This window comes from Lygodium microphyllum, chromosome 23 (assembly GCF_053477565.2).
Source record: "Lygodium microphyllum isolate KBCC chromosome 23, Lygodium_microphyllum_v1.1.10, whole genome shotgun sequence".
In the NCBI taxonomy this organism is placed as follows: domain Eukaryota; kingdom Viridiplantae; phylum Streptophyta; class Polypodiopsida; order Schizaeales; family Lygodiaceae; genus Lygodium; species Lygodium microphyllum.
The window spans coordinates 40780796-40924974 of record NC_141157.1 but is presented as its reverse complement, the minus strand read 5'-3'; the positions used below and the strand labels follow the sequence as shown (position 1 = coordinate 40924974).

Below are 144179 nucleotides of genomic sequence, written 5' to 3'. Positions count from 1 at the left end.
GCTCATAATTAACAATAAGGTGGCTAATTTTTTTACTCTTGAATATAAGGCTTAAGGTAAGGAAAGTGTGGCTATAGGATGATAGGTGGTGATTTTTTTGATGAGAAGATCAAGGGGAATATGGGATTATAGGTAAAATACTAGATTAGTTGATAGTGGATATGGATCAAAGATATAGGGTTTTATCATGAAATTGACATTAGTGAGAGTAGTGAAAAATGACTAGCTTTAATATTAATAAGATGATGATAATAATGACTATGGGGGATGGTTACAAGGAGAGTTTGGATGCTATTGAGAATTCTAGTAGGGTATTACCTTGAGAAGTAAATATATCATGGGCTTGATTAAGACCTTAACTCTTCTCATCCAATGTATTGGTAGCTTGATATTCTTTGTGTGTATGCATGAATAGGTGGACTTGATACATATATCCTAGATATCACTAGCAAGCTAGTAGCTTCCTCCTTAATCTAATGGGAACCTTTACTTAAAAATGTAAATGATCTTTAAACTAAATATAATAAATGTGTCAATTCATGACACATGACATTAATTATAGCAATTACAGTGTTTGATATTGGCACTCAGCACGTGCACACACACGCACACCTCTCTCTCTCTCTCTCTCTCTCTCTCTCTCTCTCTCTCTCTCTCTCTCTCTCTCTCTCTCTCTCTCTCTCTCTCTCTCTCTCTCTCTCTCTCTCTCTCTCTCTCTCTCTCTCTCTCTCTCTCTCTCTCTCTCTCTCTCTCTCTCTCTCTCTCTCTCTCTCTCTCTCTCTCTCTCTCTCTCTCTCTCTCTCTCTCTCTCTCTCTCTCTCTCTCTCTCTCTCTCTCTCTCTCTCTCTCTCTTTGTCTGATTAATTTTCCATTCTATTTTGCCTCCCATGACCCATAGGATGGAGATCTCAATTGCAAATGAGAGTAATGCTATTACTATATGCCTTTGTAGTGGCTTGATTGATTATAGATCATGGAAAAAAGTTCTAGTTAAAGAGTATGAAGCAAAGAGGAAGCGAGAATATCATGCAAAAGTCAAGGCCATGAATGCTATAATTACATAGGTTAGGCAAAGTAAGACTACACAATGAACAATCAGTTCTAAGATTTTGAATTTTTTTATGTGTTGCCCAAAGGATCTTGGCAAGTTTGAGAAGGTGGATATCGTCAAAGGTTTTTGGATCATCAAGAATTAAGAGACCTACAAATTTGAGAAGGTGGATATCCTCAAAGGTTTTTGGATCATCAAGAATTAAGAGACCTACAAATTCAATATAACCAACCTAAGGTTTCTAGTGCTTAGCAAAGTCTTTTGGTAAGTGGATTGCACAACACTCTCAAGACAATGAAGTAAGCAAAAAGCTTAAAATTGTTGTTTTGGAAATGGGTGCATCATGATGCTAACAAATTATGCAAGCCATATGAGTATTAGATATGCTCAATGCCCTACCCTCGTTGAGAATGAAACATAGCAAAGTGTGAAGAAATTTAGAACACATGGTGGTGTGAGCTCAACTCAAAGGAGTTTGGAAACTTTTGTAAGAGCAAAGGAATTAAGTGTAAATTGATGATGCCTTATACACATAACCAAGATAGCATTGTTTAACACAGAAATTGCACTATTCTAGAAATGGCAAGGTTCATGCTTAAAGGCAAGGGATTGTACTTCATGTTAGAGCTACGCATTTGATCCAACAAGAGAGGGAATAGCTTTAACATGACCACGATGTCTGATTTTAGAGGAGAAGGCTGAATGTACAACATAAAGTAAATGCCTTCTTACATGTTTATCATGAGGAAATTCATGCATGATCTATTTTTCAAATTGGTATTAGCATGATTCACATACTTTTTGCATATTAGCCACATTGAACTTAGGCAAGGCTACCATAATTTCATGTGATTGCATATTAGCCACATTGAGCTTAGACAAGGCTACCATAATTTTACATGATTCACATACTTTTTGCATATTATCCACATTGAACTTAGGCAAGGATACCATAATTTCATGTGATTGCATATTCTTCAATTGCTGTACATATACATGCCCAATGCATTTATGCCAAATGTTAATGTCAACCATAACTCCTACATCTTGTGAAAATCTAGCAACCTTTAGCTCGGGCATATTTACATCCAAGGTAAACATCCTTCCCATATCCTTGCTTTTTACAATAATTTTATATCCATTCCTAAAATCTTCTACAAAGCAACTATTCTGATTAAACTTTACTTGTAATCCTTGCTCCAACAAAAACCAAGTTCTTTGTGATGTTAGGCACATGTAGCACATCAATTAATCACTAAAAATGTTCCATCCTATATAGACAATGGGGCACTTCCAACATGAGTAATAGGATGAGTTGTGTTGTCATTTGTGTCCACAAAACCAAGAATTTTAGGATTTTTCATTTCTTTAAACCATGCTCCATGAGATACCATAGTTAGAGGCAATTGAATCCACATACCATATATGTATCTGCATTCTTTACATTCATCATGTGCTATATAATAAAAAAACCTCTTGTTTAATTAACTTGATTTACTAGTAGATGCATAATTATTATGTTACCTTCTCCCATTTTTTTGTTTTTATATTTTCTCTTTTCTAGAAAGTCATATGCAATATAATCTTTTTGACAACAGTTATAGCATTCTCTATTATCATAACATGTCTTATGTTTGCCACATCATTTATGGCTCCCCTTACCTTGAGATTGGTCTCTACCACTTGTATGAAATTGTTCTTGTGATTCATGAGATTACCCCTGATTTTGCCCATAACAGCCACTAGCGCGGCCTCTACCACCATGACTTTAGACCCTACTTGTGTTAGAGTAGAGCATATTTTTTGAGAGTAGAGCATATTTTTTGAACTTTTCTTAGTTTGTGATGACAAAGATGCAACAGAACTCAAATTTTTCTCTTCTAATATCAACATAAATGCTATCTCCAAAATTAGGAATGGTATCTCTTGTGTTGATGGAGGTTTGAAGCTGCTTATACTCCTCATCTAAACAGTTCAAACATCTAAACGGTTTGGAGTTGCTTATACTCCTCATCTAAACGGTTCAAACATGTAGTCACTATATCATCATCATCATCATCAAACTATACTTTAATAGATCCAAGAGCTTCAACAATACTCTTAATCTTTGATGCATAGTCATTGATTGAAAGATTGCCACATTTGACATTGTTTAACTCAGACTTCAAAAATTGCAACCTTCTAGATTTGATATTTGTACCAAATAGCTTGACTAGATTATTCCATGCTTCTGCAAGAATGTTTGTATCTTATATATGCCCAATCATGTTATCTAAAGCATTGATGGAAAACTAATACATAACTTTTTGAGCAACTTGGTTCCATTCCTTAAATACCTTGGCATTCTCAAGTATAGCATTCTTCTTCAATAACTTTTGAGCCTTAGCATTATCTCCTTTAATGTAGTCCCAATAACCTTTACTCATCATAAGGAAATTTATCAATCTAAAATCCCAAGCATGGAAGTTATGCTTGTCAAGCTTGTCATCACTGACAAACTAATGAAATCCTTGAAACATTGTGCAAAAAATTCCAAAAATTAACTATTAACAATAACCTGCTAATCCAAGTAAATTGTCACACGTAATGATCCTAGTGCATAAGTGTATGTTGAGCATAGGCTATTGGAAATACTCTTTGCTACACCCAACAATTGCAACCTATTTGTGAAACAACAAGATTTGGAGAGATCTCAAACCTTAATGGATTTGCACAAAAACAACTTAAAATTCTTAAAGAAAGGCCCAAATGTGCTTGAAACCTAAATCTAATTGCAGAAGAGGAGACCCAAGATATGAAACACTCTATTAAGCACTCCAAATTTGCAAAGATGGCTTCTCAATCGAAGATCATATGAGAGAGATCTCCACATGTGTACTCCACAGCAAGGCTTCCTTGTAGAATCTTGTGCCTGTGGCTATCACAACTTCTCAATTGAGTACCATTCTTATACCATGAAAAGATGGAGGGAAGGGGGGAGAAAGAGAGGCTTGAGCTCGTACAAGACACATATACATAGAGAATACACACAAGATAGAAAGCTGAAGAGTGTAGTCTTTTTTCTCCTTCCTTCCTTCTTCCTTCCTTCCTTCCTTCCTTCCTTCTTCTTATTCTTCTTCTTCTTCTTCTTCTTCCTCCTCCTCTTCTTCTTCTTCTTCTTCACTATACCAGTCTACCAAGAATAAAGAGAGAGTACAACATTCATAATATACAAGTGGTCCATAATGTGAACACGCTAACTAGAAAGATGACTAAATAGATATCTTGTAACTTGAGTAGCTAGACTAACTTATGTCCATCTATAAAGTATTATTGAAATGATATGTAGATGAAGGTGCCACCCACGTCAGTGACATGAATGCAGAAATGGTCATCCAAGTATCTGTGCGTGTGTCAGTGCATTTGCATATGCCAGTGTGCAAGGTTGAGGTAGTGCACAATGGGATGCACTATACAGTACACACGTGGCAAAAAGAGCAAAAATCCAACTCACATTGAATTACAAGGTGAAAGGAACCAATACTTTGACTTCATTTGATGCAACATATGCGGCCTATTATATTAAGGATCACTTCTCCCTCTCTTTCTATGTTTAATGCATCATCATCTTCTCCCTTCCTCCCTTTTCTAACTTCAAGGCTATCAAACAATCCCTATTCAATGTTTCAAGGAGAGAAATGCATAATCCTTACCTTGCAAGGACTTGTGAGATGGTTTCCCTTCCTTTCTTCCACTGGTACCTCCTCTTTACTAGTGGCAATCCTTGCCTCTTGTGTGGTAGCTCTCCTCTTTGGTGATAGATTCTCTCTCCCTTGTGACAGCTTTCTCCCTCCTGTGTAAAAAAGCTAGATTCTCATGACCAAGAAATACAAGAAATACTCAAGAAAATATGAAATAGCCATGATCACAAAACCATCGCCATTGCTCAGATTTCATATGAATAAATTACAATAGAGTTGTGGGATGGATGATCGGTAAAGAAACTTACCTCTTGCCATGGTGGGATAATATACTCACCTCTTATCTAGGTGGGAGATCCAACAAGTTGAAAGTCCTCAAGATGAACTTAATTAATGTAGAAATTACATGGTGCAGTGGAGAGAATCTGACAAGTAAGGAGTAGAGAGTACACAACAAATATGAGAAGAACATAAACTACTTTAATTTCAAACGATTTGATACAAAGATGGCTCTATCCACCTGTGCGGTTCCACTGTGAAGCTTAGATGGCAATCCAAATAGATGATAGATGAAGAGCTTAAGGCTAGCTAGAAAAACTCTGACTAGGTGAAAGATAGATTGATGATTGCTTTGGAGGGGTCTTCCTTTTATAGCCTGAGAAAGTATCTAGTCAATTTGTCCAACCATATTATGAACCTTTCCTAGTAGGCTAGGGAATACTTTCTTTACCATTGGGCCGGCTGTGCTATGCTTGGACCCCCATTAGGGGGGATGTTGGCCCCTGGACCTCAAAATAGGGGTCCTTCATAACTCCCACACCCCACAACTCAATGCATTGTACCTCAAGTTGTTATTAGTATAACTACTCTATGTAACCCAAAGGTTAGATCCACAAACATCACCTTTTTGCTATCCGATCTTATAGACCTCATCTGACATATAAGTTAAGACCCAACCAATGTCAATGCTCACACATGGCTTCTCCTCATAATGGGGGCTTTACAACTTCGAACACCATGGATCATAGGTGGCACCTTATGAGGTTGAGGTATTGAGAATATTTAACCATTAATTTCAAAAAGATAATGAGCATTTTTATATCTCAACTTTATACATTATTCCCTAAACATATGCTTCATTTTACAAGCCTACTTGGCTTAAAGGAGCTTTTCCTCAAAGCTTGGAAATGATATGAGATATATAACCGAATATAAAAAAGAGCTTTAGAGGATGTATGTCCATGTTGAGAATGAAGCCCATATCCTAAAGAAAGTCTCCCTTAAAGCAAGAATTACAAGGAGGTGAAAGAACTACAAACTATTGTAACTGTCCAATCAGGGTAGTCGAAAGGAAAATGGCCATAACTTGAGATATCCATGTCCAAATCAACAAATGAGGTGTCATTAGAAAATAAACACCATGTAGAAGCTTGTCCATCTAGGAAGATGACCTTTTGACCAAGTTGAGGCAATTTAATTTGGGATAGAAATTCAATACAGCAAGCTACTCTAGTCAGAAATTCACCGTTCTTCATGTAAAAGCTAAGGAAAGAAATCAAGATATGAGGGCAGCTACCAACTAGATTCTTCAAGAGGTAAACCCCACCATTTATTAAGATATTCCAAAAATGTGTATTTTTTAAAAGATTTCTCTCACATCCCAATGACTTTTTCAAGCTTGTAGATGATAATACCATCTTCATTCATGGGAGGTAATTCTTCCAAGACTTGAATGGGTGGACCCACATACTCCTTTACTTGAGAAACATGGAAGATATCATGAATGCACATTGAAGAAGGTAACTCAAGCTTATTAAGCAAGCTCTCCAACTCTCTTGAGGATTTGGTAAGGACCATAAAACCAATGAGCTAGCTTGTTATGGCCACCTTTTAAGGATGCATACCTAGACTTGGATGGACACCTTTAGAAAAATCCAATCACCTTCTTCAAATTCCAATAGCCTTCTTTTCTCATAAATATAAGATTTCATGATATCTTGAGCTTTGGGGCAGCCGACAGATATTTTCCTTGCATTGACTCATCAAAGTTTCCATCTTCTTAAGTTTAGCTTAGCTTGTGGATTCATGTCATCATTGAAAAGAGTAGAAGGTATTTTCACCTTATATCCATAGAGCACTTCGAATGGCAACATGTCGATACTCATATGATGAGTGCTATTATAGCAAAATTCAACCAAACATAACCATTGGTCCCAAGAATCTTGAGTATCATGGTAGTGACGAAGATAGGCTTCTAACCACTTATTGACATGCTCCATTTGACTATCCATTTGGGAATGATAGGCCATGCTAGGAATCAATTTAGTATCCATAGAAGAGAATAGACTTCACTCAAAATTTCCCATGAATTTAGAATTGCGGTCAAATACTATCTTTAATGGCATCCCATGAAGATTGAACACACTCTCCATAAAAAACTAATCACTCGTTTGGTAGAAAATTGGGTGGGATGAAGTGGGCTAATTTGGTTAACCAATCAATGAATGCATTTGTGCTATTCCAGCTATGCTTTGTGGTAGGTAACCTCATGATAAAATCTATGCTTATATCAACCTACTTCCCTTCAAGAATAGGTAATAGCTACAACAATCCATCGGGTAGAAGTACATAGTCTTTATTTTGTTGACACGGTAAAGATTGCATGACATAGTCTTTAATATCCAACCAAATGCCCTTCCAAAAAGAGCTCCTATGGATAGTGTCACATGTCTTGAATAGCCCATAGTGGCCTACCATAGGTGAGAAATGAATTTCTTGCAAGATGCAATGCTTGAAGGATGTTTGGGACATCACCTCCTTTGTTCCATAATAGTCCATTATGCAATGAAAAATTGGGATGCTCTTCACCTCTTCCTTATTGAAATTCTCTCATCATAGTGGTTGCATTCCATCAAGCAAATACTATTCTTTATGTCATGGATCTAACATTTATATAGGGTAGAGATCAAAGAAATCATCTACCACAACATTATCTTTATTAACCATATAAGAGATGTCAAAATCATAGGCTTGAAGTATAGAAAACCACCTTCATTACTTAGGAGATAAGGTAGGCTAAGAAAGGAAATATTTTAGCACACAACAATTGCTCTTAACCTTGAAATGGCTGCTATAGATGTAGATGCCACTTTTTGATTGCATGAGTAATGGCTAGCATTTCCTGCTCATAGACATGGAGTTAATATTCCTTATCATCCAATTTTCTACTTTCGTAGGTAATAACTCCATGGTTGGCATTCAGTTTGTTCTAGTGGGAGCTACTTGACACTTGGATATTTGCATTGAGCTTTGGATTTATACAATTGAGCTTGAGTATCTTTCATTAGGACAATGGGACTGATTGAGTTATATATATGCTCTCTTGATGCTTCTTGGATACAGTTACATTTTGATGGGCTGATTTGATTCATGCTTTTTGGACCCAGCATCTATTTTAGTCTAAGTGATGTCAATGATGTATACGCACTGCTTAACTACGTATTGAGCTTCATTACCCTTGCTTAGTTGATCATGCATTTGGTAGTTCTCTTTTGATCCTCACGAGACCTACTACATGCATGATGTCTATGCCTATTAGATGTATGGTTGTTCTCTTTTGATCCTCACGAGACCTACTACATGCATGATGTCTATGCCTATTGGATGTATGGTTTAATGACATGTTGAGGTTGTGATATATCTTGGTGCCGATTGTATGCACCTTCACTCTGCTAATTGCTCTTACATATCATGTTTGTTACTAGATATACCTAGCAGTGTGAGCTTGGATTTTCCTAACCGATTACCTACAATTAATCTTGGACTCACTATTGCACTTATTACAGCATTGCTGTAATTATAAGTTTATGCATTCTTTATGAGAGCATGTGATTTGATTTGACAATTCTTTACTAGCAATTAGTCGACAACCCTATACTTTGGTGTTTTCTTCTATTTAGACTTTGTCTGGCTATGATTTGGGGTTGATTTATAGTCATTTACAGCAACGTATTTCCTTGTACTGTGCTTTCATCTATTGTCAATATGGCCAGTGGATCAAATGATAGTGCTATCTTCAACACTAACAAATTGGATAGCACTAAGTATAGCTATTGTAGGGCACAAATATGGCAAATTTTGGTGTAAAAATTGAAGATTAAGCCATTGACACATGAGAGTGTAAAGCCCGAATGCTTTGTAGAGGATTGGGTTGATTGAATTTGTTATGTAAATCTATAACATGTTATCACTCTGTAAGCATGTATTCTATACTGTTGTCTCTAAAGGGCAAATTGCGTGGCAGCTATAGAGAAGATCCATGATGTCTATTATAAGTAGAGTCCTACCTCTCAAATGTATTGATTGAAGCAACTCATGGACCTTCATATGAAGGAGGGGACTTCTATATCCACCCAATTAAATGAGTTTCATTCTATTTTCAATCACTTGTATTCATAGGGGATGTTGAGAATTATGCAATCACACTACTATGATAGCCTCTTTGTATGGAGCAATAAGGCAAGGGATATGCAATAGCCTAGGAGATTTTCCTTGTATCCCATAGGCATAGTGAGGAAAAGTGGTACCATCTTGGAACTATAAAGCAATGTACTTGATAATCATTTGAATGTAATGCTATTGTACTTTACACTTTCAGTCTTGTCCATGTCTACTCAAGATTGTGTCTATGAGTCCAAGTTAATTAATCTTGAAACCTAATTCACTTGAGTAATACTCTAAGGCATCATCCTTCTTGTCCATGAATTCCAACTGCCATAAACCTTGCTCAAATATCTATGTTTCTCAATATGGTATCGATTGCATAATTCCCAACATCCCTCCTCAATAAAAACCATAAAAACACTGAGTATATAGAGATTATCATGAGTAGAACCTTGCTAATTGTAGACATGGAAAAAAAATAACCATTTAAAGATAGAGGCTATCACAAGGCCTCACTAAGTGTGTAGAGACTATATATAGTGCACAAGTTACGTGAGGGTTACAAGGCTTATGATTAGAGCATTAATGCAAGTACATACAAGGCTTTAAAAAGTCTATTGAATAGTGGGAATAGAAGGACTAATGAGGCTTGTCCTTCTACTCTTGAGTGTCTTCTTCTTCTTCTTCATCTTTTTCTTCTTCATGGTCTTCTTCTTTGACAGCTGCAAGGTAGGCCTTTTGTGATATTTTCTTGGCATGACAAAAATTTTCAATGTGCCCAGTTCTTTTGTAGAAGTCACAATTAATATCTTTCTTCCATTTGTACTTGTTGTTGATATACAATAACTATTTTTCCTTTGAAGTACTTGCTTCTTCTTTACCTTTGAGCCTTTTCTCTTCTTCAAGGAGTGATGCTTTGATGTCTACCAGCTTTGGATCTTGCATATTAAATAGTGTGGTGGAGACATTACCAAATTCTAGAGGAAGACTCTTCAGCAAGACTCCAATGCATAAATCTTCCTCCATTTTTAAATTAATCCCTATAAGTTGAGTTAGTAGACTTTCCATATAATTAAGATGGGTTACAAGGGATGTATTAGCCTTCATATCCAACCTAAAAAGGTCAATCAACCATCGATATTTTGAAGATTTAGATTGGGCAGCAAACAGTGTGTCCAACCGTTGCAAGGTAGCATGAGATGTATCACATGTGTCTACATGGTGGATATAATTGTCATCATCAAGCTCAAGCTTGATGATTGCTTGGGCTTTGTCATCACTCTTTTACCATACTGATGCAAGAGTAGCATCTTTAGGTTTCTTCTTCTATCCACTAGTTATTGACTATAGACCTTTCTTCGTGACGATTAACTTTATCCTTGTTTGCCATGTGTGGAAGCCCGTCTCTTTAAAGTGGTATGATAGTGAATCTCTGCCCATACTAGATGGCAAGAGCAGTAGAAAATCATCACCAAATATATCAGATCAGAATAACAAATGAGTTGACAAGGATTGTCTCAAGGGACACAAGTTATTAGTGTTAAACAACACTAAATGAGTATAAAAAGGATATTATGCTTGAAGCTTGATATTGTTGTTGCTTGATGTTGTTGTTGATTTCTCCCCTCCTTGCCAATTTGAAGTGTAAATCTTACTAAAGACTAAGTGATGCAATGAATCGAAGTGGCAATGACTTGTTTGAGCCAAGCAAAGTAAGAAAATGAAGAGATTTATAAGCTTTGGTGAGAATGGCTATGGCTGCCAAGGTAGGGATTTCTACATTGACTGTCTTTTTTTGCTTATTGTAGCTTGTAGGAATGATTATCTGACGAACCCTGTGGTAATCAAGTAGCTTATATAGTATTTCCCTATGGCCACAGAGTGAATCGCAGACTCTATTGATGACAGCAGTAGAACAACCCCAGTAGAGTGTAGATCTAGACAACGACAGTCAAAATATGCAATGTTAGAGTGAGAGGTCACTAACATTAGGGATTGAGGTACCAGCTTGAAGTAGTATGAGTCAAGAAACAACTCCCTAGAAGAAAGCTAGTTAAGATATGGCCTGGTTGAAGAGATCCAAGGGCTCTACTAGAGCAGGGTGCTAGTTGGCCATGGTAGTCAAGAGAGGTAGAGTGAAAATGGAGTGAGAGATAAAGTCATCTTGCGTATCACTTGAGTAATACTCTAAGTCATCATGCTTCTTGTCTATTAATTCCAAACCATAGCTAAACCTTGCTCAAGGATCCATGTTTCTCAAAACAAGATTGACTTCTTGATAGTTACATTACCTAAATCATGACACACATTCTGTACTACTATGTATGCAAACATGTCTATTAATGGATTAACATACACGATGTAGAGGGTGCATTATTGAATGAAGAAGTTAACATAAAGAATTTTGATGCTTCCATAGCTCTCATGCTTTAACAGTTAGAGGCAGTAATGCTAAGAGCGGTAATGACTACCATGGGAGAGACTCTTAGAAGTCTTTTTCTCAGTCATGTGGACAGTCTCACAATAAGTCCAGTGGCAGTAAGTTCATATTGACTTATCATTATTGTGGGCAGCCATGTCATATTTGGCCACAATGCCATAAAATGTGTGATGTGACAAATGTAAGGAAAAGGAAAATAGAAAAGTGCAAGAAAAGAATGATGATCACAACATTGTCCCTAGTAAGTTTAGCGTCAAGTTTCAAGAGATTGATGTACCTAATTCATATGATGATTACATAATTACACCTTCCGCTCTTGATATTTCACAGTTGACTAATGCCTTATCTTCTTATGCTCAGTGTTAGAAGCTAATTGATTCATGGGTTTCATTTCATATTACCCCTCATTAAGAGTAGTTTCACTCCTATCGCAACATGATAGGATCTATCACATTGGGTAATGACTTGGCATTGGATATTGTTGGTACTAGAGATGTCCAAATGTAGTGAGCTTCAGGTAGTAGCATCTTTACTTTGCATGATATACACCATGTTTTGGCTTTGACCAAAAGCCTACTCTCTACTAGACAATTGGATGATGCAGATTACTTTGTATCTTTTGGTGATTCCTCATCAAAGATTACCCATGGGAATCTTGTCCTTACACAAGGTACCAAGTCTGGCACTCTTTACCCCTTACTTGTATTTGGATCTATTAGCCATGTTTTGGCCATGGCTATCGTACTACATGTATCGTTATGGCATCATCACCTTAGGCACCTGTCATTAAATGCTTACTCATTTGCAATATCTTTTTCCTCTTAACTATAAATATTTTGACTCGTGTGATCATTGTCTTTATGGTAGGTAAATATGCCATTCACATAAGAAGTCTACTATTAAGCTCATGGATGAGCCTCTAGCTCTTTTTCATTCTGATGTTTATGGACCCATGCCCTATTAGTCGTTAGGTGGCATTAAGTATTTCTTTGCTTTCATTTATGATTACTCACATTAGTTTTCGACATATTCCATAATAAAAAATCGAAAGTATTGGCTACATTTCAGCATTGGCTTGCTCTTGTTGAGAACCAATCTGGGTATAGGCTAAAATGCCTATGATCTAACAATGGGGATGAGTATGTATCTAAAGTCTTTGAGCAATTTTGTGATGAAGAGGGAATTAAAGTGTCAGTTGACTACCCCATACACCCCATCCCAAAATGCTATGGCTGAGCATATGAATACAACGATTTAAGAGAGACTCCATAGTATGTTACCACTACCATACATTTGATTACTAGATTCCCATACACTGCTATTGACTATCAAGTTGCAAAGGAGGTATAGTCTAGAAAAACTTCATTATATATTCATTTGTGTATATTTGGTTATTAGGCTTTCTACCATGTTTCCAAGGACAAGGGAAATAAGCTGGATCATAAGTCAATGAAATGCATCTTTCTTGGTTATGGGGATGTAGGTGAGATGGGTTATCGCCTACAGTATACGCAAGCTCAGAAGGTCATCCACAACCATGATGTTGTTTTCCATGGAGAGAAAATGCATAAGCAACCTAAGCATGTAGTTTAGGTACATAGGGTGATATTTTAGGAGGAGCCTCCTACTCCCATATAGCTAGCTAGACCACATATAGTTGATGCTTCAATGGCCCATGACCATGATGTTAGATAGGATGTACATGCTCCACAACCTACTTTAAGATGTTTAATTAGAGATAGACGTCCTTCTCAATGGTTGAGCACTCCATGGACTATGTTATGGTGACAAATGCTGGTAAGTCTCTTACATATGATAAGGCCATGCATTGAGGTGATAGTCACTCTTGGGAGAGGGATATGCAGTCACAGTATAACTCATTACAGAAAAATCATACATGGGATTTGGCTTCTTTGCCTATTGAAAAGTGTACTCTAATATGCAAGTGGGTGTACAAGTTGAAGAGTATCCATAGATGCCCCAAGCTAGCATATAAGGTCAGATTGGTTGCTAAGGGTTTTAAGAAAGAGAATAGTATTGACTTCAATTTAAGCATTGCAACTTGGGGGGAGGTTTGTCATAGCTCCCTCCTCTCCTCACATAGGTGACTACTACCCCCTCCTTGTAGACATACCATCAATTCCACTGGCCCATCCTCCTAAGGCTATGAATTTTCCTGTCACCAAATTCTAGTAGTGGTGTGTAAACACACTTAGGACCATCATGGAACTTTTTTCCTCTTTAGGAGATTTTTTTCCCCTGACGTTATATATATGCCTATTCACTTTAGAGAATGCTTAGTCTAATAAATCTTCTTCTTCCATACCTCTCAACACAGTTTAAGTTGTGCTCTCTCAAGCTTTCTCTTCTCCTAGTAGCTATGTACTTGCATTTCTAAACCTTAAATCTAACACTTGGTATCAAAGTGGGCTTTGACCTCTGGGTCAAAGTCATCAACACCCTCCATTTGTTTTCCTCATATTGTGATGAGATTTGATGTGCATTATTACATTGACATGTATTGTAATAAAGCCCTTCAAGTCTTGGCATTGTCGGATTTTTTATTCGAGTTCTTTTTTGCCTCCATTTACACTATTGCTAGTACTATGCATGCTATTTTATCCTTTTGTAAAAAAAAAATCAATATCATATAATTCTACAAGTAAGAGCCCTTATAGTCTACTTCCCATTGTATCACATAGCATAGGTTTGTTTTGTGTATATTTTTCCCTACACATGTAACTTTTACATCAAGTATAGTCAATGGCCATTGTTGGCAACAATGATATATTCCATATGTTGGATGTTGAGGACAAGTTGGATGGAACCAACTATCCACCATGGGCTTATATGATGTGCCATGTATTAGTTTCAAAGGGGCTTTGGAACATTGTGCTTGGTATTGAAAGACATACTGCTACTATTTCAAAAGCTGCAAGCATAAAACAAACAATTTTGAGGATGTTACACATTTTGCTCCAATTAATGCTAGAGCACCACCACCACCTACTCCTAAGCAAATCCATTGGGATGGCAGAGATGTAGAGGCTCATGCTTTGATTACAGTGTCTACTAAATGTACCATGATCCCATACATTCACACATGTAAGACAGCTAAGGATTCTTAGGATACACTTGCACATTTGTATCAAGGAAGATACAAGGCTCCTATTACTTGCCTGTGTAAGTAGTTAGAGAGTGAAAATATAGATGAAGGTGACTTAATGGATAGTTTTTTGACAAAGATCAAAGATCTTAAGGAGCAATTGATTGCTATAGATTAGATTTTGTTGCATAGGTTTACTTGTGCAAAATGTTCTCAATGGTCTTCTTGATTCTTATCAAAGTTTTGTATCTACTCTCTATTTGATGATGAAAGATAGTCCAAATACTTTGTAATTTGATGAATTGGTTTCTATTTTTCTGCAAGAAGAAAAATCTAGGCAAAATAGGTATGTTATGTGTGTTGTAGATTAAGCTTTTATGGCTAGTTAGAAAGGTAAAGAAAAGCCTTCCTTTTTTGCTACTAGTAAGTAGAAACCTACAAATGTTATTCAAACAAAGAAAGCTAATAAGGATGAGAAGAGAAAAGAGAGTGAGATGTTTTGCAAGTACTATAACTATCATGAAGTGAACTAGGAGAGAGAAGACAGTTGAATGAGAGAGAAAGATTTCAAAAAGAGAGAGAAAGAAGAAAGAGGTGTCAAGAAATCCTAGAAGAAGAGAGAGACACACAGAAAAGGAAAGAAGATGTAAGCCCATGAAAGCTGTAGGAGAGAGATGAAGCAAGAAAAGACTTGTACTTATATCAAAAGTGGGTACAAAATGATTAGTACCTTCACCTTTTTACATGCCCCTATGTACCTTATTTTCCATCTCTTATATTCCATCCCTACTCAAAAGAAGTTTTTGTCCTCAAAAACATAGGTGAACTATTTACAATGGTTGAATGTAAAGGAAGTCAAAGTATTACTTTGTTACAAATGGCTACAAAAATAGAAAAATCACTAGTATGTACTAAGTAATAGATGGAATCAAGAGTGGAAAAACAAATAGACCATATGCACATCCATGCGAAATGATAAAACTAAGAACTAGACTACCATAACTCTGAGAAAAGATGCCTACAAACAATAGGCAACTTGTTGTCTACAATAGACCCTACTATAGTAAAACTGAGATATCTTTTGATGGGCATATCCAAATCAAGCATGCTATGAGTCAAAAGGAAGCTCACTGGACATACTTTCAGATCATATAGGTATTGCTTATCTATAATCAAATCAAGATTGAAATTAAGCCAAAACAATAAGCTATCCTTAAACTCTCTATTGTAGAATAAGAGATAAAATGACTAGTTTTCAGCCAAATAAACCTCTAAAATATAAAGATTTGGACCCAATATAGATATTGGCCTAATGAAGGTGCAAAATCTATCCCACAACCTCTTGGATCAAAAGGTGTACCATTATAATAATGATCAAGAGGAGGAAATTTTTCATCAAAGTCATAAAATTGACCACCCGAGTAGAATGGGTAGGAAGAAAGATCCCCACAATCATAGCCATAATGATATCCATTATCCATCGAATTGCCATCATGAATCTCATGCACATTCTCATTATTAGCATACCAATCATCAAAATCATTATCCAAGTCTTCATAACCATAATCATATTCATACTACTCATCTTCTGGTTGATTAGACCCTGCTTGAGTGTGAGCTCACACAAATCCTCAACTAATCCTTCATAAGCATGATCATAAGCTTTAGAGTCTTCATTTTTAGCATGCTCATATCCTTCCACAAACGGTCCATAAAGCTACTCACTTAGTAAGTAATCTTCATATACATTGCCTTCTTCTAATAAATGATCCTCTTGGTGATCATATTGGTCTTCTTCATATGGATGGTCTTCATTGTCTTTATCTTGATCATTAGCCTCTTCTTATTCTTCCTCTTGCCCATCATAAAACCCATTATCCACTTCAACATCATCATCACCTTGAAGAAACAAAGAATTCAGCATTGCATTTGGTTTATTCACATTGACTTGTTGTCCAAGATCAACGTAATAATCCTCTTCATCATGGCTTTGTACAAAGCATACTTATTTTCCATAGTTTAATTCTATATATTTAGACTTATGACTAGCATCAAAATGCTCCGAAGAAGTGACCACATCTTATAGAGTAGACTGAACATTACCCTCATAACTACACCAAGTAGCAATCAATGCAAGCATTTTCTTTTTCCATTCAGTATGCTTTAGTAAAAGATTTATAACCATCTCCATACAATTGCAAATATCCTCACGGTAGATACAAAGAGGAATAAAAAAGAAGGTAATACATTTCTCTATCTTGGTAGAACATTTCCCTAGAAGTTTGACCAATGAAAGCATGCTAACACCCCAAATTTTCCGTGCTAGTTGTCCTTCTAATGAAGCCCATGATTACCTCTAACGAATAGAGATGTATAAACTATCATAGCCCATTGATTAGTATCAATCTCAGCAAAGAGAGTGGAAAGAAATACCGGTACATATTCTAACTATTGCTGATATGATTGATTAAGCAATGATATAAACCAATGTAATATATCCCTACCTTGAAGAGATTGTAGAAGGGTAGTACCACTCTTGCAAAAATACTTCATTGATGCCCACAAATCAACTTGAACTTCCAATGTGTCCATGGTTAGTAATCTCAATAACATTCTTTTAGCTTCCACATTACATATACATCCTTGTAAGACACTGTTATCATAGAGATTGAGAAGAGCTTGTATTACATCTTGCTGAACCAATTGAGAAGTATGTGGTTTTAATTGATGGATAAGTACTTGCTCAATCAAACTCATATCTATCATTTCCAATGCTATTTTAGAGTAATCATGAGTCATGAAAGCATGTTCCAAAGTACCCATAATGTCTACCAAAGGAATATCCATCCCATTAGAACCAATATCTCTTATAAGACTCATAATACTCTGTTTCCCTGCATGTGGAGAGTACAATCCTGCAGTACCAATACTTACTAAATCAGCCACCCATAACTTTTGATTGAAAGCTCTGATTAACAAACTTCTTGATTCAAATCAAAGCCAACACTTTCCTCTTCAAAGAAAGCACTTAATAGTAAATTTTAGATTAGGCCAGAAAAATATATGATAGTCTAAAGTTGGCTCATTGCAACTATCATCAAATTGCCCTGTTTGAATGAGCCTATAAGAGGTCTATAAATCCAACTTTAACCTTGTTGAACCGTATAGATTCATTGATGGAGCTAAGGGCACTCTGTAGGATACCAAGTTATCAATTTATGATCAACGAAAAGCAATCAAACTACCACACCACCCATTTTGATGATTTCAATGAAGGAGTAATGTCCTATGATCACTCTATTAATTGAATCACTACCAAGGTGAGTCAACCAATGCCAATGTGAACATTTGTAATGACAACATGAGCATCACCTTGCCTCCAATACCAACAAAAGGGCAAGGCATTGCTATAGACATATCAACATAAGCATTTAAGTGTCTGACTGAGGAATCCCATGACATCATAAACATTCCATCAATATAACCAATGTATCAAGCAATATGTCCAAACCTAAAACAGGCCTAACACTAGCTCTAGGGCTCTATTTGGGCCTCCTATGCTTACCAAACCACTCTATTGGCCTCATGGCTAGGAGCATCTTGAGGCTATACTCTAATCTAGATAAATCATGTGTTTGTATTGATTTGTAGTCCAACGTTTTTGCTCCTTTCCAACTCCAACAGAGGGAGTATCCAAACATACAAGTGACTAGCACTTCATGTAACATATACAAAGATCTCCTCCTTAGTAGAGTGCTATGGCTCCTACAACTCTTCTATACCCTAGGGATTGGCCCCAGGATGCACCATCTAAACATAGAATACAATCATAACATTGTCCACTCTTTTGATAAAGTGTTCAAGGAAATAATTGTGTTTCCTCACATAAGAGTCCCTAAAGACAATCATTCTATCCTACACTTGAGAATTCCCACACACTCCCATCGTTGATCGACCATTTTAGTAATCAAGTGACATGCATCTTAGAGATTTTCTCTAATACCATATTTTAACGTAGATGCAATGTGCAATACCATATAGTACTCAAACAAATTAGCCACAAATCAGCCAAGTGTCGTATTGAAAATATTCTTTCAATGATTTTCTTTTTTTATTTATAGATCCATGAAGCTTATATAGATTGTGATTTAATATTACATTCAATATCACTCCATAAGAACACCATTTGGACCATAAAAATCCATTATTTTTCTATTAGATCTCATATTGCGGGTTTTATGAAATTGATTTTTATCATGTGAATTGCTGAAAATTGTTGATTATTCTATGATTTCAAACATATTCAACCATTTTTTATCACAAAATTGAAAGATTCATTATAAAAATTAAATAAAAGATGCTTACGCTATAATCTGCATACGCACGTATCGGATTTCAAAAATGGAAAGCCATTGATACTCATTTACAACCGCTATCGCCTCTTTTGCACTTCCTTCATCCATCCCTTGCATTTCGTCACCAATCGGCACCCATTCCCCCTCATCCTCTCAACCCATATGAACCTCATTTATGGCGAGAAAGAAAGAGGAGAGAAAAAGACTGAATTCTGAACTTTTCATTTCTTGCATAAATCGCACGTAGTCTGGAGCAAGTTGAAGTGAAGAATTGCAACAACTCAACCCTAGAATGAGGATGCTTGATTCGAATGGCTACAAATCTCCATTTTTTGAGGGATTGAGGGGTCACTGAAAAAATGCCCCTCCCCATTCGTTGAGTTTCAAGAGTCATAAGCTTCTTTTAAGCTTAATTAACAAGTAACATGCAAAAAACTAGTTCAACCCTCTTGCATTGACACTGTATGGAAGTGGTTTTGGCCCAAAAGGAGGGGCAAACAACCTTGGATTCACGATCTGATTGGATGAACGGCTTCCTAGCATCAAAATCTATTATCTTGCCTCTGTCACTGCTTTCTAGCTTTCTGAATCTAGTAGCTACTTTATAATGCCAACCATGCAGCCATTGAATGGGGGGTTAAATGGACTCCGATTGATGAACAGATACTTGCATTGGATTCTTAACGTCGGAATGCATCTAGAAAAACTCTAGCTCCTTGATTCGTAATCATTCCATTTATCATTAAAAATGTCTCTTTTATGGCTCTCGAGCCATTTTTACACTTTAAAATTAGCTCTCATTGGCCATCACGGGATAGGGTGACTCAGCCCATCAAATCCGCGAACTAATCTGCACAAACATAAACCATAAATACTATCAAGATACTTCAAATAAAATGACACAACACAGAGCACAAACACAGCTCTCACCTTGCCCCTTAACAAAAATCAAGGCATGAAGGCCACAAGAGATAGGCCAAGCATAGTCTATAAAAGATTCGAAGCTAGTCACTAACCAACTGCTCCAACATAGACCAGCTAAAAAGAACTATCAAAGGAGTCATCCTAAGTGGTGATTTGCCTTACTTACTTGGCCTAGGACAACTCGACCAAGAACTCTTATAGCTTGGTCTTATAAAAAGTCACATATCTTTCAATTGTACCACATTCTTTTTTCTTCAATACTTTATACTTGGGCATATTAAAAGGGGGGAGTTGAGTGCATTGTCACCCAAGGAGAATAAGGCATCACTAATCTCGATACCCAAGGACCTATCAAGCTCTCACAAGGTGGCACTAAATCTTTTTCCCTTTCACTCACTTTTATTTTCACACCAACCGTCCCTTTTTTTTGCTAAATTCCAAGGTCTTCTCCATCACTACAGTCATGCACATTGCATTTGTCTATGTGCAATCTAACTAAAAGGGAAGTGGAACCCAGAAGTAAGAAGCTTGGTGGTGAGAGCTATGGCGGATGAAGAGCGTCAAGAGCCAAGAGAGAGAGAGACTCAAAAGTGGGAACTCCAACAACCACAATGTGTGGCCAGGCCTTCTTTTATTCAAATTGTCACTAAAAGAATAAACAATAAGCGACTGACGGGTGCCGCCACCTGCAATGTGCAGTGGCGGGTACTGTCAATGTAGTAATACACGGGCGGCTAGGCGGAGGTACCTTTACCCCCAACAACCTCCCACTTAAAGGTGAATCTGCCCGAATGAGAGAGAGACAAAAGAAAAGACAGTATAACGTGTACACATGTACAACAAGATAAGGAAAAATAGGTCATCTTATCCAATGCCCATCAATCTCCTAAGGAATGCAAAGCGCTTAGTATAGTGAGACTCTTTGTGAGCAAGTCTGTAAGATTCTGCTTAGTCAGAATCTTGACAAGGTCAACAGACCTGTCCTCAATGACCTCGCGAATGAAGTGATACCTCACCTCAATAGGTTTGGTCTTTGCATGAAAGACCAGATTCTTGGCCAACTGAATGGCACTCATAGAATCCGAATGCAGTGTAGGCATAGCATCAATCATACCAATGTCTGCAATCAAATGGCCCAACCAGATAGTCTCCTTACAAGCCTCTGTGGCTGCAATATACCCAGCCTCTGTAGTAGAAAGGGCCGTACACTTTTACGCCTTGGACATCCAAGAGATAGCCCCTCCATCATAAGTGAACACATATCCAGAAGTGGACTTCCTACTATCTGCATGTCCTGCATAATCAGAGTCAGTGTACCTCGTGACTCCTATATCCTGGCTGCCATAACAAAGACACATATCTGTTGTGCCCTTCAGGTACCTCATGATAGCCTTCATGGCATCCCAATGTTTCTTGCCAAGTGTAGCCATATAACGTGCCACAACCCCAACTGCAAAAGCAATATCTGGACGAGTGGCTATCATAGCATACATAAGATTGCCCACGGCTGATGTATAGGAAATCTTGTCCATATCGGCCCTCTATTCATTTGTCTTCGAACAATTGACCTGTGAAACCTTCACATGAAAAGGTAATGGACAGCCAATAGACTTAACATCCTGTATGCAGAAGCGCTCAAGGACTTTATGAATGTACTCCCTCTGTGACAGATAGAGTAGTCCTTGAGATCAATCGCATGTAATGCGCATACCAAGTATATGAGAGGCATGTCCCAGATCTTTCATCTCAAACTCTTCTTGAGATGAGCCTTAAGAGCATCTAGCTCCTCATGAGCTATCCCTGCTAAAAGCATGTCATCCACATAGAGTACCAAAATCAGTAAAGAACCGTCATGGGCTTTCTTCGTGTACAATCACGGATCCATAGCACTACGGCTGTAGCCATGTGACTGCATGAATGCATCAAACTTATGGTACCATTCCCTAGGTGTCTACTTCAAGCCATATAGACTCTTCTTTAGCTTGCACACTAGGTGTTCCCTGCCAGGGTCTGCAAAGCCCTTAGGCTGCTCCATGTAAATTTCATCATGCAAGTCTCCATGTAGAAATCCGTCTTGACATCCATCTGGTACAAGTCCAGGTCAAGCTGTGCAACCAAGGCCAAGACTAAGCATAGGGTGGTCATCTTGACTACAGGAGAAAAGACTTCATCAAAGTCAACACCATGCTCCTGCTTAAAACGCTTAGCAACCAATCGAGCCTTGTATGCCAGCTTGGGGTGTCTAGGGGTACTTTTCAGCTTGTACACCCACTTGCATGGCAAAGCCTTCTTACCCTGAGACAAGGAAACCAAATCCCAAGTCTGATTCTTATGCAATGAGTCAAGCTTAGACTGCATAGCCCTCTCCCAAGAGTGAAAATCACCCTTGTGCATAGCCTCATCATAAGTAAGAGGCTCTCCTACATTTGTAACCAGTATATAATCCATAGAGGGCGCAAAACGGTCAAGAGGTCATCTATCTCTAGTAGAACGCCTCAATCCAGGCTCTGTTTCTTGGCCAATATCCTGTCTAACATCAGCATATCTAGCATCTGGTCCATGAGCATCAGGTGATGCTGCACGTTGTCTAGTTGGCTCTGGAGTGGGCTGAACAGGAGCAGGTGACTCCTCCTGAAAGATAACTCTGCGTACCTTAACTACTTTCTCAGGTGACATATGCATTTTGTCCTCATGAAAGATGACATCATGGCTACGGATCACTTTCCACGCCTGCAGATCCCATAGTCGGTAACCCATCTCTCCTGCATCTCCATAGCCAATGAAAATGCATTTGATACTTTTAGGATCTAGCTTATTGCATTTGTCGTTGGGCACATGGCAGAATGCCTCACATCCAAAGACACAAAAATGATCATAAGAGGGGGACTGTCCTGCCCATACCTTCTCTGCAACCTGAAAGTCAATGCCACTGCTAGGCGACTTGTTAATGAGATGCACTGCAGTAGTCCTGATATTAAACATCCCCAATATCTTTCCCATTGGTTAGATTCAATAAGCATGGCTGTTTAATTGAAGAGTTTGGCAATGGATGCGAGTTGATAGCTCGCGATCATAGGAATGGCAGAATGTTTACTCTTGATGCTACATTGCCAGAGCTGAATTCAGCTATGTTTGCCCATGGTTCTGGCACTATCAGAGATTTGGAAATTTGGCACAAGAGAGTGGGGCATGTGAATTTGCAAAGGCTACAAATTATGCAGAAAAAGCAACTTGTTACAAGTTTACCCAAGTTTCAATATTCAGACATTGGTCGTGTATGCAATGCTTGCCAGTTTGGTAAGTAGTCAAGGTTACCATTTGTCAGCATGTAAGGTAGAGTACACGACCATTACAGTTAGTGCACTCTGATGTTTGGGGGCCAGCCCATAATACATCCATGGGAGGCTCGAAGTATTATGTGACATTCATTAATGATTACAGTCGCTATACTTGGGTGTATATCCTAAAAAAAAAGGATGAGGTGTTTGTTATTTTTCAGCAGGTTGAAAAGGAATTTGATTGCTATATCTCTTGCTTGAGATCAGATAGTGGTGGGGAGTATGTGTCAAATGAGTTTGACAACTTTTTGGCTGAAAATGGCATACGCAGGCAGCTTACATGTAGCTACACTCCTCAACAGAATGGGGTAGCTGAAAGAAAGAACAGGGTCTTAATGGAAGCTACTCATGCCATGATGAATGAGAAGAAGATGCCACTCTATTATTGGGCTGAGGCTGTTATGACAGCCATGTATATCTTGAATCGGACTCCCACTGCAGGTATTCATGAGATGACACCGTTTGAGAAGCTGTATGGCTATAAGCCGGATGTAAGTCACATGAAAGTCTTTGGCTGTCTTACTTATGTTCCAGATGAAAAAAGGAAGAACCTGGATCCAAAAGCGCATAAGTGTGTTTTCATTGGATATTCGCAGGAGAAGAAGGCATACAAATGCTATGATCCCTCTACCAGGGAGACCTTGGTGAGCATGGATGTTATTTTTTATGAGATGGGTTTTTGATATGTATCACCGGCTACAGTGCCATCAGATATGCCTTCCACTCATGTATCTACAGTTGATTTGCAGCAGAGCACTGCTATGACAGGACCTAGTAGTCAGACAGTATCCCCATGGATAGGGAGATTGAGGAGCTCATCGTCCATTGACACCAATATGTCAGTGGGAGATATGATGTCTTGGACAGCAATATTGGCAAGAATATATTTGACCTAATGGAGGAGATGTTTGGGAACAGGATAGGATTGTCAACCCTATAGCATCAATTTTTAACACAAGAAATGGTGCATGAAACCAATCATAATTTACTTTGTATTTTCTTCTACCTCACAACTTAAAGTTTTTTTTTTTTTTGCAAGTCTTCCGACACAACTGGCTTCCTCTTCATCCGTGCAACAAGCCAAAGGGGCATCAAAGGCAAGGGCCAAAAATTCAAGCATTTGAATTCATGCTTGCAAACCTTATTGACATAAACAAGTATCCTTATACCTATCATGTTAGCCACATGTTATATGACATGCACACATGCTATCATGATCTATCAAGTCTTAATTTAAATATCACATTACAACCTATGAATTAATTGGGTGACTATATGTGAAGTAGACACCCAAATTTTATGAACACAATGATCATCAAAGTGCTATCTTTATTTCAAGCAAAGCATCAAAATCCTATAACAACATTATAGTCTAAAAGTACTATTAAAACTATATTTTCATTGTGTACTTTGACTGTTGCTAAAAGGTTTCCTTGCATGGAAGAAATATAACATATTACTACCCATGATGGATAAATTCAAGTATTCTAATGTGGTACATAATGCCATAGGAAAAGTAATGCATTGGCATGATTTGTAATAGAGAACATGCAAAAAACTCAAGTATTCTAATTCAATCAAGAGGAAGGGGAGAAAGGGTACCCACACCTATAATGTGGGGTTGATTGGGGCCAGTAAGGATATCACATGAGCCATGGATCTTGCAAAGACATCCAAGAGGAAGCATCATGATACCATCACGGATGCGCAAGAGTGGCAACACAAGGAGATGGTGGACCCGGAGCTAAAGAAGCAAGAGATTTCCACAAAATTTGTTGAGGTTGTACAAGTCATGGCTGCAACCTTACAAATTATGGCTAAGAAGATATAGTTTTTGAGGATAAAACCTTCTCAGATTTCTTATGAAGAGTAAAATTTTATAAATCCATAATTCTATGCCATGAAAGCAGTTTTAGAACTACATTCCTTTATCCAGTGTGGCGAGGCTAGCATGATTGTCTATCAAAATATATTTAAAACATTCATGTAGTCTGAGTGTTGCAAAACATGGTTTGAGCAAGAAGATGGGACGAGCTATGAGGGAAGAAGAAGAACAAGTAGACAATCATGACTCCATAAAAGAGACTTGATTGATTGATAGTTGTGCCAAGTAAATTCTTTTCTAGCTTTTTAGCTGGGACACACTTTCCTATCTTTGCTTATGGGATTCACCACTTTGTCATACATTGCATGTGCCTCTAGCACCATACATCTTAACACCCTCCCTTGGTGCTAGCTTACCCTCTAGATAAATGCACCTAAGGATGTATCCTCTTCCCCTTAATGCCTACAAGCCTTTTTAGCTCATGCAGTGTCAAAAGAGTGTAGGTAATACAACTTTTTAGAAAATATATTCATTACATTGTTTAGAAGATGATACTTCTTGTACATAGTTGGCTTTTTTATTCCAATAGTCATTTTTTGTGATTCTTACACTTGGGTTTCCCTTTGTCCAATAGTCTTCCTCTGTGTGTCCACAACTTTCCTCCATTTCTTGCAAACAATCTTTCAAGATCCTTTGCTATAGAGTGTAGATACCATCGGGCTCAATGAATTTTCTTGGGTCTTTTGTTCGATTTTGTATAGCATATTCCTCAAGGTTGCTACCACTACTCATATCCTTTGTTAGGTTTGTCCACACTATTAAGTAATACACCAATCGATCCATCTTCTTGGATGTTTTCATTAATAGAAGACAATTGCACCTTCAAGTTTTTAAATGTATATATCAGTGAGGTTGAGAATAATAATTGTTTAATTCTAGCCTAAAATTTTCCAATAGCATATTTATTTTTGAGTTCTTTTCTTCAAAGCACAACTTTTTGTCTAGCTCATCCCAACAGTAAGCTTCCTTTGCTTTTGTGATCCTTGATATGTGATGAAGGACATCATCTGATAGGTTCCATGCTATTATCCTAAGCACGTTATTATTTTTTCTTTTGCATGTTGCATCACTAGGAGCCTCAAGTTTCCCAGATATTTCCCAAATATATTTCCTTATTAGATGGTACATGGTTTTCATTTTTCAAGTGTGAAAACTATTGCCATTGAATTTTTCCACTACTTCAGTTTCAAACATGTTTGAAGAGGTCTTATTGGTGACTCACATGACAATATATTATCTCTATAAACTAGAAATTTTGAGAATTACAAGGATTTTATCAAACTCTTAAGGGGACAAAGCCTACATGCAACAATTATTTATCCAATGTGGTCTCAGTTTTTTTGTTTGTCAATAGGCATGAATTGCTTTTTGCAAATTGGTCTTTTACAAACAATAGTTGAAGCTAACTTAATATGGACCTGTTTGAGAAGAAGAGCAATGTGAACACCAATTACAATTGAACCAATCTAGTGTAAACAAGGCTTATGAGTGAGGAGAGGTGTGAAAGGAATTTAAAAGGGATGTTTGTAAACCCTATTTTAAAGATTTTTCAAGAAACGATTCACATTTTGTAGAAGGCCACAGCTTTGAAAACAACTTAGATTAGTCGAGGCCTTCAATATCGATTTGCTATTGCCAAATCAATTAAGCAAGTCTTTTATTGGCAGGTGGCCAGCTTGAGAGCATTGAGCTTTCCAATAATTAACATCCATTCCTCTTTTTTCTCTTCACTTCTCTCTCCCTCTTTACAGAAGCAAACCCCTTCTTCTCTTAAAGCTTACCCCTAGCTTACCTTAAACAAGAAACCCCTATGCTTGGTGCAAGTAACCCCCTTAAGCATGGGGTTAATGCTTTCCCCTTTCTTGGCAATGATACGTAATAAGAACTAAAAATTTGACCTTGAAACAACCTTTTAATGGTTGTAATCTTCAATGAGAACCACTCAAAAGCATGATAATGACTAAATAAGGATGAAGTTTCTTATATCTTGCTTGGACAAAACATCTTTCACAATTCAATGCACTTGATACACTTCAGAATCTTCAACCTCAATCCTTGATCTTCTTTGGACAGCAACTCCTTCCTTGTCTTGAACTTCTCCATTTCATGTGTAGCTATGGATGCCTCTCTACCTAACAAGTCTCAAGGATGAGGCTCTAATACCATGTTACAAAACATGGTTTGAGCAAGAAGATAGGGTGACCTATGGGGGGAAAGAAGACGATCAAGTAAAGAATCATGATGCCATGAAAGACATTTGATTGATTGATAGTTGTGCCACGCATATTCTTTATAGATTTTCAATTGGGGCACACTTTCCTCTCTTTGGGTTCTCTTTACTTATGGGATTCAACACTTTGTCATACATTACATGTGTTGTAGCACCATATATCTTAACATTTACATCACAACATAAATCAAAATTATAATGTGCCCAATAAAATACTTTGTTTGATAATGAAAATATTTGGAGTTCAAAAAATATATCCAAATAAACAACACTTGAAATAAAAGTGATACAGTTCAAAACATTGTTTCTCAAAGTCATTGAGACTCAATGAGAAAAACATGAGAGGATTTGTGTCCATGTAACAAAGCATCGTGAAACAATGAAGTCATTGCTTATAGACATCACATATGTATGTACTCTACAATATAATCTTAGATGATTGTTCAAATGAAAGCAACCAAGGAATCATCTATCGTGATATCTGCAAATGGATTGTCAACAAGAGGGTCATTTAGGTCAATAGGGTTATCATCTAGTAGTACTTGATCATCTAATTCATCAAACAAACGATTGTGTACTATACAACATGTAGTGATCAAAGATCATGAAGAGAATCTGCATTAGGAAAAGTGAGCATGCCTCCAAAAATTTTCCATGTGCCCTTCAATCTTCCAAGACCTCTTTCAGAAATGATGCAAGTGGATGATTGCAAGAAATTATAACGAGCAATGCAGGGATATCCTAATATTCACTCGAGGAAATGGGATCATCAACCATGAAAGCATGGAAAAATCTCTATCACGCCCACTATGTATTCAAGAATCACAAGACCCAAGTAGTCAACTAACTCCCCAAATAGGCACTAGCACCTTTGACAAAGTTGAAAGAAACTTGAAATTTTGAGCACACACCTCTCATTTGTAGATCTTGGCCACCCAAAATTGGCATCCAAGAATTTCATGCATGAATCGCATATGCCCCATATGATCATATTGTAGTTAGAGTATTGTGATTAAACCAAGGAGTATCATTCTCATGAGAGGGAAGAGTCATGTTTATGTACATGCAATCGATAGCTTCATAGCAATTGGTAGCACACAAAATGATATGAAGCCATTTTTCAACTTAGCAAGCTCATTTTCAATAGAAGACCAATGAATGAAATGGGAACCATGTTGCATAATGGCTACCACCAACTATTGCAAGAACTCTATGAGACTATAGAGTGGCTGCATCCAAATGTGTTTGCCATGGGTGCATGAGTATCGTGTGATGCGCGTTGATAGCGTCCACCCTCTACACGTGAAATCTTGTCCCACAAGACTTCTGGCTTTCTCGTAATTATTCTCGTGCCTCTGTTGCATCTCATAATATACATACCGTGTTACCTTCATTCCATGTCGTGTTACCTTGCCCGTTACGTGTTACCTTCCGCTGCCCATGACGTGTTACGCTTCTGCATTCCGTGTCGTGTCGTGAAATGCTTCCGCAAAACTGTGGGACCGCTGAATAGAGAGTGATCCCTGAGGCGGGCTCCACGAAGCGGGTTTTGCTTGCCCCATAACGGGTCTCAGAAGGAGGGTCCATTACACTTGGTATCAGAGCAAGCTCCTCGATTGGTGCGCAATGACCCCCGAGTGAGTGAGCCTGGTCGAAGTAAGATGGGTAAAAAGAAGAAAGGTGCTAGAAAAGTGAAAAATGAGCACAAAGAAGTGGATAGAGCCCAAAATGAGGCCGAAAAACAACAAATTGAAGATCCTTATGCAGAGAAATATAAAATTTTGGCTCAATGGTTTGATTTTGAAGATGAAAGAAGAGTTCTTTGGGCCACAAAAGTGAAGTGGCTACAAGGTAGCTATCTCTTTTTAGAGAATGAAGAATTAGATCTAAACAGTCGGTTGAAGCTTATCAAGCAATAGCAGATACACCTCAAAACGATGCTTGAAGAAGTAAATGATAACATGGTCGATTGGTCTAAAGAGCACAAAAAGAATTTTGCATTTGACTTGTTGACTTTGAAGCGGAAATTGAAAATGGATATGACAAAAGAGTATGGTGAAGTCATTGCACAAGGGGGTATGCCAGATGAGAAGCGGCAAACAGACACAACCCCATTACATCAATCTACAGCAGGTGCTAAAGGGCACCCTTCCAATAGTGAAAATGACTCAGATAGTGACACTACTCATAGTGACGCAGAAACTAACAGTGGTGAAACTGATATAATAAATCGGACAGATGTTTGGGCAGATGCAGCAAAACAGTTAGCTATGGCTAAAAGTATGATGTCAAATGGTCAACTAACTCCAGAGCAACGCATTACGCTACCGCAGCTTGTCGCCAACATAAAGAAAAAATTGGCTATGCATAATGAGCAATTTGACAATATGGTCAACCAACCGGCTGCTACAACTGAATATGCAGATGAACGAACAGATGATGAGAGGTACTGGCAAGAAGACAATCAGGTTGAAGACATGAACACCATCCAACAATCTCAGAAGTCCTATTGTGGTGATTCAGATGATCAAAATACACATGAAGAATAGTATTGGAGACCTGAGAGCCATCCTACAGAGGTAAGCAGCTTGGAAAAATATCATATACCTCAGTCGAATGAATTAGATGCAGATGCAGAAATGCAAGGGGAGGGTCACTAGAATGCAGATGGTCAATATGCCAATCATTCAAAATGGGAAATAGAATTTGATAACTACAAAGATTGTTATGATTACAATCATCAAACGGATTATCAAGTTGATGGAGGCGCATACCAAGAAGAACTAGAAGGGGCCGATGGGCCATATGCAAAGAAACAGGATCAAGAACTCATGGAGGCATGGACAAGTATAAATGAAGCCATGGCCATGGAGACTCTAGTATGCATACAGGGGGCCAGTGCGCCCAGTTACATGGTGGATGGAGTACTCATTGAAGAATATGAAGATGAACAGGTGACCTCTGGGTCGGAATCAAAGACAGAAGAGTAGCTTGAAGAACTCATGACGGCACGGGCGAGTATAAAAGAAACCGTGGCCATACAAACTCCAGCGTGCTTACCAGTGGCCTCTGGGCCTAGTTATATTTTTTATGACGTCTTGATAGAAGACTGTCTGAAGAAAAGACGACCTTCGGGTCAGATCCATTACTAGACGGTGTGATCCTTGAAGAGTGCAATATGCTAGACGCGGCAGTTCAGGCCCATTCCCAAGCAGTTGGCCCCCCTATGGCATGGAGTCGAGTTTGAACTCGCATGACCACTTTCTTGATGAAGACTCCTGGAGCCGGGAGGATCAACGAACGGCCACATCATGTATTGAAGACTCCTGAAGCCGGGAGGATAAATGAATGGCCACCTACCATGTGGAAGACTCCTTGTGTTGGGAGGATAAACGAACGGCCATAATTCACCATGCAGATAATCCAAGTCGCAGAGAGCCGAGGTCGAGCTCAAGCAATGATTTTTCTAGTGAGTACAGTTATGACTCGGATGAGTCCGACACTGAAGATGACTCCACGGAGTCTTATGATACAGATGCAGATAAAGCTAAGGAAGATAAGATTTCGGTATGTTCCATCTTGATGGAGACCGCCATGGCAAAATTTATACAGATATGGGTTGAAGCTAGAGAGAAAAAGAACAAAAGGGCCACATGGAGCTAGGTTCGAGCTCATGGTTGGGTGATTTTCACAGTGGCACGCAGTCGGATGCGAACTTGCATGGCCAACCTATTAATAAGCTACTGGAGGCTAGGGGCGTGTCAGACGATGAGGAATCAAAAACCGAATATCTCACTGAGGCAAAACAAGACATGGGCATCTTTAATGAACAATCAGGCCAGTTTTACCAAGATGAGGATGCTGTTGATGAAGACTTCTGGAGCCGGGAGGACAAACGAACGGCCACATCTCCTGTTGAAGACTCCTTATGCCGGGAGGATAAACGAACGGACACGTCTTGTATTGAAGACTCCTTGTGCCGGGAGTGTGTTGAAGACTCTTGGAGCTAGGAGGATAAACGAACGACCAATTTCCATGCTGATATCCCAGAAACCTCCTGGAGTCGGGAGATTAAACTGACGGCCACATATCATATCGAAGACTCCTTGAGCCGGGAGGATAAACGAATGGCTACATCTCATATTGAAGACTCCTTGCGCTGGGAGGATAAACGAATGGCTATGCTTATTGATAATCTTTTCAAAGACTCCTTGAGCCAAGAGGATAAAAGAAAGGCTAAATTCCACGATGATGTTTTTGAAGACTCCTTGAGGGAGGAGGATAAACGAATGGCCAATTCCCATGATGACATCCTTGAAGAATCCTTTAGCCAAGAGCATAAACGAACGGCTAGTTTGCAAATTGATTCTTTTGAAGACTCCCTGTGCTTGGAGGATAAAGAAACGGCCAATGTTTTTACACCGTGTGTTGAAGACTCCTTGCCGCAGGAGAATAAAGAAATGGGCAATTTCCATGCTTATCCTGTAGATATGCCAAGCTCCTTGCGCCATGAGCCTAAAAGAAAGGCCATTTATCCTATTACCATATGGTACTTGAACAGAGTGAAGATCAAAGGATAAAGAACTCCCTTCGCCAGGAGTATAAATGAATGGCTTATGTGCAAGCTGCCAGAAGGGCAATCAAAAACTCACATTGCCATGAGTATAAAAGAACGGCTAGTTCCCTTTTACTTGGTGCTGTACGTGCCATTACAAGTATTGCAAACTCACATCGCCACGAGTATAAAGGAATGGCTATCCCCCTTTATTGGGCGCTTTATGCGCCACCAAAAGTGACACCTTCGCAAGACGATGGTATACTCAAAAATTTTGGGCTTACTTGGCCCAAATTTTTTCAAGGGGAGGTGTGTCTTCACAGTGCACCTCGTGCAACTATCTTGTTCCTGGATTGACAGATCATGCCAATTGGGGCCTTCTTTCTTACTTCATTCATGGATTGACAGATCAGGCCAATTGGGGCCTTCATTCTCACTTGGTTAATGGATTGACAGATCTGGCCAATTGGGGCCATCAAACTCAAGGCACCGTTTACTGGGCCCTTGCATTCATGACGTGGCACACTCTAAGCTGAGTTACGCGCCTTGCCTCTTCAATCCACTGACAGCTTCTGCACACTCATACTGTCAGGACCTTCCATTATTACAAGTGAACACAACTTGTTTTAACTTGGTTATTCTCCATTCTGTGCTTGTAAATTCGGTCAGCAGATGCTTGAATTGAAGTGTTTCCAATAGTACCTATCTTCCTAGTCAGCCAGTTTGGATCATTCCACAACTGTAAATTGAGTCAGTGGGGGGTGATCTTCTTTGCGTCATGAAGACCATGTTTCCACGTTTGTAATTGAGTCAGTGGGCATGGCACCTAGTGGGCAGACCCTAGTCGGCTTGATATTGAGTCGACAAAGACCCCCAAGTTTGTGGTCATAGGTTAGGTCTAGCGGGTAGACACTGGCCGTCTTGATAGTGAGACATGTTTAGACCCCCGAAGTTTTGAGTCTCATCACACCACTCCTAGTGCATGTGAGTCTAGTTTCGAACCTCGACGCGATCGTCGAGTTCTTTCAAGGAGAGGTGTGTATGAGGGTAGTATGCCTCCCTCACCCACGTGATGGCGTCGTGTGAAACATTATATTTCTTCTAATTTCATATGTGAAAGAAAGAATCTAACTAGCCTCATGCAAAGGTTGTTTGTTGTTGAAGTTGTTGCAAAAAGGTATATTGCTAAGATATTGTTTGGAGGTGGTTTCTAGTTATCTCATATGCAATAGGTCCTTTGTGACGCTGACAATAGTTAGAGGTAACATGTGCAGTCTAGAGATTGTATATGATTTTTCACACCCAATCTCATTCCTTACATATCGCGAATAAGTATAGCTTTGCGTCTGATGCACAAAGAGAGGAAGAACAACAATACTTTAGTTTTGCAAGTACATTCCAAAAAACTTTCAACAAATATATGAATAGTGTCATATGACATGTTTTTAAATATATACTTAAATAATAATTCAGACAAATTCTATTGATTGTCATGCCTGATTGATCAAAATGCTATGAGAAAAAAACATGTTGCATTCTCAAATGAAAATATTTATGTTGTGGTAAGGACCTCTTGCATTGTAAAATGTAAATATGTGTGTACCATTAGTTTGTGTTGGAAAGTGTTTAAGGTACAACAAGAGGTAGTGGACGTTTGAATGATATTGAATCGAAGGGAATAACGAAATTAATTGGCAGAGATGAGGGATGTATAACGAATTATATTTGGGACTGTTAAACTTTCTACTTCTTCTTTTGTTCGTGGTGGAAGAAAGAATTTAACCAACTTAATGCAAAGGTTTTGTTTGTTGTTGAAGTTGTTGCCAAAAAGTACATTGCCGAGATGCTCTTTGAAGGTGGTTTCTAGTTTCTTGGATGCAGCATGTCCTTTATAATGCTGAAAACAATTGAAGGTAATAGGTATAGCTCAAATGTTGTATATGATTGCACACCCAATCTCATTCCTTCCAAATTATGAACATGTACAGCTCTCAACCAGATGCACATAGAGAGAGAGAGAGAGAGAGAGAGAGAGAAAGAGGTTCTGCAGTTCTTTTTTATTCTACACTAATTAAGAATAGATACACATTTCAGTTTTTTATGCACAAAGAGAGAGAGAGAGAGAGAGAGAGAGAGGTTCACCAACCATGCCATCTCTAATTCTATGTAGAGTTACATAAGGTATTTCAGTCTTTGATGTGCATATATATACATGTTTTAGTGTGGGTAGGGTTCATTGGAAGTAGCCATTGCAGCTTGAAGCTTTTTCCAAGGCTTCAAACCATGGAAAAAGTAAAATAACCATAATTAAATGGGGGCTTTCACACGAATCAATTGCAGACAGACATAACCTATTAACGTGGATTTAAAAATATGGCCTGCCCCCACTACCCCAAGTGCGACACAAATATTTCTAGGGGCATGCCGCCATATCATAAGGAGTAAGCCTTAGAAGTTAGCCCTGCTGACCCTGGTACGACCCAATGCTAATGATTGAGAAGCATGTCCTTAAATAGGAAGCAGCACATAGGCACTATCTTTATTTGTTGAACGGTGGTAGATGGTGTGGGCAAGTTGGCAGCTTCCCTGGGCAATGGCTACTTTAGCTCGAGGGCCAAGGCGATGGCTGTGCTCACAACAATCATGTCATGCAGGGGCCAAAGGCGAGACGGGTAGCTTAAGCAGAGTGTGTGGGCACGGCTATAGAGTCGCGCTCACAACAATCATGTCATGCAGGGGCCAAAGGCGAGATGGGTAGCTTAAGCAGAGTGTGTGGGCATGGCTATGGAGTCGCGTCCCACATGTCGGCCGATACGGTGGTGACATGATAGCTGGCGGCGGCTCACATAATTGGTACTACCACCAGCACCCTTTTTCCCGTGTACTTTGGCTTCTCCGATGAACAAGCCCTGCCAGAATCATGGGATGCATTCACAATGTCTGTAAGGTCTCGACTCTCGATCTCGGGGAACAAGCCGAGCCGATGAGGTGGCAATGGCTGCCGTCACGCCCGACAAGCAAGCGAAGGTCTCTCTTTAGTTATCTTTGACTAAGGTCTCTCTTTCAAAGCTCTCTCTCGAGTCTCCTTCCATTCCAATAAGCCCTTCTCTATCTCCATGTCCTTTCCTTTGTTTCGAACCAAGAGAGTAAACGCCCCCCTTCTCTCTCTCTCTCTCTCTCTCTCTCTCTCTCTCTCTCTCTCTCTCTCTCTCTCTCTCTCTCTCTCTCTCTCTCTCTCTTTGTATGCTTCCTCTCCACTAAGACAAACTATGATGGGACCTCCTTTTTTCCAAACCTTTGTGCAATCTCAAAATATTAATGGATAACTATTCCCCCATCTCCAATGTAATGGAAGTTTTCCAAGATTTCATAGAAAGGTCCTTCTTTAAAATAAAATTTTAATGTTTTATGTTTTTCTTTATTTTCAAAGTGTTTTAATCTACGTCTCCTACAATGGGTTTCTAATCACAAAAAAGTACTTTTTCAAAGCATAATTCTAATCTTAAACACAGAAATTTTTCAAAGCATAATTCTAATCACAAAAAAGTAATTTTTCAAAGCATAATTCTAATCTCAAACATAGAAAAATTCTTTTCCTTCAAACCAAAAATCTAATTCTACCTAGTCGCAAGTGTTTCAAAGTTAGCTCTCTCTCACTCTCCCATAATGTAGCAAGAGTAGCAAGAAGATAGGAGTCTCAATTTTACACACACATGAATAGTTTGTTGTATTCTAAGTTTTCATCCCTTTTATACATGAATTTTAGGGTGCCCACAAATTGTGGGTCTAGTCATAAGTTGACAAGATGCACTTACGCCTTTGTTATTTTTGCACTACCCCCTTCATCCTCCAGGGGAGTGTGTAACGAGCAGAGCTCCAATTTCGGCATGAACGCATGCAAAAACAAGAGATGCCATTATATCATCCAGTTTCTAATGGCACTTAGTTACCAATTGATCTTCTTTTTGTGGCACATCTTGTACTATCTCTACAAGGGATCTTTTGATCAATTGAGCCTTCAAATTCACTGGAGCTTCTCATCAAGAAAAACATGTATTTATCATCAAGGACATGGACCACAACAAGTCTAGGATCTAAGCTATTTAACTGAACACATGCTTGTAAGTAGCCTCCCTCAAGGTCCACCACATTAAGAAGTGGACGAGGCCCTCAAGCCCACCACAACCCTCTCAAGGAACTCATGAGGGATGGCATCACTATGGCTAGTAGACTAATTCCTTGGTCACCACGGCCTTAGTTGTGCAACTAGAATCACTATGGGACATTCAAGGATGACAAAGAGTTAGACTCGTCCTTTTAACCTTTTTTTTCCTTGCACTTTTGAAAAGCCACTAGCTTCGAGAAGAAACACTTCACCTTCTCCTTCATATCATCCTTGTATGCACCTTTAAGGCTCATGTAAAGTGCCAATAATCTCCCTTGTGGCCTAGGTGCGGGCTCATGCTCCAATAACATAGACTTCATGTGAAGAAAGCTCACTAGATCCTTTGAGGTCTAAGCCCTCAAGGCATACAAATCAAGCTTCATAAGAGCACTTCAAGTAGAGTAGCCAAACCCTTTAAGCTTATCATTAGCAAAAACACAAAGGTACCATAAGAGTGAATGGAGATGGCAAGGGTTGGAGAGGGATACCTAGAGCACTCATGGTGAAAACAAACCAATCAAGAGGACATAGTTCAAATCAATAAAAGCACAAAATGTACCAACCCATAGGAGATCCCACAAACAAAATATGATTAAAAGCAGATACCAACAAAGTGACAACAATGGCAACCCAAGCAAACCAATCCCAACTCTTCACGATCACCTAGCATCCTAAAACACAAGTTGCAACAAGTACCAAATGAAGAAAGTAGTTTGCATGTAGTAAACAAGAGATCACACAACTAGAAAATAAGACGTTAGGTAGAAAGGAATGGGTAGGGGGGAGAAACAAAAGGGTAAAAGGCTTCAACGACAAAAACCAACAACATTGGCCATGTGAGCATGGGAGATTATTGAAAGCATGATACTAACCAAAAGGCATGAACGAGCATGGAATCCAAAAGATGAAGCATTTGAGACAAAAACTACTCAAACGTAATATGGTAATCAAGAAGTACAATAGGAAAATAAATCCATAGTCTAGTCATACTAAGTGAACTAATGCACTGTAACTACACACTAGTTGACTCATTAGCTCTTACAAGCTAACGAGTCGTCAATACATAAGATAGATGTATAGCTAATTGAGTTGTGATAAGAGAGCTAAAGTTCCTCCGAACTTCAAGCTACATAACTGCGATTTTGGTGACCGAGTTGTCTAAATCTGTCTACAAGAGCTAAATTTTCTCTTACTTCCTCTCCCAACCAAAATAAACCATGTACTACTCAACAAATACATCAGCTTCGTAGCTAATGCATAAACCTAGATCACTTCAAGAATCGTTATTGTAATTGCAATAGGCAGTGATTATTTATGCACCTTTCATCGAGACTATGGACAATGTCATTGTACTAACAATCGCCTCATTTTCTTACCTACATAACCCCCCTTCTCCCAGCCCAAGAAAATCCATGTATTGCTAAAGTAATCAACTTTGTAGCTCAGAAACAGACCTACATCAATTTGAGAATCACTACTACAATTATTTTACAAGGGCGACGATTCCTTCAATTTATGCAGCTGTCTACCATCTTGACTATGGGTAATGTCATTGTGTTGATTATCTATACAAGTTGCACCGAAAATCTGCAACCCAGCAACCAATTGATACAATAAGGTCACAATGGCTGCTGGGCACATTATTGATCTGGCCCCCGACTTCAACCCTTCATACATCACCAATAAGAAATCGCAAAGGTATCCCAAGCTAGGTGAGGTTCCTCACTTTGTCTTTTATAATACTCTTTAAGAGGGGTTTTATGTCGGCATAACAGGGGAAAGAGGGGGAATAAAAGGAGAGGGGCATGTAGAGCACTTACTCCCTAATGGAGAGAGATTGCAGTGCATCAACTTTGAATAAGAATAGACTATAGAAGTTCCTCACATTTTAGTGTAACACCAGATTTCCCTTGCCATATAGTGATGACAATGGCAAGCCAAGACCATAGTTGGTTAAGGAACCCAACTAATCATCTAATTGGCTCCATGCTGAACAGCCCTTTCTTTTCTATTTCTCTTTTTGTGTAAGTTGATCCCTGAAAGACCCTTTCAGCAACCCTTGATAGAAATATAATGTCATGAGTTTGAAAGAAACATGAAAATTACATTTACTGCAAACGTAAGATCCTTGGATTAGAAGTTGTAGATTCTATATTTTCGACATATGAAACATGAACTTCTTTCCCAGCATCACACGCTTCAAAAATGAAGCAGCAATTTGCAACACAAAAAATAACCAGGATATCGCACCAAGCATGTTGCTTTAGGCGAGCTCTGATCTTTGCTTCTAACAACACTGCCTTATTTAATTGCAACAGAGTTACAAATCCGTCAGGCTTGATATAGATGTAAAAGTCCTGCAACTTTTACCATGGCAAGTACTCTCCATCTGTATCTGAATATGCAACTAGAGGGTCTAACTCATCATGCATCTGGTAGCTTTTCCAGAAGCAATGAACAGATAATGAAGAGCAGCTTAGCCTGAATAGTGCTTGCATTGCTGACGCATTCCTTCAAGACATCAGCTTGCAAGTGCTAGTATGGTCAAACCCATAAACAAAGTTACCAGTCGCAGAAACCAAATGGATGACATACAACAGCTCAGAATATTGCATGACCTGAATTCAATGCGAGTTGATAAAAGTAGTGCTCTTAATCAAATTTACACTTCTCGTAAAAAAGAAGGTAAGCTTCACTGTTGAGAACAGCTTGCAGTGAAGATTTGTGAACACTTGAGTCGCTAATATAATACCAGCAATCCCTATCCAGATCAATATTTTCACCTTCAAGAGCTGGACCCCTTACATATGCAACGTAATGGCCACCTCTCATAGTGCCTCCATGTTCAACCACTCCAACCAATCGATAAACGCAGCTCTCCAAGTCAAGATACCTGAGGCCAGTTAAGGAGATTAAAACACAAGTTAAAGCAAAACAAGAAAGCTATATGTGAATCCATGCAAACATGGACGTATGCACATTTAATTGCATGCATGAGTTTAATTCAGAGAAACGACCACAATAAAACATTTTAAAAACACATCGAAATACTGAATAACAGAACTTCCAATAACCAAACCTTAGAAATATGACCTCAAGTACTCCAATCCTAGGAAGAAAACAGATTGTGAAAGATTAAAAAATCCTCATGCAAGATCCAGTGAGCTAGAGTGATTATATTGAAGTTTTTATTGTTTGCAAGTAAGTACAATCGAGCAGTCCCATACCTACTTTTAAATGATCTGAAAGCGAAAATGAACACTGTGATCTTCACATGATATAAATGAGATGGCATTTCCTCACAAACAATATGCCTAATATTTCTAATGTCCTATTACAGAATAGCACTAAGGAAAAGTTTGCAAATGATAAGAATGTGTGTAACAATCAGGGTAAAATGAGCTTCACAAACCAAACTTTAGACTACAGCATTAGGGTGCCCCTTAATTAGCAACCCTCTTTCAAGCATACGAAGAGGTGTTATCTGCTACCTAAGCATAGGTGTTATCCACAAGGGCTTTTAGCATACAGGCAATAAGGCCCCCAAGAGCTTCATTAGCCTGCAACTTGATCGTTCACTAAACCCTTCAAAAAAGAGTCAGAAGTTTCTATGAAACCCTCACTCCTAGTTGATGGCATGATTAAGACCCATACATACTCTCTTCAGCAAAACATAAGAACAATGTCCCATACCGTTTGATGAGAGAGAATGCACAAACTGAGTTAGAAAATAGGTGGAGACCCTTGTACCCCCCCCTTCCCGAGAGGTCACCCATCCCAATATTGTTCACGCCAATGTGCACTTAACCGGAAGTTTCCCATAATTGGACTAGCCATCTAACCCCAAAAACCTTAAGGTGATGTACGACCTCCCATCTATCCAATTATGGAAATCTTCCTTCATTTGGCCTAGGATTCAAACCTAGTCTCAACTCATCACCACTGCACCAATAGTGAGCTGGTTTTCTCTAGCAAGTGTGGATTGCATTTCCAACATGCACAAACTGTAAATAAAGGCCGATGACCGATGGCAAGTAGGTTGGTCAAAGCTGAAGTCAAAACTCAAAAGAGGCTACCCATGGATTAGCACTTTGGCACCCATGAACCTACGAAATGACCACTTCCAAGTAATACCACCTTACCCTCCTCTTAAGGTGAGTTCATGTAAATAATGGCGCCATACTTTAAGTGTATGGATGACCGCCAATAATTCCTTCTCTTGGGTAGTACAACGTATTTGAGCATCAACAAGCTTATGGCTCTCAAACACAATAGGTCAACACAATAGGTCAACCATCCTAATAAAGAACAGCTCCTACAGCACAATCACTCGCATCTGTATGAATCTCAAAAGATTTATTCAAATCAATAATCTATAACATCAGTGTGGTGATAACAAGCCATTTCAATATTTGAAAGCATTGATCGAGCTCACTAGTCTAAACAACAGGTAGACTAACATGCTTCTTCTTGCTTTGAACACCCTTAAGCAAACGTGTTAAGGGTTCAGCAATATGAGCATAGTCCATAATGAATTTCTGAAAGAACCCCGTAAAACCTAAAAAGATTTTATTTGCCTTATCGTCACAGAAATAGGCCAATCAAGTAATACTAATACCTTTTCAGGATCAATTCAAATTCCATCAATGAAGATGACATGACCAAGGTATAATAACTTCGTGTGAAAAATTCGCACTTGGATAGTTTAGCAAATAATTGTTCTGGTCTTAAGAGACGTAAGATGATACGTAAGTGTTTGGCATGCTTCTCCAATGACTTACTGTAAATAAGAATATCGTTAGGCAAAATGACTACCACTTACCTAAATATGGACGAAATAGATCATTCTTCCATAGTTATTAGTTACGATATGGTACGGTACAATAAAATACGGTACTAAATGGTATCTTAAGATTTTGTAAGATACGGTAAGATATTAGTATAAAAAAATAACTTGATTATTTTGGACTAAAGATAATAGAATAGATATTTCAAGTGTAAATAGCAATGCTATTAGAATATATAAGATGAATTATTGAGGATAACATGTCAAAATCTAATGTTGCATACGCAACATGCGCTACTGCTACCTACAACTTACAACTACATAGATCAGAGTGGATACATCATACATGAATGAGCATACAAATAAGAGAAGTGTAGGCTTGAGAGAGAGAAGGTTGAGAGAAATTGTTTGAAACTCAAATAACCTAATCTCATGGAAGAATCATATTAATATAAGAAGCATTTAGCTCATCCCAAAGTGCAGTTTGAATGGGAAAAGATATATCCATTAAGTTGGTACCTTATGGTACTAATACGTAAGGTACACTACCTAAAGTATGGTATAGTATAAAACCTTTCGTGCATGGTACTTGTTGGCAGATTAGTCAGTTCATGGCTGAGTCTGGACATGCGGTACAGTAGACTGGGCACTAGAGATATTTTAGGCATTTTATTTGTCAATATTTATGGGGATTTGGCATTTTTTGCAGCCAGTCAGCCAGCATTTAATGTTGGCCGACCAGTCATATTTTATGGCATTTATTTGGCCTATATATTCTCAAGCTACCACCTCCTCATTTCACCTAACAGTTCTTAGGGAGAGAGAGTATGTTCCAGTGCCTCCACAACCACTGACTCACATTGCTTCTGTACTGTCTCATGTCTTGGTATATGGATTCCATTTCCCAAGCATACATCTGAGTTCTCATCTGTATTGTGTTCTCTCTTTCTTTTCTTTTGTCTTGTGTTCAACAGATTATTTCAGCACATGTTTATACTTTCATTCCTACACCACTTCTGACATGGTATTAGATTTCAGGATTAGTGCTCCTCCATGTTTTCTTGCTGATTTTAGGACTATTTTAACCCTTGCTGATCAAACGACTACCTCCAACCAAGTGACCTGTTTTACCTGCGTTTTTTTGCTAACATCAGCATCCATACAGCCTGCGTTCCGGTGCCTCTACATCTCCTCCTAGCTGGGTGCTTGCATTATCAAGCTGTTTTTGTTGTTTTTGCTGTTTTTAACTGATTTTTTTACTTTTTGCAGCAGCTTTTGTCATATTTTGGTCAGATTTTGGATTATATTGTATGTGAACTCTTGTTTTTTTGCGATCTGTGCTCATGTTTTGGATGCCTTCCCTCTCCAAATACCTTCTTTTCTCTACTTCTCTTCTCAAACCTCTACACATGGCTGCTCCATGCACATCCACTGATGATACATTACATGGAGATTCCCGTAAGGCTTTTACAGCTTCACAGAGGAGCTCGAAGACGAAGAAGTCGAAGGCCCAGTGTTACCACTGTGGCAAGAAAGGTCATTTACGGAAGGACTACAAAGATTTAGCGGCTTCCAGGAAGAAAAAGGAGCAGAATACGAAGCGGGATACGGACTCCTTTGACGAGTCATCATCTACCTCAGATTTCGACTCAGATCCTCTAGCCAAGGTGAAGTCCAAGGCGCGGAAGGGATCCTCTTCTTCGGATCATGGGAAGGGCTTGGCGGCTCCTTCCTCAACTGCTTTCTAGTGGTGGTGATGCGATCATCCCTCACAACTCTCCAATGCCAAAGAGGGAGTGTAAGAGGGTGGTGAGATGGGCCAACCGTGCCTCATCTATATTTTTATACAGATGCACAGGATTGAGAGAGGGACATCCGTGACGCATCGACCGAAGTTTGACAGGTACAAATTTTGGAGCTAGAAGTGACATCCAGGTTCATGATGGGCTAGTTATTTGACACAGAGCAGGTGGCTTTCGTATGGAGCTCACATGAGGGGACACTTTGGCGATTTGGCTAACAGACAAGAATTCATGGTCATTTATGCGCTACAGCATTGGTGACAAGATGGTCATGTGTGCTACATCAGAGGCATCATTGACAGACATGAGAGCTGCTATGATCCTTCTCTATTTTCAGGAGCTAGTACAATCGACTTTGACATCAAGTTCTCTTCGAGGCACCTCTGATGGCTTGCGCACCCACTACTAGGGTATCCATGGTTCTACTTTGATGGACATTGTTGTATGTAGTGTGATGAGAATTATCTGTTGGGAATAAAGGGCCATCGTGCCTTTTATATGTGCACGGGTGTGAACACACCCTTAGCACATCTGTACTTTCATATATATCTATCTAAAACATAAAGAGATACGCACAACAAAGATTGTACCCAAGAACATCGTGCATCTCTCTCTCTCTGACTCTCTCTCTCTATTCTTGCTCACGGTTTGCTCTCTACCTGACATTTTTATCGCCGAACATTGCATCGCCACTGCGCATCACTCAATTCACAGTGGTATCAGAGATCACAGGTTGTGCACGCTTTCCGAAGACAGTAACAGTCATCAAGCTAAGTGAGAGCAAGAGCTTCAAGCACCAATCATCAATATTTGGCAGGTGCAAAAGAGGCAATCGGACTAGCGGGCAGTGTTGCAGTTGTCGCACGAACTGTACACAAGCTCAACGAGTAGCAGGCCTAGGCGACACGCTACAGGAGGCGACCAAGCCCAAGCAACATGCAACCGGGCTCAGCGCGGACGTGAGTAGTAGGACATGATGACCAGCAAACGGGCTAATCCGACAGGGCACGCAGTGACCTGTTCAACAGGTCACCCATGACCAGGCAGGTCACGGGCCCATTTGCCAGTCAACGTTAAATCTTTTTTTTTTAAGAAAAATCTAAATCCTTTCCTTTCCCTACCGGACATTCGCGCGTACAAGCATAGAATACAAATCTGTGCAAATTTTCTCCTGAAAAAGTAGGGCTTTTCTCAGATTTGGGAACTTTAATGCATAACTCGACAATCTGACTCAAAAATTACAAAATCGGTGCACATTTGCTTGGGAATTTTAGGGCTTTTCACATTTTAGTGAAAAATTTTCAATTTCACTAAAATTTGTGTACTCTGGACCGGAGAAATTTGGGGATTTGTCCTGATTTAATGTGAGCAAGACACAACAATGATATTTGTCTTAGAAATTGCAGGAATTTGTGACATTTTGCCTCCGACATTTGGGGCTTTACATGTACATGCAAGAATTGGGCTGAAATTTACCCAATTTCTCGACATTGATGCACATTGGACCCCGTGCAGTCTGGGGATTTTGCTGTTTGGGCAAAATTTTTGCACCATTTGGTCATTTTATGTACATGCTCGTTTAATTCCATGCAATTTGGACACCTAGCACTTGAAAATTTTGGGGGTTTTGCTGAAATTGCTGAAATTTGGACACCTAGCACATGAGTTAAATGAGCTTGCATGCTCAACCATCGAGCTATCGATTTCTGATGCCTTGTTGTTTAACATTGAAGGTTTGGATTCCGCCTATGCTATTTGGACTCAACTGGAAGAACTGTATGCCCAGAAGAGCGCCGCAATCAAAGTTTACTGGCTGAAAAAGCTTATGGATTTGCGTATGAAAGAGGGTACAGCAATGTCTACTCACTTGAGTGAGTTTAACTCCATTTTCAGCCAATTGGTTGCCTTGGAGTTCAAGATTGATGAACAATTTAAGGCTACGTTCTTGCTTTGCACTCTACCAAAGAGTTGGGATACTAATGCGATGCTTTTGTATGCTGATGTAGAGAGTGCTCTACTCATGGAAGAAATGAATCGGCAGAACAATGCATCCAGTAAGTCATCCAGTGCTTTGCATACTAGGGGCAGATCACAGCAAAAAAGCAAATCTAATAGCAAGGGACGCAAAAAATCATGTGGTAAGAATGTTGAATGCCATCATTGCGGCAAGAAGGGTCACTTTAAACGTGACTACTACAAATGGAAGAAAAAGAAAAAAAAGGGCAAGAAGACAAATGATAGCAAGGAAGAGAAGAAAGAGAGTCAGCCTAAGAAGAGCAGTGTCAACATTGAAGAGGTGAATGTAGTCACTCATGACAGTGACAATGGGAATGACGTATTCTTTGTCTCTTCACACTTTAGTACACATGTCTTACTTGCAAATACGAATGATGACATGCACACTCGGATTCTAGATTTAGGTGCTTCCTTTCATGTCACCCCTCATTGTGAGTGATTTTCTGACTATACATGGGGTCAATATGGTGTTGTCCATCTTGGAGACAACTATGCATGTGACATCGCAGATATTGGCAATGTGCAGTTGCAGTTTTAGTATGGTTCTGTCTTCACACTTCAGCATGTATGGCAAGTATCTCAACTCAAGAAGAGCTTGATTAGCACAGGGCAACTAGATGACAATGGATTTCATACCGCCTTTGGTGATGGGAAATGGAAGTTCTATAAGGGATCTAGAGTGATTCCCAGAGGTTGTAAAAGTGATACCTTGTATCCTCTCCATGTTTCTAGAGTGTGTGACCATGTTGTTGCCGTGACCGAGCAACCAAGTGTTTCTTTGTGGCATGGCCGATTGGGACACATGAGTCAAACTGGAATGAAAGTGCTTTCTCATTTGGGTTACTTGCCTTGTCTTCGTTATGCTGATTTTGAGCATTGTGATCATTGTGTTTATGGTAAATATGCACAAACGTCTCATAAGAAGTCTCTTTCGTTGAAATCTACTCTAGAGTTGATACATTCTAATGTATATCATATGCCAGGGTTATCTTCAGGGGGAAAGAAATACTTTGTCACCTATGTCAATGATGCTACACGGAAGGTATGGGTTTACCCTATTCGTAGCAAGGACGAAGTGCTTGATAAGTTTCAAAAATTCTTGGCATTGGTTGAAAATCAAACTGATAAGATACTTAAGTGTCTTCACTCTGACAATGGTGGGGAATATGTGTCCAAGGCCTTTCAAGCATTTTGTGACAACAAAGGGATAAAGAGGGAGCTCATTACCCCTCATAATCCACCCCAAAATGGAGTTGCAGAGCGTATGAATCGGACCATACAAGATAAAATCCGTACTATGCTGTCTCATGTTGCATTACCCCTTGGCTTTTGGGTAGAAACTGTTATGACAGCTGTTCACTTGATTCATCGATCATCACCGAATAGGTCTTTGGAGGGGTGGGGGGAAATCCCTCAAGAAGCGTGGTCTGGCAAGCCACCTTTATATGCTCACCTGAAAGTGTTTGGCTGCGAGGCTTTTGTACACATTCGTAAAGAAAAACACAGTAAATTTGAGCCAAAGTCTTGTAAATGCATTTTCCTAGGATATAGTGATGAGAGTGAAATGGGATATAGATTATGGGATCCCAAACAAGGAAAATAGTACGCAGCAATGATGTTATCTTCCAGAAAGATCGCATGCATAAACAGCCCGAAAAGACTGAGGAGGTCCATAGGGTTGTATTCCGAAAAGAAATACCTTTTGGACAGCAAAATGTGCCCGCTGTACAGCAACAAATACCTGCTATAAATGAACCTGCAAATGTAGAAAATAATGCTGGAAATGATCAGCCAGTCATTGCCCATAATGATGAGCCATTGGATGTGCAAGAATAATCAGGACAGCAAGCTGTTAATGCTGATTTGCAAGCTGAAATGCTAGGAGAGCAAGCTGAAAATGGAAATTTGTAGGCTCAACAATCACAAACAATGATCATTGGGTTAGGAGATCGTCTAGGGCTACTAGACAACTTGACAGATTCGTTTCTGATGCAAACAATGTGGCTGATTATGTCATGTTGATAGACTGTGGTGAACCAACTTGCTTCAAGGAAGCAATGGACAAACAGGACAGCAAGAAATGGTATAAAGCCACGTTGTCAGAGATGGAATCTCTTGAGAAAAATGGCACTTGGGACTTGGTGCAATTGCTTAAAAGGCAGAAAACCCTTCCATGCAAATGGGTTTACAAGATGAAGGTCACTTCTGGTTCCTCGCCAAAGTACAAAGCAAGATTGGTTGCGAAGGGGTACAAGCAAGAACATGGAGTTGACTTTGATGAGATTTTCTCTCCTATAGTCAAGATGACTACATTGAGAACCATTTTTGGACTTGGAAGTCGGTTGCAGCTGAAGATATGAAGCTCATACAGATGGATGTAAAGACTGCATTCTTACATGGTGATCTGCATGAAGACATATATATGTAACAGCCTGAAGGGTTTGTGGCAAAAGGAAAAGAGAAGATGGTATGTAAACTCAAAAAGAGTTTGTATGCGCTGAAACAAGCACCAAGAGAATGGTATCATAAGTTTGATACATTTATGCAGTCTCAAGGTTTTCATAGAAGTCAAGTGGATCACTGCTTGTACACCAAGAAGGGAGCAGATGGCAGCTTGATTATCTTGGTTGTATGTTGATGACATGCTAATTGCTGGCAAGGATACTCATGCCTTGGACTCTGAAACCAGCCTTCCTTCTCGGATAGGGTGGTTTAACCTGATTAAGCACTTAATTACAGCAATTAGCAAATGAACATAAATTGAAATGCTCACTTTACCTTCATAAACTTGGACAGTGGACACCCTATTGGCCCCAAAACTGGCGCCCCTTTCGGTATTTCTTTAATTTCAGTTGCTGATGGATAAATTACAAGCCGAGATCTCACGATCTCCTTGGCCGATTCAAAAGCCCCTTGTTATTCCAATAATCAGCAAAGCATTCGGGCAAATTGCCCCTTGATTTTCACCCAGGACTTGCTCTAATGGAACCCCAACTGGTCAAATGCTACCCCAAATTCACAATAGATGGGCTAGCATCTGAAATCCTCACAATTCCATGAATTTCCGGTGCTAATTTCAGTGTACAATGCCTTTGACTGATGGCACGGGTCCCAAGGTGGCTGCTAAACCCTAATTACTGCTGTAATTTAGGGTTTACAGCAGTAAACTCTCTGCTGTCCACCAAATTTGGCTATACTCTACTACCCATCGCTAAGAATTGTTGAGAATACTTGAGCATAGACTGGAGGAGATGAGAGAATGCTATAGAAAGAGAGAAAATCAGCTGAAATGTATCTTCTGATTCGTAGCTCTGATGACAAATCTGATGGCACCAATAGCTTCAAAAGGGGGGTAAAACACCAACTCAGTTAACGAGCCCTCCTCTCCTACTGCCGCCTCTCTTGAGGCGGAAGAGAAAACCTGCTGCCCCCCGTCCTATCACGCCGCACGATCAGTCGTCGTCGCCTCTCAGAGCCAAATCTGATCACTTCCTCTCCCTCCACCAAGCTCTGAATGGCTGCCATTCAACTTCCACCACCCTCCAACAGCCTTCTCCCTAGTTGCATGGGAAAAGTTTTGCCAAGTGGCAGCTTTCCTAATGCATTTTCAGCCATTAAATTAATTTTTCAGAATTAATTAATTCTGAAAATTAATTTCAGCCCTTTTGACCCTGCCCAAAATTAAACATGCCCATCTGTAATAAAATTGGCTAGGCCATTTGCAACTTGGAGTAGTTTCCAACCTCTGTTGACCCTTGGACTAGCATTAATTAATTAATTAATGCTAGTCCCTAGTGTCACCACTGACACTTAATGGCCAAACAATTGGGTCCAACTTGGCACGAACTGACCACCAAAACCCAGTTGGCATAACTTAACATAACTTTTGCCTTTAACACCCACTGCATCCTCGGGGTCCTTGGCCCGTTCCCATGAAGTAATTGCCATGTGCATCACATATGCTAAACAACCTTGCACATTTGATTAGTAACTTAATCAAATGTTACTAGCAAGATTAAAGCATCTCAAACTTTCACGTCCCCGTGACAGACTCACTGAAGCAAAGTCTTCATGGCAGCTTTGAGATAAAGAATCTTGGTGATGCAAATCACATTCTTGGCATGCGAATACTCAGAGATAGTTCAAAAGGATTACTCTATCTATCTCAGCAAGAATATATGTTTTGCAATGTTTCAATATGAAGGGGGGGAAACAATTGGGGTTCCATTGCCTCCATATGTGAAACTCAGTGCAAAGGACAATCCTACATCTGATTGATGAGAAGGCTGAAATGGCCAAGATACCATACGCTTCAGCTGTTGGCAGTTCGATGTATGCTATGGTTGCTACACATCCTGACATTGCCTTTACAGTGGGAGTGGTTAGCAAATATATGGCAAACCTTGGTAAAAAGCATTGAAAAGCAGTGAAAGGTATTATGAGATACCTCAAAGGTGCAAAGGATTTGTGCATCTGCTTTGAAAAGCAGAAGGCATCTATTATCGGCTTTACAGATGCAGACTATGTTGGTCATGTGGACTGCAAAAAGTCCACTTCTGGGTATGTGTTTACCTTCACAGGAGGAGCGCTCTCTTAGATCTCCAAGCTATAAAAGTATGTTGCAATGTCTACTACAGAGGCAAAGTATGTGGCTGCCACTAAGGCATGCAAGGAGGCTTTATGGCTTTTACGTCTGGTGGGAGAGCTTGGCATTACAGAGTTACATGTTTTCCATTGTGATAGTCAGAGTGCTATCATGCTAGCACAGAATCCCGTCTTTCATGCAAAGACGAAGCACATACAGGTGAAGTATCACTTCATTAGAGATATACTTGATAGCAAGAGCATTGAGCTTGTCAAAGTGCATACAGATGATAATCGTGCAGATCTTCTCACGAAGGGTCTTCCAACAGAGCGGTTTGCTCATTGCCAACAAAGATGGGAGTTGGATAGATATATGTATTTCAACTTTGTACATATCTAGACTTAGTTGATTCTTTTCTCCTCTTAAGGCACATTGCCTTTAGGTGGGAGGTTGTTGGGAATAAAGGGCCATCATGTCTTTAATATCTGCACGAGTATACACACCCGTAGCACATTTGTACTTTCATATATATCTATCTAAAACCTAAGAGATACACACAACGAAGATTGTACCCAAGAACATCATCCATCTCTCTCTCTCTCTGACTCTCACTCTCTACTCTTGCTCACGTTTTAATCTCTACCTGACATTTTCATCGCCGAACATTGCATCGTCACTGCGCATCGCTCACTTCATTATCATTATACATTGTATTATATCAAATCACCCATGATCTGAGAGAGCATATTAGCAGATTAGTCAGTTCATCACTGAGTCTGTACATGTGGTAAAGCAACCTGGGCACCAGATATATTTTAGGCATTTTATTTGTTAGTATTTATGAAAATTTGGTATTATTTGCAACCAGTCGGCCAGCATTTAATTCTCGCCGACCGATCATATTTTATGGCATTTATTTGGCCTATATGTTCTCACACTCCCTACTCCTCATTCATTCGTCACCTGATAGTTCTTAGGGAAAGTAAGCATGTGCCAGTGCCTCCACAGCCGGTGACTCACATTGCTTCTGTATTGTCTCATGTCTTGGTATATGGATTCCATTTCCCAAGCATATATCTGAGTTCTCATCTGTATTGTGTTCTCTCTTTCTTTTCTTTTGTCTTGTGTTTAACAATTTCTTTCAGCACATGTTTATCCTTCCATTGCTGCACCACTTCTGACATGCTATCAGATTTCAGGATCACTGCTCTTACTGTGTTTTCTTGCTGATTTTAGGACTACTTTCACCCTTGCTGATCAAGCGACTACTGCTTTAACCAGGTGACCTGTTTCACCTGCGTCTTTTGCTGACGTCAACATCCGTACAGCCTGCATTTTGGTGCCTCTGCCTCTCCTCTTAGCTGGATGGTTGCGTTATCAAGCTGTTTTTGCCGTTTTTGACTGATTTTTGGACTTTTTGCAGCAACTTTTGTCTTATTTTGGACAGATTTTGGGTTATATTGTATGTGAACTCTTATTTTTTGCAGTCTGTGCTCGTGTTTTGGCTATGTTCCCTCTCCAAATACCTTCTCTACTTCTCTTCTCAATCCTCTACAGATCGCTCCTCCATGCACATCCACTGATGATACACTACATGGAGATTCCCGTGAGGGTTTTGCAGCTTCACAAAGGGGATCGAAGACGAAGAAGTCGAAGGCCCAATGTTACCATTGTGGCAAGAAAGATCATTTATGGAAGGACTGCACAGTTTTAGCGGCTTTCAGGAAGAAAAAGGAGCAGAACACGAAGCGGGATGTGGACTCCTCCGACGAGTCATCATTTGTCTCAGATTTCGACTCAAATCCTCTAGCCAAGGTGAAGTCCAAGACGCGGAAGGGATCCTCTTCTTCGGATCATGGAAAGGGCTTGGTGGCCCCTTCCTCAACCACTTTCTAGTGATGCTGATGTGATCATCCCTCACAACTCTCTAATGCCAAAGAGGGAGTGTGAGAGGGTGGTGAGATGGGGCAACCGTGCGCCTCATCTATATTTCTATACAAATACACAGGATCCAGAGATGGACATGCCTGACGCATCGTCCAAAGTCTAGCAGGTACAAATCTTGAAGTTGGGATTGACATCCAGGTTCATGATGTGCTAACTATTTGACAAAGAGCGGGTGGCTTTCGTCCTGATCCACATGAGGGGACACTTTGACTGTTTGGCTAACGGACGAGAATTCATGGTCATTTATGCACTGGGGCATTGGTGACACGATGGTCATGTGTGCTACATCAGAGACCTCATTGATAGACATGAGAGCTACTATGATTCTTCTCTATTTTCAAGAGCTTGTACGTTCAACATCAACATCGGGTTCTCTCCGAGGCACCTTGGTGGTAGCTTGCAGACCCCCCTACTTGGATATTCATGGTTCTACTCTGATGGACATTGTTGTATGTACTATGATGAGACATTATCATTATACATTGTATTGTATCAAATCACCCATGATCTAAGAGAGGGTATTAGCAGATTAATCAGTTCATGGCTGAGTCTGTACATGTGGTACAGCAGGCTGGGCACTAGAGATATTTTAGGCATTTTATTTATTAGTATTTATGGGGATTTGGCATTATTTGCAACCAATCGGTCAGCATTTAATGTTGGTCGACCAGTCATATTTTATGGCATTTATTGGCCTATATATTCTCATGCTCCCTCCTCCTCATTCATTCATCACCTAACAGTTCTTGGGGAGAGGGAGCATGTGCCAGTGCCTCCACAGCCGGTGACTCACATTGCTTATGTATTGTCTCATGTCTTGGTATATGGATTCCATTTCCCAAGCATACATCTAAGTTCTCATGTGTATTGTGTTCTCTCTTTCTTTTCTTTTGTCTTGTGTTCAGCAATTTCTTTTAACACATGTTTATGCTTGCATTGTTGCACCACTTCTGACATGGTATCAGATTTCAGGATTAGTGCTCCTGCTGTGTTTTCATGCTCATTTCAGGACTGTTTTAACCCTTGCTGATTAGGTGATTGCTGCTCCAACCAGGTGACCTGTTTTACCTGCGTTTTTTGCTAACCTCACAATCAGTACAGCATTCACTTTGGTGCCTATGCATCTCCTCCTGGCTGGTGCTTGCATTATCAAGCTGTTTTTCCTGTTTTTGCCTGATTTTCGGACTTTTTGCAGTAGCTTTTGTCTTATTTTGGTCAGATTTTGGGTTATATTGTATGTGAACTCTTGTTTTTTGCAGTCTATGCTCGGGTTTTGGCTGTGTTCCCTCTCCAAATACCTTATTTTCTCTACTTCTCTTCTCAATCCTCTACAGATGACTCCATGCACATCCACTGATGATACGCTACATGGAGATTCCCGTGAGGCTTTTGCAGCTTCACAAAGGGGATCGAAGACGAAGAAGTCAAAGGCCCAATGTTACCATTGTGGCAAGAAAGGTCATTTATGGAAGGACTACAAAGTTTTATCGGCTTCCAAGAAGAAAAAGGAGCAGAACACGAAGCGGGATATGGACTCCTCCGATGAGTCATCATTTGTCTCGGATTTCGACTCAAATCCTCTAGCCAAGGTGAAGTCCAAGGCGCGGAAGGGATCCTCTTCTTCGGATCATGGAAAGGGCTTGGTGGCCCCTTCCTCAGCTGCTTTCTAGTAGTGGTGATGCGATCATCCCTCACAACTCTCCAATGCCAAAGAGGGAGTGTGAGAGGGTGGTGAGATGGGGCAACCGTGCCTCATCTACAAATGCACAGGATCCAGAGAGGGACATCCATGACGCATCGATCGAAGTTTGGCAGATACAAATCTTGGAGCTGGAATTGACATCCAGGTTCATGATGGGTTAGTTGATTGACAGAAAGTAGGTGGTTTTCGTTCGGAGCTCACATAAGGGGACACTTTGGCGGTTTGGCTAACGGACGAGAATTCATGGTCATTTATGCGCTGCGGCATTGGTGACTCGATGGTCATGTGTGCTACATCAGAGACATCATTGATAGACAGGAGAGCTACTATGATTCTTCTCTATTTTCAAGAGCTGATACATTCGACATCAACATCATGTTCTCTCCGAGACACCTTGGTGGTGGATTGCGCAACCCCCTACTTGGGTATCCATGGTTCTACTCTGATGGACATTATTGTATATACTATGATGAGACATTATTATTATATATTGTATTGCATCAAATCACCTATGATCTGAGAGAGGGTATTAGCAGATTAGTCAGTTCATAGCTGAGTCTGTACATGTGGTACAGCAGGCTGGGCACTAGAGATATTTTAGGCATTTTATTTGTCAGTATTTATGGGGATTTGGCATTATTTGCAACCAATCGGTCAGCATTTAATGTTGGCCGACCAGTCATATCTTATGGCATTTATTTTGCCTATATATTCTCAGACTTCCTCCTCATCATTCATTTATCGCCAGACCGTTCTTGGGGAGAGGGAGCATGTGCCAGTGCCTCCACAGCTGGTGACTCACATTGCTTCTGTATTGTCTTATGTCTTGGTATATGGATTCCATTTTCCGAGCATACATCTGAGTTCTCATCTATATTGTGTTCTCTCTTTCTTTTCTTTTGTCTTGTGCTCTGTAGTTAATTTCAGCACATGTTTATGCTTCCATTGCTGCACCACTTCTTAGAGTACTAGTGCAACTAGTGTTAAGAGAAAGGAAGAGGCTAGAGAGAGAGAGAAGGTTGTGTGTGTGTGTGTGTGTGTGTGTACGCGCGTGTGAGAGAGAGAGAGAGAGAGAGAGAGAGAGAGAGAGAGAGATGAGAGGCTTGAGAGAAAAAGAGGATGTGAGAAGCTTGAGAGAGAGAGAGAGAGAGAGAGGCTTGGGGAAGAGAAATAAGAAAGAAAAAAGAAAAAAAAAATGAGAAAGAAAAAAGAAAAGTTATAGGCTTGAAGGAGAGTGGCCAAAAAGTGCCTATTTTTTCGTACTAAATCGTAAATCATCTATCGGAAAGTTGAGAGCATTGGTCAATCCAAAATATAGGACCAAAAATTAGTAATGTCCATACCGCGTTCGAAATGCAATTTTCAAAACATTCTCTGAAGCTATTCGTATCTAAAAGTATCCAAACCTTAGATCGATTTTGGTGAAATAGCGCATACCACAAAGTTGATCTATAAGATCATCCATCATTAGCAATGAATATTTATTCTTGATGGTCACCTTACGGAGACCCTTATAATCGACACAGAAGCGCATCGTGTCATCCCTCTTTTTGGCGAGAAGGACACGCGTGCCCCATGGGGATTTACTCGACTCCATATAACCCTTAGCCAAGTAGTCCTGAAGTTGCTTGGCTATCTCGTCCTCCTCTTTCGAGCTAAACCTATAAGGTTACCGAGAGATGGAATAGCTACTAGACAAAGTTTCAATGCGATGGTCTAAGGCTTTGCAAGACGGAATGAGTCCGTCACATAGCTTGGATGGAAAAACATTAGTATACTCATGTAATATTGGATCCAAATACTCGCTTATATTTGAACTTATATTAACATTATTATTGAAAGAAATCAAATTCCATTGATTATCAAACGATTGAACTTTTTCAACGAAACAAATCTAAGTAGTAACAGTTCAATCGGAAAAACATTGAGTAAACTCCATTGCTGAAATCATATGTACATTATTTTCTATGATCTTGGAGAATAAACGGCCCTCAACCACATGGAAATGACCATTGAAATAAAAAGAAAGTACATGATTTTATAATCAATATACAATGAGAAATATTTTTCAAAGAACCATGGCATACCAAGAATGGCATCCACATGGTCAAGGCTTATATGTCGAAATCCATGATTTGATGGTACTATTGAATCAAAAGATCCAAGTCTAGCACTACCCAATCCCAACGATCCACCGTAGGGCCCTCCGCATTATCGAACACGGTAAACTTGGTTAGCAGGTAGTCGCAGACTCTGTATCAAGCAAAAATAAATAAAATTATGAGTAGAATCATTATCGAATAAACTGCAATGTCTTGGCCATTTTTACACCATGTAACCTTTAAAATATCATGTGGACCAAAAAAAAATTATTAACAGGACTACTATGTTGGAAGCGATAGGGACACAACTCGAGCAGGAGTGAACGAGTGAGTGGGACGGCTTGAGAGAGTGTGAGCAGAGTGAAAGTACGAGACGATAAGAGTGTACCAACAATGTGTTGGTACACAAAGAATAAAATGTATTTATACTTAGGGCACGTAAAGAATGCGTCCACATGTACAATGTGCGTGTACTATATACACAGAAGTTACCGGGCCTTTATATATCCCAACAACCTCCCACTTAAAGGTCCGATATGAACCTCTAGCTAACCAACTCCCACTAGTCGAATGCAATGCTCGTGCTAAGCTTTGCTTAAACTTTTAGTGAGAACATCTGCAGGGTTATCTTGTGTTTTAATCTTGGTCAATGTGATTTGACTATCTTCCAGAATCTGTCTAATATGTGATATCGCACATTTATATGCTTTGTGCATGAATGATACATGGCATTCTTAGCCAGATACACAGCACTCTGGCTATCACATCCCAAAACTGCAGTACCCATACACATGCCGAGATCATCTGCAAGTCTGCTTAACCATATAGCTTCCTTAGAAACTTCAATAGCTGATATGTATTCAGCTTTAGTGGTACTCGGTGCAACAATATTCTGCAACCTGGAACACCAAGAAATAGTCCCACCAACAACTGTAAAGACATACCCCCTGGTGGACCTACAAGTGTCCAAGTCACATGCTATGTCTGCATCACAATAACCCTGCAAAGCAAGTGCACCCTGCCCATAGCAAATACTTTTTCTTTATGTACCCTTAAGGTATCGAAGAATACACTTGACAGCCTCCCAATGTGCTTTGCCAGGATTTGACATAAACCTACTAACAACTCCCACTGTATGAGCAATGTATGGACGAGTAGCAACCATAGCATACATAAGAGAGCCACAAGCTGATGCATAAGCAACTCCCTTCATAGCATTTGCTTCCACATCATCTTTCAGGTTGTTGGCTTTGCTAAGCTTGAGATAAGGAGGTAAGGATACCCCAAAAGGCTTAGCTTCAACCATGTTAAATCTGTCCAGTACCTTTCCAATGTACTTTTCTTGAGATAAAAACAGCAATTTCTGCATTCTATCTCTACGAATTTTCCAAATTTTTCATGGAGAAAGCTGATTTCAGCTGATTTTTGAGAGCATCCAAGCTAGTCTTTCTTTTCCCAGCTAACAACATATCATCCATATACAAAACAAGTATGATGGGGCTGCCATCTGTATCCTTTTTCATGTACATGCAATGATCTGCATGGCTGCGTGTAAACTCATGAGATAGCATAAAAGTGTCAAACTTTTTGTACCACTACCATGGTGCTTGTTTCAGCCCATACAGGCTGCGTTTTAGCTTACACATCATTTGCTCTTTTCCAGAAACTACAAAGCTCTCGTGCTGTTTCATGTAGATTTCCTCATCAATGTCACCATGCAAAAAAGTTGTTTTTACATCCATTTGATACAGCTCTAAATCCAAAACAGCAGTAAGAGCAAAAAGCACACGTAAAGTGGTCATCTTCACAACAGGTGAGAAGACCTCTTAGAAGTCAATCCCTTCCTTTTGTGCATAACCTTTGGCAACTAGCCTTGCCTTCTACTTGGGTTTCCCATCAACTGTCTTGACTTTGTACACCCATTTGTTTGGAAGTGGCTTCCTTCCCTTTGGCAATGACACGAGATCCCAAGTATCATTTGCATATAGCGATTTAATCTCTTCCTGCATAGCTAGCTCCCACTTACTGCTGAACTCACATAACTTGGCCCCTTTGTATGTAAGAGGCTCACCCTCATCTGTAAGCATCACATAATGCAAGGAGGGATCAAACCTATGTGGTTGCCTTCTCACGTGTGTAGACATGCGTACCCAATGATCAACATTTTCAGGAATTGGGTTTACATTTGGAGGTATATTATTTTCAGCATTCATTTGCTGCTGTAAACCATTTTTAGCATGCTGTTCGTGCTGTACAGCACCTTCATTTTCATTTCCAGCACCTGCATTTTCATAATCACCAAGCCTATCTTGTTGTCCATGACCTCCTTATGCTTCTATTTGCTGTCCATCATCATCTGGCTCAAAAATAACTAGCTCATCATCGGTTCAGCCTGTGGTACAGCACCTTGAGACTATTGTGGCATTTATTGCTATCAATCGGCCAGCATTTGACCTGACATATTTTATGGCATTATTCATGCCTATATATATTTTCGGCTCCTCCTCCTCAGTCAATTCAATTCACCACCTGGAGGTCCCGTGGAGAGAAGAGCCGGTGCCGATGCCCACGCAACCAGTGAATCACTGTTGTATGCAATAGTCTCGTGTCTGATATATGGATTCCATTTCCCGAGCATACATCTGAGTTCTCATCTGTATTGTGTTCTTTCTTTCCCTTTCTCTTTTGCCTTGTGTTTCAGCAATTTATTCTGACATATGTTTACGCTTCCATTGCTGCTCCACTTCTAACATGGTATCATATTTCAGGATTTGTGCTCCTGCTGTGTTTTCTTGCTAATTTCACGACTATTTTCACCCTTGCTAATCACGTGACTGCTGCTCCATAGAGGCGACCTGTTTTACCTGCATTTTTTGCAGCTTTGCCATCGCCTGCTGACTACAGCCCCTCTACTGCCTGCGTTTTCAGTTTTCTAGCTGCTGCGACAGTTTTTCAGCCTATTTGTGGCAGTACTCAGCTGCGTTTTGGTGTTCCCGACTCCTTCCTGACTGGGCGACTGAACCTTCGGGCCATTTTTTGCTGTTTTGGGTAGTTTTTGACTGATTTTTTGATTTTTTGCAGCAGCTTTTGTCTTCTTCTGGTCAGATTTTGGGTTATATTGTATATGCACTCTTGTTTTTTGCAATCTGTGCTTGTGTTTTAGCTGTGTTCCCTCTCCAAATACCTTCTTTTCTCTACCCCTCTTCTAAATCCTCTACAGATAGCTCCTCCATGCACATCCACTGATGACAAGCTCCATGGACCTGATTATTCCAAGTGGAGTGCGGTGATGAAGGCCTCATTTATCCAAAAGAGGTTATGGTACTTACACGTCCTCAACAGCCTTCTCCTGTTCCAACTAATTTTAATGAAGACAACCATGAGGAAGCAATGCTTACATGGGATTCGGATGATGCCCGTGCTTATTCAACCTTACTTGGGTGTATTTCCAAAGAAGTCCTACCGATTGTCTGGTGTACAGATCGAACGCCGTATACGCGTGTAGTGAGCGTCAGAAGGTCCCCAAGAACAAAAGAACTCTACTTTTTACACAAAAACCAATGAAGAAAGCTTGCACGACATGAACAAGAGACCAATTGGGTGCAATCTTCCCTCATGCCTTGTGTGAGCGCTCCACAAAGCATGTATTTAATATATCATTCATCTTCAAGCTCAAATAATAGCCCAATTTACAAAATAGCACGCTTTAGCATTTGAGTTTGTTTTTGTGCCACTAAAGAATTAAAGCTATTGGGCGCCCAAGAAGTCAGGCGGTACCCAAATACAATCTCCAATACAAATATTTAGATCGTGCGCCCATGCGCATACAAAAATAATAAATAAATATCAAGCGCTTTGATAAATAAGCGCGTCAAAATATCGACGCCGTGCCTAAGATACGCGCCCATAAAAAATTGATGATAATTTAAATACACGCTATCCTCCAATGCTTCCCACTGCCACCGCTGCTTGCTCTACACATCAACTGAAGCATTCACAATTGTTAAAAAAAATAGTACAATTAAACCGACAAAAGTGAATACCTAGCTGTCTTCAGCTACAAAAATAAATTGGTTAGAAATCAATCCTAACCTTAATTTATTATGAGTGTGCACTCTAAACTCATAAACGTTTATTAATTTAAATATGTATTTTGCGGAATCACCCGCTATGGAATCATCCATGTACACATAAAATTAACAAAACGCCCGAAAAGGATAGGCGTCCCCATTGACTTTTCGCACAAAGAATTTACTTTGTGTATGAGCCCCGGTAATAAAATTTTACGGAATCCACCGCAAAGCCTCACGAAATCCACCGTGGCACAGAATCCACCGTGAAATATGCCTCCTGGCATCATACCCCCGGGGTGGGATAGCAATTGACCTCAATTGCTATTAGCTCAATGTGGAGCTAACAATGTGGAGAAAGCATTTAGATCTCTAGCCTGCATCCATTGGGCCTTTTCAACATGATGGTTTTTAAACTTGACCAAATATCTAGAATATCTATGGCCAGTTCTAGTGGTTAGAAAGTCAGTATCTATAATAGTTTCAAGCTCAAGGATTTCAGTTTCATCATCTAGCAAAAGAGGGTTTTCATAGACAGGGTGCACAGGTAATTGGCCTCTAAAAGGTCGTAATAAACTGATATGGAAGGTGTTGTGGATTTTCCAATATTGTGGTAGTTCTAGTTTAAATGCATTATCATTGATTTTGTGTATGATCTTGAATGGTCCATAAAATCTATGGCGCTAATTTCACAACTGGGTATTTATGTACACTTTGTAATCTTCGTTTTTTAATTCGTAACCAAACATAATCATCAACTTTAAAATTCATAGCCTGTCTTTTTTTATTTGCTTGTTTTGTATATGATTGCTGGGCTTTGGCAATTATATCTTTAACTTCATCAAAAATAGTGACATGTATGTTAGCAATAACATCAGCAGTTTGAATTTTGTTTGATAATGATGCAACGGGTGTAGGCAATCGATATCCATAAATAACTTTAGATGATGCTTTGTTTGTAGCTGTATGTGGTATATTATTATATGCAAACTGAAGTAAATGTAGATGTGTATCCTATATGTGTGGTTTTAAAATGGTGTAAGCACGCAAAAGATCTAAAATAGTACTGTTAGTAGCTTCTGTTTGACCGTTTGTTTCAGGATGAAATGTAGATGAAAAATCAATCTTTGTTCCTAAGTTAGCAAACAAAGTAATCCAAAAATTATTACAGAATCTAGAATCACGATAAAAAATAATGACTTTTGGTAAACCATGATTAGTGAAAACAGTTTTCAAAAACAATTGAGCAGCTTCAGATGCAGTTAAAGTTTTCTTGCATGGAATAAAATATGCTTGTTTGCTAAACCTGTCTACAACAGTCCAAATCATATCATGATTAGCTTTAGTGTTAGGTAAACCAGTGATAAAATCCATTGAAATCTGTTCCCATGGTCGTGATGGAATAGATAATGGCATTAGTAAACCATATTGTTTACCATGGTATCTTTTAACTCGTTGACAAACTAAATATTCAGATACAAAGTTAGATACATCAGTGTCCATATGTGGCCAATAAAAATCTTTAGTCAATGTACGCAAAGTAGATATAATTCCTCTATGACCTTGATATAGAGGACAATGAATTTCATGCAAAACAAATAATCATAATGGAACTGTCACACATAATCTTTTTATATAAAATATGAATCCATTAGTATAGGACACTGAATCAATAGGAATCCAATTATTTGCAACAATTTATTCCAATCAGCTCGAAAAGTAGAATCCTGATGATAAGTATCTTTCATAGGGATAAGGGAATCAAATGATATCACAGAAATATTGTGAATTGTCGGTCTTCTACTCAAAGCATCAGCAACAACATTTTCTTTTCCTGGTTGATATTGTATAAGAGGATGAAAACTTTGAATAAAAGCGGCCCATTTAATGTGTCGGTCAGATATTTGTGGTTGACTAAGAAAATGTCTAATGCTTTATTGGTCAGTTTTGATCATAAATTCAGATCCCATTAAATAATGTTTCCATTGACGTAAGGCTTGTACTACAACTAGCAATTCCTTGTCATAGGTAGAATATTTAAGTTTAGATGGTTTGAGTTTACAGCTAGAGTAGGCTATGGGATGAGAATCTTGCATAAGAATGACTCTTATTCCAGATCCACTAGCGTCAATAACTACTAAGAAGAATGGTCTATTGAAGTCAGGTAGTTGTAATACATGAGCATGAGTTAAAGCATGTTTCAACAAATCAAAAGATTTTTGTTGATTGTCAAATCAGTTATACACAATACTCTTCTTTAAAAGTTTTGTCAAAGGTAATGCAAGTAATGAGAAATTCCTCATAAACTTTCTGTAAAAGCTAGCAAGACCTAGAAAAGAACGTAATTCATGCACATTTTTGGGTATCGGCTAATTTAAAATTGATTCTATCTTTTTAGGGTCAACTTTAATACCTTCTTATGAAATAATATGTCATAGATATTCACTTTCTGTTTGAAAGAAATCACTTTTTTCTGGATTAGTATATAATTGATTGTCTTTTAACAACTTAAAAACTAAAGACAAATGTTCATAATACTCGGTCTCATTTTTACTGAATACTAATATGTCATCAAAGAAAACAATGACACAATGCTGATGTTTCAAAAATATGTGATTCATCATACGACTAAATGTGACTGGTGCATTAGTTAAACCGAAAGACATAACTAGAAATTCATAGTGTCCAAATTGTGTTCTAAATGCAGTTTTGAATATATCAAATTTGTCCAATCTTACTTGATGATATCCAAATTTAAGATCTATCTTACTGAATATGGCAGATCCTTGTAGCTTATCCATAAGATCATCTATCCTAGGAATCGGATATCTATTCTTAACAGTAATTTTATTTAGGACACGATAATCAATGTGCATGCGATAAGTATTATTTTTCTTCTTCACTAATAAGACAGGTGTACCAAATGGAGAACTACTAGATCTAATTAATCCTCTGTTAAGTAATTCTTCTATTTGATTTTGAATTTCTTTCTGTTCAATTTGGTTATGTCTATATAGTGCTTTATATTGTGGTTGTGTTCCAAGAATTAAATCTACATTATGATCTTCAGGACGTGAAGGTGATAATCCATGTGGTAAATCAGCAGTAAAACAATCTTGAAATTGGGCAAGAAATTGTGTATACCTAGGATGCATCTATTTTTCTTTAGCTTGAATTTCATTCGCCCATATTAAATAAGATTTGCTATTTTTACGTAATGCACATTTAGCCTGAGTATGAGTAAGCAGTGGAGAATTATTCAAAGCGTGCATACCATGCAGTGTAATTTGTTTTCCGTGAAAATAAATTTTAATTGAATGCGTAGAATAATCTATGTCAGGATTGTATTAATGACGCCAAGACATTCCTAAGATAATGTCACTGGACTGCAAAGGTACAACTAAGAAATTTCTTCGTTCAGTATAATTACCAATTTTAATTTCTAAATTATGCATCTCGTGTTCCATTATATCTCGTACCTAGGAATGCAGCCTTAATGCAATAATGTGTAGAAACAGTTTGTAAATTCAATTATTTGACTAATTTTGCAGAAAAATAAAGTCATGTATGCTCCCATCATCATGTAAAATAGTCTTTTATTTACCATGCACAAAACATTTCATTGTTAACAAAGAATGGGGAGTTGACATACCTGGCAAAGTATCCGAAGTAGTATCAATGTCATCATCATCTTCCGTAAAATCCGTCATTTTTTCGCATTCTTCTTTTTCTATTGCTCCCAAATAATTGATATATACGGATGGCTTTTTGGATTGGCAATTGGCTGCTAGATATCCAGGTTGATGACATTTGTAACAAACTATGGGTTTTGCTTTAGATACATTATTGGTAATGGAAGGAACTTTAGGAATGTTGGGATTTGACTGTGGGGATAGTTTAGGGTTTGAATTGGTATTTGATGGCAAGGCAGGTGGTCGTATCCAAGATTTACGAAATGAAGATGGAAGAAAACGACTTTGATTGAATCTTCGAAAATTTGAATTGAATTGTTTAAAACCAAAGTAACCATTAGTTGAAAATTATTGTGGTCGCTTGTCTCATCCGCGAATCTTGTCTTCAGTGTCATGGACCAAGGAAATTGCATCTTCAAGGGTTGTTGGCTTGAACATATTGACTTCCGCATAGAAATGTCCAAGTAGGCCAGACATAAACTTGCGTTTATGAGTTGCTTTAGGTACATCTTCGAGCATTCGTAGTTGCAGTAGAGCATTCCAGAAACGATCAGTGTATTGGAAAATAAGTTCGCGATCCTTTTGTTGTAGAAGATCCCATTGCTTAATAGCTTTTTCATGGAATTGAGGAGGAAGGAAATTCTGCAAAAAGAAAATTTGGAAAGTCTCCCATGTAGTAGAGCAATCAACGCTCTTGCGGACCACAGTCCACCATAAGGATGCTTGGTCAACTAAATGGCTAGTGACACATTTAATTTTGTCTTTCTCAACATATGTTTCTTCATGGAAGTAATCATCAAATTGACTAATAAAAGCAAGAACAATCTTTCCATCGCGTGATCCATTGAAAGTACGAAATTTGAAGTTTCTTTTACTTATCTTTGTTTCTTTGCGAATGAATTGGGCTTCAAGTATTGCATCAATGGTACGTCATATAAGATCTTCGGGTTGCGATCCCTCTTGATCGGTGGTAGATCGTTGCAAATTGGCCAATTGAACTTGCAAAGCTTGTCGGGCTCTTCGTTCTTCTTTAAGCTGCATCATAATCAAATCCAACTTTTGCTCCATCGTTGGTTCGGGTAAATTACCTTCAGCCATAAAATCGTCCATGTTTTGTTCAGTCATCCTACAAAATTCCAAAAGACCTCACACTCGAAATCTTGTTAGTGGGATAAGCGTAGCTCAAAGGCGGATTTACAAGACTTGTATATTTTGTTTGGCTTTTATGATATCTCTCCTTTACGATTGCGAAATTCGTTGTCGCAACCGTCTTCCAAGAAAATAGTGTTGCGTATAAACTGCGTATGAACTTCTGTTTTTGCTGAAACTGGTTCAGCAAGACTGCGAGTGTGAACAGGGACTTCTCGAAGCTCAAAAACCAATTCACCTTACGCACAGTATGAACGGCCGCTATAGAAGTTGTAGGAGATGACTTGTTAGACTTGGATGACTTGAAGTACTAAGAGAGCTTTGAATTTTAAACTTTAGTGACTAGCTTGATTTTCGTGGACCTCAAGATGTGTTCGGCCGATTTGACGACGGCGAGTTTATGCTGCCGCCACGAACGCAAAAAGTCGATTAGTGAAGCTTTTTTTTAATAAGCTTTTTGTCTTGTAAAGCTTAATAAGCTTTACCTTAAAGCTTTGAGAGATATGGAGGATTTCTTATCTGTATATTCCACGACTTGATGAAGGAAGTATCCGCGTGGTCCTCCGCCTACAGCGCGTCTCTCGCGATCAGAGGGTGCAGAAGGGGGTTCTTGACTGCCAAGAACACGCTGATATCGACCGTTCGCGACGAGACTGACTGTATAGCTCAATCGTTCCAAGAGCTTCGCCTTCGCGCGAGATGGTAAGCAATTGGAAGCTCTCGATCTCAGCTTCGCTCTGATACCACTGGTACACAAATCGGACGCCGTATGCGCGCGTAGTGAGCGTCAGAAGGTCCCCAAGAACAAAAGAACTCTACTTTTTACACAAAAACCAATGAAAAAAGCTTACACGACATGAACAAGAGACCAATTGGGTGCAATCTTCCCCCATGCCTTGTATAAGCGCTCCACAAAGCGTGTATTTAATATATTATTCATCTTCAAGCTCAAATAATAGCCCAATTTACAAAATGGCACGCTTTAGCTTTTGAGTTTGCTTTTGTGCCACTAAAGAATTAAAGCTATTGGGCGCCCAAGAAGTCAGGCGGTACCCAAATACAATGTCCAATACAAATATTTAGATCCTGAGCCCATGCGCATACAAAAATAATAAATAAATATCAAGCACTTTGATAAATAAGCGCGTCAAAATATCGGCGCCATGCCTAAGATACGCGCCCATCAAAAATTGATGATAATTTGAATACACGCTATCCTCCAATGCTTCCCACTGCCATTCACAATTGTTAGAAAAATAATACAATTAAACCGACAAAAGTGAATACCTAGCAGTCTTCAGCTACAAAAATAAATTGGTTAGAAATCAATCCTAACCTTAATTTATTATGAGTGCGCACTCTAAACTCATAAACGTTTATTAATTTAAATATGTATTTTGCAAAATCGCCCACTATGTAATCACCCATGTACACATAAAATTAACAAAACGCCCGAAAAGGATAAGCGTCCCCATCGACTTTTCGCACAAAGAATCCACTTTGTGTATGAGCCCCGGTAATAAAATTTTACGGAATCCACCGCAAAACCTCACGAAATCCACCGTGGCACGAAATCCACCGTGAAATATGCATCCTGGCATCATCGTCACCTCCTGCATGACAGCTTCAAACGTATGGTCGAAGTTGCAGTTGATGTACGAGGCTCCTTCCACCATGAGGGTCATTACTCTCTATGGCCAGCTCCAACAACTGAAGTTTGAAACCAAAGATACGATCCAATCATTCCTACTTCAAGTTACCCAAATCTAGGACCAACTTCGCACTATGCAGTATGCCCTATCAGAGATACATCTTGTTGGTACGGTACTCTACAAGCTTCCTCAAGAGTTTGATGGAGTGACGAATGCTTTACAGGCGCAAACATCTACGACTCGTATTAGTTTTTTTCATATGTCCTCGATATTGCTTGAGCATGAGGCGACTTCGCAACTACAGGGGTAGCTTCTGCACATTATGGAGGTTCATGTGAGGCTCTTACAGCTTCAAAGAGGGATTCAAAGACGAAGAAGTCAAAGGCCCACTGTTACCGCTCTGGCAAGAAGGGTCATTTACCAAAGGATTGCAAACACTTAGCGGCTTCCAAGAAGGAAAAGGAGCAGAAGATGAAGCGGGATGCGGACTCCTCTGACCAGTCATCATCTGCCTTAGATTCTGGCTCACATCCTTTGGCCAAGGTGAAGTCCAAGCCGCGGAAGGGATCCTTTTCCTCGAATCGTGGGAAGGGCTTGGTGGCCCCTTCCTCAACTGCTTTCTAGTGGTGGTGATGAGGTCATCCCTCATGACTCTTCAATGCCAAAGCGGGAGTGTGAGAGTGGTGAGATGGGGCAGCCATGCCTCATCTATATTTCTATACATATGCACAGGATCCGGAGAGGGACATCCCTGACGCATCGACTGAAGTCTGGCAGGTACAAATCCTAGAGCTAGGATTGCCATCTAGGTTCATGATGGGCTGGTTCTTTGATAGAGAGTGGTTGGCTTTTGTCTGGAGCTCACATGAGGGGACACTTTGGCGGTCTAGACTTTAGCCAAAGGAGAGGAATTCATGGTCATTTATGCATTGCGGCATTGGTGACAAGATGGTCAAGTGTGTTACATCAGTGGCATTGTTGACAAACATTAAAAGTTGCTATGATCTTCTCTATCTTCAGGAGCTCATACGATCGACATTGATATCAGGTTCTCTCTGAGACACCTTGGTGGTGGCTTGATCACCCATTGCTTGGGTATCCATGGTTCTACTTGGTGGTTCTATGTTGTAAGGTTTTTGATTCATTCTCATTGTACCATTGTATTGTATCAGATCACCCATGATTTGAGAGAGGGTGTTAGCAAAGTATGTCAGCTCATGTGTGAGTTTGAGCATGTATTATGGTTGGGCACTTTATGTAGTTATTTTAGGCATTTTTAGTATGTAGTATTTTATGCTATTGTGGCATTTATTCCTGCCAATCGGCCAGCATTAAATGTTGGTCGACCTGACATATTTTATGGAATTATTCATGCCTATATATACTTTGGGCTCGTCCTCCTCAGTCAGTTCGGCTCACCACCTGGAGGTCCTGTGGAGAGAGGAGCCGATGCCAGTGCCCACGCAGCCAATGACTCACTGTTGTATGCGACAATCTCGTGTCTGATATATGGATTCCAGTTCCTGAGCATACATCTGAGTTCTCATCTGTATTGTGTTCTTTCTTTCCCTTTCTCTTTTGTCTTGTGTTTCAGCAATTTATTACAACATATGTTTAAGCTTCCATTGCTGCTCTACTTCTGACACTCTCTCCAACAGGCATCACCTTCATCAGAGGCAATTGCACCTTGCATTTGGTTCCTGGCTGCTTCTCACCCTTTTGACGTCACTCCACAACTAGCGTTTCACTCCCAGAGGTTGTCTTCATCTACGTTTTCAGCATCTGGCTCATCCTCACCACGTGGCATCACTCTCAATAGCTGGCGTCACCTCATCAGGCTTGCGTTTGTAGACGGAGGCTTCATCGGCTGTCTCCTTGCTCGTAGATACCACTCTTCATCCCTGCGTTTGCAGATTCAGAGGCTCCTCACCATTCGACGGCAATCTCCCTGCTCCAGGCGACACCTCCTCATCCTGCATTTGCAGACTCAAGGGCTTCTTCGGTAGTCTTCCTACACTCCAGGGCTTCCTTTGTGCTACGGCACCCTTGTATCAAATTCACTTCATCAGCATGATTCATCTTTCATCATCTTCCGTGTTTCTTTTCTCTCTCAGTGTTTGCCGTACACTGTGTTTTCCTCCGCAAACCCTACTGTCTCTTTGGTCACTTAGTCATTTTGACAGGTGCCCTTAGTGCATTCATACTAAGTCACCTCGTAACCACTATGACCAATGCTACTAGCACCGGCACCCACCCGGATATCCAGCAATATATAACATCAAAGTTTTAGGCCATCACTAGACACTCAAATGTATACCACTCTACATTCTAGTACATCGTTAGTGGGAATGCTTATACCACCCTTTGGCACTACCTTACACACAACCGCAAGTGCGTCACTTTGTCCTATGATCCTATTGTGTAGGGGATCCCTCTCCTGCAAACTGTACCACCCTCCTTGATTGCTCAAATGCGCAAATCCCCATCTTTGTTGATGAGTCACGTCCTTCTTTAAAGGAACTAGGGAGTAGAAAGGAATCACCTACACATTTCGACCCAATCCCAACTTTCTCGATTGACCCTACACATGAGCCACATTCCCATGTCGATGGTCAATCTCCTTTGAAGAAAAAAGGAAGAGGTACACTCACACCCTCACAAAGACCCTCTTGGCACTTCTTGTCTTAAAAAATTGGTTTTGTACTTTTGCCAAAAACTTGGCCATGTAGATAACAATTGTCGCTCAAAGACCCACACCAAAAATCACCTCATCCACAGCTAAGGGTCTTCTACCCACACCAAAGCTAAATCCAAACCCATTCCTATGCCAACCTCGGCCCATTTCACGATGGTATTTCCACTCCAAGGAGGTTGAGAGCAAGCCTTCCCCAAGGAGGAAACACACTTTCTCTAACCCCTAGTATCCATGTTCATCAGTGGCTAGCCACCAATGCAGTGGATCCTAGATCTCCCCCTCAATCAATGCCTCATAGCATCTCTGACCGGTTCAGTCGTTCTCTTCCCCTAGGCTAGTTTCTTAGGCGTCCTAGGTTGTCCTTAGGGATTTTAGGCTAGTTTTCTTTAGGCTTAGCCATACTTTTTCAAGTCTTCCACTACACACTTCCTTCTTTCTTTACTTTTGCTGCATCTCACTCTCAAAACATGCAAACCATCTATGAAACATTTGGTATGTCAATTTATTTCTTGATCTTTTCACATTGGCTTTTGTATTTTAACTTAGGACTAACATTGCATGTCCTACCATTTATATGTAGCATGTCTCCCTCACTCATCCATTGTGATCATTATTCAGCCAGCCCTTCTCATTCTTCTCTCATCCCCCTACTATTTAGCACCCACACAAACACTCAGTGTTGCGTGTTGGGGCTGACCATTGCAACCTTGTACCTTGTAGCCATCAATCACTTTGTTCCTTCTCTCACTTGCATTTCATTCGATCTCCTTCTCTATTCACCCCATATTCGCTTTTCTTTCCATTGCACATCACCTCTCAATAGCCATCATAACAAGGTAACCGAGAAACATTTCACCCTGGAAACATTTCACAATTGAAGCATCATGTTTCAACACGAAATGTTTCATACTTGGGTAGGACCTAAGTGAAACACTACATGAAACGACAAAATCACACGCTTAAAGTACATTTACTCGCTAAGTTTTTAATAGAAATTGCTATTTTTTGTGAGAGTGAAGCTGGTATACGAAACATTATAGATTGAAACGTTTCATTTGTGAGACGTGTTTCATATTTCAAGCCTCGCAAGACGTATTTCAGGTTACCATGCATCACAATCTACTCCCTTTTCGACATCGAAGGGGATTAGATTGGTCTACGAGACTGGACTTTCACTTCTCAAGTCCCCCTCGTCTCTATAAAGACATCAGAGGTTGAGTCCTTGGTCCAAATTCACAAGTTTCCTTCACATACCACTACCACAAAGGCCCATCCAACACAACCTTGTGTCTATCATATCATTTGGATGGTGGACAATGGAGTGAGCTACACATCATGTGACTCCGCTTAAGGACTTATTTATCTCTCCTACATAAGTAGCACGACATGTCTGACAAAAAACTCCTCAAACAAGATTCACAGATGTTGATCGCATCAAGTTTGATACTAATCAGCGCTCAGATCTCACTATATTGGACACTGTCTAATATGCATCCCAACTTGGGGTGAATCTTTTATCTATCCATTGGTTTTGCCGTTTGGGAAGAGCAGTCTTTTTAACAACAAGCACAATCGACGTACTTGATGCCAAGACCAACCTACCGATTGCTCGCAATGAAGTGCACCCTAATGGCCTATATCTAATATCCCAATTTTTATCCTAGCCAATAGTTGAGGGGTTTGAATCTCATCATAACCATTGCTTCTACATCCAAAAATCCTTTAGATGAGAAGCACCTTTGGCATTTCTATTTAGGCTTCCTTGGTTATGACTATCTTTATGAGAGGTCCCAACAATAGTTGGTCGAGGGCCTTCCATGCCTGAAACTATCCAAGGATGTTTGCCAAGTATGTCAACTAGGGAAACAACGTCTCAATCCATATCCTCAGCACTCTACACATAGAGCTAATGGGCCACTTTGGTTGATTCATGAAACCAATCTTCCTTCTTGGCAAGGGTGGTATAAATCTAATTGAGCTCAAATTACAGCAAGCATTAAAACCTGGAAATATACACTTTACCACTTAATCTTGGACAGTTGACACCCGATTGGCCCCAACAATTGGCACCCCTTGCAACATTTCTTTAATTGTATTGCTCTAATTTGAAATGCAAAGAGATATAGGCTGATCCCTCTTTCAAATTCAATACAACGGGCTGTCATAAATGACCAACACTCACAATTTTCCCCTTGATAGTACAGCAATCCACGCACAGATTGGGTCACAATCTCTTGCATGTGGACCACAATAATTTGAGAATGGGCTGCCCCTTGGTTCCGCTGCAAATATCTTGCCTTTAGCCACTACTACAAGTTTTGGGTCTTCAGTAATTGCGCAGAAATCCCAAGGTAGCCGTGGAAACCTTGATTTCTGCTGTAAATTAGGGTTCAGCAGCAAATTCTGCAATTGTTCTACCCATGTCCTATTGCATTGTGCGATCAGCTGTTGCCTCAAAGCTCATTCGACAGCTGCTCCTTAATTGCTCAGCCTCTCAATGCTAGAATGACCAGCCCCCAAACAGCCCTCCTCCACTTTGCATGGGAAGTTTTGATGTGTGGCAGCCTATTTTGCCACTTGGTAGCTTTTTAAAAGTAATTTCAAGCTTTAATTTAATTCCTGAAAATTAATTAATTAACCATTTGACCTTGCCCAAGAACTCACTATTTCCTATTTGCATTAATTGTGCTAACCCCCACTGGAAATTCAATTGTCCCACATATTAATTGGCCTAGGACTAACATTAATTAAATAATTAATGCCCAATCCCAATGTCACCACTGGACATTTAATGGCCCAATAAATGGCCTAGACCCAAACTGACACAGTGACACAAAGCACCCACAAGTACCTATCTAGCAATAACTTTGTACAACTTTTGCTAATGTTACCCAACCACTGATCACTTGGATCATCAAGGTATTCACAATCACTTAACTGACTTTGCAGTTCACATGTGCACCTCACATGGGAACTTAATAATGCCAAAGCTAGGCATTAAAAATACACGTCCTTGTGACACTTGTCAACTTTAGTGGCACATCACCCACTACAACCATAAATGGAGCACAGTATTTTTTCCTATTGGTGGATGATTTTTTTAGATACATGTAGGTATACTTTCTTAAACAAAGAAGTAAAGCCTTCATACATTTCTTGACATGGGAGCATTTGGTTCAAAATCAAACGGGTGTCCATTAAGGAAGATTGAGGAGTGAAAATGGTGGTAAATTTGTCTCCCATGAATTTTTCGAGTTCTTGCAAGAGTAGGGCATTTAACGCCAACTCACCTCCACCAACTCCCCTTTATAGAATGGAGTGGTGGATAGTATGAACCAGACCGTGATGAACATAGCATGCTCATGTTTGTCACATCCAATGGCATCCAATTAGTACCATTCAATATTAGTATGGTACTAATCTTGAAAATAGAGAGGATGGAGGGCATAAGGGTAGACGTAGAGTGGAGGTAGGGTGAAGGAGAGCTCGAGGGAGTAAGGGGTAGAGAGCTTGAGGAGACAATTTGAGAGTAGAGCACTTGAAATTTGAATTTGAAATTAGAGAGGGAGAGTTGTTTTTTTTGTGATATCCAAAGTGCCATAGCACTAGCTGGCAACCCAATTATCAATCCGAAGTAGAAGCATATTGAGGTCCGCTATCACTTTACTCCAGAGTAGGAGAAACTAAACCCCATTTGAGTCTGACAATCTCATCCATATCTTGACCAAATTAGTCAATCACCCAATCTTCCGTTACCTGGATCGGCATTGGTACTCCCTCCCCAATCAACATGATGAAGAGAGGGGGGGGCCCATAGCATTTCCTTCCACCCTCTACTGGTGAGAGGGGCAGCTACTTCTCTTGGTGCTTACAGGATTTTGGTGCTCATTACTTCATTTCCATTAGTGACTTGTATCATTGTTTATATGTGTCATGATGATCATATTTGCAAAAGGATGCTTGAGCAAGTGAACAATTCCCGCATGAGGACATAGTCCAAGTGGCACCCCTACACTTTGTATGGCATTCTATTTGAGCATGATACCTTGAATTACCCTTTGCATACTTCATGCATTGGCATTGTGTTCATGTACAAATGGGGTGCTTTGGATGGGGGAAAAACCTGCATATGCAGGCATCCATCGAAGGATGAATACTCCTTGCACTGTACAAGCGATCCACTGTATTTGCAGCACTTCATATAGCAGCCTATAATGGATCTAGTGTACTTGCAGAACTTGATATGGCGGTCTATCATGGCTGCTTATGGGTTCACACCATTCAATGAGTGAAAAAGGCTAAAGCCAAGTAAAGTGAGTAGGTGATGTGGCAAACATGCATCTAACTTAGAATTATTGCATTAACATAAAAAATGTTGTGCAAGGCTAGGAAGTGAGTCGAAACCGTATTCCATGTTTTCCACACCTTCTTTCTCTACTAAATCTAAAATCTCAAATCAGACCACCAAGCATAACAGTCAGCCTATCAGGATAAGCTACGTCAGAAATGCCAAATGTAGGAGGTGACAACAGAGGATCCTTACATATATAGGTGCCCTGCCTACTATGAGATACGAGGCAACTACCACTGCCTGCAGCCTCTCTACTATCTAGGAGGGATTTGGTCTGCTACATCATGTTATGATATTCCCTGACCAGAGATGTCTGGAACTCTACTTTTTGGAGATTCTCAAGACACTGAGATGTACTAACCTAGCCCTAAGAGGCACGCAGTAGCATTTAGTATACAAGACAACAAGCACAAAGATGGGGCTGCAAAAATCATGATGAAGAAGTGAAGGTGAGATGATGTGATATTCATAGAGCTCTAGTATATACAAATGAACTGCACACTGGATGGTACAACAGATAGGACCCAACATCCTTGAGACTAAAGTAACCGCATTTTGAGGTGAACAAAACGATGAATTATGAACACAGTCATGATTATCCTGTCATCCTAGTGCACTAAGGTGAGCTGTTCCATGGAAAATATACCAATTTCTATTTGGGTAACACGTTTATGGAGAGCCATGTTAGTATCTCCATCCATAGCCATCCATTTTACAATTGGTGGCTACTTCATGTATTTAGCGACAAACTGCTCATGCATAAGCAAGATTGCCAGTCCATAACTTAGTGTTCTCAAAGGTCTCCTACATAGAGCTTAAAGCTTCCTCCCCAAAAAATAATCCTCTTCAAACCTCCTGTTGTGCTAAGAAATGCACTTACCCACTTAAACAGCCCCAAAACATGCTTATTTTAGGCTTATTTTAGCCAAAACCCTAAAACGGGAAGCGGATCGAGAAAGTTAAGTGGGAGAGGATCTAGAACCCTAATTTTCTATAAATTGGCAGCCAGCCCTCCACTCTTTCACAATCTCGTTTTTGCAGGTTTCAAGTGCTACCAACTTGCTGCCCACACCCCGGTCACAAAGGACATCTCAGCCCTTGCTGTCCATCACTATTCCCTACAATCTGGCGCCTGTTTCCAGCCCTCCACACGTTGATTGCTGTTGTTTGTGCCTGTGACTGACTACTATTCATCTGCACTGCTATCGTACAACCTGCCACGCCAGCAAACTGTTGCATTTGCAGGCTCCAATTGCAGCCCTGACAGTTTTCTCTCTCCTGTTTGCAATCGCTGCAGTCTCTCTCTCCTGTAGGCTGTCCTGCCTGCGTTTTTAGTCTCTCTCCTACTCATTACCCTTATCCTGATCCTTGAGATACAGGAGTTCGAAGTTCAGCATTCATTCACTGCAGTGTGTTTGTTGCATGAGCGTCGTATTATTAGTAGTCATATCATTTCATTTATTCACTGTGTTCATTGTCTCTGAGTTACTCTAATCCTAACCCTAATTGTGTTCTTTTTATCAGTCTGTGCTTTGTCGTACGGTTTCTGTTTATGTTTATGTCAGGGTATTTTTCTTTACACCTCCTATTTTCCAAGATTAAACCACTCTACTATCACATCTTGCATCGAAAACAAAATGTTAACTTCTGCAAACAAGCTAGCTATTGAAACCCCTATACATCTTTTGTCCATAAATAGTGGTAAAGGTGTCATATGGCAGCGGTACATCAGTGCACTCAAAGCTTTACAAGCAAGAAAAAGTTTCCAAACCACATGAACAACAGCAAATAACTGGATAAAACAACGTACTTGGGATCCAAGAACGGCCGCAGATCTAACATCTCTGGAAATGTGACATGGCCACTGAGCTTGTTTAGTCGTCCACGCATGTCTTGGGCAAATCTTTTTAAATGAACAGTCAAAATTGGTGGGGCCTTAGAGATGAGTAACCTCTTTGTTGCATCTCTTTTAACAGCTTGTTGATGCCCAAGCTGAGATTTCCTCTTCATATTTTTCCCTTGAAATAGTTGTTTATTTGAAGTCTTTAAAGTGGAAGCTGCCTTATCCTTAGGCATGCTTAAAAAAGCCCCTGAGGATTTGTTTCCTGATAGATTCAGATTGGACTGTGCATCTTTTTTTATAGAAGATGTCATACAAGTCCCATTTGACATTTCATCCATTTTTGGGGCATCGTCCTGTTTGAGAAGTCCAACACTCAATACATCATTTTGGCGGTCCATATAGCTCGAATTTTTCTGAGGGTTGTTGACCACCAAAATGCTACTGGCTTTTTGATCTACACAACCATTTTCTAGGTCTGTTGGCTTTAAAAGAGACTGATTACCACAAACCTGGCCACTGTCCAGTTCATTCAACCTTGCACTGCCATTTGCAAGTCTGCAGTTTAGATGCTCTTTGACTTCAACAGTAGCATGACACTCCTGTGCCACCCTATTACTTTCCATGTGTGCTGAAAAAGCCCCATTTTGAAGTTCTTTTCCAACAGGACAGGCTTGATCAACAGTTCCATTTTGTTTCCAGGTAATCGAGGAACTGCTATCTTCATGTAGCAGGGCTCCATTTCCATGAGTTGAAGGAACGGATAAGCTCTCCTCAGCTCTAACAACAATATCTTCACAATGCAACTTGCAAGTTTCTTTCTTCATTTCTGAATGACCACCTTTTACACAACTTTCTTTATTCAATCCCAGATGCCCTTCCTTTCGATCCCCCTCTTCAAAAGGTGTGCCAGACACTTCGTCCTTGCCTTCATTGTCTGATGTTAAAGTTAAAATCTTCGCCTTCATATGCTTTGTGCAACTTTCACATTCCCAAGCATTTTCACCAGAAAGCAGCTCGGCTTTGGTGAAGTCAGCTAAACAGCCTTCAAGAGATAGCGGAAAAATGGCCTCTTGAAGGTCAATCAACCTCTCTAGTCCAGTTCCAACATTTCCTCCATCAAAAGCTCCACCATCAGCATCCCAACTTCCATCCACACAAGATTCTTCAGGTGCCTGAGAACTTTTCAAGCAGGCTTTAGCTTCCATGCCTTGTTCAGTCTCGCCAAAGCTCTCCTCTTCTTCAAAGAGCTGCGCAAAACCATCAAGACCAGCATCATCCTGCTTCACTACAGAGCCTGGCACATCTTTCTCCTGACTTTGCAGTGAAGAAGTAGCCTCATTCTCACATTTACCTGCCTCTATGCAAAGTTTTTGTTCCTCTCCTTTATATTTGCTTGGCAATTGCAATGGTTCGTATGGTAACAGCAGAGTACCAGCAGCCAAAGGCAGTGGTCCATCCTGCTCAGACTGTGAAACATCCTCAGTACTCACTGCCAAATTCACTGAAGACTCCTCATTGAGATTGTCGACAGCAGGATCATTTTCAGTTGAGTCTGAAGTATTATGAGGCAAGATCCCAACAGTCTCTCCAGCCCCCTCAGTATTCTGCAATGGCTGCAGGTAACCTATCTCAGTCAATGGTTGGACATGATTATCATTTTCCTGAAGACTCTCTACTGTGTGAGCCACCATGCTGCTGCTGCTTTGCATGGTACTTGAATTATCCTCAAATCCCTGCAAAGTTCCTTCTGCCAACTGAGTTCCACCTCCAACAAAATCCAACCATCCAAAATCTGCTGAAGATGTGTCTACACCAGAACGAAATTTTGTTGAAGAACCTCCCTCTTCAGTGAAAAACCTGGACTCCGCTTTCTGAACAGATGATAATATCTGCAGAGAAACAACCTTGGTTTCAGATGCAGCCGGTCTTGACAGAAGTGGACTCTTAGTTAAATCCACCTTTTCAGCTGCTTTAGTGGGTTTCATCTCTCTAGGTGAGGACACTTTTTGTAATCTTCCTCCCGAAGAAGATGAAGACCGTTGATTTGCTTTTGCCTGGTTTTTCTTTGCAAGTTGCCTTGTAGGAATTTGCAGAGAAAGATCAAGTATGGGCTCATACACAACAGATGAATATCCACACTCACAGCAGCACACAGTACTAGACAACTGACCTCCAAAATACTTATCTACAAGTGTGGAACTTTGAGTCGGGGCAATTGGCTTTCCACTATCTTTGGGAAATCCTGAATCATCTACTTCAGAAGCTTCAATTGATCCACTGCTTTTGACCGACTTTCTATTGTCTGCATCTACAGGCTTTGTGCTCTGTTCTTCTGAGTTTAATCCTTCCAGCAAACATCTCAGGAGCTCATGACTGTCCTGCTGTTGGAAACCCCTAAAGCGAGGAGCTTTTGCACATATAGCACCAAAGAGAGACCTGGGGTTGTAAGCTACACTACTTTCCCAGCACAATCGACCCTTTACACCTTTTTTCAGGCCAGATTCATATCCTATAGAATCTGTGGATGCCTTGGAGGATGAGCAATCAGAGTTTGTTTCTAGAAAAAGCCTTCTCAGAGAAGATGTTAATGGTCCTTCCACAGCCTGAGAATCTTGTGTGAAATAGTCACGAAGCATATCAAGTGCCAGAAGATTTTGCATAACTGAGTTGAAAAAGCAGGTATTGCCCAAATTAATCAGGCCTTTCACTTCCCGGCTTCTTTTAGGAAGCAAAGAATGTGTATTCGAATTTGCCTGAGCAATTGGGCTTTCTAAGGAGACTCCATCAAGTGAAACAACTTCCACCGGTTTGCTATCTTCAACAACAGAAACACCCCTCCCTCCAGCCTTTAAAGTGCCAGTTTCTTTCATCAGCTTCTCACGCACAAGTTTCATTGCTTCTTGAAGAGGTGCATTGCCCAGCTGCCTGATATCCTCAGCTTCCCTATCTGTTGGGAGGTAAAAATCAACAGCCATGTTGCACATAAAACACCAACAAATAAGTTTATCACCAGATTGTAAAGCCAATGGATGCTTTGCAATGAGAGAGTGCTTCCAGGCATGTCCTGTTGGTGCCTCATCGTCCTGGCCAACCTCTTCATTGCTAGCATCATTCTGCTCTACAGTGCTCTTGTTAACTATTGAGCCACATCCCACATGACCACATGCCAGGCAGATCCATTTCTTCGATATATTACTTGGTGAATTCTGCATCAACTTCTTCTTTGCTGATTTCGCTTTGCCCTTCTTACCTGAAGTAGCTTTACTGTCCTTGATGCAATCCTGGCATAAGGAAAGAGTGCATTTAGATTTTCCAAACTGCACCGACAGTCTGTCTATGTTGACACCTCTGTCCAGATGTCTGCACACCTTCCCACAACCACCCTTCATGGAGACAGGGGATGAATGATCCTCTACTTCCGGTGAGGCTGTGGGATCCATGCTGCTGATCTCCGTCAAATCCTCTGCTTGGGAAGGAGGAGGCAGACTACGGGGGGCTGAGCGCGTTGTCGCACTGCGAACCTGAACCTGCTTTTTCTTGCTCCTCTTTCCGCCCATCTGTTCGTCTTGGGCGCGGTATTTGAAGCAGCAAACCAGGTGAGATGGATTGATGCCCACCGTTATGCCACTCCTACAGGATGACTCTCCTGCAAGGAGCAACCTGGGGAGAAAAAAAGACAACGCGGGGGGAGGGGGAGGGGGAGGGGGTGGAGGCCGGATGCCTGATGCAGTATTTGTGCAAATGCTCGGAAAAAATCACCTTCAGAATCAGTTGCTTCAAAGAATAGGAGCTTGATCTCTCTCAAAGATGGAGCCGAGTGTATTGATTGTCCTGCACAGAACAGAGACTAGACTGATTGTCCTGCACAGAAGAGAGGTTAAAAGGCCTCCAAAAGAGCTACCTTTCTTTAGAGTGGCGAATGAAGAGGCCCCAATCGTCTCAGCTCACACAGCAAACCGATCGATGGGTAGGAATCATAGCCGGTCCCAATATGGGAAGTGATGAAAGCGCCCCCCTGCGTGAACAGGAAACAGTGTTGCCGGCTATGGCCCAAAGGCATGCATGTATGTAGCGTAGGCACTGTCTGTTGGAAGAGGGATAAGAAGCGGGCAGGAGGCGTAGGAACTGAACTACATCGTGATTATTAGTCTAGCGGAGAGACTGCCCGCCGGGAAAAACGCACAAAATCACTCGACTGCAGCAAAAAAATTAAACCAAATCAACAGAAATCGAAATAGCTTTTTTTCCTTAAATGTGAATACTAATTTATACCATCTTTTTCCTTTATCTTTTAGAGACATTATGGAATGCTTTTGAGAAGATATCCAATGTTGAGATGGACCATTGATTGCAATACCACCAAGTGGTCAAGGAGGTGTCACATGGACCTCCCTTCCCATGTTGATGACCACCTTAAGAAAGAGGCAAGGGGATGCAAAAGCATTGTAGCATGAGCAAGCTCCCAAAGTGAGTAGGCAAGATGGTGCAATGGAGATGGACTATGTTGGGGCCACTCATCGAGATATTGACATGGAAGTTATGGAGAAAGAGCTTCATATTGAGCTTAAGGCTTTTTTTGATAGGAAGAGGCAATTGGTCCATGAGACAAAGAAGATCCATGAAGCCCCTGTTGCCTTCTCACTCCAATGCCTCAAACAATGATACGCAAACTTCTCTTCTATTGGAGTTTTTACTTCATTGGGTAAAGTTACTATGGCATACCCACCCTTAGCTAAGTTGAGCATTGACCTGTTTGCCTACATAATCTCACTCCTGCCCCTAAAATGGTACTAGCTGAGATCTACAACTTGACCTTCGATAATTAGCACCCAACTGTATTCCTATTTAGTATGTTAGGAAAGCACCCTACTTATCAAGTCCACCTATCCATAACATCACCATGACATTATCCACCCACTTTCCATCCATGCACCCTATATTTTAAGTCATTTAATTAAGGTCCTACCACACTGTGGAGACTTAAAAAACAACTTCATCAATTATCTTGTTACATAAGGTTCATTGAATGACCTTTAAGCACGACACAGAATAGTTGAAAACAATCTTTCTAAAATAGTTTAAGTGAATTTTAATTGATTACTTTAACTTGTCTCAAGTCCAAGATTGATATCCCACCATTGGATATTCTGACCACCTCTAGGGTCCTTCACCCTTACCTCTTTCTAGAATTGGGGTCTCTCTGGTGTCCATATGTTGTGCCCAACTGAGGTTTTCTTCTCTCATCTTAGGCAAGTGGGGTTTAACATTAACACGACCAAAGTCCTCCTCATGTTGCTATAGGAGGGGACCTTCTTCTTAATGTTTAATCTCATCATCTAAGTGGCAATCTCACACTCTAGATAGCCGAGTGATAAAGTCAACCCTGGCAAGACTCAAGGGGAAGTACAATACCAATCGCACTTCATCATTTATATTTTTAATTTCTCTTGATCACATCACATCAACAACATCCAAGGTAAACTCTTCAATCACATCCAATCATTCCTAATGATCCCAGTGCATAATCCATGTTCTTGGTAAACAAAGCAACTATAAAAGCACCTTGTGGCTCTTATCACATATGCATTTCATGTCTCCATTATCCTCCCCAACTCGAAGGAGTTAAATTACATCCCATAAGCTATCATGTACTGCACTCTTATGCACAACCCTCTTCCTTAGCAAGAATAGTAGTTCTTCATATTAAGTACCCATGATATCGTGAACCCCCTAAACAAATCTACAATTTAGTGTATTCTTACCTTCTCACAATCTAGCTTAAAATTCATGAAAATAACGTGCTAGAAAACACCTAGAACCTTTGGAAGTGACATAAACTACCCCTATGCAGTAGTCCAATCATTTTGACTATTTCATGATTTAACCCTTTAAAGCTATATTTCCTTATAACTTTCAAATAATTTTAAACATAATTACCTAAGAAAAACTTGGACTTTGTGAATGATGTTTGCATGCTTTTGATCACATCTGAGGATAGCCTTGTGACATTAGTGTGTGGCTTTGAAGGCAAACATTAAAATAGAAATATGACTTAATTGAAATAGGAGGTACATTATAGTGCCCGTCTTACATGTCGTGGAAAAGAGGACATAGACTAGAAGACACTGTGTGAGCTTTTCTACATGACACTAAGGTTGAGAGTGAACGATGGGACAAAAGTAGGAGTGCTTGGTCAATTGTGTGAGAAAGATCAAGAGAAGAGCCAAAAGATGAGGAGCAATACATGTAGTCCTCGAACAAACACAACATACCTATTGATGTCTTGAATCTACTTCTATGCATACTTCTATGTAAGGATTGTATACTTTATACTTATGGGCTGCTATCTAAGGCTTGTTATTTGTTAAAAGTTATTGCATTAAATTGATGCAAATAGGGAATTTGAGGGCAACTCAGTGCTATCATAAAACTCTTCATTGCTCTATGCACTTGGCTATCGCAAAACAAGAGACATATTGGATTGTTTTTATGCTTTCTTGAACCATTGTTATCATGGGTTGCAAAACTAATATATAAGGTTAAAAGGAGGGGTGTTTGATAATCTAGTGCAAAGTTTATTATGTATATACAAGATGAATAAATCCCAAGGATGTTCTTATGTATGAATAGGACTATTTTGGGTCTTGTTTGTTGTCCAAACTTTTGTATGATGAAGTATATGCACATAGGACTGACCATAGCCAAATATATATTGAGCAATAGAATCAAAATTTGACATATATATAGATATATATGTTCTACTTGGTTTGGAAGTAAGCACATATGGATATATATGGCATGTATACTCGTGTTTTGAGTATATCTAAATCCTTATGTCTAGATCTACATACCTCCTCTCTTTCTTTTCATCTTCTACCACAAGTATATGTCATTCTATGCCTATAAGCTATTTCATCCTGAGACCAATGTCTTTTGGCCATGCACACAAAGTCTCTTGACAATATCCATGCATTTTTGTAGCAACATAGAAGCACGAAAATGAGAAGCATGGATATAAGAAGAGAGAAGAGTGAGAAGTCATAGCTTCACGTGTGAATCAAGAATTCTGTGTACCTTGATCTACTCACATTCATTCACTTATAGCCTTCTTCTTCTCCTTCTTCTCTCTACACACACACACTCTCTCTCTCTCTCTCTCTCTCTTCTCAACCTACCAACCTCCCTGATGATGTTGAAGAAGGGGGAATATATCTTTTATAGTGAGGGATAATTATAAAAAATTGGTTTTATATATACATATCTTTATATTTATATTTATAAAGGGGATGATTCATAAGGAGTTATGGTGGAGACATGCTTTATCCAAGGCAACATCAGGTGATTTAGGGAGTGTTGGATTTAGGGTTGAAAGAATGCAAGCACATAGCTAAGAGAAGAGAAAGCTGGAGAAAGGGCAACTCAAAGAGTATTGAGAGGTATGGAAGAAAAAGATCTACAATATTAAGTATGCCCTAAAGTGAATAGGCATATATAGAAGGCCGATGGGGAAAAAAACTCTAAAGAGGAAAAAAGTACCTTAGTAGTCATAAGTGTGTTCACACATGTCACTACCAAAAACATGGTAACAAATCACCTCAACACTATCTAAGTGTGTTCACACATCACTACCAAAAAATATGTTAACAAATCCCCCCTAGGAGTGTTGCACTGAACAAGAGTTGGGACTCGTGTACAGGGAAGTGCCAAGCCTAGTGGACTCGATTAATCCACAAAGGGCAATAAACTCAAAGCTTTTGTGAAAATCTTTAAGCTTCTCATGAGGCAAAGCCTTTGTGAAAATATATGTAAGGTTGTCCTATGTTAGCACATAGACCAAGCTTATCTCTCTTATAGAGAGTATCTCCCTGACATGACAATAGTACATCTCAATGTGCTTAGTATGTATATGGAATACTAGATTCCATGCATCTACCAAATCACTCTAACTGTTAATGAAGATGGTGGTGGCAATAGCCAAATCAGCCAAAAGGCATTTGAGCCAAATACACTAAACCATAGCTGTGAAAGCTACCCTCTACTCAACTTCACGACTAGAAGTAGCCACAATGGGTCGGTTCTTACTCAACCACGATATGCATGAGCTACCAAGCATGAAACAAAAATCACTTGTGGATACATGAGTTTCATAACTTGAAAGGGAGCGACGGATCGAAGGTTGGACTCGAGAGCTATGGCGGGAGAGCAAGATCAAAAAAGGGAGAGACTAGAAATGGGAACTCCAACAGTCACAATGTGTGACCGGGCCTTTCTTTATTTAAACTGTAACTAAAAAAATAAAGAATAAAGTGAGGGTGACTGGCGCCCGCCACCTGCATTGTGCAGTGGCGGTGACTGTCAGTGTAGTAATACATGGGCGGCTAGGCAGAGGCGCCTTTATCCCCAACAACCTCCCACTTAAAGGCGAATCTACCCCAGTGAGGAGTGAAAAGAAAAAGAAAAAAAGACAGTACAACATGTACACATGTACAACAGGATGAGGAAAGACGTCATCTCATCCCACGCCCACTGAGGAAGGCAAAGCGCTCTATAGAGAGGCTTTTTGTGAGCAGATCTATAGGATTCTGGTCAGTCGAGATCTTGACAAGATCAACAGACTTGTCCTCAATAACCCCACGTATGAAGTGATACCTCACCTCAATGTGTTTCGTCTTCACATGGAAGACCAGATTCCTGGCTAATTGAATAGCACTCATAGAATCCAAATGCAATGTAGGGATAGTATCAATACCAAGGTCAGCAACTAAATGACCCAACCAAATGGCCTCCTTGCAAGCCTCAGTGACTGCAACATACTCGACCTCTGTAGTAGAAAGGGCCGTGCATTTTTACACCCTGGACATTCAAGAAACACCACCTCCAGCATAGATGAATACATAGTCGGAAGTGGACTTCCTACTATCTGCATGTCTTGCATAATCAGAGTCAGTGTACCCCACGACTCCTGTATCTTGGCTGCCATAGCATATGCACATATCTGCAGTGCCCTTTAGGTACCTCATGATACCCTTCACGACATCCCAATGCTTCTTGCCAGGTGTAGCTATATAGTGTGCCACAACACCAACTGCAAAGGCAATGTCTGGACGAGTGGCTATCATGGCATACATAAGACTGCCCACTGCGGATGCATAGGGAATTTTGGCCATCTCGGCCTTCTGCTCTTCTGTCTGCGGACAATCAGCCTGTGATACCTTCACATAAGAAGGCAATGGACAGCCAATAGGCTTTACGTCCTATATGCGAAAGCGCTCAAGGACTTTATGAATGTACTCCCCCTGTGACAAGTAGAGGAGTCCCTGATGCCTGTCGCGTGTAATGTGCATACCAAGTATGTGAGCAGCATGTCCCAGATCTTTCATCTCAAAGCTCTTCTTAAGCTGAGCCTTAGGAGCATCTAGCTCATCATGAGCTTTCCTTGCTATCAGCATATCATCCACATAGAGTATCAAAATCAATAAAGAACCATCACGGGCTTTCTTCACGTAAAGACACGGATCCATAGCACTCCGGCTGTAGCGCTGTGACTGCATAAAGGCATCAAACTTATGATACCACTCCCTAGGTGCCTGTTTCAAGCCATAAAGACTTTTCTTCAATTTTCACACTAGGTTCTCCTTGCCAAGTTCTACAAAGCTCTTAGGCTGCTCCATATAAATCTCATCATACAAGTCCCCATGTAAGAAAGCCGTCTTGACATCCATCTGGTATAAATCCAAGTCAAGTTGAGTAACCAAAGCCAAGACTAAGCACAGGGTGGTTATCTTAACCACAAGAGAAAAGACCTCATCAAAGTCCACACCATGCTCCTGCTTAAAACCCTTTGCTACCAATCTAGCCTTGTATGCCGGCTTGGGATGTACATGGGTACTTTTTAGCTTGTACGCCCACTTGCATGGCAAAGCCTTCTTGCTCGCAGGCAAGGAAACCAAATCCCAAGTGTCATTCTTATGCAGGGAGTCTATCTCAGACTGCATAGCCCTCTCCCAAGAGTGACTGTCACCCCTACGCATAGCCTCATCATAAGTGAAAGGCTCTCCTGCATCTGTAACCAAGACATAATGCATCGAGGGCTGAAATCTATCTAGTGGACGTCTGTCTCTAGTAGACCGTCTCATGGCAGGCTCTACTGCCTGCCCAGTTGCCTGTCCAATGCCCTGACCATGAGCATCTACTGCAGCTGTAGGCTGTCCAACTGGCTATGCGGGAGCTCTCAGCTCCTCCTAAATTATGATACTGCAAATCTCAATAACTCTCTCAGGCTGCCTATGCATCTTGTCTTCATGGAAGACTACATCATGACTGCAGATGACTTTCCGTGCCTGCAGATCCCAGAGACGGTAACCCATCTCGCATACATCCCCATAACCAAGGAAAATGCATTTGACACTCTTGGGATCCAGCTTACTTCTCTTGTCCTTGGGCACATGGCAAAATGCCTCACATCCAAAGACACGGAGATGCGCATAAGAGGGGGGTTTTCTAGTCCATACCTCCTCTGCAACCTGGAAATCCAAACCACTAGAGGGTGATCTGTTTATGACATGTACAGCTGTACTAACTGCCTCAGCCCAAAAGCTCTATGGTAGGCCTGCATGGCTAAGCATACTGCGTACACGCTCCTAGATGGTTCTATTCATCCGCTAAGCCAAACCATTCTAGGGGGGGTGTAAGGGGCGGTCAACTGATGCTTAATACCCCTCTCATCACATAACTGCTCAAAAGCACGTGAGACATACTCACCCCCATTATCTGTCCTTAGGCATTTTAGCCTATACCCAGACTGGTTCTCAACCAATGCAAGCCATCTCTGAAACACAGCCAAGACATCGGATTTCAGCTTAATGGGATAAGCCTAAACTTTCCGTGAAAAATCATCTATGAACGTAACAAAATACTTTGCACAACCCATAGACTGACAAGGCATGGGCCCATAGACATTCGAATGTACCAATGCCAAGGGCTCACTCATGCGTGGCCTACCATACTTCTTATGCGTAGACCTAGTCTGCATGCCATAAAGACAATGCTCACATGAACCAAAACATGCATAATCAAGGGGCGGTAAGTACTGCAAACCAGAAAGCATTTTCATTCCCTTCAAAGACATATGGCCCAAACGGGCATGCCAAAGAGATACATGTGGGATAGAATCCACAGACAAAACATGATCAAGGGAAGAAGCTGATACAATCAAGGGGTAGAGACTACTAGCTTTGGCACCTCTCGCAATCACAAGTCTGCCACGAGTGATCTTCCATGCAGAGTCTCCAAAAGATACATGATAACCTGTATCATCAAGCTGTCCAGTTGACATGAGACTGCGTGTCAAAGCAAGTACATGACGTACATCCTGCATAACAAAACTGCTGCCAGAAGGAAACTGTAACTTAACATCACCAATGCCCACAGTATCAAGAGAGCTGTCATCACCCAAGTGCACAGTACCTGAAGCAATACGGTATGAATGAAACCACTCTCGGCAAGGTGTCACATGAAAGGATGCACCTGAGTCCAAGAGCCAACACTGTGCATACATAGAATGTATCTCTGTCATCTGCGAAGCACTAGAAGAAGCTGCAAGGATATAATCATCATCATCAACATCCTCAAGTTGCATAACATTGATCTCTTCAATTTTAACACTGGACTTTGCAGGCACTATGCTGCGATCAGAAAAACATCTGCATTCCTGCCACGGGATTTGCTACATGACTTCCCACAAGACTTGGACCGAGATTTTTTAGAATCTCGTCCACGGCCACTGCCACTACCATGCTTTCCATATCCATCATTCCTACCTGAAAGGTAAGAAGGATCGAAGCTTGCACGCGAGCTATGGCGGGAGAGCAAGAGCAAGAAAGAGAGAGACAAGAAATGGGAACTCCAACAGTCACAATGTGTGACCGGGCCTTCCTTTATTCAAACTGTCACTAAAAGAATAAAGAATAAAGTGACGTGACCGCCGCCCGCCACCTGCAGTGTGCAGTGGCGGGTACTGTCAGTGTAGTAATACACGGGGCGGCACGGCGGAGGCGCCTTTACCCCCAACAACCTCCCACTTAAAGGCGAATCTGCCCTAGTGAGAGAGAAAAGAAAAAGAAAAGACAGTACAAATGTACATAGGTACAAGGGATGAGGAAAGGCGACATCTCATCCAATGCCCATCAACCTCCTGAGGAAGGCAAAGCGCTCAGTAGTGAGGCTCTTCGTGAGCAGATCTGTAGGATTCTCGTCAGTGGAGATCTTGACAAGGTCAACAGACCTGTCCTCCACGACACCACGTATGAAGTGATACCTCACCTCAATGTGTTTCATCTTCGCATGGAAGACCGGATTCTTAGCCAACTGAATGGCACTCATAGAATCCGAATGCAGTGTAGGTGTAGCATCAATCCCAAGGTCAGCAACTAGACGGCCTAACCATATGGCCTCCTTGCAAGCCTCAGTGGCTGCAACATACTCGGCCTCAGTGGTAGACAAAGCCGTACACTTCTGAACCCTGGACATCCAAGAGACAGCCCCTCCAGCATAGGTGAATACATAGCCAGAAGTGGACTTCCTACTATCTGCATGTCCTGCATAATCGGAGTCAGTGTATCCCACGACCCCTGTATCCTGGCTGCCATAGCAAATACACATATCTGCTGTGCCCTTCAGGTACCTCATGATACCCTTCACGGCATCCCAATGTCTACTGCCAAGTGTAGCCATATAGCGTGCCACAACACCAACTGCATGCGCAATATCTGGACGAGTGGCTATCATGGCATACATTTAACTGCCCACACGGCTGAAGCATAAGGGATCTTGGCCATCTCGGCCCTCTGCGCATCTGTCTGCGGACAATCGGCCTGTGATACCTTCACATAAGAAGGTAATGGACAGCCAATAGGCTTTACGTCCTGCATGCGGAAGCGCTCAAGGACTTTATGAATGTACTCCCGCTGTGAGAGAGACAAAAGCCCCTGATGCCTATCGCGCTTAATGCGCATCCCAAGTATATGTGAGGCCTGTCCCAAATCCTTCATCTCAAAGCTCTTCTTCAGTTGAGATTTAAGAGCATCTAGCTCATCATGAGCTTTCCCTGCTATCAGCATATCATCAACATAGAGTACCAAGATAAGCAAACTGCCATCACGGGCTTTCTTCTTGTAAAGACACGGATCCATAGCACTCCTGTTGTAGCCCTGTGACTGCATAAAGGCATCAAACTTATGATACCATTCCCTAGGTGCCTGCTTCAAGCCATACAAGCTCTTCTTCAACTTGCACACTAGGTGCTCCCTGCCAGGTTCTGCAAAGCCCTTAGGCTGATCCATATAGATCTCATCATGCAAGTCCCCATGTAGAAAAGCCGTCTTGACATCCATTTGATATAGATCTAAGTCAAGCTGTGCAACCAAAGCCAAGACTAAGCGCAGGGTGGTCATCTTAACCACAGGAAAGAAGACCTCATCAAAGTCCACACCATGTTCCTGCTTAAAACCCTTTGCTACCAATCTAGCCTTGTATGCCGGCTTGGGGTGTCCAGGGGTACTTTTCAGCTTGTACACCCACTTGCATGGCAAAGCCTTCTTGCCCTTAGGTAAGGCAACCAAATCCCAAGGAATATGCATTTAATGCTCTTTGGATCCAATTTACTCCTCTTGTCCTTGGGCACATGGCAGAATGCCTCACATCCAAAGACACGGAGATGCGCATAAGAGGGTGGCTTACCAGCCCAAACTTCCTCTGCAACCTGGAAATCCAATCCACTGGAAGGCGATCGGTTTATGACATGCACTGCCGTACTAACTGCCTCAGCCCAAAAGCTCTGTGGTAGGCCTGCATGGCTAAGCATAGAGTGCACACGCTCCTGAATAGTCCTGTTCATGCGCTCAGCCAAACCATTCTGGGGTGGGGTGTAAGGGGCGGTCAACTGACGCTTAATACCCCTGTCATCACAAAACTGCTCAAAAGCATGCGAGACATATTCTCCCCCATTATCTGTCCTAAGGCATTTCAGCCTATACCCAGTCTGGTTCTCAACAAGAGCAAGCCATCTCTGAAAAACTGCCAAGACATCGGACTTCTGCTTTATGGGATAAGCCCACACTTTCCTAGAAAAATAATCAATGAAGGTAACGAAGTACTTTGCGCCACCCATAGACATGCAAGGCATAGGCCCACAAACATCGGAATGCACCAATGCCAAGGGCTCACTCATGCGTGGCCTACCCGATTTCTTATGCGTAGACCTATTCTGCTTACCATAAAGACAATGATCACACGAGTCAAAACATGCATAATCCAAAGGCGGAAGATACTGCAAACCAGATAACATTTTCATTCCCTTTAAAGACATATACCCCAAACATGCATGCCAAAGTGATACATGTGGGATAGAGCCCACTGCCAAAACATGGTCTACAGAAGACCCAGATACAACAAGAGGATAGAGGCTGCCAGCCTTGGCGCCTCTAGCAAGCACAAGTCTGCCTTTGGTGATCTTCCAGGCAGAATCCCCAAAACAGACATGAAACCCTGGATCATCCAACTGTCCTGCAGACATAAGACTACGCGTAAGCGCAGGTACATGACGTACATCCCTGAGCAAAAAGGAACTGCCAGTGGAAAACTGCAACTGAATATCTCCACAGCCCACAATATCAAGAGACCTGTCATCTCCAAGTTTGACTGATCCAGATACAGTACGGTAAAAGTGAAACCACTCACGGTAAGGCGTCACATGGAAGGACGCACCTGAATCCAATAACCAGCACTGTGCATACATAGTAGGTGTCTCAGTCAAGTGTGAAGCATCAGAAGAACTAGCTGCAAGTATGAACTCATCACTACCATCGGAATCCTTGGTCTGCATGACATTAATTTCTTCAATCTTGACGCTGGACTTCGCAGGTACTATGCTGCGATCAGAGGACTTCTCCTGCACTTTCTCTTTCCTCTTATCCTTGCGCTTCTCATTGCGCAACTCATGACACTGTGGTCTAATATGGCCCTTTTTCCCACAATGATGACAAGTGACATTTGCATTGCGCCCACGCAACTTACTACGCGACTTGCCACGAGATTTAGACCGACCCTTCTGCGAGTCACGGCCTCGGCCATTACCACGGTCATACCTGTCCTGCCTCTAACTGTCAAAGCATGACTACCACGAGAGGCATCCAAGTTTTTGCGATTCACCTCTTCCTGAAGAAGAGCACTCTCAACATCTGCCAATTTTAGAGTAGCACTAGAGGCACAAAGAGCAGTGCGGAATACATCCCATGACTCATTCAGAGTCCCAAGCAAGAAAAGAGGAGTTACTTCCTCTCCAAAGGTGATATCCTGCGAAGTCAGGTTCTTCAGTATAGCATGGAACTGGCTCAAGTGAGCAGACATAGTCGCATTATCCTTCATGTGCAGATCCATAAGCTGCTTCAACCAGTACATCTGACTCGCCGGACTTCTCTTATCATAAAGATTCTTGATCTTATTCCATAGATCCCATGCACTCTGTGCTTCCTCAAATACATTATAATGTACCTGTTCAGTGAGAGACAATACAATTGTGGACTTGCATAGCTCATCAAGTTCAAGCCAGTCATCATTGTCCATAGTTTCAGGCTGCTCCCCACTCAACCGAAGTGGCTTAATCTGAGATTTCTGCACCAAAACCTACCATATTTGACTCTTCCAGTAAGAGTAGTTGGTACCATCCAACTTTGTAATGTTAAAGATGGCACTATCATGCGAAGATGACGCCATTATGCAGGCTGGAAATGCCCAAACAGTCCAAAACTGCTTGCTGTTTTACTGCAGAAACTGCCCAAAAATGACCAAAACGGGGTCCAAAGGGCGAGCAAAGTGTGCCAAAAGTTGCTGCCCACTTAGTACTAGGTGCGGTACACCAAATCAGGATATTTCAGCATGAAAAGTACACCTCAGTCCACCAATAACTGCTTGCTGTAATAAATTGCAGGTATGCAGTCTAGAGAGCAAACTGTCCCAAAATAGGATCCAATGTCAAGCAAACAATGCTAGGTCCAAAGCCGACATGAGACAGACATAAGCAAGGCCAATGACAGTGAAAAGAACATGAGCTCAACACCGAAGCATGTCAAAATAACATCTGCCAGTGAAAGGCACACCCCCAGACACTCTAGGCAAAGTATTCTTGTAACTGCCAAAACCTGACACAAATAGGTGTCTGCTCAAAGAGAAAGATCCAAATATGAGACTCAGCTCATAAGCATCCTGTGAACCAAGAGTACATCAATGCATATCCATAAAGATCGGAGTATGATCCCAAAGTCTCAATGCGTATGTAGCTGCTCAAGACATAAACTGCTCCAAATACATGTATGCAACTGTCAAAGGTCAAGCAAGCATGTAAAATGCTCCCACTGGCACAAAAGGCATACAAAGCGAGCTCAGAAGCTCAAACAACCCAAGAGAAAGCACCAGTGATACGTGACCCTGTCAATGCATCAAGCGCATCCAAGAGAGCATGACGTACATGAAGCACCGGTCGTATTAACCATGAAGCAATACATAAGCCCAAATAAGCTCTCGGTCAACTCAATGACATCCAAATAGCAACCAAGATCAGTGATCAAGTAAGCTCGGGAATGCTCAAATACATCCAAATCCAAGCTCCAAATGTCGGTATGGCATACACGAACCAAATAGCATATGTCACGAACCAAAGCATATAATGCAAAAGCCTAACTGTCAAGCAGAGAGATGAGGCATAGGCGGTCCACGAGCATGCCAAGTCGGTCCAAATGCCAGTGAAGACGGAGCTAATGCGAAGCTCAAAAGCATCCCATAATCTCATACATATGCTCCAAGTCGTCCCCAAATGTCAGAGACATCATGCCAAAGCTCAAAGCATACATCCGGTATTGGTAGGTAAGTGCCAAAGCATGTAAAGTACCTTCAGCCCACTGTTATTCCAGCATGTATTTACTGTTCTAAACAATAGATTTCAGCCCCAAATTCAAGCCAAAATCATGGTCAAACCAAATGCATACATCCCCAATACATCCGGGTAGGAAGTAGACCGCATACGGGCATCAAATAAGGTAACCGGAGTAGAGTATAAGCATCAAATGCCAATGCCAAGTGTGGCTGCCCTGTTTCCAGCACTATATAACAGTAAATAACAGTCCCAAATCAGCCAATATTTCAAGCCAAAATCATGGCATAATCGTGCATACATTCCCAAGGCACTAGGCATCATGTAGACCGCATACGGGCATCAAATAGCACAACCGGAATGGAGTATAAGCAACAAATGCTAATGCCAATGGTGCTGCCCTGTTTTCAGCCTGTTATGACAGTTTATGACAGTCCCAAATCTGAAGAAATTAGCCGCGAATGATCAAGACCAATGCCCAAAGCTTGAATGACATCAAACATGAAGTCTATAGCCCTCTTGATCAAGGTAGAGAGCAAGAAGCAATGGCCAAGTGTGGAGCTGAAGTAGATGAGTGCTCGCAGCCTGGAAAAAAATGATGCAATCTGCCCTGTTGGTGCTGAACTTGCTGTTGCTCCACATGGGCTGAAAAGGGGGCAATGGGGGGCTCAAGAAGGGCCTATCAAAGGCCTATGACAAGCCTCTTTGAGCCTTGATAGGTGTAAGGCACAATATGAGGGGAATAAGCTTCAAGGGTTTGAAGCCATGGCTGCCCTTGCTATTTGCAACCTGTAGACTGAAATAAAACCCTAAAAGAATGATCAAATACCTCAGTATCAATGCCTTGAAGGTGCCTCAATAGGTTGGGAAGGTGCTCGGGAAGCCGGGGAGTGACGGGAGCTCGGGGAGATCGGATATGGCTGCCGGGATGGAGATCCAATGCGTGAAGTGAGTCGATGCGAAGGTCGGGAAGCACCGAGTCGAGCTCGAGCAAGAGAATGCCAAGCTCTGATACCAGTTGAAAGGTGAGAAGGATCGAAGCATGCACGCGAGCTATGGCGGGAGAGCAAGAGCAAGAAAGAGAGAGACAAGAAATGGGAACTCCAACAGTCACAATGTGTGACCGGGCCTTCCTTTATTCAAACTGTCACTAAAAGAATAAAGAATAAAGTGACGTGACGGGCGCCCGCCACCTGCAGTGTGCAGTGGCGGGTACTGTCAGTGTAGTAATACACGGGGCGGCACGGCGGAGGCGCCTTTACCCCCAACACTACCTCTAACTGTCATAGCATGCAACACACGAGAGGCATCCAAATTCTTACGGTTAACCTCTTCTTGCATAAGAGCACTCTCAACATCAGATAATTTCAAGGTAGTAGTAGAGGCACATAATGCAGTGCGGAATACATCCCATGACTCATTAAGAGTACCAAGCAAGAAAAGAGGAGTGACATCCTCTGCAAAAGTGATGTCCTGCGAAGTCAAGTTCTTCAGTATAGCATGAAACTGACTCAAGTGAGCAGACATAGTCACATTCTCCTTCATGCGCAGATCCATAAGATGCTTTAGCCAATACATCTGACTCACTGGACTTTTCTTGTCATAGAGATTTTTGATCTTTTCCCACAACTGCCATGCACTCTGTTCTTCCTCAAAGACATTATAGTGAACCTGTTTTGTGAGAGACAATACAATGGTGGACTTGCATAACTCATCAAGCTCAAGCCATTCCTCATCTGGCATAGTTGTAGGCGGATGCTCGCTTAACCTCAAAGGTTTGATCTACGATTTCTGCACCAACATCTGCCAAATATGGCTCTTCCAATAAGAGTAATTCATACCATCAAGCTTAGTGATGTTGAAAATAGCATGATCAGCGGACGAACTCGCCATAATGTAGGCTGGAAGACTGTAGACAGTTCAAAATTGCTTACTGTTAACTGCAGAAAATGATAAAAAAATCACCAAAATCGAGGGAAAATGGCGAGGAAAGTGGAACCAAAGCTGTTGCCCACCAAGTACTAGTGAAAGTACATCATTTCAGAGTGTTTCAGCATGAAAAATCCATGTCAGTCCATGCATATATGCTTGCTGTAATAAATTTCAAATTTCAGTAAAAGAGAGCTAACAGTGTCAAAATCGGATCCCAAGGCAATCTGCTAAGACCAAAGCTAGCATCATGCGGGCATAACATAGACATATGACGGTTGATAAGCATGAATCCAACACCCAAGTATGTCATACAAACATTTGCAAGTGAGTAGGCACACCCCCCAATCAATGGGGCCAAAACTTGGCACAAGTAGGTGTCAGTTCACAAAGATACGGATCCAAAACTGAGACTTAGGTCATAAGCATAGGGTGAACCGGTGACATGAGCATTAAGCCGTAGGCAACGGGTATGCATAAACCCAAGAAGCATCGCTGTCAAAGCATATACCAATGTCAATAAGTGTGGGCTGAAATAAGCTCAAGCTTTCAAAAGCATCCAGATTCAATGACAAGCTCAAAGTCATCCCTCGATGATCAATACATCATAGCATAACCCAAGACATACATCCAGAACCAATAGGCATATGTCAAAGCATGAAAGATAGCTTCAGCCCAAGAGTATTCAGCATGCATTTACTGTTATAAACTGTGTATTTTCAGCCCCAAAATCAGGCCAAAATCATAGCATTACATGTAGCTTCAATCCCCCAATTAACCGGGACGCAATAACTATCAAACCGGTTATGTAGTCATGCCCAAACAAACATAGGCATATAAATACATGCTGTCTCAAACCTAAATTTGTTGCAAAAGATTTTATCATTAGAATTTGGCAAATCCAATATCACCATCATGTCCGGAGCGTGCCAAAACCCCAACTTAGACTCTTACCTTGCCTGAATCGGGTTTCGAATGCCCGAGATATGACAAAAAGAGTGATTTTTGGGCCAAATTTTGAAACATGCGCAAAAAAAAAACGTGAGTTGGCTGGGGGGTCTGCTGTCCCACGTGTCAACAATGGGGCCCAAAGGGGGCACAAATGAGGGCCAAAGAAGGCCTACACCAAGCCTCAGCAAGCCTTGATAGGTTGGAAGCAAGATCCAGGTGAAGGAAGCTCTAAGGGGTGTGAGCTATGGCTGCCCACAACTTGTTTACAGCCCGTGAGACCTGAGAACTGAAGTAAAACCTTGAAGAAAATGATCAAATACCTCTAATGTAATGCCCTGAAGGTGCCCAACAATGCCAGGAAGGTGCTCGGGAAGCCGGGGAGTGACGAGAGCTCGAAGAAGTCAATATGGCTGCCGAGAAGGAGACCCAATGCAAGTAGGATCGATGGGATGTTGAGAATACCACAAACCAAGCTCAAGAGTCGGAAAGCAAAGCTCTGATACCAGTTGAAAGGAAGCGACGGATCAAAGGTTGGACTTAAGAGCTACGGCGGGAGAGTAAGAGCAAGAAAGGGAGAGACTAGAAATGGGAACTCCAACAGTCACAATGTGTGATCGGGCCTTCCTTTATTCAAACTGTCACTAAAAGAATAAAGAATAAAGTGACAGGTGATGGGCGTCCGCCACCTGCAGTGTGCGCAGTGGCGGTGACTGTCAGTGTAGTAATACATGGGCGGCTAGGCAGAGGCGCCTTTACCCCCAACATAACTACCAACTCAATTAGAATCTAAAAAGCATGTAAATCTTATAGTAATAGTCCCCCCCTTGGGATAAAGTAGCCCAAGGTGTTGAGTATCACTCAAGTACCAAAAGATTCGATTCATTGTCTACCAATACTTAGTGCCTAGGCTATGCATAAACATTCTCATCTATGAGATTGCAAACTGAATGTTAGGCCTCATAATGCACTTATAAATCAAGCATCTAATAGTAGGTTGATAGAGGAAGTTATTACGACTAACATCACAAAGGCTCAACTTTAAACCTATCTCCATAGGAGTAGTAATAGGCTTGCAATCTTCAACACCAAATCTTAGCAATGCTGTCTCAACATACTTTGTTTGCACGAACAAATATCTCCATTAAAATGCTTGAGTTGAATACCCAAATAATGATACAATAGGTCTAAAATTGAGATGTTAAAGCTGAATTCAAATCAGCCTTAAAATCAATAGGCCCAAATTTGACATGTCGAAAGTTGAATTCGAATCAACATCAACACAAACCATAATGATCAAAGGCACATCACTCTCATGCATGTTATATAAGGTGCTTTTAGTTTGACTATTCTGAAAACCACGTGCAATCAACTATGCATGTATGTTCTCATATCGAGCCCAAGGTGCTTGCTTTAGACTATACAATCCCTCTTCAATCTGCACACAATGTTTTCTTGCATCTTTTTCATAAAACCACAAGGCTAAAAACATACATTTTCTCATGTAAATCACCATTCATAACTACAATTTTGATGTTAATGCACAAATGCTATGAATAGTTGTCATGTAGCAAGTGGGAGCAAAGGTCTTATCAAAATCAATGCCCTTTTGTTGAGCATACCCCTTTGCCACAAGTCTAACTTTGTAATAATCAATACTACTACTTAGTTTGTACTTTTACTTGTAAACTCACTTGGTGTCAATGGCAAATCACATAAAACCAAGTATCATTTTTTATAATAGCATCATTCTTAGGTTACAAGTAGCCATTCAACTTTTTGTTTGCCTCTTCAAAAGACATGGGCTCATCCTAATTACACAAAATAGAAATTGACAATGCATAACAAATCTAATATATAAGAGGCACTATGAGAGTTTAAATAAGTACAACTAGCCAACTATGCATCCAACTCATTATCACACAATGTATGCACTAGCCACTTTGAAATAGTCCTAGACTATTCGGCCTCTACTCTCTCATCAAGAAGTGCATCATTCACATTTGATAAAAAATAGGCTAATTTGTGTTGTATGAGAAACCTACATAGGCTAAAAAATTTGTCTCATATCACTAAAAAGAGGCAATAAGGTGTCATAGATATCATGTGAGTGTACATTTATCTCTTCTGTACATGAAAGTAAAGGATGAACAACATCTTCCATGAAGACAATGTTGACCAAGATATGCCTACTTTGTGGATGGTATAACTTATAACCTTTGCTATGATTACTATATCCAAAAAAAAAAACATTTTATGCCCTTTTCATTTGGCTTCTTGTGTTGTTGCATTAGAACCAATGCATAAGCTAAGCAATCAAAAGCATGTAAGTGAGCCACATATGGCTTTTTGCCATGCCAAGTCTCATACGAAGTGATAGACTACAAAGCCTTAGTGGGACACCCATTACATACATAGGTTGCATATAAAATAACCTCGAGCCATAAATTTTGTGCCAAAGCTTAAGTCTTAATTATATATTGTGCCATTTCCATGAGTGATTTGTTTTCCTCTTAGATATACCATTTGCTGTGGTGCATATGGCATTGTACATCAGTGTTTTATACCATATATGCATTCAATTCCTTAGACATATACTCCCCACTTGATTTGAACATAGAGTGTCCACTTTACATCCCAACAAACTATGCATGCTTGGAATAGTTGTGGAATTTAGGTGACCATAACGTGCATGCCAAAGGTTTACATGTGAAACAACCTACAATTGTGCATGTTGCATCGCTTTCCTTTCCTGTGTTTCTCTCTCTTCTTCTAGTGTTTCTCACACCTCTTTCTTATGTCTCTCTCTTCTTGCAATCTTTCTCTCTCATTCAATAGTCTTCCCTCTCCTGTCCTTCTCTCTCCCAATTCACTTAATGACAAGTGATATTAGAGCTTAGGCTTTTGATCCATTCGATTTTCCCATTTTTAGACATATTTGCTCCAATTTTCCACCATTAAATCTTGGACAACATGTACAATAGCCACACGGTAGTACTTGTAGGGATTCTACTTGGAGCACAGACTAATCTAGAGACTTTGACAAAAGATCTCGGAGAGATTTAGCCAAGACATGGCTGAAATAGCAGGTTTTGCATCAAATTTTGCCTATTTTGAGGAGCATTTTGGAGAACTATGGCTAACAGGGGTTAGAGAAGTAGTATATCTTGGTTACTTTTCAAAGTGAGAATTCTCTTTCTCCTTTCTTGGAGCTTTCCTCTAGGTTCCATGGAGTATACAACCAAGATCTCTTCTTATCTTTCAAACCCTTGCTCCTCTTAACAAACTAATACTTGATCAAGCTTCTGTGCTTTATCTTCTTCATAATGTTTACTCATAAGCCACAAAGGAGCTCAACCACCATGACACATCCCCCCCACCCCCCCTAAAAAAACCCCGCTCCACCCAACCCCCCCATGACACGGCACATTTTTTGGCCTAATTTCAGCATGTTCCTTGCTTCTGATGCCCATCCTCCACACGGGCTATGGTGCTTTAGTTGGTCATTAGCAGGTAAATGCATTATGAAATCATCAAGATTGCCTAGTTTCAACATGTTCCTTGCTTTTGATGCCCATCCTCCAGGCTATGGTGCTTTAGTTGGTCATTAGCAGGTAAAATCTTTATGAAATCATCAAGATTGGTGCTCCATTCTTCATCTTCTTGCTCTCTTGAAACCCTAATTGTGCAGTCCATGGGTAGCCATTAAAGCTTGAACAAAGCTTTTAAATCTAAAAGGGCTTTTGCTTCATTTCATCTTTGGAGTTTATCTATAATAAGATTCTCTCAAGATTTGATCAAGATTAGAGACATTGGAGTTTTCTTCAACTCTTCAAGTTTCCATGGAGGATAAATTTGGGGATTCTGCTTCAAGCTTGACATTATTTGTTTCTGAAGCATAAAGAGAGCTCAAGTCTTTCCATTAAAAGGATTCTACATGGTTTGCTTCTTCATGGTCAACATTCGGACTAGTACATTGAAGATTGAAGGTTAGTTCTCTTTCATTGAAGCAACATAGAGCTTCTTTTGCTAGATTAAGCAAGGAATCATCAAATATTTTCTTCTTTAACTCCTCAACCATTGAAGTATCAATATGAATTCTCTAATGTTGAATGCTCAATGATGAGCTTCAACCATTGCTATCAATTCAACAACTCTATTGTCTTTCTTTGAGTAAGGCTCTTCAACCTTGGTAAGATCTAAAGATTATGGAGTTATGGGATTCAATTTAGAAGTAATATATTGGGGCTTTTGATGGCAACAAGCTAGAAGCCATTACTCTTCTCTAAGCTATTATGGATGATAGAGCATTGTGAGAGTTGAATTTTAGAGCCAATTTTAAAGCGCCAAAGTGGCCCAAGAGCTGTAAAAGAGGCATTTTTTGGCGAAAAATGAAATGATCATGGATCAAGGAGCTAGAGTTTTTTATGCTAGGAATCCAATGCAAGTGTCCATTTGTCATCAAAGTCCATTTGATCCCCTATTTAATGGCCGGAAGGTTTGGCATTATGAAGCAACTACTGGATCCGAAAATCAGAAAGCAAGTAATGGAGGCTAAGGTAATAGATTTCCAGGCCCTATCTAGTCGGATCATGAATATGAAGTTTTTCACCCCTCTGTTTGGGCCAAAACCACTTTCGTATAGTTCCAACGCAAGAGGGTTGGACCATTTTTTTGCAAGTTACTTGTAAATTAAGCTTAAAAGAAGCTTATGACCCTTGAAACTCAACGAATTGGAGGGGAGGGGACATTTTTTTGGCGGCCCCTCAATCCCTGAAGTAATGGAGATTTGCAACCATTCGAATTAGGCCTCCTCATTCTGGGGTTGAGTTGTTGCAATTCTTTGCTCCAATTTGCTCCTGAGTGTGCACAATTTGATGCAAGGAATGAAAAGTTCAGAATTCAATATTTCTCTCTCATCGTTCTTTCTCACCATAAATGTGGTTCATATGGGCTAAGAGGATGAGGGGAAATGTGAGCCGATTGGTGACAAAATGCGAGGGATAGCTCAAGAAACTACGAAGAGACATTAGCGGTTGTAAATGAGCATCAATGGTTTCCCATTTTTTGAAATACGATGCGTGCATATATGGATTATAGCGTAAGCATATTTGATTTAGTTTTTATGATGAATAGAAAATGGTTGAATATACTTGAATATGTTTGAAATAATAGAATAATCAATAGTTCACATGATAAAAATCAAAATCATAAAACTCACAATGCAATATTTAATAAGAAAATGATAATTTCATGGGTTTTTATGGTCCAAATGGTGTTCTCATGGACTGATATTGAATATAATGTTGAATCACAATCTATAAAAGATTCATGGATTTGAAAATTAGAAAAACCAGTATTAATATTGAAATAAATGATTAAAAATCATGAAAAAATGACTTTTGATTTAAAATTTAGTGTAAGGGTGGAAAAAATTACTGAAAACCAAGGGAAGGTCTGTGAGTGTATAATGGCTATAGGACATGAGGGTTGCCTCAGTCTACACCCATTTGTAGATTAAAGTGTTCGTTTAGAGGGTGTTTTTATTTTTTAAAAATCCGTAAAACATAGAAAATATCCTACATAATAAATAAACACATAAAAAGCAAAAATGTTAAGAATTTTACATGGAAACATAAGTGCTTCTGCATTGAAATGAAGCATATAGGATTTGCTTAATATTTTAATGGGACAATAGCATGAATTAATCCGGTGTTATTTCTAAGCAATGCAGTACTATGCTAGAAAGGAAATCATTGAAAGAATATTTTGCACGTGAAACATTGGCTAATTTATGGCCAATTTGTTTGAGCACTAAATGGCATTGCACAATGCATCTATATTTAAACATGGTATTAAGAGAAAATCTCATGTGGATGCATGGCACTTGATTACTAAAATGATTGACCAATGATGAGTGTGTGAGAATTCCCGAGCGGTAGGATAAAATGATTGTCTTTGTGGAATCTTATGTAAGGAAACAAAATTCTCTCTCAAAAAGCTTTTTCAAAAGAGTGGATAATGTTACAATTGTGTTCTACATTTAGACGATGCATCTTGGGGCCAAACCCCGGGACATAGGAGCCACAACACTCTGCTAGGGGGAGAAGCTCTTTGTGTATGTGACATGGGGTGCTAGTCACTCGTATGTTTAAATACTTCCTTTATTGGAGTTGGGAAGGGGCAAAAATGTTGGACTACAAATCAATACAAATGTATGATTTAGCTAGATTAGTGTATAGCATCCAGAGCTCCTGGCTAGGAGGCCAAGAGGGTGGTTTGGTGAGTATAAGAGGCTCGACGGCTAGAGCCCTAGAGCTAGTGTCAGGCCCATTTTAGGTCCCGATAGTAGGTGGTGCATTTGCCAGGAGCCATTGATAAGTGAGGATTTTTGAATCTTGGTTAATAGGGACCAATTATTCAGTGTATGCCAAAGATCATTGAAATAGATCCGTTATTATCTAATAGACACTATCAAGCCTGACAAGAAAGAGCTAAAAGGGCTAGACAGAGAGCTGAGATCATTAGAAGGTATTCTCCTACGCACAGTAGTCTAATATCCTTGAGAAAGAGAGGTCTTGTTGACCCAATTACTATCCTAGTTAGTTCGTTAGGGGGAGAAGGAAGCTTTAGCATTCCCCTTTCTTTGAAAATTCAATCTATTTAGAATGGGAGTGTAATCCCTTTGGTACAAACCCCTAGAGCAAACCTTATTGTCATGATGGTACAACCCATTGTAATACTTGTAGGAATGTTCGAATTATCAACCCTAGGTTTCTCTCTATCCAACTTTAATGGGTTAGTAGAGGAAGATTTGGAGCTCCACATCAGTGAGTTCCAAAAATTAATGTTCAATTGTCAAATTTAGGATGAAGGATATCTCATGATGTTTTTCAACAAGACTCTGAAAGGAAGAGCTACAATGTGGTATTGTGGTTTGGAAGTCGAGACCATAACCATGATCGACTAATTCTCTGCAGCCTTCCAAAGAGAGTTTGCCCCTGATAGAGGTGGTTAGTATTGGTTGCGTGTTTTGAATGTGACATGTCAAGAGCCCCATGAGAATGCTTGAGAGTGTGTTAAGGAACTGAATGAGGTATTTCACAAATTGCAAACCTCTATTCCTATTCCACCTACTATTGGCAATTGTAGTACTTTTTACATGGATTAAACTTCAATATCCAAGTGCAGTTGAGTAGCATTGCTTTTGTTGATATAGACGCTACTATTACATAAGTAGAGGTGGTAGAGTCGTGCTTACAAGTGACCTACACATCTAGGACAAACCTAAATTTGAGTCTAGGTCTTGGAAATAATTTGGTATTGATTAGTGGAAGTCAAGGTGTGACTAGTACACCTATGACCAATTCAAATGGAAGAGGAAGCATAATGTAGAATGTGCCCATGCTGCTGGTTGTCGATGGCTAGCAAAATGGTTCCACTAAGTAATGGAAGCCAAATTTTGGCGGCTCCTCCTATTGTTGCTATGCCAATGGCTAGCAAAATGGTTCCACTAAATAATGAAAGCAAAATGATGAACCCTAATGTTATGCAAACTAATTAATGACTGATCCCTAATCAAGTGGTTAGGCCAACTGAATGGCAAGTGGATGATTGTGATTATGAGTCAAGTGCATCAAATGTTCTTAGCAAAGTTAAGGACATGATGAAGCAATATACCAATACGATAACGGAATAGTACATATGGATAGATGTAAATGTTAATTTCCTAAAGAAATAGCAAAACTTGATAGGAAGTTGAGATCCTAAAGAGGGTGGTCTATCAAGATTGGTGGTCAATACTTTTCGAGAACCATCTAGCTAGTAGTTGCCGAAGTAAGATCAACTATCTTCAGTAATAAGGGAGTAAGCAGTCAAGTCTAATTAATCATCGAGCACAAGGAAAAGCTATCATAGAAGAGCTGCCTAGTGGTAATGGTATCAACCTTATCAAAGCTGTGTGTGTCAACACCATAAGGGGATGCAAGTCCTTAACTTGGATGTGGAAGTCGATTCTCTAAAATCTACTGATGGCAAAGTTGATCCAATAAGTCACTGCTAAAGAAGAAGGCAAAAGCCAAGAAAGAGGCACCTAAGCCTAGAATGTCTTGTAGATTTTGGGGAGCCAAAGGAAGTCTTAACTGAAGGCAGTGATCTCAAGGGTTTATTTAAAATTGATACTGCCTCCATTTTATTCTAGTATGCTAGTATAATGCACTATCTATCCACAGGAGAGGTTGGAGTTGGTTTGTTGAAGGTTGAAAAGAGGAAAATTAGGTAGCAAGCCTTGAAATTTTCCTTGATTGCAAGAACACTATATCAGCAAGGGGTCGATGATGTTTATTGTCCATGTGTCATACTTGATGAGGTCCCATTTATCTTGGAAGAGTGTTAGGGTTTTGCTTGTGGAGGGCACTTTGCTGGAGGATGGCTGACTACATAGAAAGCTTTGAGAGATGGATATTGGTGGTCTTCTATTTTCCAGGATGAATTTGCATAGGTCAAGAGATGTGATACTTGTCAGAGACATGACAATCGGGAGAATAGGAAGCTCCCACTAACTCCTATCATGGCTATAGTGCCTTTGAGTAGTGAGGCATTGATTTCATTAGACATATACATCCTTTGTCAACTACACAAAATCATTATATCAATGTGACGATAGAATATTTTATGAAATGGTCAGAAGTCCACACTACGATGAAAGATAATGCCAAGGAAATGGCTAGTTTTATTTTAGAACATATCGTTTGTCGTTTTGGTCCAACTAAAGGAGCTTGTGTCTGAACATGGGATGCCTTTTTTGAATAAAGGGATTGAGGCTTTAATGAAAGCCCTAAAGATTAAATATAATAAAACCACACCTTACAACCCCCAAGCTACTAGGCAAGTAGAGAATACTAATAAGCAGCTTGCGTGGGGATTTGATCTAAGACTGTATCCGAAGGTAAGTATGATTGGGACAAGAAGTTGTATGTGACTATTTGGGCTTATAATATGACATTCAAAGCACATCTCTTTTAAATTAGTTTATGGAGAAGAGCATGTTTTACCTTTGGAGATTGAGATGCCTACAATAAGGTTTGCTCTAAACCATTCTTTGGGTGAAGAGGAAGCATTGCAAGAAAAGGTTTACTTCCCTTGCACATCGTGACGAGATTCAGTTCGAAGCTTTGTTACATCAAGAAGTAGGGAAGAAGCGGATGAGAATGCTTCATGACCTTTGAGCTAAGAAGTATAAGTTTGCTAAGGGTCAATTGGTCCTATATTATGATGCCCGTCATGAGTTAGAATCCAAATGGGATGGTCCTTATAAGATTGTCAGTGTATAGGAAAGAATGGCTGTATAGCTCTTTTAGCGATTTTGCAAGGAATAGAGTTCAAAACTAAAGTAAACTTCAATAAACTAAAGCCCTATTATGTGTAGGGAGGGACTGGCGTTGGACTTGGAGGTCCTTCATGATCTAGCTTGAACTTGCAGAGGATACCAAGACTATTGGATGGGGAAAGTTATTCTTTATCTTGGGCATCATTATTAGAGCAGCGTTACCTGATTGCCATGGTAGGTTATATCAATGAAGCAATGGTTTACACATTATATTTTGATGGAGCTTCTCGAGGACCTGCTAAGCATGCGAGTGTTATGGTTGTTATTAAATATCCCCTCATCAAGTGGTTATGAAAATGGGAGTGTATTTAGGGATTCCTTTTATGAATAACATGGCAGAATACAAAGCCTTGCTTATGGGGCTAAATCTAGCTAGATGTGGTGGTATTTGTCGGTTATTGGTGAAAGGTGACTTACAGTTAGTGATCAACAAATCAAATGGAACCTCTAGTGTAAGGGATCCCATTCTAAGGATGTACCATCGTGCAACCTTAGACACCCTTGAGATCTTTTGAGGCATTGACTTGCTAGCTAATTCCCCGATAGTGGAATTGCTTTATAGACTCCTTGACTAATTATGTCTTTTTTGAAGATGTCTTTCTTCATTATGGCCTTGAGTAGCTTTTACAATTGCCTCCTAATGTTAGTCTAAGACTACTATGGGGATTCCCCTTTGTCTAGTTTTATGCTTCAGTATGGTTTATGTGGGGACCAAGGGTTTGTTTTCAGTAGTAAAATATTGAATGATGTGCTGCATGGTTACATTTCGTTAGGCCAAGAGGGCCATTCCTATTGGATTTAATGTTTGAATTCGTTAGGCCAAGAGGGCCATTTGTTTGTTTGGTGCAGGTATGGTGATGGGTTTTTTTTAGTGTTATACCAAACAGATTCGATGGAGCACCTAGAAGGAGCCTCTTGTTACGCAGAAGCTTCTTATGGCCAAGTTTAGGTGATGTCCTTCCTTTACAAGCTTTTTTCCTTTATGCTGTATATGTATATGTACTCGAGGAAATTTTCTTTTGTTGGGCACTGTAATTCAAGGCATGAAGTCCCATGGTTGGGTTAGGTGTGTTTGGGGAGGTTTGAGTAGTTGTGTGCCTCCTGTAAAGATATTCTCGGGTACTCTAAGAGTTGCTTTTAGGGTAGTCCTAGTGACCCTGTTGTACAAGCTTGTTAGGCGGTGTCAAGCGTTTTTCTGAAAAATGAAAACCCTAGTCTAACTGTAGTTAGGTTTGAGTTCTGCTAACTTAGTTTTTGCGTGACAGTTTGTTTTGTTGTTTTGTAATTGGATTTCTTGTGTTTGTTTAGCTTAGGATTTGTTTATGTCATTTTGTTTGATTTGTGTGAAACTTGATAGCCTTGGTCGAGCTTGGTATTTTTTTGGATAGGTTGAAGTTAGAGTTTGTTATTAGCTACCGAACATTGTGGAACAAGGTATGTTTTCTTATCGAGACTCTTACACATCACAAGGATTATGGTTCACGAGCACTTCAGTTTGCACTTATTGGTGCACTACACTTGGGGGTCGTCTCCTGATTTTCTCAAATACTTCCATGCCATGGGATGGGATTAAGTACGTTTTTCACCATCATTGAGAACTAGCACAGCATGACGTCCGCGGCAGCTATATGCAATAACTTTTAGATGCATGCACACATGAGAGAGCACCTATCATTGAGCACACACATTTCTTGCACGCACGACATTTGGGATGTTCATCACAAAATTAGGAACCTTTGGTTGAGAGTGTAAGGAGGTTGGGTGAGTTCGAGGGCCATGAAGGACTGAGTCAATTGTGAGACGGGTTGTTCATATTTGGTCAACATCTTGAGGACCATCATTTCTTGAGTGATTGTGGGAATTGTATGGGAGGAGCAGAGTATGTCATATATTTTAGAAGAGCATTGAGAGATGAGGATAAGGATTTAATTAATCAAGGAGCTATGTTTGCATTTTGCATGACACACGATCACATCTAGATAGGCTAGGCATAATTCTTCCAATGCATCCATATTTTTTTTGTGAGCATTGTTTGAATGGTAGCATGTCATGGATTCGATCATTTGCATGTTTTCTCAAATCATGTATGGTTGTGCACGGAGTTCTCTTTTATAACATATTCCTGCTAGGGCACACTGCATTAAAAAAAAGGTTCATATCCAGTGAATATTTATATTGAAGACTCAAGGATCAAAGGAAAAGGTCGTACATTTTACATCGTCAGCGAATATTTCTTGAAGAAAAAGAGGACATGTGTGGTGAAAGTGTGTGCAATTACGATAACAATAGGCCAAGGAAGGGAATAAGTCGTCCAAGATAAAAGATGGAGAAAATTGATGTGATTTACAAAAATCAATATTTTTGCCTATTTTTGATGGATTTTTGTAATTTTGCCCGCACGTGCTTGACAACCACATATGTTTCGATCATTTTGAGTATCCAAATGACTATATTTGGAGTTCAAATGACGAAGTTATGATCCAAACAAGTTGCAAATAGGCATAGAGAAGAAAAAACGAAAATATTGAAAAGCAGTAGAAAAGCAAAAGCCAAAAGCTGAAAGCAAAAAGCCTAATGTATGTGAGTGTGGATAGAAAACTACATAAGGAGAGGAGATTGAAGAGTTAAGGGCCTTCCCCCTCTTGTACAATTGTATTTTGTGAGAGAGGAGAGAGGAGGGTCGCATGCTAGAGTGAGCTCTTGTCATGCAAATTTGAAAGTTGGAGCTATTGGATGTCAAGGCACCGAGTGTTGGCTCAAGGTACGAGAATATATTTCACTTTGTTTATTTTCAAATTGTTGGTTTTTTTGTTGTGTTATGGTGTTGTGATGCTCTACCTGAATTTGGGTTTGAATTGTCTTGAGCTACAAGAGGCGTTGTTTATTGTTTTGTTTTTCGTGTGTGGTTCGTGTGGTGTTTGTCAAAATATTTAAATTTTTGTGTTGTGTTGTGCATCTGACAAAGTCAATTACCCCAACCGGCACTCCTTAACGTCTTGTTATCGGGTTGTGAGTGAGGCTTGCTCTCGATCACCGCTTGTGTAACAACGGTTGTTTCTCAGAATCCCTACTATTTGTGAGGCCGGTAGGGAAGCATGGCAAAGAAAAGAATATATATTTGAAACATATATAATACAGAGGTGTGTGAAAAGGGGGTTCTAACCCCTAAAATAAGAAAATAAAGAAAGAAAAATTCTAAGAGTAGATTATCATCGTCTTGCGAAGGCTTGATAGGTTCATGTGGGATGATTAGCTGATGCCTTGTCTTGGCATGGTCTCTTTGCTTTTGCAAGAAAATAAATCTCAAGCTAATTTCTTGAGCATGTTTGTGGGTGATCATGCATTCATAGCCAACCATAAAGGCAAAGGGGAAACATAGTAGCAGTCAAGTGCAAAGACAAAATAACCCTTTCTTATGATTCTCATACTGACAAAGATGAGAATTAAAAGAAGAAGGGATATAATTATTGCAAACAAAAGAGAGAGATTATTGAAGAATGCAAGGAGTGCACAACAAGTGAAAAAGGAAAGCAATTGAGCATAACTATGCTGAAAATTTAGCCAATGTGAAGGATGAAATAGGACACATGGCCCACACGGGCATACATCCATCATATGCATTTTTGGTGCAATTCTCTTGTAATCCTTTTTCATATGCATAGTGCTTATCCTTGGTGAATGCTAAGGATACATGGTACTTTGATAGTGGTGCTTATAGCCACATCACTTCCTTCAATGGGTTATTTGTCTCCCTTTAGGATACACTGAAAGGGGGGGGTCGATCATTTGTGCAAACAATGCTTCCAATATGATAAAAGGCATAGGGCACACTTCTTTTATTCTAGTGAATGGGGCTACCATCACACTTAGAGATATATTGTATGTGCTTGGCATAAAAAAGAACTTGTTTTTGATTTCATCCATTGTTTGAATTTCATCTGTTGCATGTGTTGGTTTCATGGTTAGTATTGGGGGTAAAGGCGCATCTGCCCAACAGCCCGTGTATTACTACACTGACAGTACTTGCCACTGCACAATGTAGGTGGTGGGTGCCCATCACTGTCACTTATTCTTTATTATTTTAGTGACAGTTTGAATAAAGGAAGGCATGGCCACACATTGTGGCTGTTGGAGTTTTCACTTTTGAGTGTCTCTCTCTCTTGGCTCTTGGTCTCCATCTGCCATAGCTCTTACCACCAAGCTTCTTCCTCCTGGGTTCCACTTCCCTTTCAACTAGTATCAGAGTAAAGGCATTGGAGCTTGCTCGACATTCTTTTCAGCCTGGATTTGAAGAGCTTCAATCCGAGCTTCAATGGCAGCCATGGGACCTTCATTTGCAGATATGTTTTGATCTCCTGCCTCCTTCCCGAGCTTTCAGACCTTCATCGGCTTCTTCCTGGGCTGCATTGGAGCCCCCTTGACATTGCCAAGTTTCCCCAAGGGCTGTTGAAGACTCCCCAGCCCCCAAGAACAGCCAGCGCAATTTTCAGCGCATTTTTAGGGGGCTGGGTTGATCTGCTCCCCGGCATTTCCCTGCTCCTCCTCGGCTTCCTGACACTCTTGGCAACCTTCCCGAGCATTGCTTGACTCCTCAACATTAGTGCTTGACTCCCGATGATCGATTAGAGTGCTTCCCCCTTCAGCCCTTTGTTGTATACACAGTCCCAAGACTATCAAAATAGGGAAGCACTTGACATTTACTGTTTGATGCTTCTTGGCATTGTCTGTTTGATGCCTGGTGATGCCCGAATGTTATGGCATGCTATATCTATGCTTTGGGACTGATTTGGAGCAGATTTGAGCACCATATGAGCTTCATTTAATAGTAAATTGCTTGTTGTAATACAGTGGGATGAAGCTCATTTACTTGGTATATGCATTGGTTCATGGATACGGGGTGCTCACTAGAGGTTTGAATGATCGTACCGATGTATTTGGAGGTTGTCAAATGCTTCTTCTTGGTTCTGGAATGCTTTTGAGCTTGGATTAGGCTCCGTCTTGGTCATCCTTCACTAGCATTTGGCTTCAGTTGGCATGCTTTGGACTAGTTTATGCCTATTGTCCCTACTTGACATTTAGGCTTCTTACATTTACGCTTTGGTTAGATATGGATGGCACTTGGTTTGCCCATGCTTAACAGTTGCTTGGAGCTTCATTTTTAGATATATTTGAGCCTTTTGGATCTACTAGGCATTACATTTGGTTGTCAGTTACATGCTCTTTGAATGCTTTCAGGCTTATGCTTTACGGGTCTGAGATAGCTTGGGATTTATGCTCTGGATGTACCCTACTAGGGTTTGGCATGTCTGATGCTATGTATTTGATGTATTAGAGCGTTGTTTGCTCTCTTTGTATCTGGCTTCACTTCCAGTGGGAGCCTCTTGGTATATTCGGATGTACACAGAGTCTTATTTACAGATGAGCTTGAGCTTGTGGGATAGTTACATGCATTTGCTCTCTTAAGAGCTTTATGTCTGCAGTTTGTCTGTAGTGGGCTGATCTGATATGCCTATTGGGGCAGGCACCTATCTCTATCGCAGGTTTGTGGGTTTTGTATTTACAAATGAGCTTGATCTTGTGGGATAGCTACATGCATTTGCTCTCTTAAGAGCTTTATGTCTGCAGTTTGTCTGTAGTGGGCTGATCTGATATGCCTATTGGGGCAGGCACCTATCTCTATCATAAGTTTGTCAGTTTTGTATGCATCTTGGATGGTTATGTATTGACCCTCTTGCTCTATCAGTTGTGCTTGTGCTTGGTCTCTTCTCTTACCTTGAGACCCATTACATGCATCACTTATAGACCTATGAGATGTCTCTTGCCTGACAGGTGATTGGTTTGACAGTTTGTGGTACCTTCTTGCCCCTGGCAACTCATTGTTGGATGTATCTTGCTACTTGGCAGTTGCAGTGACATATGTATCAGTGATTGCGTCATTTTGGGACAGTTTTACATATTGTTGTCATTTATTACAGCAAGCCTGAAATCTGCAGTTTTTGAGCACTTCTATGAGGGTAATGCCTTCTAATTGATGTTATCTTGGTCATATTTGGTGGACAGATACTTCTCTTGGTGAAATCCACCCTTTCAGCCAGTTTTAGCAGTGGGTTTAGTGCATTTTTTGCAATTTTGCTTTTTTGCTTTGATTTGGGACAGTATGACTGGTCATTTGAAAGATACAGCTCTACCTGAGGATATGGATGATGATGTTTGGATGGAAGTTGATGAGCTATGCAAGTCTACCATTATTTTGTCACTCTCAGAAGTGGTCCATCATAATGTTGTTGAAGATGAGAATCAGAGTGCATGGGATTTATGGGAGAAGATTCAGGAGCTCTATGCGCCTCCTTCATCTCATTTCAGTCAGTTTCATGCTATCATGAAGACTCTGTTGTTATAGGGTATTGAGTTCAAAGACAACTTGCACCCGTTGTTTCTACTTGGCACCTTGCCTAAATGCCTTACGTATTGCCATGTGCAGAAACAAGCTTGATGGGTTGAAAATCAAAGATGTTGAGAGTGCTTTATTGACTGAGGAAATCAACAGGAGAAACAATGATGCTTCCCACTCTTCACATGCATTGACCGTTAGAGGTGGCAGTCATGGCAGGCATGATAATGATCATAAGGGCAAGGACTCTCAAAAGTCCAGGTCCAAGTCGCGTGGTCGCAGTAAGTCCACAATAATATGTCTTGCTTTCCCACAATAATGACAGGTCCAAGTCGCGTGGTCGCAGTTTAATCTTACCTGTCATTATTGTGGGAAAGCAAGACATATTAGGCCGCAATGCCATAAAATTTGCAATGATAAGCGCAAGGAAAAGGGAAAAGAAAAAGTGCAGAAAAGTCTTCTGAGCACAGTATTGTGCCTGCAAAGTCCAGTGTGAAGATAGAAGAGGTTAATGTCATACAGGCCACTGATTCGGATGATGATTACATACTTGCAACTTCTTCATGTGATGCCTTACAGGCTTCTAAGATACATTCTATGTATGCACAGTGCTGGCTCTTGGATTCGGGTGCGTCCTTTCATGTGACACCCTGTCAAGATTGGTTTCATACCTATCGTACCATGTCTGGTTTTGTGTGTCTTGGTGACGACATGTCTCTTGATATTGTGGGCATTGGAGATGTTAGGCTGCAGTTTTCTTCTGGCAGTTCTTTTTTTTTGCATGATGTACGCCATGTATCTGCGTTGACTCACAGCCTTATGTTAGTTGGATAGCTTGATGATGCATGGTATTTTGTGTCTTTTGAAGACTCTGCATGGAAGATTACTCGTGGCAGGCTTGTACTTGCAAGAGGTGCCAAGTCTGGCAACCTCTATCCCTTACTTGTATCTAGAGCTACATTGGATCATGTTTTGTCTATGGATTCTATTCCCCATGTATTCCTTTGGGATGCTCGTTTGGGTCATATGTCTCTTAAAGAAATGAAAATGCTCCGTGCTTTGCAGTATCTTCCGCCTTTTGACTCTTCACATTTTGATTTTTGTGATCATTGTTTGTATGGCAGACATACTAGAAATACGCATAAAAGGTCTAGTAAGAAACACATGGGTGAGCCCTTGGCTCTTGTGCACTCAAATGTATGTGGACCCATGCCCTTCAGTCACTTGGTGGGGCAAAGTACTTTGTTACTTTCATAGATGATTACTCACATAAGGTTTGGGCTTATCCCATAAAGAGAAAATCTGATGTCTTAGACACATTTCAACGTTGGCTTGCATTGGTAGAAAACTAGTCTAGGAAAAGGCTAAAATGCCTAAGGTCAGATAATGGGGGTGAGTATGTATCACGTGCTTTTGAGCAGTTTTGTGATGAGCAGGGTATTAAGCGTTAGTTGACCGCCCCTTACACTCCTCCCTAGAATGGTATGGCTGAATGCATGAATGGGACCCCCAGGACCCTACGTAACCCAACCACCGAGTGACGCTTCTGCTCATTATGTGGAGGAACCTAGTGAAGAAGAGAGCTACGTAAACCCATACATCTCCTATGACGAGGAAGGCAATCCAGTCCTGATGGACTATCGACCGGTGCTGGTGATGGCACTGGGAAGAGGAAGAGGTAGAGGCTTTGGAGGACCAAGCCAGGACCCAATCTCATGTTGGACCTACAGTCATCCAGGCCATATATCATCATGTTGCCCAGAAAGGAAACATGCAAATTGGGACAAGGCTGACCTTAGGTGCGCCAAATGTGGGATCACCCACTTGATTCGTGACTGCCCTAGGCGGAAACCATCAGCTAGTTCGGCCAATGTGCCCTCTGTGCCCTTGGGGCTATTTGGCATAGAGACCTTTGGGGGAGAGGACACACCCATCCCACTACATGTCATGATGCGAGCGCAAACAAGACGAACATGCATCTCACTGCCTGGGCCAAGTAACCTGGACGCAGCCTCATTGGGAAAGAAAAGCCAAAGGAGAAGGAGAAAGAGAGCAGACACAAGGATCACTCTTAAGACTAAGGAAGATACAACCTTAGTGGCGGGAAGAGGGGTCACAGATGTTGAGGCAGAGACCTTTGCCCCTAAGACGGCGAAACTAGGTAGTGCCAAGGTGGGGGAATACCCTTATCCCAGGCGGCAACTCGAGGCTATCGCCAAGGTAAAGGAGTGGTTCAAGGATGCCCAAGAACACCTTAAAAATGTAGAACCCATATTGGAGGATCCGATGGAGGACCTTGCTAGTGCAAGCACACCCGATTTGCCATCGCGACCTCAATCGGGAAATGCGCTAACACCACGAGAGATGCCACAAAGGCAAGACCAGGAAGAAGCTTATCAACAAGCTAGCCATGACATGTGGCCGAAGAGTGGTGACTGAGGAGAAAGCCAACTACCCAAAAACCTCCTCACCACCTTAGTAACCACCCCAGTGACCATTAATTTGGGAGACCTGCTTTGGCAGCACCCTCCATTTTGGCGAGAATTGAGGCACTGGTTGAAGGGAAAGGGGGAGCATGCTGCCGCTGACTTGCACAAGCAGGACACAGTCACGCAAATTCCAAGGCTAACGTTGCACTCGTCTCCAAGGTCACTGCACATCAATGCTTTCTGGGAAGGCACGGAGATGCATGCAGTCCTACATGTCCTAGCCTTAGGGGACACAACACAAAAAGAAATTGTGGACATTGGCACAAGGGTCAGTGTCTTGAGCCACGCAGTTCTATAGGCCTGGGGAAACCCACCTGTGGAAGCGGCTACGTTCAATGTTACATTGGCCAATGGAATGAAGGTCAGACCATTCGGGGTCTTAAAAAACTGGCCAGTGAAGATCGCACGAGTGCAGTTTTCCGCAAACTTCATTGTCATGAAGGGGTTGGACTACGACATACTGCTAGGCCGGCCATGGATGAGGAATGCAGGAGTGGTCGAAGACTGGGGAAACAACCTCATATTCTTGGGGAATAGGACGGAGGCGGTGAGGGTTGAGATGTACACATGGAAGGCTACCCCAGCCGACCTCGATGCCATCTCGACCATGCTAAAAGGCGATGCCCAGGCTTGCAAGCACTATGGGACACTGACCAAGTATATTCCCTACCCTGAGGACGAGAGGGATTGGATGCACGTCTTGGCAACCATTGACCTGCCATTCTCAGATGAGGAAGAGTTGTATAAGCAAGCGGCTAAGTCACCAAGCATGCCAGCAGAGGATCCCACTGTGCCACTTTGCATGATGGCGGGGAGCTCACAGGATCCAGGGAGACTATTCCCGTTCCACACCCCCACGAACAAGCTCGAGCTTCAGGGAATCGTAGGGTACCTAACCACTAAATTGAAAGCCAGCAAAGCGGCTAATCTAAAGCCCCTAAGCGATCTCTTGGCTCGGCCTGAATGGGAATGGACCAAAGTGCACGATCTCAACCTATCATACAACTGGGCTTTAATCACCAACAAAGAGAAGATCATAGAGGAAAACCTAGGGGATGACGAGCAATCGGAGGGGCAAGATTCCGGTGATGAGGAGTATGAGCACTGTCGCTCTGAGACAGATGAGAGCAAGGAAGGGTTTAACACGATAGATTATGACACTGAAGGGAGAGCAATCGAGCAGATTGAGGCAGAATCTAGGCCGAAATGGGAAAGGGATGGAAAAGGAGTCGTGCAGATGGAATGCGATAGGACCTGGCTGGAGCATGTGGGAGCTATGGATTATGAGCAGGCAGGGGTGGCACAATCGCTGGTAGTCCCAATACTAAAGACGGAGTCACCTACTGAACTACGACCCTCGGGCGAAACCCCTTCCTCAAGTGAGGGATGCGAGTTTAACTCGGAGTCTGAAGTCAGTACAGAGAGTGATCCCGAAATACCCCAACCCTCTAATGTCAAACGCACTAAAGGGGACTTGCTAGTCCACTTAAGGCACAAGTAGATTAAGGAGGGGACCAGGAAGCAAACTAGAGACTCAGAAGGAGAGAGGCAAAAGAAACCATAGGACCTACCCAAACGCTTTACAAAGTTTAAGAAGGGTGATAGAGTGGTGGTTTTGCTAGGAGCAAAGAGACAACATCAAGCCAGGGAACCAATTGAGGGACCCGCCAGGGTCAAGGAAGTCGACCTGGCAGGGGAGGGCAAGAAACCATGACTTGCATTCATTGTTAACGACCTGACCAAGGAGGAAGAGGCTAGGCTGGTTGCTCTCCTGCAGGAGTATGTCGATGTGTTCGCCTGGTCCTTGGAGGAACTGAGAGGAGTCGATCCTAGGGTTGTGACCCATAACATTTCCATGGTCCCAGAAGCGGTGCCAACAAAGCAGCGACCTTACCCTATGAATCCCAAACACGCTCATGCGGTGAAGGAAGAGATTGATAAGCTCATGAAGGTGGGATTTATATATGAGATCGAGCACACAGATTGGGTATCACCCATAGTGATAGTTATGAAAAAGAATGGCAAGATTTGAGTGTGCATGAATTACAAGAAGGTGAATGCCGCTACAAAGAGAGACAACTACCCTTTGCCATATACCGAGCACACGCTGGAGAGAGTAGCATGCAAAGAAGTTTACAGCTTTCTGGATGGATTCTCAGGCTATAATCAAGTGCAAGTGCATCCTGACGACAGGCGCAAGACTGCCTTCGCCACGAAGTGGGGTGTCTTTGCCTACATCGTTATGCCCTTTGGGTTAATGAATGCTCCTACAACCTTCCAATGATTAATGTGCACGATCTTCAAGGATATGATGCAACGCGAGCTGGAGGTGTTTGTGGACGACCTATGCATACACTCCAGTTGGGCTGAACACTTAGAGAGGCTCGGAGCCATCTTCGAATGATGCCGACTGTACAAACTCTCGCTGAACCCCTTGAAGTGCCAGTTCTGGGTGAAGCACGGATGCATCCTAGGGCATGTAGTGTCACAGAATGGCATTGCCACTGACTTCTCAAAAGTTAGGGCCATTATCGACCTCCCACCGCCCACCAATTACAAGGGCGTCCAGTGTTTCTTAGGCCACACAGGATACTATGGACGCTTTGTACTAAACTAACCGCTGATTGCTAGACCATTGTACAAGATACTGATTGTATTCGAGTGGACTGAGGAATGCCAACGCGTGTATGAACAGTTAAAGAAGGCTCTCACCACTGCACCCATCTTGCGAGCCCTAGATTAGAGTGTAGCATTCCATGTACACATAGATGCCTCCAAATTTGCCATCGGAGCCGTTCTATGCCAGCCTGGTGAACATAGTCTTGACTACCCCATGAGCTTTGCTAGCAAGCAGCTCACCGAAACAGAAATGAACTACTCCACTATAGAAAGGGAAGGGCTAGCCATGGTGTTCGCCGTGAAGAAATTTAGGCATTACCTGTTTGCCACACCCTTTGTCTTTTACGTGGACCATCAAGCCCTGTTGTATCTCGTAAACAAGCCATGCGCCACAGGCCTCATAGCAAGGTGGTTACTTCTCCTGCTGGAGTTTGATTTCTCAGTAATTGTGCGTAAAGGGAAGCAGCAATACATGGCGGATCACATGTCCCACATACCTACAGGGGAAGCTGTTGGCCAAGGCATCCCTGATGATTTACCGGACGTGCACCTCTTTGGCCTGTCTAGCGAAGGGGACTTATTTAGAGGTGATCTGACGCCTTACTGGGTAGACGATGTTGTCCAAGTGTTAGAAAACGGCCTGCTAGAGAGACCTATTGAGAAAGCCAGGCTAAGGAGACTTATCTTAAAAATCCAGCAATACCAACTAATTGCCGGCCAACTCTATAGGTTGGGACAGGACGGGCTGCTACGTAGATGCATGTGCGAGCACGAGATGCATGATGTATTGGGAGAGGCGCATGGCGGGATAGCTGGCGGGCACTTTAGTGGGGACACGACCGCCCACAAGGTATCACAATCCCAACTCTGGTGGCCCACCCTATTCCGCGATGCCGCTAAGTTTGTCAAACACTGTGATGAGTGCCAGAGGACTAAGATGCCCATGCGCAAAGATAAGATGGAGTTAACCCCCATAATAGCTCGACAGCCCTTCAAAAAATGGGGCATTGACTTCATCGGACCTATCAGTCTAGCAGCTCAATACTCCCAGGCGCGCTACATCATTGTGGCAACAGACTACCTGACAAAGTGGGTAGAGGCACGAGCCACTGGAAGGAACGATGCTAGGACCACCGTGAAGTTCCTATGGGAATAGGTCTTTTCATGGTTTGGTTGTCCAATCGAACTAGTGAGTGACCAAGGTGCACACTTCGTTAATGAAGTGATATCCCACCTGCTCTCAACCTTTTTAATCATTCATAGAAGGTCCTCCCCCTACTACCCTCAGGCAAATGGCCAAGTAGAGTCCACAAATAAAATCCTGGTTAACGTGCTTACTAAGGTAGTATCCACATCGAGAAGAGACTGGGATAATAAGCTGATGGCCGCCTTGTGGGCTTATCGGATGGCTTATAAGACGACTGTCGGGAAAACACCCTTTAGGCTGACCTACGGGACGGAGGCCATTCTATCTCTAGAATTCTTCGTCCCTAGCTTAAGAATAGCAGCGCAGGAGCGTTGGGAGGGAAGAGAGGCTTGGACTAACCGCTTAGAGGAGCTAGAGCGTCTTACAGAAACTCGGCTTTTAGCCACCCACGCTCTAATCTGTGAAAAGGCACGACGAAAGCTGTGGTATGACAAGCACGTCAACCACCGCAACTTTGATCATAGGGACCTCGTACTATACTCGATGAAAGGGCACGAACAAAAGATGAAATTTCAAGGGTTGGGGCCTTTCCGGGTGCGTGCAATTAGCAGAATGGGCAATGTCGAGTTGGAGACGCTCGAAGGGGAAGGAATAGGCTTCTTCAATGGCAGTCACATGAAAAAGTACTATCCCCCTTCCCATCCACTGCACGAACCACCGACGCGCGAACCCCTCGTTGCCCTCTATGCGGCCACAATCACCAAACTCATCGATCACGATAAAGAAGCAGTGGCACCCGCTTACCTTTGAATCACGGTCACGGCAGAACAGACATATTCTTTTGATGCCCTGATGATCGACGAAGGGGCCAACTGTAGTGTCTTGACACACGACCATTGGACACGCATTGGTCGGCCTAAATTACAGCCCACGAACGCGAAACTTAGCCCATTTGGGGGCAACACTTACCCTCTCTTAGGGAAATGCTGAGCGGCTGTCTCCGTCTAGTCTGGGACTATCCCAGTCGTCTTTTATGTGTTACCAAACACTAAAGGGGCCGGGGATAAATCACTACTAGGGCACACTTTCAAAAAACAGACAAGCTGCAATGTGGACTACAACCTAGACTGCATTCACCTGACCGTGGGCACTGTGTGTATAGTAACTACTTCCAGCAAGGGCCATCTTGCGCCCTCTACAATTGCAGAACCACTGATGGAGACCCCTGCAGCCAAGCCTAAGGAGAAGGGTATGGATATCTTACCCCATACCCCAACTGCCGGAAGCAAACCCACCCAGGCCATCCACATGGCCAGGGAGCCCATGCACACATGGGTGCCAAAAGGGCGAGTGCCGCCTCTTGGTAGACCACAGAAACACGCTTCTAAATGCAAAAATTATCAATCGCAGCCTAAGAGGCAGCCCAGGCTTGGGGAAAATTTTGGAGGTAATAATATGTCATATAATAGCCCCAATGTCCCAACCTACCCAAACTATTTAATCCCCCAATTAACAAATATCTAGTTCATCTTCACTTCTGTTGTCTTGCGCACGACTATGGAGGATGGAGCTTGAAGGTGGAGGCTTGAGGATACTTGAGATCACATCTTGAATTGTGGAGCTACCTATGTGCTTGAGGGAGGAAGCAACACATTTGGGCATTGGGTAATCTCACTATACCTTGGTAGGATCGAAGGTGTGTCAACTAGGTGAGAGATAGCCATAGGTGTTCACTTGAAACGCTTGAAACTATAAGCGGTCTATGAGTCTTGGTGGTTGACCGTGAGCTCGCCTCTATAATATTTATAAATTATATTATGAAGATGCATTGTGGAAAGATCATGGATCTAAAATCTAATTATCAAGATGTGATTAATAATAGTAAAATTCACTAAGAGTCAAATGGCTTGAAACAACCCATAAAAATATTACTCGAGCATATGGAGAATTTACATTCTACATTATGGCATGGGGATGGAGCATGATGCTCATCATATGGTATTTTATATTACAAATTACAGGTTGTATTCCATATTACAAGTGGCAAGTCTAATCCCTAGAGTTTCACAAAAATTTATTATCTATTTTGAGGCATCTTTAGATCCAGGAGTCATAGAGCTAGTAAAATTGGATTAGATGTTCTACAAAATATGGGAAGAGATTGCAAGATGTGGATTATTTAGAAAGGGGTGATCCAGGGCGCATTCACACTATATCAACAAGTGATTTTTTAAAAATTGGAAGGGCAAATGAGCTCAAATTCGAGATGTGAAGGTTCAGCTGTGTTCTTGGCATCGTTTTCTACTGAGTTGGCCTCCTGGATGCTGTTTTTGACCTCTAGATCAAGTAGCTACTTTGTAATGCTAAAGTTGCACCTCTTTAAATGGGTCACCTAACAAACTTCGATAGACAAAGGGATGTTTCCAATATGTTTCTGGCCACCCACTCTTGCTTAGAAATATCTAGTGCATTTTCATTTTTACTGTAAAATGCTTCATTTTCTGGTTCAGTTTTGGTGCCTAGTCACACCTCTCATTGATCTTCTGGACTCTTGTGACCTCTTTTCCTCTTAAACAAACATAAGACTTGACTTTAATTTAATTAAAAAAACACTACACAATCTAGAGACAACATTGTCAACACACTCTTCCCACTAGACATATGACATCCTAAAATCTTATCATTCTCAATAACAATGCTGTAAGTTTTTAAACGCTGGATACACAATGTCACAACAATGTGAGGGTGCATTTGCTTGGACCAAGCCTGCATAACCAAGAGGGAACTAGTATTATCCAAGAGTAGCACCAAAGAGAAGGTGATGGAAAACAATTAATGATGATCAAAGCATTGCATTGAGCAATGCACAATGGGGGCGAGGCTAAGTAGGGCTAAAAATGTATGATGGAAATGGGAAAGGAGCATATGTCAGAAGTAGGGGACATGAGTGATGAGACTCCTCTCACAATTACATGTGACAAATGTATTATGCAAGCTTACATAGAGGACCAATTAGAATCTTTGATGGCAAGTGTTTGTAAGAAAATTTATTGTGTTCTTATCTTATCATTTCATTGGAGACTCTTAAGGCACCAATGCAAACAAGTTGATGAAACAATTATAAGAGAATGGAATGCTCACTTGCTAAAGAATCACAAGGAGTTCAAGACAGAGAATATCGAAACTAAGTGGGAATTCCTATCAAACTTTATGTTTTACATCTAGGATGGGAACCATCCATTTATATTCTAAATGAATAAGATAAGCACATGTGAGTGAATAAAAGTGATAGCCCAAATATAGTCAAATGTATAGTTCTTTAGTATCACTAATATTTTTTATGGTTTCTTGTAACATTTTCAAACAACCCAATGCACCATGTATGTGTGGATTGTCACTTAGTGAAGACGACATGTTGCTAAGGGGGAGATATTATCAACAATATTTCGTACAAATAGGTAAATAGCATGCAATTTTTATTCAATGCTTAGATTTATTTTTATTATTGTTTAACTAGTAAAACTAATATGCTTTCGGTGTCTGTATAGATTGGTACAAAAGGGGTTCATCCACACTTTAGATCCAAATTTCCTGTCTGAAAGCAAGAATATTGGAATAAGCTACCCACACATCAAGATTTGAGAAGTTGAATGGGAATGTAAAGGCATGGATGCAAGTATACAAGAAGCCATCACCCATTCGTATGTAGTATCAATCACCATTGATTGCTCTCTCCCCCCATGGCATATGGAAGGTGTTTCTTTCAAGCTTAGTATAGAATACATTTTCTATTACAAGTCTCATCCAAGCCAATACCATTAACAAACCTATAATTTACTTGATGTAGGACAACTATGACATGACTCTATGGGAAATTGAGTAAAAATGGGCATAGATTTTGAACTTGGAATTCAAATCCAAGTGGGGTGAGGTATATTATAACATCAATGAGAAGCTAGTAAAGAAAATTTAATATCCATTGAGATTTTTTGACCCAAGGCGACGTGCATCTTTCTACGTTTTCATACTTATGTCTCTAAGTTCTAGATATTCCATATTGATATTTTGTTTAGATTATGTTTTCTTGGCAGCGACGATACAAAATGAACATGTATATATTATTGGCATGGATAAAAGAAGGGAGGAAATTCTCCCAAATCTTGCATTGGAGACGTTGATCTACCATGACGTTGTGTCAAGAGACACTATAGTGATGGGGAGCACATAGGAGATTATTGAAGACACAAGATTACAATCCATTGAATTGCAAAAGTAGGAGGATGTAGCTTGTAAGATTCAATGTGTCCATCATCAAATGATGTATACATTCTTAATACTATTTATTTCTTATATGATCAACAACAATATTTTGATAGATGTAGAAGAGGAAAGAAATCATGAGCATGAGCCAACAATGCTAGATGAGATAGCACTTGTACATATAGATATACAAATGTGGCTTTTAAACTTTGTGTATGATAATATATAAATGGAAATATATGGCTAATATTTAGCTCTATTTGTAGAGAGCCATACTACTGTTGATGTGAAAGCACCCTCATAGGTCACTTCCTCCCACCCTTTAATGATGCCAACGGTGGAGTGGTGCACCGTTGTCTAGGATTCATTTGAAATATGAAATGCAACAAAAAAGAATCAACCAAGTGAATCGTTCTCTTAATTAGTGGAGGTGTTGGAGGAGGTTAGCTAGTGCAAAATGGTTGAAGGTTGATGAACAAAGTACAAATATTATAGTGACTCATAATCGTCCATCCACCTTGTGATGATGACAGTGCCATACATGGATTGGGGGATCAAATTCCATCATGAAACTCCCACATTAAGGTAGATTTGGCTAATCACTTATTGAAGGACATAGGACTCTTAATTTTCATAGCCAATGTGCCTTTCATAGTGAAGGACATAGGACTCTTACTGAAGGACATAGGACTCTTAATTTTCATAGCCAATAATGCATTTGGCTAATCACTTACTGAAGGACATAGGACTCTTAGTCGAGGTTGAAGCAGAAATATGGATTAGTCCATGGAAGATTATTTCATTGCTGCTAGAATTACCCTAGCTAATCAAGAAATGATCGGCAAGTTAAAGCTAATAGGAGAAGCCTGAATTTGGTGGAAACAATTGTGTAAAGACCAAGGAATCTCTGAAGCGTCTATTAGTTGGGACGTATTAAAGAATGCAGTGCGAGGCTGGTATCTTCCGCCAATATATCGCACACAACAAATGAATGAATTCTTGCTCTAAAGCAACTTGGAATGACACTGAAAGCCTATCGCTCAAAGTTTGTGACACTTCTCAAGTATGCATCGTCTATGGACTCGAAGTTTATAACACTTCTCAAGTATGCACCGTCTATGGACATTGCATAGCAAGTATACAAGTTTTGCCATGGATTAGATGATCCTCTGAACACACGCCTTGAAGCAATGCATCCATCCAAACTCCAAGATGCATTGATAAGAGCAAGACCGATTGTACAGGAATTCCAGTCCAAACCAATAAACGATAAGCCTTGGAATAATAAGTTCCAAAATAGAAATTTAACTAGGGGCTATGCAAAAAAAGAGCCCAAGGTCAATTCCAATCTGCTAATAGCAAAAAGGCTAAGATGTCACCGGTGGAGAATTTTACTGGTGGTAATAAAGACACTTTCAGGTGCTATTATTGTAACGAACGTGGACACATCCAAAGGCAATGCCCAAAGCTCGGACAGAATGAATGCCAAAGCAAGTTCCGTAACAACTAGAGTCGGACAGACACAGCTAGAGGAAGAGTTACCGGCATAACCCTCAAGGAAGTAGAAGACGACGAAGGTCCCACCTTGGAAACCGATATGGAGAGAGCGATAATTCACACCTCTCTTAACAAGAAGGGACCAAATCGACAATTCTCAGTGATTCAAACACCATCAACCTATAACTGTAAACCCTTTAAAACTTTGATCGATTATGGAAACACACATTCATTCATATCACCAAGATGTGCTAGAAAACTAGGCATAGACACAATGTGTGCACCTGGGCTGATAGTTGAGTTAGCTGATGGAAAAGAAGTTTCCTCAACACAACAGACAAGTAATGTGGAGTTTAATATGGGTGGCAATCAAACCAACATGAAATTCAGAGTGATGAACCTAGGAACCTATGAGTGCTTGTTAGGAATGGACTGGTTAATTCCCAATGACGCTCATATTCATAGTGAAAAGGGCCAATTCACATTCTTGAATCTTATAGGACAACAAGTGACCACACAAGGAGAAGTAGGAAAATCGAAGATTCAATTAGCGAAAGCTTCTCGAATTGCTAAAGGTTTAAGAAAAGGCTCACATGTATACCTAATCAAATTAAATAAAACTGAACAGGATAAAGAAGCCGAAGATGAACCATTGTGGCTTAAGGAATATGCTGACATATTCCCTGGAGAATTAATTGAACTTCCACCACAAAGAGAAGTCGACCACGAATTCAAGCTAGTACCAGGAGCTGCACCAACTGCAAAACGACCATATTTAATGTCCATTCTAGAAGCCATAGAACTAAAGGAACAACTCAAATAGCTCTTAGATCAGGGATACATTAGACTCAGTAACTCACCCTAGGGAGCTTTGGTGTTATTTCAGAAAAAGAAGGATGGGACTCTCCGTCTCTGCATTGATTATCGAGGGCTAAATCAGGTAACAATAAAAAATAAGTATTCGATTCCAAGGATTGACGAAGTACTTGATCGACTATAAGGAGCAAAGATTTTCTCCAAGATTGATCTCAGATCAGGGTATTACCAGATCAGAATCAAGCAAGAAGATATTCCCAAAAATGCATTTAGCACAAGGTATGGTCATTACGAGTTTATCGTAATGCCATTTGGATTAATCAACGCCCCCACTACCTTCAATAGATTAATGCAAGATATATTCAGACCTTATCTTGATGATTTCATCCTTGTATTCTTTGATGACATCTTAACGTATTCCAAGGATGAAGGAAGTCACGAGTCACAACTGCGGACAGTTCTTGAGACAATGCGGACTCACAAGTTGTATGCTAAGAAGAAGAAGTGTGTGCTCTTCAAGAAGCAAATCAAGTATTTAGGATTTATAGTTTCAGCAGAGGGAATTTCTGTAGATCCGACCAAGGTCAAAGATGTACAAGACTGGCCACCTCCAACCACTGTAAGTGAAGTTTGTATCTTTTTGGGTTTAACAGGATGGTATTGGGTCTTTATCAGGAATTATGCCTTGATTGCTGCACCCCTCACCGACCTACTCAAAAAGCAAGTTGCCATTAAATGGACCCAAGTTGAATAGTCTAGCTTTGACAGACTCAAGCTAACTTTAGTTATAGCCCCGATCCTCAAACTACCTGATCTTAGCAAAGAATTCAAAGTGGTGACCGATGCGAGCTCTCTTGCCTTGGGATGCATACTCATGCAAGAAGGACATCTAGTAGCATATTCCTCCAGAAAATTGAAGACTGACGAGAGAAATTATTCTCCTCATGACTTGGAATTACTTGCAATTATCCATGCTCTTAAGTTATGGAGACATTATCTACTCTTGAGGAAATTCTCACTGGTAACTGACCATAAAAGTTTTAAATGGATCTTCACTCAACCAGATCTAAAATGAGGCAACGTCGGTGGATCGAAGTCTTGCAAGAGTATGATTTTGAGATCAAGTATAGACCGGGCAAGGAGAATGTAATTGCATATGCTTTAAGCTGCAAATCATTTCTCAATGCACTTATCTCAGAAGAACCTCTTAGAGCTCAAACACTAACTACAATGATATCAATGCCTAGAAATCCTATCATTGAGCTAGCCAAGGAGAAGGCGAATAATGATCCCAAATATCAACAAATGCTGAAGGAAATTCAGAATAAAGAACAAGACTCTAAGCTTGAGACAAAGTATCTTAACTTCTCTGTTGACGAAGGGCTTGCCTATTTCAAGACAAGATTATGTATTACTTCAAGTCAAGATCATAAGAAAAAGATACTATGGGAAGCTCATGATTTCCCATTTTCAGGACATCATGGCTATGCCAAAACTCTCAATGCAGTTACGAAAAGCTATCATTGGGAAAAGCTCAAAAGTGACGTACTTAAATATGTAATCGAATGCTTGAGTTGCCAACGAATAAAAACCAAATGAGTTAAGCTGCCACGAAAGCTACAACCACTTGATATTCGTCAGATGAAATGGGAATTCATTAGTATGGATTTTGTAGTTGGATTACCCTCAGTTCAAGGTAGATACAATATCTACCTTTGGTGAAATTTGCTTACAATGCGTTCTATCATCAGAGCATCCAAATGACCCCATTTCAAGCTCTATATGGGCAAGAATGCCTAACCCTGCTAAACTTCTCCGACCCTACCTTGAAGGTTGAAGCTTCTAAGAATATGCCTGAAGAGATGGACGAACAAGTCAAAACCATCAAGCAAAATATACAAGCTGCCAAGGATCGGTAGAAAGCCTATGCTTGATCTAGGGAGAAAAGAGCAAATCTTCCAAGAAGGAGACAAGATTTTTATCCATGTATGCCCAAAGAGGAGTTCTTTATCCTTGGGAAAATTCAAGAAGCTAAGCCCAAGATACTGTGGACCTTACAAAGTCATAAAGGCTCTTGGACCTAATGCTTATAAGCTGCAACTTCCTGAAACCCTAAAAGTTCATGATGTATTCCATGTAAGTCTCTTGAAGCCCTATGTACCTAATCCTGATCATATTCTTGATTATCAACAAGTTGTAATGCCAAGCCGAGGTTTACTTGAACTTCAACTTGATAGAATCTTGGATGTAAAAGAAAGAATCCGTAGGAATAGGACCCTTAGAGAATATCTCATCCAGTGGAAGGATTATCCTGAAGAGGATGCCACTTGGGTTGATGAGGTAACCCTTATGAAATAATACCCCTAGTTCTCTCGAGATGAGGACATCTCGATTTCTCTAAGGAGGGAAGAATGTAATGTTCCCATTACTTAGTTTATTTTAAGGTGCATATACGTAGTGTTGCACGTCCACACATTGGGAGAAAAAAAAAACTACAGAATCTCTACAGGATTTACAGGAAGCGGGACTAGTTTACTAGAATAGTCTGAAATCTCTAGTATCATGTTTAGATGACTTAATTTTCACTTTAGATGGATTCAAATATATATTGTGACTTATTTTGAAGGGAATGTGTCGTCCAAGACAAAAGATAGATAAAAATAACGCGATTTACGAAAATCTTCATTTTTGTCTATTTTTTATAGATTTTTGCAATTCCGCATGTGTAGGCTTGTCACCCAAATCTATTCCAATCATTTTAAGTACCCAAATGTCTATATTTGGAGTTCATACGACGAAGGTATTATCCAAACAAGTTGCAGGGCAGAAAAAAAATGAAATCTTGTCACCATCGATGATGTCAACAAAAATGCCAAAAAGCAGGCGCCCTCTCTTTATCCCCTTCCCTCCCCTCTCTCTCTCTCACTACTATATAAATAGGGTTAGAGCATCACGTAAGAGATACACAATGACCCATGTAGAAGTCTCTCTGCTGTTGCTATGCATGCGACGAAGCTCTGTTGTAATCAACTGAGCCTCTCTCTTTCTTTCTCTCTCTCTCCAACCTATGCAGAAGCGCTGCTCGAACCTATCAAGCTTCTTCCATGGCTCCCACACGAGAGCGAGAAGAATACTCTTGATGAGGATGAGACACTGATTGCATCGAGAATCTTACACCCTTGCCAACCGCGATACCACAGGTTTTCCTAAAAAAGTCCTATCCAAATAAGATAAGTCTCTTGAGAAATACTGACTTAAGGCCTAGAAACTTGGTTACAAGAACTGGGAAGTTGGAGATCCCAAAATCTAGATGCCCCTAGTTAAATTCCAATGGGAAGATTTCAATATGTGAAACTCAAGTGTCGATTGCTACTAGATTAAGCATCACTTGAAAGTTGCATGATTGATTGAAGTCATAACTGCTTGAAGACATCAATCTTGTTTGTGAATTTTCTAGATTAGATCTTGATTGAATTAAATATTGGAACTCATAAGAATTGAGGAGCCCTATACCTCCCCCAAGGATAAGTGCTGAATCCCTATTTTAAGAGGGGATGTTTTTACCGCTACGGAAGCATGGGCCGGCTCCGATGGCGAGAGGTCTCCTAGTAGGGATTATATTAAGTAGGAGGTGGAAAGGTGCCAAGGGCGCTTTGCCTAGTAAATCCTTTTTCGCACCTAGGAACTACTTGGTCCCTTGTATGGCCCGAGTTCTACTTGGGACAGCTATGAACGCTAGCTATAGGTGGATTTGATATTGGTGACGTGCAGATGCGCTGGATGAGGCAGCACATGAAATTGTAATTTTTCTGTTGTATGGGCGGGAGAACACACATTATGGAATATAATCAATGAACTTGTTTTATTCTGATTGTATGTCCGTGAGTAAATTACGTAAACGAATAACTGTGCATAAAAGGATTTTAATTAATAAAGCTATTTTTATATGTTTCACGTAATGTGGTAGGTAATTAGATAACTAAGAACTTCCATAGAGGGAAGCGGGTGGATGGATTCCCAACGAATCCAGTCCTATGGCAGGGTGGTCTTGGTTAGTTGAGAGGTTTCCCCAAAAACAAACGCTAGGAAGAAACTCTAGGAAGGGCCGATTCACTGACTTACCTAGGGTTTGGTCTCAGAACCTGAACTGTAAATTATCTTAGGGGAAAGGTACGATGGCTGTGCCAGAGCATTGCGAGGGATTTCATAAATCCTTAGTCTGCTACTGGAAAAAAGCATTGTACTTCATGAACCAAGGGTAATGGCAGTTGCTCCTTCTGGACAAGAAGCCTCTCGAAGGAGGACACCTCCGGATGTGAGTTAGTTGTTGATAGGTGATTGTTAGCTCAATTAGGAACCTTCAGGTCAGTCTTCTGTGGGTAATGGTAGAACTCTTCCCTTGCGGGGTAGACCTAGGGTTAACCAGTCGGACAAAATCCGATCATTCTGGTTAGAGTACGGATAGTGACGGCTATAATGTAAACTCTGGGGGACTACCAAAATGTTACTCGTCACGTAATCAAAGGAGGATACGTTACACAAAGGCTCAATCTTCAAGAACGACTCATGCTAAGCCATACTTCCTAAAATGTTTTAATGATATTGAGTGGCCAGACTTTAGCTCTACAATGACATTGTTTGTGTTGACGATAGCATAGAAAAGATGCAAAATAACCCACCTAGCCCCTTTATATATCCATCTCCATTTGAGAAAAATCCCATGGATACTTTCCTCTTGGAAGATATGCTTTCCTATATGATTGAGTTAGCAAGTTCTCATGGGAATCTAGGAATTTGTTACCGAATACCCATTTCAACCTCTATCAATGGAATTGAATTGAAATTTGATATTTGCAATAAATTTGTTCATTTACTTTATGCATTGCAGTTCTTCAACCTGTAAAACACCACTTATCCTATTTATTCTTGGGTAATATATCCCTTCAATGCAATGTGAAATAAATTTATGTTTTGAAATACACATAGAATATTTGATTGCTAAAGTTCAAAGTGTAGTAGCATGTATTCTTGGGAGGAATCTTTAAAGCATGTACTAAAGCAACATGAAGCTATATTTTAAGTGCTTATGAAGCTACTGCAACGGTCTATTGCCAATGGATGTATGAGTTCAATCCATATCCAAGCCTACTTAGAGAGAGAGAGAGAGAGAGAGAGAGAGAGAGAGAGAGAGAGAGAGAGAGAGAGAGAGAGAGAGAGAGAGAGAGAGAGAGAGAGAGAGAGAGAGAGAGAGAGAGAGAGAGAGAGAGAGGTGCATGTGTGTCACTTATGTTTGTGTAGTTGAACTACTATTACATCAAGAAATAGATATCAACATGATTACACAAGCTATCATTTAGTGAGACAAATGCAAGGATCTATTACTAATGGATGTATGAGTTTGATCCATATCTAAGCCTAGATACACAAAGACACAAATGCATATGGTCTCACTTATATGTGTCCTATTGCACTACTACTACTATGATAGGATATAAGTATTTAAAATGAGCATACAAGCCATCTTTTAGTTAGGTAAAGCAAGTAATATATGAGAGAGAGAGGGGGAGAGAGGGAGGGAGGGAAGAAATCAAAGAGAAGGATAGGGGAGAGAAAGAGATAGTATGGGAGTTTGAATCCTTGACATGAGAGAGAGAGAGAGAGAGAGAGAGAGAGAGAGAGAGAGAGAGAGAGAGAGAGAGAGAGAGAGAGAGAGAGAGAGAGAGAGAGAGAGAGAGAGAGAGAGAGAGAGAGAGAGAGAGAGAGAGAGAGAGAGAGAGAGAGAGAGAGAGAGTTGGTGAATGAGAGAGTTGGGGGGAGAGAAAGAGATAGATGGTTGTTGGTGGTGGTAGTGGTATTGAGAAGGAGGAGAAGGAGATGTTGGTAATGGATCCCCAATATATATATAATATAATGGAAGAAAGGCGAATTGGTGAGTTAGACAGTTGGGGGGGGGGGGGGGCGAAGAAAGAGATAGATGGGTGTTAATGGTATTGGTGGTGGTGGTGGTGATATTGATGTGGAGGAGGAGAAGGAGATGGTGGTGATGGTGGAGGAGGAGCTGTTGGTAGAGGTGAATTTGGTGGTGGCGGTGGTGGTGCTAGTAGTGCTACTTGATATATGCCCACAAGAAAAAGTGGAACATGTGAACTATGTGGAACAAAAAGTGAAAGTTTCCAAAAAAACTTATTCTAAAAGCACACTTCTTGCACACACTTAATGGACAAACAGAGAGAGTAAATCAAATCTTGGAACAATATCTCAGCTGTATAAAAAACCATCATCAAGATAATGGGGTGGATTTTCTTCCCCTAGTTGAATTTGCCTACAATAATACTAGTTATCACCTCCAAGTCCCTCATGAGCTAGACACCTCCTATTGCGGATGGACGGTAATAGCAAATTCTTGGAGATTTCTTTAGGTAGAATCTAACAACTATAAATCTAGCTAAGCACTCGTAAAAAATCCATAAGGATTTGAAGTCATATATTCAACAAGCCCAAGAAAGATATAGAGACAATGCTGATCGATAACAAATGTAGCATCTAGCTTACAACATTGGAGATAGAGTTATGCTTTTGTGGCAAGATTTATGCTCTTGTTGGCCTCCCCAAAAGTTGGATTATCAAGGACTTGGGTCATTCAAGATCATTGGCCAAGTGAACCTAGTTATTCATCATCTCCATTTAACACAATCCATCAAAATTCGCCCAATATTCCATGTCTTAATCGTGGATCCTTGCCATACATCCTCAATAAGAGGAGGGGGGAACCTACAACCACCACCATCTACTAAGATCAAAGGACATTCAGAGCATAAACCCCAAACTACCATCGATTCTAGAATCTCTTATGGATGTCTTGAATACCTTATTCATTGGAAGGGCTATAATACTAATGAGTGAACATGGGAACGAACCCCCAACCTTCATTGAGCACTTACTAAAGTAAACACGTTCCATCAATGATATCCATTGAAGCCAAGAGTTGTACTAAGAAACCCCACTTGTCCTCATGGAACTTGTCATTAAAGGAGGGACTAATGTCATGGACATAAAGAGATCTAGTATGTTCTAGAAAGATTTGAAAGATTCTAGAATGTTCTAGAAGAGTCTTTGGAGGACTCTACAAGAGTGCTTGCATCAACACTTATATGGGCAATGCTTATATTAGCAATGCTTATGCCATCCAATGATGTAAGGGATCTTGGGCTACAAGCCCTCTAGTGTTGCCAACACCAGTTGTGAGGCTCTTATAAGGTACAAGCTTGGTATCTCCAATTCTTGTCTTGTCTTTGTATCTAGTCTAGTCTTGTATCAATATTTTGTCTCATATCGTGAATCTTGTCTTGTTGTAAACATCATTGTATCAATCTCATATTTAAAAATATATTGTTGTACTCACATCCTCTTGCACTAAAGAATCGACTTCTTCTTCTTCTTCTTCTTCTTCTTCTTCTTCTTCTTCAAACTATTCTCTTGTCCTTGCCAAGTTCTTCTCGCTTTCATAACAATAATGGTTGGGGAATGGCTCTTAGAGCCTAATCTCACTGGGTATTACAAGAGATTAGAGTCTCATTGTGAGCATTGGCATCCTTACTAAAAAGTAGGAGGGGAAAGGAAGCTTTGCATACCCTGCAAGGATTTCAGAGTACTTTGGAAGGGATACAGACTTTGATGAATGAGATTTCTCCCGATTTCTTGGAAGACTACAAGGCATATATTTATCTACATAAAAAAAAATGGAAGATCTTAGGCTGCAAGGTGATCTTTTGGTGTGACAACTACCTCTCCAGACCTTGTCTTTTATCCACGTGTAATGTAGACCAAATGGAAAATGATGAAGGTCATCATGTTCAAGATCTCTTTAAATGTGGGGAATGATTAAAAGTTCCTTGTTGTGTGTATAGAGAAATAAGAATGATATGGCCCTTAGTCCTCTCATGTCAAGGATTGGGGGCTCTCTTGCCACCTGGAACAACCCACTTCCACTCTGATCTACTATCCTAGCATCAAATCAAAGAGGGGAAGAACCTCGAAAGATTGACGAAAGATCGATGACCCCGAGCTAAGAAGATTTGAGTCAACTTAGCCTTTACATAGTGTGTTTTCACACTGTCATTACTTGTGTCTCTTGACACATTGTAATCTACTCTTCCACTGATAAAATCTAAGAATTCTGAAGTTGATTTGCTTATTCTCTAGCCATCTCCATCAGCTCGCTTCAAAGGAGACGGGTTTCACACCTGGAAAACCCGCATCAAACTCATCTTGATGAAGAAGGGCCTCTGAGCCATTACCACTGGAAAATAAAAGAAGCCTTGTGATGCAGACCTTGCAGCCACTTGGCAAAAGAAAAATGATAAGGCTCAATCCATTATCAAACTGGAGCTAGATGATAGCTATATCCACCATGTGGAGATAACTATGATACTTCACAGGATACATGAAAGAGACTTGACACTTTGTTTGGTGCACAGTCTAAGTCATCAAAGTATGGTCTCTTGATTGAGTTTTTCAGGCTTGAAATGAAGTCCAACACATCACTTGCCACACATCTAAATTACATGGAAGGACTTCTAACCCAACTTGCAGGAATCAACATTAAAATGGAAGAAGATGTTTGCATTGGTGTTCTACTTAAAAGTTTGCCTCCTAAATATAATAATGTATCAACAACTCTAATCAATATGCCAAACCCTTGTTGATGTCTAGGGATCACTGTTAGAGGAGGAAAAGAAGCAAAATTCTAAGGAATAACCAAGCACCTGTAGAGATGAACATGCATTATATGTTGGCAGCAGGTACAAAGGAAAGAAGGACCAGCTTTTCTGTGACTTTTGCAAAAGGACTGGACACATCGAGAAGTTCTGCCATGCCAGAAAGAGGTCTCAACTAGCCTATCTAGTTGCAGTTAAAGAAGAATAAGAAAATGGAGCAAAAAAAGAAGAAGAAGACCACCAACATGAGAAGGACAAACCTCATTAGTCATTCTATTTGGATAGACTTTTTTAGCCCTGTATTGCCTAGCTCTAATGCTTCAAATATAAACTTATAAACTCCTCAATTAGCCTTGTACGGGGTGTGGCTCTTAACCTTCCCACTGGGGAGAACTAGGTTGACACGTTCAGGTAAGTAAATGAGTATGAAGTTCTATATGCAGTTCTTGCATGTTTGTTATGTAGCAATTTTACTCATGGTGTTTAGACATGTGGCATGTTTTAAAGTGAAATATACACTCGTCGTTGGAGCTAAATTGGAGGCGTGGTAGATGGAGAGAAGAGACTAAATGAACAAAAAGAATTGGTGTTGGGTGGGGTAGGTAATTTTTGGGTTGGGGTCTCCTTGAATAGCGGGGGGCCCCTAGCATGAAAGTTGCAGTCCCAGGCCTTCGTTCAATTCTAGCATGAACACCGAAGGGCCAAGGCGCAGAAAGCCACTCCAAAGCAGGTAAGAGCTTTCTTCGTCGTCTCCTTGGACATGGCGTCTGCTGCAGGGCCGCTCTATTACTGCTACGGATGCGAAGGATTAGTGAGGCCGGCGACCTCCGGCCCGTTGGTCTGCCAGGACTGTGACAGCGAGTTTCTGGAAGAACACATCTTTGCTGATGATGATGATAATGGGATGGTGCCTAGGCCATCGCAACAGGAGGACGGTCATGATTCTGCAGATGACGAGATACCTAGCCCAGGGCAACAGGCCCGATATAGCTTTGGACAGTTCCTGGATGATGTTGCTGAGATTTTGTCCTTTGTCTCCCATGCCACCGGCCAGCACCTGCTCCATTCCGCTGCCGAGAGCCTTCTCTTCGGTGACCTTTGGCCGGGCCGAGCACCTGATGGCCTGTCTTATGGCCCGCCTCACAACAATGACATCCTTGCCGGTCCTGGCCTTGAGCAACTCGTGCAGGAGTTTGTGGAAAATAGCTCCTCTGGTCACAGTCATGCGCTCCCAGCATCCATCTCTGTGGTTGACCGGTTGCCTACTAGGATCATATGTCAAGAGCATCTAGGAACGGATGCAGCTCTTTGTGCAGTCTGTAAGGATGGGTTTGCATTGTACTCAACTGTGAAGGAGCTGCCCTGCAAGCACATCTATCATGCAGACTGCATATTGCCTTGGCTGGCAGAACACAGTTCTTGCCCAGTATGCAGATATGAATTGCCAATAGATATTTCTGATTATGAACGAGAACCTTTCCAGGCACCTAGACAGGCCTCACTTTTTGGGTCTGCATCCAATGGGGATGCTCCGGAGCCTGGGAGAAGGGCTTGTACCAACATTGCAACGGACCGTGTATCAGGATCCCTTGTGCAGCAGTTCTCTGCAGGCCATGGAAATGCTCAAGACGATGGGAGAAGAGATTGTACCAACTTTGCGACAGAAAACACTTCAGAATCTGTCCTCAGGCAATTCTCTACAAGGAACAGGATTGCCCAAGGTGATGCAAGGAGAGAAAATATGCCAGGAACTCTTTTGAACCAACTTTCTTCAGATCAGAGGAATCCTCAAAACTATGGGAGAAGTGCTTGCACCAACTTTGCAGCACAAAGTGTGCCAGAGTCTGCCCCTTCAAATCATGGGAAGATTCAAAACAATGAGACAGGAGCTTGTGCCAACTTTGCAACGGAAATCATAGGAGAGTCTGTTGAACTGCAATCCTCCGGAGATCATGAGAATGCTGAAGTCGATGAAAACAAGGATTGTGCATATCCTGCAGGGTCTCTCCTAAGGCAACCTTTTGCAGAATCAAATGCTACTAGGAGGCAATGCGTTCATTCCCATGCTGGTATTAGCCACTTGCTTGAAGAGGATAATGAGGTGGCAAGAGGCTTTTTTGTCACTGCTCCTTGGTTCAGGGGTGTGACAAGTTCTGTACAGTCATCCATACATGCTCAAGGAGAGAATTTGAGCCAAAGAGAGACTGCTGATACACATTCCACAAGGTCAGTTGGAGAAGGAAGCTCTTCCTGTAGTCACACCTGAGGAGGTAGTGAAAGATGATGAGTTAAAACTGAATGATGGTTGGAATCCCCGTTTGAGTTGTAGGGCGGATTGGCTTTGTCCTCTAGCTTTTCTATTGTCTATGATTCAGCTGTGCTCCTGGCAAGCTGCAATGATTTCTCAAGTTGACTCAAAAGCAACTTGTAACTTGAGGATTGCCTTGTTCATGTAGGCAGGCTGCTTAGCTACCAATTGGTAGATTCTAAAATTGTGCATATTTGCATTCGAAAAGCATCAATGCTAAAGGAAGGTTACCTTTCTGGAAAATCCAGTTCAAATCACTATCAGTTTGCGACTTGTGAAGCACAAAACCAGACTCGAGCCATGTGAACAAGCTCGACATTTTTTAAACTATCAATGGGAGGGTTCATCTGAGCACAGGATCATAGATTTTTGTTATGTCTTGACGTGCTAGGCCCAATTCCCTTGGAAAAAACTATGAGTTAATTGTTATCTAGGCTTCTGCCGTTTTGTGCTACATGTGTTCTAGGTGTTTCTCGTCTTACTGTAATTTCATGATCACCATTCTTACTGTCAAGGCAGGGTTCCTGTTTATACCTGACTCAAAAGTACCTGTTTGCTTGCTTTCCCTCCGTGGGGAAGAGATGGTAAAAATGTTTTATTAGCACCTTGAAATGAAGAAAATGTGGTTTTTGTAATTATGTGCACGTGTAAATTTATAAGGTATCCTTGATTAAGAACACAAATGACTATTCTTTCAATTGGGCGGGTCCCCAACTTGGTTTGTGAACAAATATTTCAAACCTCCGCACATTTGGCTACTCAACTGTATGTGCATGATTTGTCAGATGGATTGGCAAATAAGTTCTCAGCCTGTTTGCAACTTGTGAAGGGTATTTCACTTCGTGCAAGGCAAAAAATATAGAGTGGATAACTTATGGCTTAAGGATGTGCTACTTTGGGCAACTAGTCCAAACACTTTCTTGATGTATTATTGGATTTTGGAATCATCTAAATAAAGTTGGCCCTGTATTAAAGCTGTGCAAATTATCCTCTGTGCATGCCTTAAGTTTGAATGTTGTGTGTTAAATTTATGCATCAATTGTTCATTGTTGCAATTGTGTAATGTGGGTATGCTAAAATAGGAGTGATGTTGACAAGTAAATTCATATCATTTAGTTGTAATCACAACATCATTCTTGGGCTTTTCTATTAGGCAAATAGTTTTACAAGGTATTAGGTGACTACAATAGACACAACAACATATCCATAGCAATACAAGCAAGCATAACAAGCCTCATTTTTTATAAGGAGATGTAATTATCTTTTAACCGTTGTTGGGTTGTGAATATATCTATTTTACTTTCACAGCAGTTAGAAAAACATTAGACATAATGGCTAGGTGCACATGTAAGTTTGAGACTTTGTGGATGTTGGCTAGCTTAGTAGTAGGAATTTTGGCTTAGAGAAGATGAAAAACACTAGTTGATTGAATGCGAGGGAGAGAGCTTTGAAAACCCTATATTTTGTCTAGTGAAGTGAGAATGTCTATTGTACAATAATAGATTGGTTATGTTGGCTCTATTGATGATTGGGTAGTCCAACACATTCGAACCTCGTGTGACATTGGTTAATGCTTGATTGGTTATCTTGATTATATAGAAGTATTCAAGACCAATATAGCTTGGATAATAACAATTTAAAGGCAAAAGGAGCCTTTTGAAATTGTTAAGCCATGGCAAAATAAGTCTTTGTGGGGGTGCATGTAGGGAAGGTGGAATGCTCCTTCAGCATGGCTTCCCTCTACCAACAATGGGCACCTTCTGAAAAAAGACCGGGAGTTTTGCAACAAAGAGAGTGAAGGAGTTGGCTTTCAGATCCAAGGCCAACAAGTCGGTCAACCGGCAACAACACCTCATCCTTGAGCCATTCTTGTGCAAATCCACCAGGCCCTCTGCTTGAATGCAGGGGGCAAAATGATCTGGAGATAGCCATGGTGAAGCCGAGGTAGCTTTGAAGCAATAGAAGCAGGATGAGAGAATGGAAATGGATTATGCCTCTGATGTCATTGTTGGAGAAGATGCTGCAGAGGTGGAGAAACGCATGCATGAGGATCAAAGGGTCTATAATAAGAGAAAGAAGGATTCTATTGAGGTTGGCAAGAATGTGCTGTGTGCTCCTATTAGCTTCTCTATTGACCGCATGTGCGAATATGCACTCTATGGTGTTTACATGTACTTCATGGGTAAGCCTCCCATGGAAGAAGAGTTTGCAAGGTGGTTTTGGGCAACATTTGGCTCTGAAGTGGCCCTCTCCCAGTTTAGGTTTGTTGGCCAAGGTTTCTTTCTTGCCATTGTGTCATCCAAAGCAGAGAGGGACTATGTCTTTGGGTTAGTTGTTGGATTTAAAGGGAATTTGGTATACACAATGTCGTGGAAAGCAGACTTCAACCTTGATGAGGTACTTCACTTGGAATGCCTTGTGTGGGTTAGCTTCCTTGGGTTACCGGCCTGACTGGATGGCGAGATTGCAGTTCTGGCTGGAGCATTGGGGAAGCTTCTCTATGTACCGGCTGTCACATCAATCAATGGAGCTATCAAAGTAGAAAAATGCACTTGTATCCTTTGGGACAAACGGAAGCAAATGCCTGACACGTTGGAAGTTTTTGATACCAATGGCCTGGAGTTGTTGGTTGATGTCGAATTTGCAACCTTCCCTGATACTTGCTTCATATGCAAGAGTTTTGGGCATTTTGCAAAAGATTGCCCAAGAAAGGAAGGCGCTAAAGAAGAGAAACCACAAGTTAGTGTGGCAAATGAGAACCCAGGGAGTCAAACCACCCCTGCAGCTGATCAGGGAAAGAAACAAGAATCTTCCCGTAGCATTGAAATTAAAGGGAAAGCCAAGGATGGCCATCCTACTGGCCATCCTGCTGACCAAAAAGAACCCACAGTGGCAAGTGATGTTAAGGGGAAACCTAAGGAGAGTCAGTCCATGGTCCAAAATGCACAACAATTGGGTACACCAGCCAAAAACTCTCATAGGGGGAGCATTCTGGACAAGGAGAATAATCCCCCTTCAGCCTCCAAAGCTACTAAAGGGAAGAGGAAGAAGGTATCTCTCAAGAGATTGGCATGCACGCCATTGGTGGATAGAAATTACTTTGCTATCTTGGACGAAGATGGTGAAGAGGGGGAGGATGTCTTTATCTATGAATAGCTTCTCAATGCATTCTCACCCTAATCACTTGGAATATTCGTGGAATGGAAAGCTCAGCCAAAAGGGATGCTTGCTACTCCCTGCTAAGGAGGAGGAAACCTGATATGCTCGCGCTACAAGAAGTAAAGCTTGGTAGTGAAGAAGCCAAAGAGATAAAATACAAGGGGTATGCAGTTTTTGGGGATTCTTGCAGTTAAGGTCGATCAATGCTTCTTGTTAATGAATCACTAAATCCATCACTCATACTCAGGAGAGGTGACGGTAGTTTTGTAGTAGCATCAATTTGTATGGGCAAGGAAAAAGTGATTGTCACATCAATGTATGGACCTAATTCCTCTGCAGACAGAGCACTACTTTGGGGGGATCTTGAACGAGCTGATTTGGAAGAAAATGCCATCTTTTCAGGCAATTGGAATATGACTCTTCAGGAGTTTGATCGATCGCATGGTGGGAGTTCAATGTTATGTTAGGAAAGGGACAAATGGCATGATTAGGAAGTGTCCCAAGAGCTAGTTGATGTAGCTGTGGCTTTTGGAGGAGGGGAAAAACTTGACTATACCTGGGACAATAAGCATGTGGGCTGTCATTGGCGTGCAGCTAGGTTAGACAGGATCTACCTCAACCATGGGGCCTAGTGGATCATGCCTAACGTACGGCTCTCAATGCTGACAGTGTTTGCTACGTCGGATCACATGCCTATTATGTGCACTTTGAGAATGGTTAATATGAACTCAATAGATGAAGGAATGCCAATGTTTAGATTCAATACCTCTTTTCTTAACAGAGAGGGCTTCAGCCAGAAACTCAATAGATGAAGGACCGCCAATGTTTAGATTCAATACCTATTTTCTTAATAGAGAGGGCTTCTGCCACCAACTCAAGGAGGCCTGGAGTAAGTGTAGGGACTCTAGAGCCCACCCACTCAGCAATTGGTTAAGATGTACCAATGCTATAGTGGAGGTCGCCGACAAGTACGGAAGGGCTCATGCATAGGTAAGGAGAGGGAGGCTAAACAGCAGCAAACAAGTCAGGGAGAGCAATCTTCAGGCTCTTGCTATTTGCCCTCAAGATTCTATTTTGCATAATGTACTCAAAAGTGTAGAGTGTTATATGGAATGTAATAACTCCGGTTTCTAAATGAATGCGTTCTTTGCATGAACCTCCTCTTAATAGGAGGTCATGAGGATAACTAATTGAATAAGGGCAAATTTTTTAAAATTAATTATCCCTCTCTCCTCCAGCCGACTGTCGTGCTGGAGGAGAAGGGAATATCAAGGCCAACTAAGCTCCTTGTTGGAGCTCGCAAGGGGGTAGAGGCCATGTGTAATGGCGCATGGAGGGAGGGAGGTACCTCTCCGTCTCCCATATAAACCCCCGTGTGGGGAAGGAGGAAGAGGAGACTGCCTAATCGCTGCCGTGGAAGAGAAGCCGCCTCTGCTCATGTTGCCGCCGAGAGTGAAGGGAGGAGCCATAAAACGCCGCTTGAGGGCCAAGTGCCGCTGCCTTCCATCAGCCGCTATCATACGCCACCGCCTGCGCATATTGGCCGCCATCCTCAGTCTGGCCACGTGCTGGGCCGCAAACCATTAGAAGCTTCTAAAGCTTCTTAGAAGTTTCTAAGGGGGAGGGTCCTTTAAGCCCCCTTTTCCCCCCACACAAAATTCCCTCCTAAGGGTCTTTTACACCCTTTCCCCCCCACACAAAATTCCCTCCTAAGGGTCGTTTACACCCTTTTCCCCCCACACAAAATCTCCTCTTAAGGGTCTTTTACACCCTTTCCCCCCCTTTCCTGTGGGGTCTTTAAAAGGCCTTTTCAAAGCGGGTTTGATAAACCCCCCCCTCCCCGGAATTTAAACCCTTCATGTGGGTTTCTCCCCCCCTCCACAGAAATATCCATTTTTAAGGTCTTCTATACCCTTTGCCCCCTTTTTCAATCCGTTAAAGTCCAGATAGTACCCCCTTTCCTGTGGGTTCTATCCGAGGCCTTTAAAAAGGATCATTAAGCTTTTTCCCTTGGATTTCCTACAATCTCCCAATTAGCCCGAGTGCCAAACCCCTTTCCATGTATACAATTTGTAACGGAGCTTCTACGAAAGGAAGGAAAAAAAATCATAAAGGATGGTGGAATTACAAAGGGAGTTTCACGTGCAAAGGAGACGGCCAACATCATCAAGCTGCATCCAAGATGGAAAGGCCGCATTTGTGATGGCTCCTAAGAAAGCACAAGGCGCAACCGCAGGAGGATCGTCTCCTAACATCCATGTGGACATTTCACCACAAGTCCAGTTTTTTCTTCCTAATTTTGATTTACGTCGTTATAATTCAATCGTGCATGGATCATTTTTGGAGATAGGATGCATCTTTCGATTTAAATACTTTGACTAATTTAAAGGAAAGAGCTCCCGATGGATGAATTTGGTCATTAGTCTTTTTCAATAAAACGAACAAAATAAAGTGAGCATAAGATTTCTATGCAAGTGGCTTTATGCATTAATTAGATTGGTTAATGCCCATCTTTACAAAATGGAATTATGATAGTACACTTCGATTAAGCATGGAAGGTTTAAACCGCTTATTGCATTATTGAACATATTTTTCGAAATGATTCTTAAAGAAAGTTGCTAGACACCGTAGGAAATTGCTAGGGCTGCATGAAGAAGATTTAACTCTAGGCAAGTGGCCTAAAAACTCAAAATCAATGAAAGGTTGTGTAAGTTCTGCATACGACAAATTCATTCGGAAATGAAAGTAGAAAAGGCTGCATGTTTTAGCATGAATCTTGTTTGCATGTTATAGGATGATCAATTGGAATTAGGCTATAACTTAACCTATGCTTTGACCTTAAACTGAAAAGTTAGGGTTTGTAAATCAGCTTACACGTAGACAATGAATCATGTGGTTACGGAAATGGTAGCGTAATTATCTTCAAGAATAGATAGGTTAAATTAGTTTAAACCTAAACACCTAAAACCAAGAGGTACTCGTTTAGAAAGGGTTAATTCAATGCAACATATACCAAAGAGCTAACTAGGGTTAGCATGTTGAGGACATTACCTAGTCGCTCGTATTACCAAAGCTGAAACTCCTATACCCTAAAGACTTGCCCACATTCACGGAATGTAGTGACATTGGAATTTACTTGCGAGAAGTGATCTAGGGTTTTTCCTAAGAAACTCTCGCTAAAAAGATGAAACTTGGAACCCTAGGACCGATAATGGTGGCCTAATGCAATCAGGAATGGATTGTTATATCTAATCATGATTTAATGTCTCCATTTGATGGGTAAATAGTCCCATAGTCTGATGTGACACTTGTGCAACAAGTTGTAGAGTCGCACGATCTTGTGATTTGATCACAAGGGAATGGCCAATTCCTCAAAATGAGATTGGCAGATTCTTACGCAAGTTATCTTGCAAGAGGATGAATAATCGTCTTGATATAGTACCTTTCTTGGGTAAAGTGACCAAGAATACGGGGATTAGATATTTTCTTGGAAGCAAAAGACCAATCAATAAATTGGAATAACATATGAACTTAAGGTATTGATTAAGTCAGGTTAATAGGGTACGGCCCTAACCCAGGATATAGGGTTAACAAATAAACCCTTGGGGATCTTGCCAAGTCGCAATTGATCCCGGATCGAGTGCTGGATGCATTCAGAAAGAAGGATTTGCTCCTTAGCAGTTGGCCAAATAACAACCAATGAAAATGATTGTGCTTGTAACAGTTTTAAGAGCACTATTTTGCTTTGTATGCTCAAAGAATTAAAAGATGAAAAGATATCTAATGCTTCAGGTTGAAGGCATGAAGGGAGAGGCAGCTTCAGTTACCCCCGACTGCCTGCCTAACCCTAACCAAGGGGGTTGTTAACCGCGCCGGGAAGGTGGACCAAACCCGCCGCAAGAGGTCTCTCCGTTGAGCACTACTTGGAGTAGGAGGACGATTGGGTGCTAGAGGGGGCTCTGGCCGTAAATCCCTCGCCTTTCGAGCCTTGCACAAGAGGCCAACGTGACTTGGGGTTGGATCTCGAGGCCCACATACTAGTCTACGAGCAGAATCTTGGATTAGTAATCCCTGTGGATTGCTGGATAGCCTTTGGGCGGATTATGGATAAGCCTACGGGCTGGACTTTATGTATTTCAAAGATAAATATGATAACCTGTTGAAAATGAACTTGTTTGACATTGTTTTTTAATGTCAAGTGCTATGATTACGTGAAGGAACTAGTGCCTAACGGGCTAATTAAGGAAGCTGATTGATATATGTCCAACTAAATGTGTTAGGTAATTAAATAACTAAAACAACCTGAGAAAAGTGCGGAGGATGTGGCCATAGGTCTGTCCTACGGATGGGTGGTCCCGGTTGGCCGGAAACTTTTCTCAATCATAATAAACAGTAAGAAGATAATTCAAAGGACACAAACAGCAAGGGCGCTGACCTAGAGTCTAAATTATAAATGATCCCGATTTACGCTGTTTTAGGGGAACAGAATGGGACTATGCCTTATGGCAGAGAGGTTGAGCTTCGCATCCCTCTCGTTTCCCATTCTCCTTGAACCAAGTGCAGCGTTAATCCGCTTCGGACCTGGCGTTTCTACGTAAAGTAGTTCGCTCGGGTTCGACGCTAGTGTGGGAACGGCCGAAATACTTCTGCTATGTGGCAGACGCAGAAAGTCCTAGATCGCAAACCCCGTAATATTCCATGGGAGAGCCAGGTGGAGGTTTCTAGACATCCTTTCCAATGGATTGCTAAGACGTGTCATGAAGATAACAGGTGGACATGTTACATGGAAGGACTGTTCCAATACCAAGTAGAAGCAGCCAAGGTGCAGTTAAAGGGGTCTTGGTATTTAGCTGGTGATGCTCCTAATAGTTTTTTTTTCAGGCACTGAAAATAAAGAGGAGTAAGGAGATGATTACTATGATTGATGATGGCGATGGGCAAATCCTTAAGGATGATGCTAATATAGCAGGAGCTTTTACTAAGCACTTTTTCCAGCAATTGTAGGTTCTGATCTTGAGTTACCGACTGATTACTATTTGAAGCTAAATGAGGTTCTTGATGAAGGAAGAAACCTAATCACCCTAGGCGAGGGTGCTCTTCTGTGGATATCCTTTTCAGCTTGAGGAACTCAAATTTGTGGTTGATAACATGGCTAAAGGGAAATCTCCTGGTACAGATGGCATACAAGTGGAGGTTTTCTAGGTACTTTGGGATGAGTGTGCAAGTGACATGTGCTACCTTTTCAATAGGATCTGGTAGGATGGAAGAGTGCCGCCAGAGCTTAACCAAGGTCTTATTAAGTTGGTCCCTAAATCTTTGGATAGGATCAAAATGGGTTGTTGGAGACCATTGACAATGCTCAGTGTTGGTTACAAAATCCTTGCCAAAGCTATGGCTAACTGAATCAAATTTACTCTTGGTAGAATCCTTCACCCTCAACAGCATGGATTCGTGTAGGGAAGGAGAATTCACGATGCCATTTTGAACTTGATCTTTTCTATGGATCAAGCTTTATCAATTAAATCTGAGATTTTCCTTATTAATATGGACTTTGATAAAGCTTATGATAGGATAAGCTGGTACTTCATCTTGGAGGTCATGAGATCAATGGGGTTTGGTCTAGGATTTCTGAGAATGGTCAAGGCACTGTTTACAAATGCCATTGCTATGCTACAAGTAAATGGTATCTATTCAAGACCTTTTGAGATTAGAAGATCAATGAGACAGGGGTGTCCTTTGTCTCTCCTGCCATTTACAATCATAATTGATCTGGTTCCTAGGAATTTGAACCTGAAGCTGAGGCAGGGTACCATCAAGGGTCTTCCAATGCCAAGTGGCAATTCCTTTGTTGCCCAATTTTTTGTAGATGATAATTCAAATCTGGTTAGGGCAGAAAAGAAATCTGTTTAGGAGTTGGTTAATGTTTACAATAGGTTTTTTGAGCTTTCAAGTTCTCTCATTAGCCCCTCCAAGATCGAGTTGGTGTTCCTAGGCTATGAGGAACTGCTTGAATGGATCTTAGATCTTGGTTTCACGATCATCAATCATGGACAACTCTATAGGTATTTGGGATGTCCTCTAGGAGTTGGGGTGTCCATGAAACAAAGAGCCGACTGTATGATGCTGAAAGTCAAGAGTAAGATTGAGATGTGGAGTAATAGATTGCTCTTCTTCATGGGCAAATTAGTGGTGATCAAAGTTATGCTTGCTTCTACTACTACATTCTTGGCGATGGTTTTCAATTTCAGCAAACAAACTTGGACTAAACTAGAAAGCCGATTTGCTTGCATGTTGTGGAATAAGGTCCCAAGACAAAGGGGTTGGAGGGAAATACCATGGCTTCAGATTATAGCTAGGGAAGAGGAAGGTGGCTTAGGTATCCCTAAGCTTGCCACTAAAGCCTTTGCTCTTCTTTTTGGGATGCTTAAAAAGATGGAAGGTATACAACCTTGGAATTTTATGCTAAAATCTTGGCTCAAGGAGGTTGGAGTGAAGAGTCTAGGGGTGGCCAATTGCTCGTGGTTTGACCCTCTTCTTTCAAGACAAAAAATTAGAATTCCCCAATCGCAGGTAGCAGAGAGAATGGTGCAGGCATGGCAATTAGTCATGGATAATGCAAAGTGAAAAGGAGGACATGATAGAAGGGGAGATGTCTCACTAAAATAAATGATTTGGTACTTTAAGGAAGCATTTGATCCACCTGATAGACCTAATAGACATGAGCCCAGGCTAGCAAAACACTTGGCTAGTAAGGGGATTTGTAAATGGGAAGACACCTAGGATCCAATTACCATGAGTTTTTTGTCCACTCAGAACATCAAGGAGCAATATGGTTTAACTAACAAATAGGTCGAGTTCATGCAAAGGACGCTTGAGAAAGTTAAAAGTGACTGGCTGTCCTCTAGAATTGTCAATGAAAATAATATAAGCAGGTACATGGTAGCTCCAATTGGGAAGCTGTTATGGAGGTGTAAGACGTCAAGTGATCTATTCAAGAAGGAGAAGGTTTTTCTAATGAAAGTA

The 144179-nt window shown here is 40.9% G+C and overlaps 2 protein-coding genes across 2 annotated transcripts; one reads left to right on the top strand and one right to left on the bottom strand.

Annotated features, from left to right (window-relative positions):
- Window positions 1–38300: 38300 nt before the first annotated feature.
- UBP2 (ubiquitin-specific protease 2) lies at window positions 38301–78715 on the bottom strand. The gene is made up of 3 exons (XM_087664851.1): window positions 78466–78715; window positions 74532–78395; window positions 38301–39065 (listed from the first exon to the last, which is right to left on the bottom strand). Exons 2-3 carry the CDS (start codon window positions 78119–78121, stop codon window positions 38825–38827), a joined length of 3831 nt encoding a protein of 1276 aa, XP_087520977.1. The 5' UTR covers window positions 78122–78395; window positions 78466–78715; the 3' UTR covers window positions 38301–38824.
- Window positions 78716–132351: 53636 nt separating this feature from the next.
- Window positions 132352–134616, top strand: LOC148016096 (uncharacterized). Its single transcript, XM_087664680.1, has one exon. It carries the CDS (start codon window positions 132450–132452, stop codon window positions 133953–133955), a length of 1506 nt encoding a protein of 501 aa, XP_087520806.1. The 5' UTR covers window positions 132352–132449; the 3' UTR covers window positions 133956–134616.
- Window positions 134617–144179: the final 9563 nt, after the last annotated feature.

Bases quoted from the DNA above. Each gene is read 5' to 3' on its own strand.
- LOC148016096 (XM_087664680.1), top strand. From the start codon at position 132,450: ATGGCGTCTGCTGCAGGGCCGCTCTATTACTGCTACGGATGCGAAGGA.
- UBP2 (XM_087664851.1), bottom strand. From the start codon at position 78,121: ATGGGCGGAAAGAGGAGCAAGAAAAAGCAGGTTCAGGTTCGCAGTGCG. The intron at 39,066-74,531 runs GTACGTTGTTTT...AACTGGCCTCAG, and splicing joins CGGCCGTTCTTGGATCCCAA to GTATCTTGACTTGGAGAGCT.